The sequence below is a fragment of the Chlorocebus sabaeus genome, chromosome 11 (genome assembly GCF_047675955.1).
Source record: "Chlorocebus sabaeus isolate Y175 chromosome 11, mChlSab1.0.hap1, whole genome shotgun sequence".
NCBI classification, from domain to species: domain Eukaryota; kingdom Metazoa; phylum Chordata; class Mammalia; order Primates; family Cercopithecidae; genus Chlorocebus; species Chlorocebus sabaeus.
In genome coordinates, this window is record NC_132914.1 from 66,053,642 (window position 1) to 66,197,820 (window position 144,179).

General features: G+C 41.1%; 1 protein-coding gene, 1 non-coding gene and 1 pseudogene across 4 annotated transcripts; 2 read left to right on the plus strand and 1 right to left on the minus strand.

Annotated features, from left to right (window-relative positions):
• The first annotated feature begins 1,347 nt into the window (after window positions 1-1,347).
• Window positions 1,348-2,138, plus strand: LOC140712779 (probable ribosome biogenesis protein RLP24 pseudogene; annotated as a pseudogene).
• An 11,283-nt stretch (window positions 2,139-13,421) lies between these two features.
• Window positions 13,422-91,150, minus strand: CPM (carboxypeptidase M). Of its 3 annotated transcripts, none has more exons than XM_073020935.1 (9): window positions 91,129-91,150; window positions 90,216-90,378; window positions 46,578-46,675; window positions 32,428-32,600; window positions 30,851-31,035; window positions 29,969-30,139; window positions 26,211-26,363; window positions 17,934-18,082; window positions 13,422-15,666 (listed from the first exon to the last, which is right to left on the minus strand). In XM_073020935.1, the coding sequence occupies exons 2-9, from the start codon at window positions 90,373-90,375 to the stop codon at window positions 15,424-15,426; spliced, it is 1,332 nt and encodes a 443-aa protein (XP_072877036.1). In that variant the 5' UTR covers window positions 90,376-90,378; window positions 91,129-91,150; the 3' UTR covers window positions 13,422-15,423. The 3 variants fall into 3 exon arrangements, with proteins under 3 accessions (XP_072877036.1, XP_008002165.1, XP_072877037.1); XM_008003974.3 differs by lacking the exon at window positions 91,129-91,150 and adding an exon at window positions 90,677-90,715; XM_073020936.1 differs by lacking the exons at window positions 46,578-46,675; window positions 91,129-91,150 and adding an exon at window positions 90,677-90,706.
• LOC119624014 (U7 small nuclear RNA) lies at window positions 71,038-71,099 on the plus strand. Its single transcript, XR_005240104.1, has one exon. It is a non-coding gene; the product is annotated as a U7 small nuclear RNA (small nuclear RNA).
• Window positions 91,151-144,179: the final 53,029 nt, after the last annotated feature.

The following is a 144,179-nucleotide window of genomic DNA, read 5'->3' on the forward strand; positions in this document are numbered from 1 at the left end:
AGACAGGGTTTCGCTGTGTTAGCCAGGATGGTCTCGATCTCCTGACCTCATGATCTGCCCGCCTCAGCCTCCCGAAGTGTTGTGATTACAGGCGTGAGCCACCGCGCCCGGCCTAAATGTAACTTATTTAGTACCTTTGATGTAAAGAGAAAATATGTGAAAGATTTAGTTTTTTTTTTTTTGTTTTTTTTTTTTTTTGAGATGAGTCTGTTACCCAGGCTGGAGTGCAGTGTCATGATCTTGCAGTCTCTGCTTCCCGAGTTCAAGCCGTTCTCCTGCCTCAGCCTCTGGAGCAAATGGGATTACAGGCATGCACCACCACGGCCAGCTAATTTTTGTATTTTTAGTAGAGACAGGGTTTTGCCATGTTGGCCAGGCTGGTCACAAACTCCTGACCTCATGTGAGCCACCATGTCCAGCCAAGAATTAGTATTTAAATTTTAGACACTCTCTTTTTTTTTCAGACGGAGTCTTGCTCTGTCACCCATGCTAGAATGCAGTGGAGTGAAATCGGCTCACTGCAACCTCCGCCTTCTGGGTTCAAGCTATTCTGCCTCAGCCTCCCAAGTAACTGGATTACATGTGTCACCATAGCAGCTGATTTTTTTGTATTTTTCGTAAAGATGAGGTTTCACCATGTTGGCCAGGCTGATCTTGAACTCCTAAACTCAAGTGATCTACCCACCTCAGCCTCCCAAAATGCTGGGATTACAGGTGTGAGGCACTGCACCTGGCCCCAGATTTTTGATACTCTTAAACCTTCTGATCCTTAGTTTCTTTCTCCAAAATACTCTTTCTAGGTTTTAAAAAAAAAAAAAAAAAAGGGCTCTTATACTCTTATATTTGGTGCTATGTAAGTGAAAATGTTTTTTAGGTTTTCTTGATTTAACAATAGAGACAGGGTCTCCCTATGTTGCCTAGGCTGATCTTGAACTCCTGGGCTCAAGAGATCCTCCTGTGTCAGCCTCCCAAAGTGCTAAGTAGGATTACAGTCGTGAACCACCACACCCAGCTGTAAAAATGTACTTATTTTCCAGCCTCTTTTGTATAAACCGTAGTAAGGGATGGGAGTATTGATGTTATCTGTGAAAATAGCCACCATTTACCCATAAGATAAAACTTGTTAAAGCATCCTGAGTCTAACTTAGTACATCAGGCCCTTTTTCACACAAAAAAATCCTTTTTGGGATTTAATGGAATCTGTTGTTTCCCCCTAAGTTGAAAAACAACTCTAAGACACTTTAAAGCAACTTCTTGGCCTGGGTTACATAGTTCCCAGACTAGGTTTCAGACTTCTGCTTAAGGCCAGTTTTAGAAACCTGTGAATTCAGAAAAGTTAATTCAGAAATTTGATAAACAGAATTGTTATTTAAAAACTAACTGGAAAGATTATAAGTTCTTTCCGAATTATTCAGAAATGATGCATCATTTTCCTTCAAGAATGACAGGGTCAGAATGTGGAATCCAAGATACCTCTTGACTTCCTCTCAAGCTCTGTGTTTGCTCAGTGGAGGCCCATCCCAGCTCAGCATGTGTACTGAGAAGTGTTGGTTTCTTTGGGCCCCATCTACCCTGACCACATTATGATGTTCATCTGCAGCAGTTGCAAGGTGTTCAGAGTGTGTAAATACAAATGGCATAAACACTTTAAAAGAAGTGCAATCCTCAGGTTAGGTGGACTCAAGCATTCTGTAAAGCAACTATTAATAATGAGCTTACAGTGGATAATTCATTTGAATTCGGAAAATACAGAAACGAGCCTGTCAAATACCAGCAAGAGCTATGGAATAAAACTACTGATGCAATGAAGACAGTTGAAAAGATCAAATGCCAAGCTAAATGTATAATGAACAAATTGAAGAAAAATAAAGGACTACAGAAAGTTCAGGACATCAAAGAAATTAGACAAAACTCATCTTGACCCCTCTTGCAGGCAAAAGAAAGCAGCTGGAAGAAAAGATGATACAGCAGTTACAACAGGATGCAGACATGGCAGAGGTTTCTTAAAAATCTCATGGTCTATAACCATTTCTATATTTACATTTGTGAAAATCTGGAGACTTAGAACCTCTAAATTATTGACTTTTTATATAAGGTCACTCAAATGAAACGTGATTAAAAAATCATCTACATTGCTGTCTACAGAATGTCAGATAATATGGATGTTTGATTGCATCTCATTGTTAACTCTTTACTGATAGATATGTTTGTAAATACAGAAGTGAAACGTGGACATAAAATAGTTACACTATTTGGTTAATGGTACTAGGCAACATTTATGTAATGACATTCAAAAATTTGTGGCTAGTGATACATATAAAGTAAAATTTTCTTTGCAGTAAAATATGCCCTTTATTATAGAAGGGAGGATATAAGGAGCCAACAGTTGGTATGAAAATAGCTCAAATAATATCTTTTTTTATTTCTTATTTTGGTTTATTAGCATCTTAGAAGAAAATGGCCTTATATAATGAAGCCTAGTTATGCTGGACTGTTTTGACCTCTTTTAATTGTTCTGACAGATAGCTGGGGATGAGAGCCAAATAACATTTGCCTGAAATGACTGACACTATGTGCTTTCTGCTTGCACAAATACTCAGTTCTAACTTGTGATTCCTGGTAGAACAATCTTTATTTTTCGAGCCTAGCACTGATCTGGAAGCAGATGTTATCTCGGTGCCTTTTACAATTTGTTGTGTGTGTGTGTTTTTTTTAAAAAGGTCACACAATAATTTTGGAATACATATATGGGTAGAACATCTGTCTGTTATTTGTGCACAAAACCACTTTTAATGGGTACAAAGTTAAATGAGGAATACATTCTAGCTGAAGTATTATCAACTCCAAATAACGCTTTGAGGACCTCCAAAGGTAAAAATACTAATCCCTTTGGCCATTTATTAGAGAGAGAGAGAGAGACACAGTAGGGTGACTGTAGTTAATGTATTGAATGTTCTTGCTACAAATAAATGATAAAGGTTTGAGCTGATGGGTATGCTAATTGCACTGATTTGATACACATTGTATGTGAAAGTCATATGCCATAAATATGTACAATTATGTATCAGTTTAACATTTTAAAAAACATTTCTAATGTAAAAAGTACCTCTCAAACTGTGGATTAGCTTCTTAATTTATATTCATATTTATATGAATCTTAAGTAAAATAGTGAAAACCATCTTGATTTAGTGTTTAACTCTCATGTGAATTGTATATACTTAGGTGAGGACAATAAAATCAACTGTAAGCTTAGAATAGGACTGGGATCATTTTGCACAGCAGCTTTACTAATGGAACATTGTTGCTTCAAAAAACTCTCTCTCTCTGTCTCAATAAATGGCCAAAGGGATTAGTACTTTACCTTTGGAGGTCCTCAAAGCATTATTTGGAGTTCATAATACTGAAGCCTAGAACCAAGTAGAACCTTTCTTTTTCTGAGGAGTATTGTAGCATAAATGTGATTATAAACAAAGTACACTTGATATATGTATGCAATGCCTGCTATTTATACAAAATTTAAATCTGCAAATGGAATCAACATGTTTATGGGTTATTAAAATTATCTCATTTCTTAGGTTCTTTATAGTGCACGTGTTGAAAATAAATGATTAAGTGACTAAGAATTGTTTCAAGAATGTGATTATTTGATCTTAAATTTTTAAGAGTTAAAATAGAAATTGTTTGAATATCATATATTTGGGTAACAAAAGGCGCAAGTCTGAATGTTTCTTTTTCTGGAATGGCCATGCTTGCCCACTTTAGAAATACAAATATCACTGGGCAGCTTGAAGTAATTGGGAGCCTCTAGTGAGAGCAACTTGAGAGAATGATGTTGCAAGTTAGTAGGAGTAAGAAATGCTGTGTTCTCCCTGTCTTCACTTAGGTCTCGTGGCAGCCTGGTCTAAGTGATTGTGAATGGTCTATAAGGGAGGTAGCTGGGTCAGGGAGGGGAATTTGGGCTAGCCACTGTGCCACTTGTCAGCATGAAAAGTCAGATTGTAATTGCCTGTTTACTTTTCTGCCTCATCTTTGAAAGTTCCACCAAGCTGGGAACCTCTTGATTGTGATGCACAAATGTAAGTACATCAGAAAAACAAAACTGACTTTAAAGCAGGAGCTTGTGGGCCCCTAAGCCAGACGGGGACTAGCTTTTGGCATCATGTAATTAAGGTTTTTTAAATCCTTAGTAAGGGTTTTATTTTAATTTTATTTATTTATTTTTTGAGACGGAGTCTAGCTCTGTGGCCCAGGCTGGAGTACAGTTGTGCAATCTTGGCTCACTGCAACCTCCGCCTCCTGGCTGGATTCATGTGGTTCTGCTTCAGCCTCCCAAGTAGCTGGGGTTACAGGACCCCACTAATTTTTGTATTTCTAACAGAGATGAAGTTTCACTACGTTGGCCAGGCTGGTCTCGAACTCCTGACCTAAAGTGATCTGCCCACTTTGGCCCCCCAAAGTGCTGGGATTACAGGCGTGAACCACCGTGCCTAGCCTAATAAGGGTTTTAAAGATAATTAGTGTGTAGGTCTGCAGGCTTATGATGGTAACCACAAGTTGTGAATGGCATTGTGAAAAGTTTGTAGTTGCACTTTATGGTTGGATGCTGAATTACATTTTGATTTGATACTTACAAAAAAGTATTCCTTCAGCTTAAGTTGTTTAAAAGTTTGTGATCATATTGTCTACCATGTAGCCAGCTTTCAATTATATATAATAGGGTATTTTTGGCATTTACAAATAATACTTTGAGATAGATATCTGAAAGCACCAGCACGTGGAAGGTGTTCAGAAGTAACAGATTATAAAATGAGCTAATGAAAGGCAACATAAAATAAAACACCCACAAAGCAAGCAGATGGGAGGCGTGTTCAGTTAACTTATTCATAATGCATTTGAAATGATCGCTGTACTCAAATATTTAACGTTAGAGTAATAGTATTTTGAATAAAAACCATAATTGATTGTCTTTAGGAGAGGAGTGTCCTGAAACATACTTCAATTCGTATTGCTTTGCTTTAAAGCTCTCCTTTAAAGACTTTTAAAAATCGATAGGCATTTTCCTCTCACCTGTTTCAATCCTACAGTCCCACATCTCTACTGCCTTCAGAATGCTACAACTTAAATGTCCAGCCAACAGCTTAAAGCCAATTTGTAAAAATAGCATCTTTCCTAATTCCAAAATTTCACCTTTTGTTTGTTTTGTTTTGAGACGGGGTCTTGCTCTGTCACCCAGGCTGGAATGCAGTGCTGCAAACATGACTCACTCCAGCCTCAATCTCCTGGGCTCAGTCCTCCCACTTCAGCCTTCCAAGTAGCTGGGACCATAGCTGCAAGACACCAGGTCCAGCTAATCTCCACCTCCTGCCCGCCGCCACCCGTCCTGAGACAGAGTCTTGCTCTTTCACCCAGACTAGAGTGCAGTGGCGCAATCTCGGCTCATTGCAACCTCCACCTCCCAGGTTCAAGCAATTCTGCCTCAGCCTCCTGAGTAGCTGGAATTACAGGTGCCTGCCACCACACCCGACTAATATTTTTTTTTGTATTTTTAGTAGAGATGGGGTTTCAGCATGTTGGCCAGGCTGGTCTCAAACTCCTGACCTCATGATCTGCCCGCCTCGGCCTCCCAAAGTACTGGGATTACAGGCGTGAGCCACCGCACCCGGCCTAATTTTTGTATTTTTTGTAGAGACAGTTTCACCATGTTGCCTAGGCTGGTCTCAAACTCCTGGGGTCATGTGGTCTGCCCATCTTGGCTTCCCAAAGTCCTGAGATTACAGGCGTGAGCCACCACGCCAAGCCCAAAACATCACCTTTTAAATGTATTCCATTACCATTATGTTCTAGGTGAATTTCATTTATTTCTCAGGGTTAAATTTTAGAGCTTTTGCGTATGTCTATTTTTGGTTCACACTTCCCCAGCCCACTGTCCTGTATTAAGTAGGCCTTCTTTCAAGATCACAGTAATATCTCCCTAAATGGATTTCACTACGTTTGGTCCTATTTTTGGTTCAGTTATAGTTTACAGATATCATCATGTTGCTTTCCTGATTTAAATATTGGGGGGAAACCTTGCTTTTTGGATTTTATCTCTGATGTTCTACTGGATTATTTTAGACTTTTAGAACACTATGAAACAGGTGCTTGATTTTCACTTCTCAAACCATTTTTGCTTCAACGAAGTTCATAAGCTTATTGTAGTGGGAAGTTAAAAGTCACAGATCTGGTATTTACTTGCCGAGTGACCTTAGAGACAGTAAATACATAGAGCCTAGTACAGGGTCTGGCAGGTAGTAAGCACTTTTAATGAATGGCAGTTTAATATTCTGTTTGCATCCATTCTTGACCATAATCACCCCAAATCCAGCTTAGGTAGCCTTGAATTAACTCCTACTCCCACCTTGAACTTTTTTGTTTGTTTTTTGCTGAGACAGGGTCTCATTCTGTCGCCCAGGCCGGAGTACAGTGGCACAAACATGACTCACTGCAGCCTCCTGAGTAACTGGGGACACAGGCCTGTTGTCACCATGCCTGGCTAATGCATGCATATATATATATATATGTATTTTTTTTTAGAGACAGAGTCTCCCTATGTTGCCCAGGCTGGTCTTGAACTCCTGGGCTCAAGCAATCCTCCTATCTTGACTTGCCAAAATGTTGAGATTACAGGTGTGAGCCACTGCATCTGGTGAATTAAGCCTTTTTTATACACTCAACTCTGAGGTATTCTGTTCATACCAATATGTTCCTTTGTATCTTCTTGCCATAGCAGGTTGTAACATCCTTTCGTATCTCCTTTCAAATGTCAAATAAATACATTGTGTATACAGTAGTAAAGGATGTTGATTGGCATTGAAAGCAACTATGAAGTTCTTATTGATTTAGAAGATGAAAAGACAATTTTAAAGTAACATCCTGGGCCAGACTTGGTGACTCACACCTGTAATCTCAACACTTTGGGACGCCAAGGAGGGAGGATCACTTGAGGCCAGTAGTTTGAGGTCAGCCTGGGCAACATAATGACGCCCTGCATCCAAAAAATTGTGGTCGCATGCACCTATAGTCCTAGCTACTTGAAAGACTGAGGTGGGAGGATCACTTGAACCCAGGAGTCCCAAGTTACAATGAGCTATGATTGCACCACTATGCTGTGCTTGGGAGACAGAGGGAGACTTGTCTCTAAAAAAATAGAAAATAAAGAACACTATGTTCATTAAACATTAATTTTACTGATTGTGATTTTTTTTGTTTGTTTTTTTGAGACAGAGTCTCGCTCTGTTGCCCAGGCTGGAGTGCAATGGCATGATCTTGGCTCACTGCAACCTCCACCTCCTGGGTTCAAGCGATTCTCCTGCTTTAGCCTCCCAAGTAGCTGTGATATTTCAGCTAATTTTGTCATTTTTAGTAGAGATGGGGTTTCGCCATGTTGGCCAGGCTGATCTTGAACTCCTGACTTCATGTGGTTCACCCGCCTCGGCCTCCCAAAGTGCTGGGATTACAGGCATTGAGCCACTGTGCCTGGCCTGATTATGATTTTTTAAAGTCCCCCCCAAATTAATTGTTTGTGCAATAAATGGAAAAAAAGAAACATTCTAAGAAAACAGTGGTCTTTAAAAGTTGATATGGTGTCAGAATTGTAACAACCCTTTTTTTGAGAGGGTCTTGCTGAAAAACCTTTTTAGAAAAAATTGTTCCCTACGACAAAGGCCTTTTCTACCTTTTCTCATATTTATTTTGTTTCTTTTTATAGGAGGCGTATGAGAAGACCAAATCTTTTCAAAGTTAAGCTTGCTTTTTTTTTTCGGGGGGATGAAGTCTCATTCTGTTGCCCAGGCTGGAGTGTAGTGGCGTAATCTCAGCTCACTGCAACCTCTGCCTCCTGGGTTCAAGCAGTTCTCCTGCCTCAGCCTCCCGAGTAGCTGGAAATTCAGGCGCCTGCCATCACGCCCAGCTAATTTTTGTATTTTTAATAGAGGCAGGGTTTCACTATATTGGGCAGGCTGGTCTCGAACTCCTGACCTCATGATCCACTCTGCCTCCCAAAGTGCTGGGATTACAGGCATGAGCCACCGCACCCAGCCCAAAGTTAAGCATTTTTTAACTACAAGGGGGGATGTGGAAGTATCTCGTTGGAAGACTAAAGGTGTCTACTAATGGTAGACTTTTTTTTTTTTTTTTTTTTCCTTGAGACAGAGTTTTGCTCTATCGCCCAGGCTAGAGTGAAGTGGCGCGATCTCAGCTCATTGCAACCTCTGCCCCCTGGGTTCAAGTGATTCTCCTGCCTCAGCCTCTGGAGTAGCTAGGATTACAGGGGTCCACTACCACACCTGGCTAATGTTTGTATTTTTAGTAGAGACGGGCTTTCACCATGTTGTCCAGGCTGGTCTCGAACTCCTGACCTCAGGTGACTCACCCGCTTTGGTCTCCCAGAGTGCTGGGATTACAGAAGTAAGCCACTGTGCCCGGCCGTTTTTTTTTTTTTTTTTTTTTTTTGGAGACAGTCTCTCACTCCAGGTTGGAGTGCAGTGGCACTATCTCCACTCACTGCAAACTCTGCCTCCCAAGGTCAAATGATTATCCTGCCTCAGCCTCCTGGTAGCTGGAATTACAGGTGCATGCCACCATGCCTGGCTTATTTTTTGTATTTTTAGTAGAGACAGGGTTTCACCATGCTAGCCTTGAACTCCTGACCTCCTGATCCGCCTGCCTTGACCTCCCAAAGTGCTGGGATTACAGGCACGAGCCACCATGCCTGGCAAATTTTTGTATTTTCAGTAGAGACGGGTTTTTACCATGTTGGCCAGGCTGGTCTCAAACTGCTGACCTCAGGTGATCCACTTGCCTCAGCCTCCCAAAGTGCTGGGATTACAGGTGTGAGTCACTACATTCGGTAGACTCTTAACAGTGCTGAGACCACTCCAAGAGAGGAGAGAAATAATAGTTCTATTCTCAGTTGTCAAACACAAACAAAAAACCCTTAGCCAGGAGTGGTGTCTCACACCTGTAATCCCAGCACTTTGGGAGGCTGAGGTGGGCAGATCACTTGAGGCTAGGAGTTCAAGACCAACCCGGGCAACATGGTGCAACCCCGTCTTTACTAAAAATGCAAAAATTAGCCAGGTGTCATGGTGCGTGCCTGTTAATTCCTGCTGCTCGAGAGGCTGAGGCATGAGAATTACTTGAACCTGGGAGGTGGAGGTTGCAGTGAGCCGAAATCCCACCACTGCACTCCAGCCTGGGCAACAGAGTGAGACTCCATTGCAAAAAAAAAAAAAAAAGCTGCAAATTTAAATATTGAAGTCTAGCTAAAATATACCAGGGAACTTCTGCTTAAGGGGTTTCTATGTAATGAGTCCTCTTGAAAACAGAGAAACTATTTCCTGCTTATTTTCTAAATTGAGATATTTATCACTTTTTAAAAATTGGTACCTGTAATTTAGCCATTTCCTACTCAGCAATGTCTCATTTAAACTATTATTTGTTGAGCCTGTTTCAAAGAGCAGATGTAAACTTGAGCCCATCCTCTGTCCTATGACTAAATCGGTATTAGCAGGGGTTAGGACTTGTTAGTTTTCCAGTTCCTACTGGAGGCAAATTGTTTGTCTACCACTGTTCTCCGTATTTCAAAAGCACCTGGAAATCAATAAAATTTGTTATTCAGAACAAAAGACTTCTCTATATATCAGTATTTCCCAAAATGTGTTTGGAAATATAGGTATGTTAGTCCAAAGGGATGGTATGAGGCTGTATTATTTAAGGAAATGGTCCCATAGCTTAGCATGTTTGGGAAATCCATTTCTTTTCTGCATTTCTCAGATTCTTTATTACATTAATATAAATTGTGAATTTTCAAATATTTTTTCTGACCAGAAGGCATACTTTCCATCCATCATCTTGTCCATGGAACACACTGCCCCACAACACAAATTAATTTGGAATGTGTTATATATAATATATATAACATGTTCTGGAAGAACTATCTGGACTTTGAAGAGTTGTTGCAATATTATTGCCTCATAAAAGGTCATTAAATTTGGTCTTTTCCAAGCTTTATTTGGTGGTAATCAGTTATTTTTAGTGGACTTTGTTATACTCGTATAAGTACTTATTTTCAGGTAACATAATGGGAAAAAAGCACATATTATTTATATTAATATTAGTTCTTTATTGCAAATCAGAAATATTTTAAATTTACTAAATTCAGAGGTAGTCGTGGCCTCTCCCCAATAAACTTTACAGTCTTAGACAATTTGTGCATTTTAATAAATTCTTAGTTATAGTATTAAAGAAAGATTACAGGGGCTCACGCCTGTAATCCCAGCACTTTGGGAGGCCCAGGCAGAGGCAGGCAGATCATGAGGTCAGGAGATTGAGACCATCCTGGCTAACACGGTGAAACCCCATCTCTACTAAAAATACAGAAAATTAGCCAGGTGTGGTTGTGTGCGCCTGTAGTCCCAGCTACTTGGGAGACTGAGGCAGGAGAATTGCTTGAACCTGGGAGGCAGAGGCTGCAGTGAGCCAAGATCACGGCACTGCACTCCAGCCTGGGCGATAGCGCAAGACTCCATCTCAAAAAAAAAAAAAAAAAAAGAAATAAAAACAAAAAAGTTACCAGGAAAACTGGTAAAATCAGCTATACAACATCTATAAAAGGCTATGGAGTAGTTCATATGCAAAAGTATGATAAAATGGTGAACAATACTCTACAGTATCTGCTTATTAGTCGATATAAAGTCTATAACAAACCCAAACTTCTACTTTAGATATAGTACTGTGGACTTTCAATGCTCTTTCACTAGTCTGGTCATCATAATTTTCTCCCCCTTCCCCCTTCCAAAGTCATGAGGAAAATATAAAGGATCTATCATAAAATATACATCAACTATATTGTTACCATATAGAATAACCACCAGAGTTCTCAATAAGCAACTTATCTGTTGCAGTAAGACAATATGCTATGCTTACCTTTCTGGATTCCCCAGGAAGAGATACTTCCAATCTAACATCAGATATTTTTACTTTCTAAACATAGAGCTAACTTATACCATTTGTAGAAACAGATCACAAATGCAAATTTGCTTCTGGAACAAAACATAACACTGATTTCTTGGAAAGACTTTTGGAAATGTTGAGAAAAAGCTTTTAACATTTCTAATACATCCAACAGTTCAAGTCTGAGTGTAATTAAATTAAGCATCCAAATCAACACTGTCATTTATCTGCAGGGACTTAATGTTTTTCTAAAATACTCTTTGCCATTTAGATTCAGTCATGTCAACATTTACCAACATTTGAGTAGGTATACTCTTTAAGAAGGTATATTATTCTGCCTTCAAAATAGTTATTACCTGAGTGTTAACTATCCTTCCTAAACCTGAGCAAGCACCAAAAATGTAGCATCTCTTACCACTATTTCTAACAGTCAGAATCACTGTTCAGCGGGGGTGGGGTGGGGTCTCCATTTTACGGCTAAGGAAACTGAATGTGTAGTGGGTTTGAATCCAGGGCTTCTGCCTTTTCTCTTTATTTTATTTTATTTACTTATTTATTTTTTTTGAGACAGTCTCACTGTCACCCAGGCTGGAGTGCAGCACAGTGATGTGATCTTGGCTCACTGCAACCTCCACCTTCTGGGTTCAGGCGATTTCTCCTGCCTCAGTCTCCCTCAGCGCCGGGATCACAGGCGCCCGCCACCACGCCCGGCTAACTTTTGTATTTTTTAAGTAGAGATGGCGTTTCACCATGATGGCCAGGCTGGTCTTGAGCTCCTGACCTCAAGTGATCTGCCTGCCCCAGCCTCCCAAAGTGCTGGGATTACAGGCATGAGCCACCACGCCTGACTGCTGCTTTCTAAATATCATTTCACTCCCACATTTTTCTCCCATCATGAAAGTGTGTATCATGTTGGTTTCTCTATAAAAGGAATTATAGCTGAAGGCAGAGCTGGAGGAGCATAACCACCAGCCCAAGAGGGAAGGAAACAGCAGGAAAGGTGTTGGGCAGGGAGGTGGTTTGGGTACCTGGTTTGACCACAGAATACCATGATTGTGTTTTGTTAGTCTTTAAATGATTTGCAGTCTGATACTAAATTCTGTTTTTAAAAACGTTATTTCAGCAAGAGATTTACATTAAGGCTCATGAACGAATTCAGATTTTAGTTCGTGTCCCTTCAAAAACTGCTACCTTAGAAAAGTTAAAATTCAATGCCCAGTTGAAAAATTGTTTGGGGCGTGACAGCAAATCAAGTTTCGTCTTATGTAGTTTTGTTTGTAATATACCAAAGTCATTTTTGCAATATTATGTACTTTCAAGTATATAATAAATTACTACTTCTTTAAATAAAAATGATCAAGATATTCAGATTATCATGAGATTTTTTTTTTTTTTTGGTTATCTATTGCTACTGCACAAGTTACCAGATTTTATAAATGGTTTAAAGAAGCCTCCAAATTTTGTTTATATTAACATGTATAATTTTGTGCATGTAGAATAAGCTTGGCATAGAAATGGCCTAAATGCTTCTGTAGCTCTTCATTCCTTGTGGTTCTCACTCTCCTGTCAGTATGGTTTCATTTCTAGATCCCGTAGAACTTTCAACTGAAAGTAAGAACCAAGGCAACTCACTTTCCACGAGTAATACACCGCACTTCTAGAAATCGGCCTATATTACTATGACACTGGGGATGAAGTAAAAAAAAAAGAGAAAGAAGGATGGGAAGGGGAGGGGAGGGGAGGAAAGAAGAAAAGGAAGGGAAGGAAAGGGAAAGGGAGAGGAGGGGAAGAGAGGGAAAGGAAGGAGGGGGGAAGGTAGGAAGGAAGGAAGGAATGAAGGAAGGAAGGAAGGAAGAAATCTGCTCACCAGAGTTGCTATTGTTTTTTTTTTTTTTCTGTTTACTGCTTTCCCCCTTAATTCTTATAGGTAACGGTTTAATGTCGGATAACTGTTATTGGAGAACTTGAGAAGCTTTAGTACTTCAAATTGAGTCCTAATGGTAAGATTTTTTTTCTGATAATAAAAGGTAGTTTGTAGTGCTGTTAAGAGGAAACATAATACCTTTACTACCAACCTTAGGGTCAATTCAAGGTCCAGTAAAAGGAATGTATCTGGAATTCTTGATTACAGACATGAAAACAGTCTTCTGTCAGTGTTCACAGTGAGCCGGAGATTGCCTACGCATAAGACTTACCTTCATAAAATGACTCAAAGCCCTAGGCCGCTTCTGGGAAGGACTGGGAGTAGCAGTCTCCTGGCACTCCTTGTTCATTCATTCATTCATTCATTTAGTACCTACTATGTGCTAGGCTTTGAGGATATAATAATGAATTTTTCAAACAGACCTTGGCCTCAAAAAGCTCACATTCTACTAGAGAAGGCACACATGGAAGTAGAAGATTAAAATACAATGTTGTAAATCCAATAGTAGAGATAACCAGTTTATTTTGGGGAGCAAAGAGGAAGGGTCCCTAACCCCAGACTGCCTGCAAAGAGGTGGAATGGAATTGAATGGCATTATGGTCAGACAAGGCTTCCTAGTGGAGCTGCTACCTGAACTGAGTTTTAAGGGGAGTAGGAAAGAAAAAACGTAGTGGGTCATAATGGCATTCCAGATACAGGGGACACAAACAGCTCTGTGTTTATGAACTATAACCAGTTGCTGACTTTTGTTTCAGTGGCTCCCCTTCCCCAGTGCTGTGTGGAGGATGGACCGAGGAGGAGAAGGCTGGGAGCAAGGGACCAGCAAAGCTGTTGCAGCAGTGTGGGTGAGATACGAGATCTCAACTTTGCAGTGTTGACAACCATGGAGAGCAGAGAGCAGAATTCGTCCATATTTATAATTAACACCAATCTTTTTTTTTGTTTTTTTTTTTTTTGAGACAGAGTCTTGCTTCTTCGCCCAGGCTGGAGTACAATGGCGCAATCCCGGCTCACTGCAACCTCTGCCTCCTGGGTTCAAGCGATTCTCCTGCCTCAGCCTCCCCAGTAGCTGCGATTATAGGCATGTGCCACCACATGCGACTAATTTTTGTATTTTATTTTTTTTTCAGTAGAGATGGCCATGTTGGCCAGGCTGGTCTTGAGCTCCTGACCTCAAGTGATCCGCCCGCCTCGGCCTCCCAAAGTGCTGGGATTACAGGCGTGAGCCACCGTGCCCGGCCTGCACCAACTTTTAGTTACTTGCTGAATACACAGGATTAAGGAGGAAGAGAAAGTATCAAGGATGACTCCCAGGTGCCTAGCTTGGTGGTCCTAGTAACTGAGAGAGAGAATGCAGCAGGAAGAGCAGCTCTAGGGGGAACAGGATGAGGAACTGTACATGATGGGTTTGAGGTACCTGTGAGTCACATCCAGGTGGATGTGTCCAGTCGGCAGTGGGACGTGAGCCTGAAGCTCAGGCAAGAGGCTACAGTTACACCTTTGGAGTCATCAGCCTAACAGAGGACTGTGGCATCCAGGTGCCAAAAGCTAGGGACACTTGGCTCTGGAGGGGGAGGAGCTTACATAATTGACCTGTATGCTTTGAGGCGCTGTAGAGAGACACAATCTTATCCCTTCGGGCCTGTATTTTCTCGGGCCACTGAGACATGGTTACGTATTTTCTCCCATGTCTCCTAGAACATTTGCAAAACAATTCCCAGTCCTATGATCATCTCTCCCTTCTCTGAGAACTTATTATATATGGCACTTAGTATCTCTTCACAAACAGCACTCATGGTGAGGTGTTTTTTTGTTTTGTTTTGTTTTGTTTTGTTTCAGAGTCTCACTCTGTCGCCCAGGCTGGAGTACAGTAGCGCTATCTTGGCTCACTGCAACCTCCGCCTCCAGGGTTCCAGCGATTCTCCTGTCTCAGCCTCCCGAGAGGCTGGGATTACAGGTGCCTGCCACCACGCCCCGCTAATATTTAGTAGAGACGGGGTTTCACCATGTTGGTCAGGCTGGTTTTGAACTCCTGACTCAGGGTGAGCCGACCACCTTTGCCTCCCAAAGTGCTGGGATTAAAGGCGTGAGCCACTGCACCTGGCCTCATGGTGATGTCTTGTATGTAGAAGATTAATAAATGTTCATCTTCATTGCTTATATTCATCAGGTTCTCTGTATACGAAATTATCTTCTTTTTGCAGGCACTTTTTTGCTTCTCAAGTTTTTTTTACAAATGTCAAGACTACTTCAAGATTAATTTGAGTGTAAATGAGCAGTACTTGTTAGGTAAGTGTGTTCCATTTATCATCAAGACTGAATCATTCCTTTCATTATCACCACATATTGCTTACTATGGAATGTGGAAACATCCATTTCTCTTCTTCAGGAAGATCGTGGAGTTTCTCCAGTCAAGGTCCCAATGAAGTGAGCTGGGGTTGCAGTAACCTGGAGTGAGCCATCCCTGATTCCAGGTGGTGATGTGGGTTGAGTTGCACATTTTACTTTATTTGAAGAATATGTGCAGAAGAGTCACTAAAAATAAGAACAAACTAGGCTTTGTTGCCGGTGAGTGGCTTGGCGAATTCATGTACAGAGGAATCATTGGGCATGAAGGATTTGATACTGGGATAGAATCCAATTGCCCTTGGAATGGAAGTAGAATATCCTTTTTAAGAGCACTGAAGTTCTGTGATTTCTCTGGAATAATCACCTTTGTGAGGTGTGGATCATGTCCAGGGACTGTAACCTGAGAAGAAACAAGAGACAATTATATGAGTGACTTAAGACGTTTCATGGTGCTCACACTGAAAACACTGATATCCACCACTAAAATGCAGCCTTTGTGCAATGCATGTAACCATCTGCCAGACCTCTGGGCCAGCAACAGATTTGGTCCTGTGGGCTGAGTTATCCAATGCCTGTTGACAGAGACTGGTGTTGCGAATGCCGTTGCCAAGAATTACAAAATGCAATAAGGACAGACAGGTACCTTATCTGGCGATGTAAGTCAAGAGAAGGAAGCAGCAGATGTTTCTGCCACCATCCTTTTCATGGGGCACAAAGGTAAAGAGTTAACTGTTTTCCTTTGTCCCAAGTGTGTATTTAACATCCTCCTTGTATCAAGATTATTTACAAGTAGAATTATTTTCTCAACTTACTAATTTTTCAGCTGATCTACAAGTCTATTGCTTCCTTTAAAAACTTTTCTTTTTTTTTTTTTAAGATAGAGTCTCACTGTGTCACCCAGCCTGGAGTACGGGGGCTCAATCTTGGCTCACTGCAACCTTTGCCTCCCAGGTTCAAGCGATTCTCCTACCTCAGCCTCCCATGTAGCTGGGATTACAGGTGCACAGCACCATGCCCAGGTAATTTTTTGTATTTTTAGTAGAGACGGGGTTTCACCACATTGGCCAGGCTGGTCTTGAACTCCTGACATCAGGTGATCCACCTGCCTCAGCCTCCCAAAGTGCTGAGATTACAGGCATGAGCCACCACACCCAGCCTCCTTTAAAAGCTTTGATTTTTACCTGGTTTTGTTCATATCAGCCCGAATCTTCAGTTAGGCTGATTTTACCTGGTTTTGTTCATATCAGCCTGAATCTTCGGTTAGGCATTTTTATTTATTTATTTGTTTTTATATTTTAGTGGAGGAAATGATCAGGACAAGTAAGACAAATGCTAAACTAACTACAGGCAATGTCTACTGAGAAATGCTTTTATTATATATGATGGAGAAGGGAAAAAATGGGGAATGACATTTACATAACCACTCACTGGTATGTATTTTACACATTCATTTCAATGTCCAGAGTCTTACCTTCAAATCTTGTCCCAGAACTAATAACCTACAGTCATTGTGTACTGTGTTAGCCTAACTAATGGGAAATTTAACAATTCGTAACTTTATTCTAAAGGTGTGGCTTATTTATGAGGTTGCATGCAAGTAATTAGATTCACTACAAGGAAAACCACATTTTTAAATAGAAATATCACAGTAAATAGGAAGAAAAGAAAGGGCCTTTTTAGACAAAGATTCACAGTGAGTTGAGATTTTTCAAGCTCTGTGCATTTTCTCAGTAGGGGTAGAAATTCCTAAAAGCATTAGCAATTGATAAGCCTCACATCCAGGCACCTTGGTGAGAACTCATGGAGCAGGGAGGCTCTGAATTCTGAATTTTATAAACTAAAAACCATGTTTTTTCCATGATGTCATCAAGATGAAATAATAAAATGCCAACTCAGTTTTCACGACAGAATAGATGACTATCTTCTCCCAGGATTAGCTCTATCTAGAATGACTGCTGAGACCCACTAAGCAAAGTAGAAGAATCTTTGATTTCTCAGAGAAAGTCACATCAAAGAGAAAGAGGCAAAATCTGGCCAACTAAATCAATACTTCTTCATTTAGTTCTTTCACATAAATCCACTCAGGCTCAGATTAGTCCAGGCCTTCCTGTCTTAGGATAAAATGACTCAGAAATATGTGTTTTATGGAATTAAAAATTGAAATTTTACTTGCATCAGTTGAAAAAAGGGCTGCAAAATATGTCTATCATTTGCTGAATATAGTGATAAAATTTGTGGATCAGATTTCACTTATAAAATGCATTTTAAGGAACTTTTCCCAATTCATTTTTTATAGTAGAAAGCGTATGCCATGGAATGGGTGTTGTATTGTATTCCAGGAAACTATAAACTACCTTTGCTACATTGCTTATTCTTTTTTATTAATGAGGTTACATTTTAATCATGAAAGATATCACAAGAAATAGGATTTGGCTTCTATTTAAAAAAATAATTGCCATCAGGGAAAAAATATGAATTTTTATATTTTTTTCCCTATAATTTCCACCTCTTCCACTCACTCCAATTGCAAGTCTGACACTATCCTTTCTTTCTGTCTTGATGGATCTACTTTTGAACTTCCTAGACTTATTTTGGATTCCTTCTGGGTGAATAGGTGTTATGAGTTCTATAATATTTTAATAACAATAACTAGCATTGCATACTTACATTTATTATATAGGACCCAGGCAAGAGCAGGAGATAATACTCTCCATATTTGTTGGTTCTATAGGGGCAGATATGTTTTCTGTCTTGGACTTCCACAATTACATTGGGCAATGGATTTCCATTCTGATCAAAAACTTGACCCTTTACACCTGCAAGACAAAAATAAAATTAAATATTAATGCCGTATTTTATGGCATATAAAAATTTCTTGTAAATATTTAAGAACAATATATGCAATATTTATTAGCTAACTCAGTTTTGAGTTAATATTAAGTGTTAGAAAGGGAAAAGAAAACTTATTTTTGATGTAACTTAAAATATAGTCAAAATTACTAATTTGATTTATAGCTTAAATTTGTTTGTTGTTGAACAGTCCATTTATATCAGCATGTATTATCACAGTGAGAGAACACAGATGATAACCTAAGATCCATTCCTGTCACTTCCAAGTTATTTACTCAATCACCAAACTATTACAACCATTGGTGGATTCCATAAAATCCTAAATAAAAACGGTGTCAATGTATTAGTTACAACAAAATATTTACCTACGCAAGGGACTCAATAGTTTTGTCTAGTGGTCAAACTACATGGGAAGCAAAATTATAATCCCAAGGCTTCTTGGAAGCATAGAATCGATGGACCAGTAACAGCAGCCAGTATTTATTGAGCACTTAGTGTATTCCAGGCTCTGTACTAACTGCTAAATGTGCATTTTCTCATTAAATTATCATATCAGCTCTGTGTCATCAATTATTATCATGATTTTACAGATGAAAAAAACTAAGCCTCTGGCTTATTAAAATAACCTCCTCAAGCTCACACAGCCAACGAAGTGGCCCAGCTAGCCGTCAACCCACGATAGTCTCCAGAGCCCCTCTCAAAATTTTAGGAGTACAGTTTTTAAAAGGCCATTTATATTTTAAGACCTTTCTTACTTTAGATCCTACATTTCACATCTAGTTTGTTTACTCCAGCGTCAAATCATATTACCTTAAGGTGAAGCTGCCTAAGCCCCCAATAACATAAATGAGAACGAAGTAAGTTCTCTTACAATAGTAAGGTGACCTTGAACTCTCCCGAAACAGCTATGCTCAATAATTATTTATTAGGGCAGAAAAATATGAGGCACACATAACAGTTTCCTCCAGAAATGGTTAAAATGAAAAAAAAAAATGTTGGCATTTAGCAAAACAATGTTTATCTTGAACTTTAAACAAACTTCTATTTAACCTAGGTTGCCTTTTATTATACTTTCTTTCCTATTTAATTCCTGACTCTTCATTTTTTGCCTCCTGAGGAGGAAAATGCCACATTTCCTTCTCCCTTTCTCTATACAACTATGTAAACTTCTATTTTCACATCGTGTGTTCCTCTTTGGCCTCTCTTTTTTAAACACAGTTCCATTTACATTTATTCCTACTGCTTGATATATATCCTTTTGATCTTTAGGTAGTACCCAATCATAAATTGGTAATAATTTGGTAACCTGATTATGCATTTATTCCTTGGGTTTCAGTGGCATTATTCTGTTTTATTTAATTAATTAATGTATTTTTTGTAGAGATGGGGTTTTGTCATGTTGCCCAGGCTTGTCTTGAACTCCTGGGCTCAAGCAATCCACCTGCCTAAGCTTCCCAAAGTGCTGGGATTACAGGTGTTAGGCACCACATCCAGCCTCAGTGGCATTATTTTGAAGAGCTATTTACACTGTGCCCCCCTTAGGAGGTCTTTTGATATGTGATAAGCATAGCGTGTATCCATTATCATAGCTTGGTGTGACAGAAAGAACCAGTCAGGTTTTGATTTGAATTCTAGTTCTCAAGTCACTAAACATTCCCAAGCTTCAATTTTATCACCTATGAAATGGATAATATACCACCACCCAGGATGGTTGTGAAGATTAAATGTAAGTAACACAGAACAGGAGGATCAACAAACATTAATTCTTTCTTTCCTTTCTTCTTCTTCTTTTTTTTTTCAGACAGGGTCTTGCTCTGCCACCCAGGCTGGAGTGCAGTGGTGTGATCAGGGCTTACTGCAGCCTTGACTTCCCAGGCTCAAGCAGTCCTCCTACCTCAGCCTCCCAAGTAGCTGGGACTACAAGCACACACTACCACACCTGGCTAATTTTTGTATTTTTTTGTAGAGGTGGGGTTTCGCCATGTTGCACAGGCTAGTCTTGAACTCCTGAACTCATGTCATCTACCTTGGCCTCCCAAAGTGCTGGAGTGCTGGGATTATAGGTGTGAGCCACCAGGTCTGGCTTTCTTTCCTTTCCTCTTATTTGGATTAAGAAAAACTATGCAGGGGGGAAAAACATATATTAGATGAATTTCTGGAGTCTTACTTCAACTTTGTTCCACAAAGCAGGAATATGTGAGGGAAGAAGCTATGCATATTATTTTCTTCTTCAGGGCTCTGAGCTAGTTTACAGTCTTCCTACCACTTAGAAAATCCATGCATTTCAGCAAGGTAGCTTGTACTGGATGGTGTGTCTGTTGGCATCTTTTGTATTTTTTGCTGACTTCTCCAAAACCAACCAAATCGAAGAAAATCAAGTGCATAAAAAACGAAGCAAAGCTATCATTGAAATTGACATTACACCTTTTTTTTTTTGGAGATGGAGTTTTTGAGATGGAGTTTCGCTCTTGTTGCCCAGGCTGCAATGGCGCGATCTCAGGTCACTGCAACCTCCGCTTCCCAGGTTCAAGGAATTCTCCTGCCTCAGCCTCCTAAGTAGCTGGGATTACGGGCATGTGCCACCACGCCCAGCCTTTTTTGTATTTTTAGTAGAGACAGGGTTTCTCCATGTCGGTCAGGCTCTTGAACTCCAGACCTCAAATGATCTGCCCGCCTCAGCCTCCCAAAGTGTTGGGGTTACAGGCGTGAGCTACCGTGCCTGGCTAACATTACACCATTCTTTAACATTGGATATAATGATGAAATAGAGGCCGGGCATGGTGGCTCACACTTGTAATCCCAACACTTTGGGAGGCCAAGGCAAACAGATCACAAGGTCAGGAGATTGAGACCAGCCTGGCTAACATGGTGAAACCCCGTCTCTACTAAAAATACAAAAAATTAGCTGGGCATGGTGGCGGGTGCTTGTAATCCCAGCTACTCAGGAGGCTGAGGCAGGAGAATGGAGGGAACCCGGGAGGCAGAGCTTGCAGTGAGCTGAGATCCTGCCACTGCACTCCAGCCTGGGCAACAGAGTGAGACTCTGCCTCCAAAAAAAAAGATGAAATAGAATTCAGGGTACTAGTGATGAGTAGTTGGCAGAAAACACTAAAAAAAAAAAAAAAAAAAAAAAAAAAAAAAAAAAAAAAAAAAAAAAAAAAAAGTCATGGTACCCTTTAAAAAAAGGCAGCAAATTTCTTCTTGGCTAGAAGCAGTTGCACTTTAATAGAACAGATTGGACTTTTTTGGCAGTCACATGACAGTGATTTTGGACGGCCTCAGGTACTTGAACATCACCTATGTATCAGTGTGTGCTGCAGCTGAATCAAAGCTCCAGTTAACCTGCAGTCTGCTTACCCTCAAAGATAGAAAAAGGAAGAACAATTTGCATTTGAAGAAATGTCTGAAAGTCTTTATATTCCAGTTTGACCCTCATTCATCATCCCCTAATAACCCAAAGATTCGCTTTCTTTTTTTTTTTTAATTGAAGTCTCCCTCTGTTGCCCAGGCTGGAGTGCAGTGGCACCATTTCAGCTCACTGCAACTTTCATCTCCCGGGTTCAAGCGATTCTCCTGCCTCAGCCCCCCAAGTAGCTGGGATTACAGGCACCTGACACCACACCCAGCTAATTTCTGTGTTTTTAGTAGAGATACGGTTTCAGCATGTTGGCCAGGCTGGTCTCAAACTCCTGATCTCAAGTGATCCACCCGCCTTGGCCTCCCAAAGTGCTGGGATTACAGGCCCAAAGACTCACTTTCGTATGACTCTTACCTAAACCTAAAGACGGTTATTCTAGCTATGGAAGCCTGGTGTATGTGAATATCACTCTTACTGGGCAAACACAGACCATGCTTATGTATGGAATTTATATTCAAAAGGAAACCCCTCCCACCAGCCAAATAAAAGTGTGCTTTAGCTTGTTTATGTCTTTACAATATTTTGTCTACACACCACCAAACCTTTCACTTAAGAGGGAAGTAATTGTTTTACCAGAAAATGTTATTTATTTCTATATGCTGAAGTTGAAACATTGAAAAAAAGACTGGTAGATCCCAAGAGACGCAGAGAGAGCCAACACTATTATATTAAAAGAAAAATGAAAATTTGAAAACCGCTTAGATACTACACAAATGAGAAGACATAAAATCTGAGACACAAATTCTGTGTCCAGGTGGGGAGACACACAGGAGAAATGTAAAGCTCATTTTCCCTTGGAAATGGGCAAGAACTAGAATTCTGCATTTGTTGGGCACGATTTAGAGTCGGAGCTGGGACCGTACGTAGGAGACTGCTTGTTTGTGCCCATGTCCCCACTGCATGGTCACAGTTGCCTCCTATTTTGGATGTGATGACAGATCCACATCTGTGGCCCACAGGCTTCTGGAACTCAGCACATACCAGATTCTTTTAGGCCCAAGTTACTTAGGTTTCTGGATGCTGTGAGCTATTCCCTTGCTCTCTGGGTTCAGATCTGCTCTTGAGGAGTCCAGGGGAGAGACAGGGCCACAGCAGGTAACACCGTGTCTGGCTCATCTTTGCTTCTCCTCAGAGATGGGGACGAGAAAGACAGTCTAAGCCTCTAGAATTCAGACTTGCCCTCCTTTGCTACCTTGGTGGTAATGTCTGCCGACACCCTCAACTCAACTTGAACCTAGTAAATCATCCTCTAAGCAGGACAACACGGCACCGAGGGCCCAAGTTTCAGCTGAGGTCTGCAGTGAGTTCTAGTTAAAAGAATAACACCACTGATGCCTTAGTGGTGGGAGGCAAGGCCGATGCTATTACTCTCAACTTTCTATTGACTACACTACAGACAAGTGCTTGCTCAAGATTGCAAACATCGCCAGATGACAAAACAGCTTGGGCTCTACCTAAGCCTCCGCCCTCTTGGCAAGGCCCTTCCACTAAAGCAGAAGGCCTTTCCTTCCCAGACAAGGTGACTCAGAGACTTCCAGATGGTTCAAAACCTGAGAAACACAGAAGCATCCTAGCAATTGGTATAATGGAACCAGTAAATGCAATGCAGCTTGACAAATATCAATAATGTCCTTAAACCAGAGCCATACCAATAAAGGGGTGTTTGCTGCCATTCTTCACAAACAAAATACTCATTAGTTTCTTATTGGGTACTAGTAGGGAGGAGTAATAACCACACTGTATTGGTATTTTGAAATATGGTTTCATTATTAAACCGTGTTATGCATCTGTCTTAAACCACAAGGGGGCAGGGTTGATGTGCCAATATATGTATTTTTTGAGTGAGTTGTTTACATCTGATTATAGAGACAGGCAGATAAACATTCTTTATAAAACCTAGTGCAAATGGGCTGGGCATGGTGGCTCATGCCTGTAATCCCAGCACTTTGGGAGGCCGAGGCCGGCGGATCACCTGAGGTCAGGAGTTTAAGACCAGCCTGGCCAGTATGGTGAAACCCTGTCTCTACAAAAATACAAAACTAGCCGGGCATGATGGTGGGTGCCTGTAATCCCAGCAAACTGGGCGTCTGAGGTGGGAGAATCACATGAACCTGGGAGGCGGAGGTTGCAGTGAGCGGAGATCATTGCACCACTGCACTCCAGCCTGGGTGACAAAGCGAGACTCCGTCTCAAAAACAAACAAACAAAACCTAGTGCAAATGGACTGGTAAGCCTTCCAAATTATTAAAAATAATAGCAATAGGTATGCTGCAATTTGTACGTTATTTATCAGTTCACAAACCCCTTTCCCTGGCAATATTATATCAACATGATATTTCAAAGCCCACATTAATTCAGTGCTTGGTAAATAATCTTTATAGCTAGATTGAGGTTCTGAAAATAGTGGTGCAGTTACACAGAGCATATTTGATGTTCGCTTGCATGCCCATACCTATGTTGATACTGGTGAAGAATGAATTTCAGGAAATAGGCAGAGCCAGTCACGGTGGCTCACACCTGGGATCCCAGCACTTTGGGAGGCTTAGGCAGAAGGATCTCTTGAGCCCAGGAGTTTGGGACTCACCTGGACAACATAGCAAGATTCTGTCTCTATACAACACTTTTTAAAAAATTAGCTGGACGTGGTGGTGTGCACCTGTAGTCCTACTTACTTGGAAGGCTGAGGCAGAATGATCACTTGAGCCCAGGAGTTCAAAGTTACAGTGGGTGATGACTGCGCCACTGTACTCCAGCCTGGTGACAGAGTGAGACCCTGTCTCTAAAATAGTGATAATGATAATAATACTAGTAATAGATTAACAAACTAAAGGATCAATAGAAGTAGAAATGTAATAGCAATGTTAGATTAATGCATGACATGCCTCATGAGGAAAATCTAGTGGAGAAAGAAATACCAGAATACTAAGCAAAAGAGAACCCAAGACAACGTTTGATGACATAATGAAGAAGGTGAAAGTCCCAATAATAAGTTTATAGTCTTTGTTAAGATGCTAGTGAGAAAGAACGATACTTCATAACATCCCCTATCATAGGGAGTCAACCTAGTCCATGAACGACCCAGCCAGTTAGACATAGCGCTGTGAGTTTACCAGTAATCTTTGCGTACTTCTCTTCAGTTCAGAGGATGGAGGCTGGGGATACAGGTATGAAAGAGGGCAGGGGCATCCCTTTTAGGGATGTGTGACCCAGGAAGGGTTCTAATTATCCTTGCACTCAGCCCTCTGGCCCTGTGCTACCTTCCCTCATCCTTCTCCATCTTCTTTGTAGCAGGAGGAAAGCTTTGCTGTGAATCAGGCAGAAAATTCCAGGAATTATGCAATTATGCAGTAGGCCCATGCAGCAAACCTTTTCAACACATGCACGCACACACACCTACACACACACACACACACTCTCTCTCTCTCTCTCTCTCTCTATGTGGTATCATAGCTATTATGCCATTCCTGATATATTTCTCTCCCCAAGTCATTCTGAATGGAGAAAGATAACTTCACCTCCATAAATACAGAAGAGCCTTCCACACCTTGCCCAAAGAAACACCACCTGGTTAATAAACTTGAACTGCACAAGATTCCATCATCTCAAGTAGTGTGTTTCTCTAGTACAATGGCTTTCTCAGTATAGCCCCTGGACCAGCAGCATCAGCATCATGTGGGAAGGCGGTAATCATTAAAGGCCTACTCAAACAGAAACTCCAGGTTGGGGCCTGGCAATCTGTTTGAGCAAGCCCTCCCAGTGCGTCTGCTGCATGTTTGAGAGCTACCACTCTCTGCCACATTTAGTCTGTCTATCTGCGATAAGGGCCAGTCAGCCTTCAGGAAACAGGCTGGCAAGATTCTTAACACCAGGACATCTAGCAGAGTTCAGAGGTAACAGGGGTTGAAGGCAATGGTGCTAGCTCACTACCCCAATTCTGGAAAAAATGCAAAGTGGTATGTCCAGTGTTCTCAGGGTCCTTGGTACTGTGTGGTGAGTGACAAGCAAACATAGTATTTTTCTAAATGGGACATGATGTAACAGAGTAGAAGCCTGTTTTCCTGATATTTTGCCAGATTTCTAGATCATTCAACATGTAAAATTAGGAAGATTCTGGATGTTTGTTTGTTTGTTTGTTTGTTTTTGAGACGGAGTCTCACTCTATCGCCCAGGCTGGAGTACACTGGTACCATCTTGGCTCACTGCAACCTCCACCTCCCAGGTTCAAGTGATTCTCCTGCCTCAGCCTCCCAAGAAGCTGGGACTACAGGTGTGCGCCACTACGCCCAGCTAATTTTTGTATTTTCAGTAGAGATGAGGTTTTGCCTTGTTGGCCAGGCTGGTCTTGAACTCCTGACCTCAGGTGATCCATCTACCTCAGCCTCCCAAAGTGCTGGGATTACAGGCGTGAGCCACCACAGCTGGCTGGTTCTCTGGATTTTTATACCCTCATATGAAAGGAACATGCATCATACTTCCTTTTCTATGAACGAGCGGGCACTGCATTTCTCACACACCGCAGATACTCACACAGAGAGAATTCTTAACCATCAGATCTGGCACTGAAACGAGGCTGTAACTACACAGCATAAATAAAGGCTTACGTTTACTCAACCCAGAGGTCTTGACAGATGCTCTATTTTGTATTAATAGGGAATTAATAAGAAGATTTTACAAACCTAGGTGCACCTGCTTTATATATTCAATTAATGAGGCTTTGTTATTATTCCAGAAGGATGGAAGCTTCTCCTCACGAGGATATTTACAGCATGACAGCTCCAACGTAATTTCAAAACACTGGGCCCAGATGTAGTTGTAATCTTGCATTCCACCTAAACACAAGCATATTTAATTTTCGTTGGGGTCTAAAATTGGAGTGGAGCCAAGTTTCACGTGCCTTTTGGGGACAAGTGAATCAGACAGCTACATGTAAACAGGAAAAGATGAATTTGACACATTAGCTTGTAAAATCAGGGCTTGACATTTTATTACCCAGGCATGACCAGACAATCCTAAATATCCCCATATGGGTAACTGGATCAGAGCTGACTGAAGTTCACCTGTGCACCAAAATTAAGTGAGGGGTGAAGGAAGCGTCCTTTTGTGTTTTTATTTTTTGAAATCCTACATCACAAAAGCGATTCTTTGAATTTCATTTGTTTCTTAAATTACATTTTAAATGGATATAAGCTAGAACAAGATTCCTTTAAAAATATTTCTACAAATCCTTTATAAATACACTTACTAAGTAAAGCTAAGCACACTAATTTGGGGGAATCATGGCCAACATTCACTATTGCCAGGTACCGTATGAAGTGCTTCGTATCAGCTCATTTAATCCTCACAGCAACTGCCCCTACTTTACAGAAACATGATCACAGATGTTAAGCAAAGTGCCCAGGGGTTTCGGCAAGTAAATGGCAGACACTGGAGTGCAGGCCACCTTCCGCCAGCCCGTGTGGGCTTCCCAATATGCCAGAGTGCTCCTGGGGATCAAAGAAAGAATGCTGCACTGCCTCTCAGAGGTGAAAGGCCCGGCCCCCTGTGCAGCCCACGCTGCCACTGCTCATGCTGACTTTCCAATTCTCTCCTCTGGTCCCCTGCTTTCAAAGGGTTATAATCATTTTGTACTTTCTTTTTCTGTTTTTCCTTCTTTTTTTTTTTTTTTTTTTTTTTTTTAATAGAGACATGGTCTCACTCCATCACCCAGGCTGGAATGCAGTGGTGCAATCACAGCTCATTGTAAGTTCAAACTTCTGGGCTGAAGCGATCCTCCTGCCTCAGCCTCTCAAGTAGCTGAGGCTACAGATGTGTGCCACCACACCTGGCTATTTTATTTGTTTGTTTGTTTGTTTTGAGACAGGGTCTTGCTCTGTCGCCCAGGGATTGTAGGCATGAGCCACTGTGGTGGCCTTCATTTTATATTTTCTAAGATGCAATATGTTTTTTTTTTTTTGAGATGGAGTCTTGCTCTGTTGCACAGGCTGGAGCGCAGTGGCGCGATCTCAGCTCACTGTAACCTCTGCCTCCTGGGTTCAAGCAATTCTCATGTTTCAGCCTCCCGAGTAGCTGGGACTATAGTCGTGCACCACCATGCCAGGCTAATTTTTTTTTATTTTGGTAGAGACGGGGTTTCCCCATGTTGCCCAGACTGGTCTCGAACTCCTGAGCTTGGGCAATGTGCCCATCTTGGCCTCCCGAAGTGCTAGGATTACAGGTGTGAGCTGCTGCACCTGGCCTAAGATGCAACATTTTTTATACTTTAATATCTCTGAACTGGGATGTGTCTTAAACATTTTTATGGCTAAAAACATCATGTCTTTAGTTTAACTGAAAATATTTTATTTTCTTTCTTGGTGGTACACTGGGTTTTATAATCAACAGTATCTTGGATTTGACGAAATATAGTAACTTTTAAGGAAATAGTTTCTCACAGATTTTAATTTGTTACACTTGATACCTGCCCAAGAAAATATGTATTCTCAGTTTCATCAGGATATTTTGGAAGCACTGAAGTAGAAAAACATTTTAGGCCAGGTACTGTGGTTCATGCCTGTAATCCAAACACTTTGGGAGGCCAAGGTGGGAGGACTGCTTGAGGCTAGGAGTTCAAGGCCAGCCTGGACAACATGGTAAGACCCCATCTCTAAAAATAAAACAAAAATAAAAAAGCTTTTTTCTTTAAAAAAAAATTTAATGCTAAGAAAGTGGTCAAAATATGATATAAAAATATTACTTAAATATTAAGTAATATCTATGTAGGCCAGTCGGCCCAGATTCCAGCCAGGAAGAATTTCTCTGTCTTTTCTATTTCTTTTACTTACCTTGCCGGTTTTGTATTTCTCTCTGACCTCATTTTCACCAAAAAGTAGTAGAAGGAAAAAGAAGAGAGGAAAGAAAACAAGACAAAGCCTATGGCTGGACATGTCTCAGGTGGAAAAAATTTAAATAGCAAAACAGGCATGCATTATGGATCCCTAGCAAATAGCCAGGACTGAGACTGCCAAGCATGGAGAGTGCAGTTCTGGATAAGGCGGGTCAGGCCTGGCCAACAAAACATCCAGGCCAGGCCAGGCACATTCTTCTGGGCTCCTCAAGGCAGCTGGCTTCACCTGTTTTTCGTCTGAGAAGGATACACAGCTCACACACAGGCACACTTGGGAACAATTACCAGCAGCAATCGCTCCTAGCCAATTTCCTACACATCTGGATTTGCCTTAGAAAGTTAGACAGTGAACATGAAGGATAGCTTGGCCACTGGACAGGATGGGCCCTTTCTTAGCTATAAATTGTGGAGAGCAGGGACGATGCAGGAGCCCTAAGGTAGGAGAGGGGGCTGTATCTTGGACACGAGAGAGACGTTTAGAATGCTGCCTGAACCTGCTGCCTATCAGTTGTGGTCTATGCTTATTTATATTACCTGGAAAACTGACAGAGAGCCACCCAGGCATAAACATACCAGCTTGTGCTGCAAGATTACCTGAAAGCCTGTGTATCCAAAGTGACAATTAGGGAAGGCACTTTTGGAAGTGACCTGCATGCAGCAATGCACACTGCAGCTTGCTGTTGGTGGGGTCAGGCTAACTAGTCTAAAAGGGAATGTTTTCCCCTGAGGCATGGAAATCCAGTTCCAGTCCACCATCTTTCCTCCTGTCCTTCCATCCTAGGTCCCTCCTAGCCCGGGTTTCTGTTTATATTATTCCCTCTAATAAGAATCTCTCTCCTTCCATGTTGCCTACACAGCAATCTCATCCTGCCCTTTACCTGGTCGTCTTATTCCAAGGGTGGAGAACTGGGGGCCCTCCTCCCACTGTATCCTGTCTGAAGAGCTCTTTTGTCGAGCCTGCAAAATGGCTTTAAAATCATGATACTTCATGTACAAATCCAGCTTCTTTTTACAAACTGCAAGATCTGGCAGTATTGGCTCCCCAAGGCTGCATGGCAATAATTAGCTAGATCTAGTAGCAGCTGTCCCTGTTAGATGGGATGTAAGTATCACATTTCTCCAGGGTCTTCACTACTCCCTATTGTGTTTTGGCTCTGCGCACCCTTGGGGTACGCTGCACCTTTTCTAAATCTGTTTTTATTCTAATTACACTGCTATCACCATTACTTATCTGCATGTCTGTCTCCCCTGTTCAACTCCAGGGTGAGGTGTGTGTCTTGTTCATCTTTCTTGGTACAATTCCTGGCTCACAGTAGGCAGACACAGAATAAGTGACTGAATGAATGAAGGCGGCCCTTGGTAATGAGAAACATGTCTGAGCATCTGTCAAGCGATCAGTTACCCACTGCCCTTATGATATCAGCTGATAAGGACACAGTGAAGGGCTTATTGTGCCTTAAGTTCTTTTAACAACTGCTGGATCAAAATAAACCAGCTGGTACTTCTGGGTGAAGGCAATAAGGGGAATGGAAGAAATGAAGAGAAACTCACCTTGGAGTGGATACCAAGAGTATCCATTTGTAACACCATTAGGAAAGTTCATTTTGTTTTTACACTCATCTCCTTTCTTCATGTTGGGATTTCTTGAAGCATAGGTATGTGCAAGATATTGAAAAACATCATCATCAGGAGTTAAGCTGCGGGAGGATAATGCCCCAGTTGCTGCAAGAGGGGCAGTAAGAGTAAGAGGAAACACAAACACCATATTAGCGAAGACATAATCACATCACACACCGATGCTCTAATTTCCCTAGAGAGAAATCCTTTACCCACCTCCATGAATGCTTCCTCTATTCTTCTTTCTACTTTCTAATAAACATATGCAAGGTCATAGCCCCCAAATAAGTCAGATACAAATCCAAACTCCTAAATCAGCTTAAAAATTAAGTGTCCTCTTAGTCACTCTTGCTAATTTCTGGAGGTAAAGACAATTTCATTAGGTATTATAGGGGTGAATTAAAGCTACTGTAATATTTTGGGTCCTCATCCCACAGAGTTTTAAGAAAAGTCAACAATTATTGTCCATATGATTAGCCAAAAAAAAAAAAAAAAAAAAGAGTTGTTCCAGTCTTATGTTATTTTAGCCATGTTGTCTCTTGTCAGAGAATCAAAATCTGACTAGATCGTATTTTCTAGAATCTAAATTTCACTAATTCACTGATGCATGTCCAGCTGTGGGTTGTCAATTCAGCCACACTGCCCATCTGCTGTTGAAGAATTCCAGGAAGGATGGCTAGGGTTGGGAACACGAAGCTCTTTTCACCGTGCCGGAGAAGTTAAGTGGGGAAGGGAGAGCTGATTCCCACCCAGAGGCAGAGAGTCTCAGCCCCACTCTGGACTTAGGAAGCCAGACCCGGGCCCGTACCTGCTTACCTTGAACACCATTATCAAACGGGTAACTGGCCACAAGGGCACCACCATGGAGGTTTGCAGAGAGGACAAACGTCTCTGTTTTCAGCCACTTCATGACTGCCAAAGTTTCAGGTTGCCTTGAGACATTATTATATTCAAAAGCATCAGGGAAATTTCGATTCAAGTCATACCGGTTATAATTTTCCCTTTAAAAGAAAGAATATTTTAGGGCTTATTGATAGGGCATGAGGGAGTGGATTCTTACAGTGTCTTGCCCTTTGGTTTAGGCTCCAGGTGTCTTTCCAAATGTGAGTATGGGTGTGGTGGATAACTGCCCTGGTGGCCTGCTATGACCCACACCTGGCACTTACACCCCATGGCATCCCATCCCTTGTGATCTGCTCTCACCAGTGAGATACTAGCTATTGTGATGCAGGCAGAGGTTTGGTAAGTGTTTGTATTTTGGGACTTCTGCTCTTAGATGCTCCCTTTTAGGACCCTGAGATCCCAATAGTAGCCACGTAGAGAGCCCACGGAGAGTCCATGGCTCCAGGTAAATTGTCTCAGAAAGACCAGAGCTGAGCCCCAGACCTGTGGCACAGAGAACAGCCATCCCTGCTCTGCCCTGCCCAAATTCCTGACCTACGGAATCAACAGTAAAGAAAAAGGCTGTTGCTTTAAGTCGCTAATTTTGGGGTGGTTCATTAAGTAGCAACTGATAACAGAAACAACAGTAAACACATTACACAAAAGTATTTGTGAAACGTGGAACGGCCATGTTTAAATATGCTAGAAAAACTTAAAATTGGAGGGAATCAAGTGGTGAGAGTTTGTTCAGCTTTGGTAAAGCAAACACATATGTATAAACTGCATACATATGAATGTGTATTAGACATCTGAGAAATTCCAAACCTCCCAAGGCAGCTTGAAACAAAATAAACCGTTTAAATCAGAGCTCCTTCAAGACCCACTCTTGGTTATGGTTAGTTCTTGGACTACTGGCCTAATAAATCGACCAGTCATTACCAAGGGCCTGGGTACTCTGCCAGGCACTGGGGATCTAACGACGACAAACATAATGGACAGGATTCCTGCCTGCAGGTAGCTTGCAGTGTAGTGGGGAGAGAGACATGAAGCAAGAAATTAGAGATTAAAAGTTGTGCTCTGATAGTAAAGTGCCAGGTGATCTGAGAGTTTATCAGGGAATCTAGTGTATGACAGGTCGGGAGAAAGAGTCTTGGAGGAAATGCTGTTTAGGCAGGGGGAGGAAATGGTGTGTGTAAAACGCTGAGGTGAGAAAGCACCTGGTAGTTCCAGGAAGGAGGCCCAGAGGGGAGGAGGCAGGGGAGGGAGAGGGAGTGGCAAATGAAGATGGAGAGGCTAGGCAGTCACCCGTGCAAAGTAGCCTTATTTGCATTTCTTCCTGCAAGCCAGGGGCAACCCTGATGTGCCTTGAGCTTTGGCACATCAGCGACATGACACCGGCTGAGGGCTCTCACCATGACACAACTCCTCTTGCCAAGGCCAACAGGTGCCTGATGGGAGCCTTTTTGTTGCGTTGCTTGTTTTGAAGTACAGACAGACCAGCCCCTCTTTACCTTCCGATGCTGTAGTAACAGTCAGGCTTTTTGACGGCTTCGAATCCATCTGGGTTCATGGAAGGCATGATGTGTATCCGGGTACTATTGATCAGATTTGTGATTTCAGGGTCTTTGCCATCACTGGTTACAAGATAGTCAATCAGATGGAGCAGCAGCTCCCGCCCAACAGTCTGTATGTGTCAAAGAGAAAAGAGGACATTATTAGGTCAGAGGCAATAAGGAAAGCACTCCCTACAGCGCAAATTCCCCAACAAGGGTCTGTACACATGGTATCTCAGACCCAAACTAGTTTGTAAGACCATTCTTTCTCAAGCATGCTTATTCTCTGCCAAGTGGCAATCAGGTGGTGAGCAGTCATAGGGTGTGCTGAAAAATGTTAGTAAGAGTTAAAGTATCTATTTGTAAATAGTTTACACATTGTAAAAATGAATTAGAGTGGAAAAATGCATCTTCTTTTTTTTTTTTTTTTTGAGACAGTCTCAACTCTGTCACCCAGGCTGAAGTGCAGTGGCGTGACCTTGGCTCATTGCAACCTCCGCCTCCTGGGTTCAAGTGATTCTCTTGCCTCAGCTTTCTGAGTAGCTGGGATTACAGGCATGTGCCACCATGCCCAGCTAATTTTTGTATTTTTAGTAGAGACGGGGTTTCACTATGTTGGCCAGGCTGGTCTTGAACTCCTAACCTCAAGTGATCCCAGACTCCCAAAGTGCTGGGATTACAGGCATGAGACACTGCGCCCAGCTAGAATAATGATTCTTATTAAAACATTTTTCATTTGGTTGCCTTCCAAGGTATCTTCTGGAGTGGTAGAGCAAGAGGTCGAGTTACAGAGAAGCACAAGAATCATGTATTTCCCTGAGAATGCATGGTGCACATGAAGCTTATCATGTATGTATTGGTGGATAACTGACTTAGAATCATCGCATTGTAGTTTTTTTTTTTTTTTTGAAGACAGGGTCTTGCTATGTTGCTCAGGCTGGCTTCCAACTCCTGAGCTCAAGTGATCCTTCCACCTTAGCCTCCCAAGTAACTGGGACTACAGATGTATGCTATTGTATCAGACTACAGATTTCAATAGGGAAAAATCCAAGTTTGTAACAAGCATAATTTAAGTAGGTTTCTGACTTTTACATTTGCTTATTTCCTGGTTCTCCTATTGCACATCTGTGCAATTTTGGCCACATCTATGTATTTCTGATTTCTGAAACTTTAGTCATTTTTACATCATCCTCATAACTCTTTGCCATATCTGCATATTATCTATATACTATCTTTTATTTTATAACATGAAACTTCATATCATTATCACTTTTCTAGATACATATTTCTAATATACATTAAGTAAAAGCATGACTATTAAAATGTTAAAAACTGTCATAGCCACCTAAAATTAGCTTACATATCAATAAGGCCTGGGAAACTGAAGGCCTGTAAGAGATCTTGCTTTATAATTTCTCCCCAGGAGAGAGATTCATTATTTTTCTTATTTAAAAAAAGTAATTTAAATGTCAGCCTTATCATAGGAAGATCTGCTTAGACTACATCGAGTTCTCCCTATCATTCTAGGTTCAAGGAATCTGCTTCAGAAGAATGGATGTTGTTGAGGGGTTAGTAAATGAGAACTCAGGGGCAGCAGGTGAGAAACGCAGGAGAGTGCTACAGGCACATTCATGTAGACACTGTGCAAGAAAAGATTTCATGGAGCCTCAGAAGAATTTCTAGTCATGATTTCACTGCAGGACTTCAACATTGTGATAAAGGATAAGTGATCCTTGGATGACCACTTCTCACTTGATTCCCTCACTGGCACATAAAGAGACCACACTTTAAACATCTGTTATTCTAATGAACATAGAATAATTGAAATTGGGACTAAGAAAATTTGGGACTGGTGGCAGTGGCTCATGCCTGTAATCTCAGCACTTTGGGAGGCTAAGGCAGAGCCCAGGAGCTCGAGACCAGCCTGGGCAATGTAGCAAGATCCCATCACTACATAAAATAAGAAATTAGCCGGCATGATGACACAGACCTGTAGCCCCAACTACTCAGGAGGTTGAGGTAGGAGGATCACTTGTGCTGCCCAGGAGGTTGAGGCAGCAGTGAGCTGAGATCGCACGACTGTATTCCAGCATGGGTGACAGAGTGAGACCCTGTCTCAAAAAGAAAAAAAAAAAAAAGAGAAAGAAAGAAAGAAAGAAAGAAAGAAAGAAAGAAAGACAGAAAGAAAGAAAACTTGGGATATATGAATTATAGATTCATAGACACCAAAAAATTTAGAGTGAGGTTATTTCTAATCTTGACTTCAACTTTTTTCCTACTCATTTTTTTATCTTCCTCTTCCACTACCTTGATTTTGTTTTGTTTTTTTTTTTTTTTGAGACAGAGTCTCACTCTGTCACCGAGGCTGGAGTGCGGTGGCACCGTGTTGGCTCACTGCAACCTCCGTCTCCTAGATTCAAACAATTTTCCTGCCTCACTCTCCCAAGTAGCTGAGATTACAGGCGCCCACCACCTTGTCTGGCTAATTTTTATATTTTTAGTAGAGACAGCGTTTCCATGTTGGCCAGGCTGGTCTCGAACTCCTGACCTCAGATGATCTGCCCACCTCAGCCTCCCAAAGTGCTGGGATTACAGGTGTGAGCCACCGCACCCAGTCAGATTTTTGTTTTGGTAGTCAAAATTGTCACTGGAAAAAGTCCTTACAAGCTAATAACCAAAAAAGTCACTCGTACCCCACACTGGGTTCCAATTTTAAGATATAATAGGTTTTTGAAGGTCCAGCACCTTTGGAAGTAACCTTGATGAGCTACTTATGACCTGCCCTAAAGCCAGTGGGGAGGAGCTGGTAACATAAAACTGTGACAGTAACTTTAGATGTGAAAAGGGGCTGGGCATGGTGGCTCACGCCTGTAATCCCAGCACTTTGGGAGGCAGAGGTGGGCAGATCACCCAAAGTCAGGACTTCCAGACCAGCCTGGCCAACATGGTGAAACCCTGTCTCTACTAAAAATACAAAAATTAGCTGGGCATGGTGGCAGGTGCCTGTAGTCCCTGCTACTCAGGAGGCTGAGGTACAAGAATTGCTTGAACCTGGGAGGCAGAGGTTGCAATGAGCCGAGATCATGCCACTGCACTCCAGCTTGGGTGACAGAGATACCATCTCAAAAAAAAAAAAAAAAATGTGAAAAGGATAGTTGGTTTAAGGAGCTTTCTCAGAAGGGTTTGGGGAGGAATAGGTACAGGAAGGTGAGGAGGAAGTGGCCAGGAGTCCCATAGTTCCTTAAATGTCTAAATGCTGGTTAGAGGTGATAGTGTGGTTCAATTGGCAAAAATCCCTGACCTATGTGAGTCCCAAGTCAAGAACAGAGAGGAAATGACATCAGAATCCCCATGTGACTCTAAATGTGAATTTCTCTCTTAGCTATCTGAACCATACATTCTCCAGCATGCAAATAATCAAGACATGAGTTGGCAATGAAATTCACCCAACCAAAAGAAAGTGAAAAGGAAGAGCAAAGAAGCCATGATTAGGAGCTAGGTTGAGTTGGTATTCTGTTAGATACAGAATTGGATTAAGCAGTCTTGGGAGTATGGGTAAGAACGAAATATAAAAGTTGGGGCTGAGCACGATGGCTCACGCCTGCAATCCCAGCACTTTGGGAGGCTGAGCTGGGCAGATCAACTGAGGTCAGGGGTTCGAGACCAGCCTGGCCAACATGGTGAAACCCCATCTCCACTAAAAATACAAAAATTAGCCGGGCATGGTGGCTGGTGCCTGTAATCCCAGCTGCTTGGGAGGCTGAGGCAGGAGAATCGCTTGAACCTGGGAGTTGGAGGTTGCAATGAGCTGAGATTGTACTACTGCACTCCAGCCAGGCAACAGTGAGACTCCGTCTCAAAAAAAAAAAAAAAAAAAAAGAAAGAAAGAAAAAAAGAAAAATGTGATAATCAATTTCTTATTTTGAGAAAGTATCAATTTCACCAATTATTTTTATTTCACTTCAGTTTTATTCTGTTAATTCAAATGAAATAAAATTTCATACAATATATGACATATTTTATTTTATATTATTTTAATTCCTCTCATTCTCTTACTACAGAAATATATAGATGTCTAGAATGATGTCTGGCAAATATTAATGATGGCTATTTCTGGGTACAGTATTCTGAGTGATTTTTATTTCCTCTTATTCTTTTTAAATTAAAGAAAACCTATGTCATTTTTATAAAAATAATAAAATCGTGATTCTTTCAGGGAAACAAGTATGTAGCCAAAGTATTTTCTGTGTGTCTCAATATTCCACAACAAATCACAAGTTCTCAACTGCAGGGGTAAATAAAAATCTGGAAAATATGACAAAGAACCAACTAAGCGTCAGATAATTTTTTAAACGCTGGGGTAAACAGATGAAATTTCAGAGGCGGTTAAACAAAATCCTCCTTTCTTTTTGGGCCATCTTTTCCTGCTTCTGTAACAGCAGATTTATGCCAAATATTATTCAAATTAATTCTTCCCAACCTTAATATAAATGTCTCAAACACTCATTCATGTTTTATGTATAAACCTCCCTTCATTGAAAATTAAGTCTTTGACAGGAAACCCTGGAGAGTCCAAATTTTAAAAAAGAATGTGGTCAAAAGAGTCTCCAATTGCCCAGGCAGCCTTTCACCCAGCATGCTGGCTTCCTTCCTGTGAGAGCACAGACTTCAGGGAGAAGCCGTCATGAAGAGATGGGGGCCTGATGGACACACGGGCCTCCGGAGACTCACTCCATCTCCTTCATCCGGTGGTTAAAATGGCAATCACCCAGAAAGCAGAAAATACATTCTCTATCAGCTGCAGTTCAATTCAGCCAAGTTGGAACTTGCCACACAGATAAAAATGAGTGTTCTGGTTCTTCACAGATTGTTTATAAAAAAATAGAAAAAAATTTTTGAAGGAACAATCCACAACCCAGACAGTGTTGTCGTGTGTGTGTGTGTATGTGTGTCTGAGAGAGAGAGAGAGAGAGAGAGAGAGAGAGAGAGAGAGAGAGAGAGAGAAAGAGAGAGAGAGAGAGAGAGAGAGAGAATCTTCAGCTATCCTAACAATGGAATCTGTTTAACTGTGATGCAGCTTCTGGCGGGAAAGTCATTGGGCTATGGGGCTCCACAGTGGTGTGTGTGTTATAGATTTATTTGTCTGACCCGCCGAGCTAATTCTTCTTCTTCAAATATCAGCCTAAACATGACATTTATCTAGCATACAAGTCTGGGTTCACCATGACACTTGCGTTATCTAATGCGGGTCACACACGTTACAATCACCTGGTTGACCTTGACTGACCTCCCCTTCTCCAACTCCACCATTGAAGCCCCGAAGTCAGGGACCCTCACGGTTTTTCTCTGTATCCCTGTGTTCCTGGTATAGCTTGTCCAGCTCCTGGTCTATCATGTATTCAATAAATAATTGTGAATAAACTACTGTTGGCAATTCATTATAAGGTCAAGACTATCCTGAGGAAGAACTTTTTGAAATTCACATAAGGACTTAAGGTGCTTTGTAAGGGGAGATATACAAATGATCAAGCTATTTTATCTGAAGGATTTTTAAACACCAAACAAATTTTATAGAGGTACAGGCTAACAATTCTGCTCATGACAGGGACTCGGGATATCTGGTCACCCTGGCCCAGCCTCACCAAAAAGTTAATTAACTTAAAACATGCTTAAAATGAATTAGACATTTCACCTGGAAAACAAAGAGCTCTGCCTAAATCTAAAAAGAAAGAACTTAATTATTCAAACTACATAGCGTTACTGAGGACATTTTGCTATCACCTGGGATAGTGGTAGAAAAAGGAGCTTGGGAAGTGGCATTTAGAAAGACAAGCTTTAATGTTGTGTTTTGGTTTAATAACAAGTTGGGAACCTCTACTGCATGTTGACTATACATTCCAGATTTTCCAGAACGGTCATAATTTCAGATATTGTGTGCCACTGTCTGTGAAAACCATTAAAATACCCCCTAAGTAAAACATTTCGACATGCAAACTACATCTCATAAACTGTCTTTTATACCTGGAAGGTGTGTGAAAATTTTATCCTTTATCTCTTTATTTTTAGGTTGACAAATATGGCCACTATTATCCAGGGAATGTTTTTTCTTTTCAACCTATATTTCTGGAAAACCATAAACTATAAACCAATGCCACAAACGTAAAATTATATATGTGATGTGAATTTTTCAAAAGTGAAACTGCCTTTGCAAAAATTATCACAATGAGAAAATTATGGCAGTGAAAGAGATCTGATGAAACCAACTCCATCTTGCGTCTAACCTTCAAGGTGTCCTTGTTCATTCCTGGGCATAGGCTAAACTAACATAGTTCATAGTTTAACATTGAAACAAAGATGATAATAGCCTTTTCCTGAATATAGGACTAACAAATTAGCCACGAGATTAGAAATTATGGCTTAGCAGTTACGCAGCCAGAGGCCGCAAGATTCCAAACCTCCCCAGTTGCTCAGGGGGATAACATCGTTATTGTAAAACCTAAGATACTTTTTAGACCCTGCACTGGATGGATCTGCTGGCACCACCCACATCGATAAACTGGCTCATCTGGTCTTGTGGCCCCCACCCAGGAACTGACTCAGCACAAGAGGATAGCTTTGATGCCCTATGATTTCATCTCCGACCTGACCAATCACCACTCCCCACTGTCTCTCCCCCTACCCACCAAATTATCCTGAAAATCCCAGTCTCTGAATTTTTGGGGCAACTGATTTAAGTAATAATAAAACTCCGGTCTCCTGTTCAGTTGGCTCTGCATGAATTAAACTCTTTCTCTATCGCAGTTCCCCTGTCTTAATACATCTGCTCTATCTGGGCAACAGGCAAAATGAATCTGTTGGGCAGTTACAAAAGCCTATATCAAGTCTATCATAGTAAAAATAATTCATTGATCTTTAAGAAATGAAAGCTTAAAAAAAATTCCTATCCCCCACCTCGCCAAAAAAGCAGAATTGCAATTTAGGCTGGGCACAATGGCTCAAGCCTATAATCCCAACACTTTGGAAGGCCAAGGCCAGAGGATCACTTGAGGCCAGGAGTTTGAGAACAGCCTGGGCAACACTGTGGGACCCTATCTCTACAAAAAATAAAAAACTTAGCCTGGTGTGGTGGCACACACCTCTAGACCTAGCTACGTGGGAGGCTGAGGCAGGAGGATTGCTTGGGCCCAGGTGTTTGAGGTTACAGTGAGCCATGATCACACCAGTGCTTTCTAGCCTGGGTTACAAAGCAAGACACCAACTCCAAAAGAAAAAATAATTGCAATTTAGTTAAATTATTTAACAAACATATTCAACAGTTACTTCTACAGTGCAGTGATTAAGACCACTGGCCCTGAAGTCAAGGAAACCTGGGTTTGAACTCAGGCTCTGACCTAAAATACTTTGCTTAATGTTACTAGAGTTGGCTTAAAACTCTAGGCACTCGATTCTTTTTTTTTTAAGACAGGGTCTCGCTTTGTCACCCAGGCTGAAGTACAGTGGTGTGATCATGGCCCACTGTAGCCTCAACCTCTCAGGCTCAAGCAATCCTTCCACTTCAGCCTCCTGAGTAGCTGGGACCACGGGTATACACCACCAGGTCTGGCTAATTAAAAAAAAAATTTTTTTTTTAGAGACAAGGCCTTATTATGTTTCCCAGGCTAGTCTTGAACTCCTGGCCTCAACAACCTCCCCAGCTTGACCTCCCAAAGTGATGGGATTACAAGTATGAACCACCATGCCTGGCCTGGGCACATAATTCTTTAAGCACACAGTCATGCCTTGCTTCAATATTTCCATTAGGCAGAAATTAGAGCTGTCTTACCAACCTAGAGATTACCCAAGAGAAGTATTTTTTTCTGCAAAATTTGAAAAACATGTATAGAAGACAGGCACAAAACAAAGAGTAGGGAGGGCTGGGGAAGATTTTCCCAGGCTTCTCTTCTGCATCCACACTCAGGCTGAGGATGTTAGATGCTCCTGGTTTCAGGGCATGGTCCCAGTTTTCAGCATAGCTCTGATTTTAGAGTAATGGTTATAGTTTACTACGCAGCAAGCCAGGAGCAGAATGAGGGGATGGGGGAAGGTGAGGAGACAAGGACCCCATTCCCAGGCAATCTGAATATCTGTAGCATAAGGGAATGGTAGAGAACTCCATTCAACCTGCACTGGCATCAACCCTTCCAATTAAAAAAAAAAAAGATTCAACTATAGGTATGTCAAGTGATGTCAATTAGGAGGTTGTGTAAATTAAACCTAGAATTGAGGCTTCAATCCAACATGCCAATATGTGTGCAAATAATGTGTGTGCCTGGATGAACCAGAAAAACACCTACTAGTCTTTATTAAAATGAGAAAGAACCGCAGAAATGTTTCTGCCATGCTGCTCTGAAAAATGAATAAACATCGGTGACAAACGCTCACCATGAGCGCTTTGTCTGTTAGCTCCCCAGCAATCAAGGAGAGAGAAGTGAAGAGTAGGGGAAAGAAAGGGACAGGTAGGTGACTGGAAGATACTTTTTCCAGTGTTGCCCTCCGAGAGTTTGCTACTTTTTTACAGAACCAACAAGCCCAAATCCTCTTACCAAATGGTGCTGGAACAACTTCGTATCCATCCAAGTGAAATTAATTTGAGATAGATCATAGATCTATACTTAATAACTAAAACCATAAAACAGAACATTTTAAAAACAGAGAAGAGAGAGTAAAGGAGTGGATCCACAGCCGGGCAAGGCTCGGTGCTCAGGCTCTGGGTTCCCACAGCTGGTGACCAAGCACAAACCTGGGCCCCCTTCATGGTACATGGGACTAATAAACATGCCTTCTGCAGGGGTGATCAAAAGAAATGAGGCCTAAAAAGCACTTATTGTCATCTGTGCTGAAGAAATGTTAGCTATTGTTATTATTTTCTTATAAAGCACTGTTTGAGGAGGCAACTTGCCAGCCTGATTAAAGTGGCAGAGTGAGCCTGTGCCATAGAAAGCATGTGAGACAATGGAAGGCCACTGAAGACAAGAAAAATATCTACAGTAGGAGCCATGATCCTAGTAGAACAAGGACCTTTGCAAGAATAACAGAATACGTGAAATTCATGCAAAATGCGGAGTGGGTTTAACTTTACTTATTTTGTAACAATACTTGGCTGAAAAGGGGCCATTTTAAGTTGATTTTGCAACCCAGAGTTTGCTTTTGGCATTCCTGAGTGTAGCCAGGTGAATTAGCCTGAACCCTCAGCATTAATCAAATGAACCTATCTTCACAATTCCTAAGATGTGTATTAGCCAAAAAGATTTTGCCTAAATTCAACAAACTTTTAGATTTAATTTCCACTTTGAAGTAAAGACAGGGACTAGAGGTACAACAGCAATGATACCATAAAGAAGCAAACCAAAAATCCAGAATATGTGACATTCTACGGGGCAGACTACTGATTAGGCTCTTTATCAAGCCTGGTATCATAATAAAAATACATTAGATTAAATGAGATCCAAGAGATCCAACATATCCACTAAATGTGATGCATGGGCCAGGACTGGATCCTGATTTGGGTAATTTTAGAGACATTTGAGGACAATTGGAGAAACTAGAAAGTGGGGGATAAGATAAAGACAGAATAAAGATTTATTGGTATAAAAAGGTAGCTAGTATTTACCTAAAAATGTTGCAAATAATATAGTCTCTTTTGGTAAAAGTGTATGCACACACAAATATCTGGAAAAATAAATAAGAAATTAGGAGCACTAATTTTGGAAAGGTCAGTATATAATGTTTTGTTTATACTTTTTCTAACATGAACATATGTTGATCTTGTATTTTTTTTTTTTTTTTTTGAGACAGTCTCACTCTGTTGCCCAGGTTGGAGTACAGTGGCACGATCTCGGCTCACTGCAACCTCTGCCTCCTGGGTTCAAGCGATTATCCTGCCTCAGCCTCCCGAGTAGCTGGGATTACAGGTGCACGCCACCGTGCCCAGCTAATTTTTGTATTTTTAGTAGAGATAGGGTTTCATCATGTTGGTCAGGCTGATCTTGAACTCCTAAACTCAGGTGATCCACCCACCTCAGCCTCCCCAAATGCTGGGATTATAGGCGTGAGCCCCCATGCTCAGCCTGCTTTTTTTTTTTTTAACATTTATTTTAGTTTCAGGAGTACATGTGCAGATTGGTTCTACAGGTAAATTGTGTGCTGTGGGGATTTGGTGTATGGATTATTTCATCACCCAGGTAATCAGCTTAGTATCTAATAGGTAGGTTTTTGATCCTCACCCTCTTCCCACCCTCCATCCTCAAGTAGGCGCTGGTATCTATTGTTCCTTTCTTTGTGTCCATGTGTATTCAATGTTTAGTTCTCACTCATAAATGAGAACATGCAGTGTTTGATTTTCTGTTCCCACGTTAGTTTGCTTAGGATAGGGTCAAAGGTGCATGATCTTGTTCTTTTTTTATGGCTGCATAGTATGACATGATGTATATATACCACATTTCCTTTATCCAGTCTACCACTGATGGGCATTTAGACTAACCCGATGTCTTTGTTATTGTGAATAGCGCTTCAGTGAACATATGTGTGCATGTGTCTTTATGGTAGAACAGTTTATATTCCTTTGGGTAGATATTGGGATTGCTGGGTTGAATTGCAGTTCTGTTTCAAGTTCTTTGAGAAATCACCACACTGCTTTCCACAGCGGTTGAACTAATTTACATTCCTACCAGCAGTGTATAAGTGATCCCTTTTCTCTGTAGCCTCATCAGCATCTGTTATATTTCGACTTTTTTTTTTTTGAGGCAGAGTCTCTGTCGCCCAGGCTGGAGTGCAGTGGCCGGATCTCAGCTCACTGCAAGCTCCGCCTCCCGGGTTTACACTGTTCTCCTGCCTCGGCCTCCCGAGTAGCTGGGACTACAGGCGCCCACCACCTCCCTGGCTAGTTTTTTGTATTTTTTAGTAGAGACGGGGTTTCACCGTGTTAGCCAGGATGGTCTCGATCTCCTAACCTCGTGATCCGCCCGTCTCGGCCTCCCAAAGTGCTGGGATTACAGGCTTGAGCAACCCCGCCCGGCCTATTTTTCGACTTTTTATTAATAGCCATTCTGACTGGTATGAGATGATATCTCATTGTGGTTTTTGATTTGCATTTCTTTGATGATTAGTGTTGTTAGACACTTTTTTATATGCTTTTTGGCCACCAATTTCTAATTTAAAAAAAGACCCAATTCTAAAACAAGGCATAAATAAGTAAAATAAAAATACGCGGGGAAAAATGGCAGGTGTAATCAGCAGAGCTGAGTCTCCCCGATGCAGCTGATGCTCCCTGTCATCCAGCCATGGTATTAAGTGTGGAAACACACACACATACACACACACAGTGGGGGTGGGGGTCTCATTTAAAAAATAGTGTGGCCAATTCTGTCCACCCTGACACTCAGTGTGTATGTGTTCCCTGCAGGGATTCTCCACCTAAGGTCCATAAACTCCGAGATAATCCACAGGCCCTAAAGTAAGAGGTCACATTTATAACAGAATAGCAAGGAGTACATCCAAAAAAGGTTAAGAACCACTGCCCTAAAACGTTAGCTCTGTTGCTTCTTAAAAATGCTTTCAATTTCAAAAGATCTATGGAGGAAAAAGGGGATCGTTAGATCCTGTATTCAGAAGGACTTCTCTGCTCCAATGTTAAGCCATCACTTTCTTCAACTCCTAGCAGCATGGGGAGGGCAGAATAGACAAGGTCTCAAATTCAGAATAATAAATTTCTTACTAGCCCCATAGAGCCCTCAGACATTGCCACGAGCTGGGACACATAAGCGGGTAACAGTGCTTCAGATTCCCACCCCAAAATACACTGGGACTTCTCCTCGCTGCCTAGTCTCAGCCTTCAGCATTTCTCAAGGAATCAGAGTGCACTAGGGAGCCCTGATTTGAACAATACACCAACTACCCAGACAGCAAGATGCCAGAAATTTAGGAAAGTGCATGGAAAGAATAAGCAAATTTGGAGGTAGGTGAGGGAAAGGACTCTTGCTTATCGTTGGGAGTTTCAGTTCTGACGACTGATTTCTGAGTAGATGGCTGGAACCTCTGAAATGCCAGCAATAAGTAAACTACTAAAGACAATGAATGCCATATGTCTCTTGTTACAAATGCATTCTGAGCTGGGTGTGGTGGCTTACACCTGTAATCCCAGAACTTTGGGAGGCTGAGGTGGGCAGACCACCTGAGGTCAGGGGTTGGAGACTAGCTTGACCAAAATGGTGAAACTCCATCTCTGCTAAAAAAAAAAATACAAAAAAAAAATTATCTCGGCATAGTGGTGCATGCCTGTAGTCCCAAATACTCAGGAGGCGGCGGCAAGAGAACTGCTTGAACTTTGTAGGCAGAGGTTGCAGTGAGCCGAGATCATGCCAATGCACTCCAGCCTGGGAGACAAGAGCAAAACTCCGTCTCAGAGAAAAAAAAAAAAAAGCATTCTGAGGGACCTTGATCAATAGACTAGATAGCAAAAGGGAAAGGCAGTCTGAGTTGCTGTCTGTAATGAACAGTTGTTTTATTAAAACCAACTTTGGTCAGACTCCTTGCAACATAATCTTTTTTAAAGAAACCGCCCGTTATGCTCAAAAAGTCACAGACGGACTAAACTTGCACCTATCCCAAAAGCGAGTTCAAAGATTTACTCCTTTGTTAGGGGCAGGTGCTTGCATCTTAGCTGCAGCCGCAAGAAGTATCCTCTCTCAGCAGGACAGGTTGGGCAGCATGCCTGGCAAGGGCAGGCAGAGTGTACCATGAAGGGTGGATCCAGTTCCTATAGAGTGTGGGGAGGCCTAAGTCAGAACAGGAAGCTCAGCACTGATTACAGCATGCCACCCGCACTATTGCAAATCCAGAAGTGTTTTAACAAGTCAGCAGATAGTACTTATTGGGATATGCATGTAAATGAGAAAGTCCCTAAAGTTATAAGTTGTGTTTTACAGTGTAATACCCATATTCCTGTGCAAAGTTTCCTTATTGTGATGGCTGGGAACTCTTTGATTGCTCAGTTTTATAGAGTCCTGGTAAACAGAAAATATTTCGGTTGTCATGGTCTCAAAATATGCTGAGGAAGCAAGGTGAGAAATAGATGTGAACATCTTCAACTGCCTGGCAAGAATGGCTGGGTAGGTAACAGTGGTAAATGGTATTTTGTAGAACCTAAAAATTAATTAAAAGTAGAATTTATCCCTGCTAAGTTGGAAAAGAGGCAAGATATTATTAAGGAATTTAAAAGTGTGGTTTTGTGTGTGTGTGTGTGTTTTGTTTGTTTGTTTGTTTGTTTGTTTGTTTGAGATGGAGTCTCACTCTGTCGCCTAGGCTGGAGAGCAGAGACACGATCTTGGCTCACTGCAGCCTCCACCTTCCTGGGTTCAAGCAATTCTCCTGCCTCAGCCTCCCGACTAGCTGAGATTACAGGTACGTGCCACTACACCTGGCTAATTTTTCGTATTTTTAGTAGAGACAAGGTTTCACCATGTTGGCCAGGCTGTCTTTAACTACTGACCTCAAGTGATCTACCTGCCATGGCCTCCCAAAGTGCTGGGATTATAGGCATGAGCCACTGCACCCAGCCAAGTGTTTGTTGAATGGTGAGTAGGGGAGAATCTCAAGTGTGATTGTCTAAACTGGAGCACTGAACACCCTGAGTATTAGATTTGAGAGAGAGTAACAAAAGCATTTGAAAAGCCAGATCTGGTTGTGGGTTCAGATATAATACAGTTCCTTTGCTGGGTCACCTTCACACTGACCAGGAGGTTGGAAAACTCAACCCAGAAAGGAGATTGCAGGGATTGGCTGGCAGAAGTTCAGGGCTGGGGAACTGTTGTTCTTTCGGCCCCAAACACAAAACAAGCTCTAGCTACTCTGACAGGGCGCTGGGTACACAACCATTTGGCTGTGGTGGTTGTTGGACCCTGATTCCTTAACTTCCCACAGGCCTCACAGGAAGACCTCTCCAGGCCTTGCTTCTTTGCTACAATGCATGCTGGAGACTTCCCAAGCTCCCTCTGTAGCATTTACACAGAGCTCAAGGGACCCTAGGGGAAGCTTCTCTGGTGACATTTCAGAAATTCGAGCCACATACGTACCTCATCTCCATGCATATTTGCCACGTATTTGAACTCCGGAATCCCAATTCTGTGTTCCTTTGGAAACCGCCCCACAACAAGAACCCACAGGTTTCTACCTTTACAGGAAAAGAAGAAAAGATGGAAAAGTAAGTTGTCTCTTAAAATGACAAATGAACTCTGGGAGAATGAGACGAGGAAACAGGATGCTGCTTCCCCCACATGATCGCTTGAATGTTTCATGGTGACTTAAGTTTGTATGACTAATACCTCCGTGCTTAAAACACTTTTCGTTTACTGCCAGAATTTATGGAAACCCTTTCAATTCAGCACAAATATTTCACTTATTATTTTAGAACGTGATTTTTAAAAGCTGAAGACTTATTAGGGGATGTAAATGTGTACATACTTTGCTCTGAGATCCTTCTAAAATGTGTACATACTTTGCTCTGAGATCCTGGAGTCTCTGAGATCCTGGAGCCTCCTAGGATCTTGTTAATTTACACAATTATACAAAGTTAAATCCTAGTTGATGGTTGACTGGGAGGGTGTCATAACTCACAGTACAAGGAAAGAGAAAAAACAACAATAAAAGTAACTCAAGGCTGGGCGCGGTGGCTCACACCTGTAATCCCAGCACTTTGGGAGGCCGAGGCGGGCGGATCGTGAGGTCAGGAGATCAAGACCATTCTGGCTAACACAGTGAAACCCCGTCTCTACTAAATAGACAAAAAACTAGCCGGGCGTGGTGGCAGGCACCTGTAGTCCCAGTTACTCGGGAGGCTAAGCCAGGAGAATGGCGTGAACCCAGGAGGTGGAGCTTGCAGTGAGCCAATATTGCGCCACTGCACCTCAGCCTGGGCGACAGAGCAAGACTCAGTCTCAAAAAAAAAAAAAAAAAAAAAAAAAAGTGACTCAGAAGGGAGATTGTTTTTAAAGTAGGAGATCCTGAATTCTGTATTTGAATGCTGATGTGACACAGCCCCATGGGAGCATCCTTGATATGTGTGAGTACTGTTAGGTGAACTGGGAACCACAACCCAAAGAAAGCATCTAAGTCTCAGTTCTGTTTGATTTGGGCAAGAAAGGGTAGAGACGAAAGCTCACTGAGGATTTGCTTTGTGCAGATACTATGTGTGCTGCTCTAGGCTCAGGTAATCTCAAGTAATCCCTTGTCATGACCCACTGAGACAGATTATTAACCAAACTTTACAAATGAAAAAACTGATCTTCAAAAATATTAAGTAAAGGGCTTATGATCACACTGCCAATCAGAGGCTGTGATTTGAGTCCCTGAGCCAAGAACTGAACTCTGGTCTATTTGACTTCAATTCTAGTGCTCCTCCCACTAACAAAAATTGCTTGTCTCTTAATAAGCCACATGCTCTATGCCCAACGAATTTCTGATCTATCGGAGAATAGCAACACACAAGCATATACCAGAGTGTGACATATCATAGATGTGTGTATAGTGTACTGTTGTGGGCATAGAATAAAAAAAAGAAATGGGTAATTTTTTCCAAGGAGGAGGCTGATGAAAAGCTTTATGGATGTAGGGTTTTACAGATGATGCCTCTACACAAGGTCCTGAAGAGTGATTCTGAGTTTGCCACACGGACAAGTACACTACTACGTCTGGTGGTTCCCCATCAGTAGCATTTGATCAACCAATTTCATTAACCTTCCATTCCCCAACCCTGTCAATTCTTTGTTGTCTGCAGCTTTACTTCTACAAAGTTACCTTTTTCATATGAAACAAGAAACTTTTCATGAGTGAGCTGTTACACCTGGCTTTTAAAGTTTGTTTCTGAGGAATTCTTTTGTGTTAACTAATTGTACAGAATATGATCTGGTTCACTTACAAGCAAGGACAAAATTAAGTATCATCTCAAATATCAATAGTTATTGATAACTATGCATCTGCAAGCTGGCCTATTACATAAAAGATAATGGAAGATGGCATAAACCTGACTTGATATGGATCTCCAATATTATTTTGTTTAAGGAAGGAGGGAAATCACACTGATAAAAATCTAAATGAAGAAGTGCTTTGATGAGTAATTCAATCTCAATTTTAGCACGAGTGGCCCCTAAGTGAACTGCAAGATGAGAATCTTACCTTGAACAACCTCAATGACACAGTCTGAGAATGAAAACCAACCAACTGACCTGAAGAACACTATCCTTTGGAATGACAGGCCTCTTGAAGGGTTTTAATTGCCCTCTCCAACTTACTGGCTATCTCTGGTCTAGACCAGAGCAAATGCACAAAGGACAAACTACTTTTCACAACATGACTGTCAGGGTAAGAAGTAATCTAAACAAAGTTTGTTTTTGTTTTAAATCAAGGTTAGAAAGACTACCTTTATTCCCAAAAGTTCCTGCTAAAACAGGTGTTCTAAAGAGTTCTGAAGTACTCAGCCTCTCTCCACCACTAAGTAAATGAAGTTTATCTATATTCAGGAACTCACGCAGGGTTTAACACAAATCCTGGGGCTGTGACATAAGTGCACAATTAAGTTTGCCTGGAGGATCAGGAAAAGTTTTATAATTTAGAAGTGTTCGTTAAGATCTCTAAGACAAGAAAGCAGACAAGTGCTACAAAATACTATAGGAGTTCAGGAGAAAGTAGAAGGAGAAGCTTGGAAAAATAAGTATAGCTTCAACAGGCAGAAATAGGTGAGGTGCCTTTCCCACATCAGAGGCACTGGGGATCTTTGTAAAAATGCCAATTCCTGAGCCCCAGCCTCAATCAAACTCTTGGGGTAAAGTGTGAAACTGGCATTTAGCAAGCTCCTTTGGTGATTGGGAGGCTCATTAAAGTTTGAAAGTTGCTGAGACTGAGGTAGGAAAACGTCCAGACAGATTTGAGAGGTAGTTGATATTTAGGTACGATCATTTCATTTTACATATAATCGTTAACATGTTTATATGTTAAGAAATATACTTCTAATCCACCTTTTTAAATGGCTGACTAATATTTTATTATATGAATGCACTACCATTTAGTCAATTCTCTATTGTTAGGTGTCCAATGATAAGTAATTTTATGTAAATTATAGCACGTTCACTAAAATTACATACAGAATTTATAACATTAAAATATTTTATAATGTGGAAAAAGAATGCAAAATTATATAATCACAACCATGTTAAACAGACTTTCTATTAAAAACCTATAGCTTCGTAGCATATAAAGCCTTAAATAATGGATGAGGCCAGGTGTGGTGACTCATACCTGTAATCCCAGTGCTTTGGGAGGCTGAGGTGGGAGGATCACTTGAGGCCAGGAGTTTGAGACCAGCCTGGGCAACAGAGTGTGATGCCATCTCTACAAAAACTTTAAAAATTAGCTGGGTGTGGTGGCATATGTCTGTAATCCTAGCTACACACTGTAACATTCTCCCCGGGGCCTGAAAGCTTAAGAAGATGAATAACTCCTCCCTTCTCAAGCCCAGTTCCAAGGCGCAAGGTCACTTGGATCAGCATCGTGCCTCAGCAAGACAGCAGAAGCAGGAAGACAGCCAGCAGGAGGACACCTACCCTGGCCGGAAGACACCTACCCTGGCCGGAAGACATGCACCCCTGAAGATCGAGAAACAGGCCATCCGGGTACAACATGGCAGTTACGTCAGACTAGGACACTTCCTGTTTACAGGACACTATAAAACCTTTGCCCTGTCCTCACTTGGGGCTGACGCCATTTTAGGCCTCAGCCGCGTGCACCTAGGCGCTCATTAAAACAGCATGTTGCTCCACACTGCCTCCTGTTGTCTGTTGGCGCGCCCTCGGGGTTCCAACCAATACAACAACCTTAGGCTCAGGAAGCTGAGGTGCAAGGATCCCTTGATCCCAGGAGTTGGAGGTTACAGGGAATCATGATTGTACCACTGCGCTGCAGCCTGGGACACAGTGAGACCTGTCTCTTAAAAAATTAATAATAATAACGAATGCATTCCAACAGGATTAAAAATGGCACACTGTCAGGGATAAGAGACTAAATGATAGGATGATAAAGCCAATTAATTATTTTTACCTTTCTATCTTTCCAGTTTTTTAAATTAAAAAAAAAAAAAACTAAACCCTGTCATTCAAAAGTGCAGATACTATGTGCCAGGCACTCTGCTAAGCACTTTATGTTATTTGATCTTCACAATACCTGTGAGGTGTGTGATAGCCACAATGTATAGTTGAGGAAACTTAAGTGGCAGAACCAGGGTTCAAATCCAAGTCTGTCTGATTCCAAAATCTGTGCTCTTCTGAGGATCTAAGCCTGCCTCAATGTCCCTGAAAGTACTAAACAGGCCAAAGTCAACCCCACTCTGGGGAAAAAGTTCCCAGCAGTTCTTTCAGCATGGTGTTGCTGTGGTTTGCACCTGGGGCAAGACTGGGCTTTCTTCCTGGCTATGACTGATTACAGAACAAGACACCTGAATCCAAGGCTACCCTACTGGGACATTCCACCTTGGGTGTTAATGTCACAACTCCATCAGACTATCTCTATGTGGAGAGTCTCAATGGGACATGCCTAGGGAGAAGCAGAGACCTTGGGTGGCCCAGTCACTGGGACAAAGCCGCAGTGATGTGAAGCACATTCCAGTTTTTCGTGAGGCTTGTTGTGTGTTTGGTCTGATACATAAAGTTCTGGTACACAGAATAATAGATCAGCTGGTTTCCCAGGCTTGCATGTTTCTCTGTGTATCCTTACAAGTCACCTTTGACCTAAGTCCAAGCTTGAGAGAGTTTCCTCAGTGAACTGAGTTTCAGTTTCTTCCTTGTAAGTGGGAATAACAGCCCTATTGGCAAGGCTGCTGTAAGGCTGCACTGTAGTGTGAGTTCCTTTTATCTTCCCTAATAATGATCCAAAGATCTGACATCAATTTCACGTATGCACATTCCCACTATACCCCACACACAATAAGTTTATCACATAGAGCACGCAAAACCCACATTAAATAATGAGTGAATCCCCAGAAGAGTTGAAAATCACATATTATTTAGTCAGTTTAAACACTCAGTCCCCAAAGTTCACACGCCCTCTGTATTTGAAGGAGAGGAAGAGGTACCTGGCTAAGTGGTTTATTACAAACAAAACAAATGGAGGTTAACAAACAAAACAGAGACAAAAGGCATGGGTGAGGTTTCCAGACTAGCTATGCTTGCATTTTATTATTCACAGCTCAAAGCATTTTATGTATATTCACTCATTTAACCCTAACAGCCACAAATGGTAGATATAGGGTTATCCTTTCATACACAATTCAACAGTCCTTGGGAACTTCATAAGGCAGAGGTTCTCAAAGTGTGGTCGCGGGACCAAGAGTATGAGTATGGGAACTGGTTAGAACTGCACATCCTTGCTTTCCACCCTAGACGTGCTGAAAGAGAAACTCTGGGGTTGGGGAGCAGTAATCTGTGTGTGTGCGTGTGTGTGTGTGTGTGTGTGTGTTTTGAGGCAGAGTCGCTTTGTTGCTTTGTCCCCCCAGGCTGGAGTGCAGTAGAGCAATCACGGCCCACTGTAGTCGCCACTTCCTGGGTTCAAACAACTCTCATGCCTCAGTCTCCAGAGTAGCTGGGACTACAGATGTGCGCCACCACGGCCAACTAATTTTTGTATTTTTAATAGAGATGGGGTTTCACCATGTTGGCCAGGCTGGTCTCGAACTGCTGACCTCAAGTGTTCTGCCCACCTCGGCCTCCCAAAGTGTTGGCATTACAGGCGTGAGCCACTTCATGCGGCTGGAAATCTGTGTTTTAATAAGCTCTCCAGGTGATTCCCAGTCGCCTGAAAGCTTAAGAACCACTGTAACAAAGGACAAGACGGGGTAGTCTATCCATGGAATCCCTGCTGTGTTCTTAACCACTATGCTATACTGCTAATCACCTCAGAGATGGAAAATGGAAAACATCGAAGAAAAAAAATCAAAGAAAAACAAAAGAAATGTGAGTGTGTGAAGCAAGCTTGCTGTGTACTGGCTTCTGTTGTTGAGGTTATTGTCTGTCTCCCCTCTGGGGAGAACTGGAAATGGAAGGAGGGAGTCAAGGGGCACGATGAGGATGGTTTGAGAAGTGATGGCTATTGTTTGCTGCCTCGGTTTTGTTTGATTAGCTGGTACATCCCAAATTGCTCTCCACTTAAGGACTACAGGTGAGCCTTAGTCACTTTGCTCCAGAGCTGTGGAATCTGGAGTAGCTGCACTTCTGGGATCAGGCTGTTAGGTGTTCTCCCTCCACTCAGTTTGAATGCTAGTCAGCAAATAGGCTAAGAAAGTAGGGTAGGTAGGCCAGGCGTGGTGGCTCATACCTGTAATCCCAGCACCTTGGGAGGCCGAGGCGGGCAGATCACTTGAGGTTGAGAGTTTGAGACAAGTCTGACTAACATGGCGAAACCCCGTCTCCACTAAAAATACACAATTAGCTGGGCGTGGTGGTACATGCCTGTAATCCCAGCTACTCGGGAGGCTGAGGCTGGAGAATCCCTTGAACCCAGGAGGCAGAGGTTGCACTGTTGCACTTCAGCTTGGGCAACAAGAGCAAAACTCTGTCTCAAAACAAACAAAAAAACCAAAAAGAAAGTAGGGTAGGCATGTTCTCATGCATAAGTGGGAGTTGAACAATGAGAACACATGGACACAGGGAGGGGAACATCACACACCGGGGCCTGTTGGAGGGTTTGGGGGCAAGGGGAGAGAGAGCATTAGGACAAATACCTAATGCATGCAGGGCTTAAAACCTAGATGACGGGTTGATAAGGTGCAGCAAACCCCCATGGCACATGTATACCTATGTCACAAACCTGCATGTTCTGCACATGTATCCCAGAACTTAAAGTAAAATTAAAAAAAAAAAAAAATTGACCAAAAAAAAAAAAAAGAAAGAAAGAAAGAAAAAAGGAAGTAGGGTGGCTAGAGTGGCAAGGGAAGGAAAGACATGGACAAAATCCACCCGCACCATACCCACCCCGTCTCTGGGACATGCACCTTTTCTCATGGCCAACCACCCGGCATGCACTGGGGTTTCTGCAGAGTTTCCAGTGTAGGCCAGTCCACATGAACACCCAGTCTGTTTCTGAACTTGCAAAGCTGAGAGCCTGTCAGATGTGATGCCCTCTAGCCCGCCCCAGGTCAGCCACAGGATCCCAGTAAAGCTTAACTGTCATATTCTGCATAGCGGGCTGGGAATTCCTGACTTTGTTTATGGACAGGGGAATCTGTCAAGGAAGGGTCTCAGGGAGTCAGGTGTCCCAGGGGTCTTGTGCTGCTGTGATAAGAGTAAGTGCTCTATTCTGCTCGGAAGTAATGAAGGGGCTGGGCTGTTTCTTCTGCCTAGGTCAATTCTAAAATCTACTTAGAACCATGAGTTTTGCAGTTCAGTTTAATATGGGAGTGAGAGGAACACAGGAGGCTTCCCTGTTCAGCCATCCCAAAATGGAACGAGAAATAGGCAGGCATTTGACTCCGACTTCTGCTGCACTGGAATTTCCCGTTGCACAGATTCTGGTGTGGGGTCTAAAATGAGGCCACCTGCTGTGTGAGTATAACCCTGGGCCTTGTGGAGGTTGTGGGACTCAGCAGTCCCCAGGGATTCTGCATGGATCTGGGAACTATGTCCCCTGCACTTTTCTCTCTGGCCCACCTCTTTGGGCCCAGCATTCCTGGCTCTTCTAACTGATCGCCTGGACAAGGAAGCTTTACTCAGTGGAGTATGCTAACCCCGTGATGGCACTCTGAGGGTAGGGTGTGGAGCGCTGGTTGTTACCAGGGACTACCTCATGCTTACCAGTGTTCACAGCTGTCTTTTGATCCACCCCACCCCTTGGCTGCACCACCACCACCACTGCCACCATATACACCCTAGTCACTCTCTAATCCTGTGTCATCTTTCTTCACAACTTTTTCATTCCTTGAGATTGTATATTTGTTTATCTATATAGTGTCTGTCTCAACCGAAATGTAACCCACAAGGGCATTGCCTGTTGTGTTCACCATTTTGTTTAGGTTGCCGGTTTTGTTCACTGCTAACCTAACCGTGCCTGACACATAGTAGGTTTCAATTAGCATCTATTGTAACATTTCAAAAATTATTGGTGTATCTCCAGGACTGCTTTTTATTGATAAATATTGGCACATAACATCCAGATCCAGATTCTTCCCCTGGGTATTCAGGGTCCTCGATCACCTGCCCTCCACCTGAATTTCCCACTACCTGCCACCACAAATGTGCCTGCAGGAGGCGGGTTCCTTTCTGCACCCTAGTACCCAAGGCACAGCCCCACCTTCTTTATGTTGTTTTAGCCTAAAATGACTTCATTGGATTTTCTGCCTTTTAAAATCCTCTGAGTCCCACAGAATCCTGGTTCTAAGAAGTTTCCCCAGACTGCTCTGACTCACCTGGGTTTTTCTCTCTTCAGAATATTTCTATAAAGTGGCATCCCAAGAATTGTCACTGTGAAGCATTCTGCCTTGAAGTTAGTTTTCTAAGGGTGTCACAGCCAGGCATGGCGGCTCATGCCTATAATCCCAGCACTTTGGAAGGCCAAGGAGGACCGATCACTTGAGGTCAGGAGTTTGAGACCAGCCTGGCTAACACGGCGAAACTCTGTCTCTACTAAAAATACAAAAATTAGCTGGGCATGGTGGTGTGCGTAACCCAGCTACTTGGGAGGCTGAGGCATGAGAATCACTTGAACCTGGGATGTGGAGGTTGCAGTGAGCCAAGATCACGCCGCTACACTCCAGCCTGGGTGACAGAGTGAGACTCAGTCTCAAAAAAAAAAAAAAAAAAAAAGGTTTCATGTGGCTAAGTCTTGATTTCATAACAATATTATCATATTTTCCTTTTGCTCCCCTACTGTGTCTACCAGGTAAATCATGGCCATTCCCCAAGGCCCAGGTCACCTTCTTAGTAAAGACCTTGGTGGTGGGCTGTACTATTGGTGGCCCAACATCTGGTGCCCTGATGAACTCAGGCATATCATGTGACCTGCTCTGTCCAGTGAAATGTGGACAAAAATGATATGTACCACTTCTGGGCAGAGGTGTAAGGGCTGATGCCTGATTTGCCATCTCCTTTCCCTCTGACACAAGACAGGCAATGATTGGATAGAGGGTGCTCTGTCAGCTTTGGTCCTGCAGGGAAGGTGATAGGGAGCAGAGTCACAACTGTTCAATAACAGACATATGAGTGAGATCTACATCTTTATTTTTCTGTTATAAGCCATAGCAATTTGTGGGCCTTCTATTTCTGCAGTATAGTCCAGCCCTTTTCATATGACACTGCTTCCATAACCAACCCAAACTAAAATGACTTTCCCTCTAGTGAATGTTCATTATACTCACTGCTGATACCTGTGCTTTTTCAGACAGGGGTTCCAGAACCATAAAATTTTGTGGAAGTGACCCAGAAGTAAAGAAAGCTTAGAAAATATGTTTTAGGCCAGACAAGGTGGCTCACACCTGTAATCCCAGCACTTTGGGAGGCCGAGGCAGGTGGATCATTCGAGGTCAGGAGTTCTCTGCAAAAAGTACAAAAATTAGCTGGATGTGGTGGTACGCAGTCAAGACACTCATTTATATTTCTGACATCACTTTCACACTTTGACAAAATGCAGTCCAAATGAAAGCATGTTGTTGAATAAACTTTCCTTTGTTTGGGTGATTGATCAAATATGAACTGGATCCCATGGCTCTAACTGCTTTTCCCTCAATGACTCCCCATGGCATTGGGATGGCACCCGATCCCCTCAGCATGCACACCAGACCTCTTGGGATCTGTCTTCTTCCTGCCTTGGATTTCCCACCCCAATCCCATATACCAGGCCCTAGCCATTCTTCATTATGTGTAGTTCCCAAAGGAGGTAACTCCCTGCCTTGACACCTTTAATACCTGCTCTTTCTTCTGCACAGATTGTCCTTAGCCCACCCCATCAAAGCGGCCAACCTCCCCTTGCATTTTCAAGGCTCAGCTAAAAGCCTCCTGATCCTTCTGCTCAGCCCCATCCCCTACCACCCTAAGTTAGATGCTTCCTTTGAACTTTCATAGATAGTACCCCTGCAACCCCTCTCCTATCACTTATTAAAACCAAAGGTTTTCCTGCAAGCAAAGGATTGTGTATCTCTGTGTTTGCAAAATCCTAATGTAGTGTCTGGCGTATACTTAGCAAATGATTGATAAATGTTTGCTGAGTGAATGGATGATTGGATAAATTAACAAACAAACCTGAGGAAGTTCACTTGGAGTCCAAGTCACCCCTGGTCCAGAGATTGGAGGAAACTGTTTTCCAGTATTGATGGAAAAGTCTGTGGCTAGTCTATGAGGTGCCATCTTGGGTGGGCTCTGGAAAGAACCCAATTTTCTAGATCAAATCAAGAGTCGATGGACCTTCCTGGAATACTTCCATACAAGAAAGTGCCAAGATCCAAACCAAAGGTCTGGCTTCAAGTTAGATTCTTCCAACATTTTGGGAAGATACAGTTTCATTTGCTTACACATTCATCTCCATGGCTTTAAAGTTTTGATATTATACCCAAGAAATGTAGATGTTAAGTTCCATTTCATATCTTCCCGAATAGGTGAATGGGGAGGTTTGGGAATTTCAGTTCCTAAATTAGGGATAGTTGCTTTTTTAATTGGAAAAAAAAAAAAAAGGAAAAATCTGAAGCTGCATTGAGTTGCAATACATTTTCTCTCTTTTTCTTCAAGACAGTCAAGACTCCCAGAGAAACAGAACAGCTAGTCTCATTAATCACTAACCATCAACAAAAACAGGAAGACTGTAGGAAATTCCTCTGCCGTTCTCCTCTTGCAACTCCACCTTCTCTATTCCTCCCACTCCATTCCCAGGTCAGAGGCTCATAAACCTGTCCCGCTTCCTCTAAACATTTTAATTTTTAACCTATAAATTATAAGACATTTTTAAGAATGGAGTTTTAAAAACTGGACATAATTATCATGCCCCAATCATTATAATTTTTCTATGTTCCCCTCTAGGGTTTTTTCCCCCCCCTTCATATAGATACAGGAAACTTGTTTTTAAATCCCCAAAGTGAAAACCTCTAGGGGCCTCATACTATAAAAAGCTGAGAACTTCCCTTTTTGGTCCCTTGGGGAAGAGGTCAAACATAATCAGATCATCTTTTTGGAGGGCAATTCAGCTATAATAAGAGTGAGATCAAGCATTATGTTAAAGTACAAACGAATACTTAAAGAGATTTCTTGGCCAAGGTGGGCGGATCACAAGGTCAGAAGTTCGAGACCAGCCTGGCCAATATGGTGAAACACCATCTCTACTAAAGATACAAAAAATTAGCCAGGCATGGTGATATGTGCCTGTAATCCCAGCTACTCAGGAGGCTGGGGCAGGAGAATCGCTTGAATCTGGGAGGCGGACGTTGCAGTGAGTGGAGACTGCGCCATTGTACTCCAGCCTGGGCGACAGGGCAAGATTCCATTTCAAAAAAAAAAAAAAAGAAAAGGCACAATAATTACAACTAGCACTATACATTTATTGTCCATTTGAGGTTTCTCTTTTTACAGTATGTCAGGGACATTCTGGTTCAGTGTTGAGGTTTTGTTTCTTCTTGCGCTATTGGTCTCATTCTGTCAGCCAGGCAGGAATGCAGTGGTGCAATCATGGCTCACTATAGCCTCGACCTCCCAGGGCTCAAGTCAATCTCCCACCTTAGCCTCCTGAGTAGCTGGGACTACAAGCATGAGCCACTACGCCTGGCTAATTTTTGTATTTTTTTTTGTAGAGATGGGGTTTTGCCATGTTGTCTAGGCTGGTCTCGAAATCCTGAGCTCAAGCGATCCACCCACCGCAGCCTCCCAATGTGTTAGGATTACGGGCAAGAGCCACTGTGCCTGGCCTGGTGTTCTTATTTGTTATGAGTGCCTGCAGGTGTCACAGAGCTGTAATTTAAGAAGAGGTTAATTCAGATCCCTTTTGACCCCAGAAAAGACAGTTTGTTGGAGGTCTGCACAGCCCTATTGTCTATTTATTGCTACCATAATAACTCATCCTTTAGTGGCAAGGAATAATGGCAATTAATTTACTAGTTTCCCCATAAGCTATTCTGGAGAAGAAAGGCTTTTCTTGCATTCATCCTACTTCCTGAGTTTTACCCAAAAAACTCTCATTCTAAAGTGAAGCAAGTGAAAGTCCACAGTGAAGGATGCTCAGCTCCCAATAGCAGGAGAGGCCTTGAAGTTACCAAAATTAGTTTCCCTAACCGGGACATTTGGTGAATTAACAAATGTGGACTACTTCTCACTAGTACCACTGTTTTGAGATTTAAATCTCAAAAATAGATCAGGAGTTTACTAAAGACATCAAAACTAGTATTTGAGCAGCACATCATCTGCCTGAACATGGCATGTGAGATGAGATGATATGCAGTATCCTCTTCAGGGCATCTGACATAGTGATGAAACGTGCAGGTTCCACAGTCAAAGTGTCAGGGCTAAAACCCAGCTCTGTCACTTACTAGCCATGTGGTATTGGGCAAATTGCTTAATCCCTCTAAATGAGTCAGTTTCCTCATCCATATTGTGGGATTAACAGTACTTACCCTCGTGGGGTTGTTGTGCTGTCTCATTTAATTCTTACAAGCTTTAAAAATAGTGCCAGAAACACTGTAAGTATGTGTTTGTTCGAGGGCCTCAGGTGTATGTACAGATTGGCTGATGACAAACTACTGGCCCCAGCAGATGATGTAGTATCAGACCAATTAAAGACAAATTTTGAATATAAACAGTGTATATAACATAGGGATAGACTGCCAACTTGTTATGCCAAGAGACAGCAGAAATGTATGCGCCAGAAGATCTGCACATCAGGTCAAACAGACCCACACTCACTGAAGTTAAAAAGAAAACTGAAGTGTGGATTCAGAAAGTGGAAGGGGCTATTTTGAGAGAACATGTCCTTCAGAATGTATTAGCACGACAACTGTCACAAACATTCACACCACCAAGCATCAGGTAAATTACCTTCTCCACTCCAAGGACTGAATCTCATTCAGAATTCCCAGGCCCTAATAGCAGAGAACAGTGCTGAACTGGGAAGCCGCATGTTGCCATGAGGGCAGGGCAGGAAGCCAAGTCACCTCTGTTAACTGTGTTGAATCATTAACCATAAACACATCTTCCACAACATTTTCTTACATGGCCTGTTTCCAAAATTATTGAGGACATCACATAGATTTTGACTATCTCAGTGTTAATGAGACTGGAAAGCATGATAAGAATTTCCAGTCTGGTTCTGTCGTGGAGAGACTCCAACTCATCACTGTAAGAGGGCAAGCCAAGAGCTTGTTGTAGACAAGGAAATGGTTCATTAGGAATCAACCAATGACATAAAATTGGTTCAATATGAATCGGTCAATGCCAACAAAAGGCAGGGGAACTGTCCTAGATACATGTCATCACGCATTTGTCCAAACCCCTAGAATGTATAACACCAAGAGTGGATCATAGTCCTAATGTAAACTATGTATGTACTTTGGGTGGTAACAATGCTTCAGTGTAGGTTTATTGGTTGTAACAAATGTACCACTCTGGTGGGGGATATTGATCATAGAGAAGCTATGCACCTGTGGGGATAGGGACAAGGGGTATGTGGGAAATCTCTGTACCTTCCTCTCAATTTTTGCTTTAGATAACTTTTTATTTTGGGTACTGGTTCTTGGGTTTTTCAAAGTAAATATTTATATTTGTATTGACTTTGCCACAGTAAGTACAGCAAATTTGCTCTAAAACTGCTCTAGGAAAATAAAGTCTTTAAAAAAAAGCTGGTGAGGAGGGGGAAACGTTTGAAAAAGGTAAAGGTAAGAAACTATGCTCCCACGCACTGGCTCCTGCAGCTTGTAAGGGTGGGATTTAGGAGCCAGAGAGGTCAGGGTTGTTCACCTGAAAGGTGAAGCCACCTGGAGGGAGAATGGAAGCCCCAAGGTGAGGAATCCACAGGCTGCTTCTCCCTGATGAAAACACAGAGCTACACTAACCATATTAGAAAGGGGTTAAGAAATTAGTATGTAAACTCTCCAAAACCTGGTCAAACACACTAACTTTATTAAATCTCTCTATTTGGAAAAAAATTATTTGAAAATTTTTATTACAACTAGCAAAGCTATAAAAACAGTTCAAAATCATACGATTTTTATGGGATCATTGAGACTTCTGGTGACTCAGTCATTCATCTAGCAAAGGCCAAGTGATTAACATAAGAATAAGGAGTCAGTACAGTGTGGGTGTTGGGCAAGTTTAATCATAACCTCCATGTCTTCCTCAGGATGGACTTTGGATGGAATAAAGGGGAAGGGATATAAATGTTTGGACTTATCCAGTCTCAGTTAGATCACCACTCCCCTTCAGTCTCTGGGTAGAACAGAGCAAGTAGCAGGAATATTACAGGAGAAGAAGAGGAGAGAGGAGAGGGAAGGGGAGAGGGGAGGGGATGGCACAGGGGCCAAGAAGGAGAGTATCAGAAAGAGGCACCTGCGTGTCACCCAGCCTGGGAATGCTAACTGAGGAGCTCTACTTTACTTAATATGCATCAATGCAGGACCAAACATTTGTTGCTTTAAGAATCCTTTCAATTTATCCTTTAACAAAATCATAACACATACTTGATAACAAGCTTGAGAAGCTACAAGACAATCACTCAACTTCTTTCCAAGGACTGGTAAATATGAGATTTGTTTACCTTTTTGTTTCTATTGATTTTTAAGATAGCCAAGAAGAATATGAGCATACTATGATTCTACATAATTTAAACTATGAGTGGGTACTAATTTCTATAGCAAGGTACCATGTGAAATTTGCTGTACCTGCTGTTGCAAAGTCAATACAAATATAAGCATGTTACTTTAAAAAAAAACCCCAAGAACTAGTACCCAAGTATTCCACACATTGAAATACCCTGCCTCAAGAAATTATCAACAGATTTCTTTAGCTTATCAAAGCACCTGGCAATGATGCTCTCAGCAGACCCATTAACAATGATCACTAATTAAGGGGCATAACAAAGGGATCTGCTCTAGTAGAAATCTCTATTGGTTTTGGACTTTTCCAGTGTTTCACTGAGATTTGGGGTATTAGGATAGCAGAGGGGTGGCATATTTAAATGATGTCGTAATCATGGAATCAGAGGAAAAACGCAAAGATTTTGGGAAATCATACCTGCTTAAAATACTGATATTTTACATAATATCCAAAGTGTTTTATCATTTAATCCTCAGCAGAAACACCATGAGATAAGTAAGGCAGGTATTATTATTTTACAAATGAGGAGATGGGCTCAGACAGCCTGGGCTTTGAACTGGGTTTTTGTTTGTTTTACTCTAAGGTTAATGTCTCTCCAATGTAAAACAGACCTTCTTCTATTACTACCTCAGAGGCGACTGATGTTTACTTTTCTTAGAATAAGGAACTTGAGACATCTCACTCCCAAAATAAAGTAACAGCTTCATCTCCCGTGTCCCTCTCCCCACCCTACAAAAGTGACAAAAAGTCACTATTAACAAGTTGCTTCTCCAACAGATGAGCATTATTTAGACTCATCGATGAAAAGATGCTGTCTGGAAGTTGTAAGTTTATTTTCTTTTGTATCTATAAGAGCTTTGAGACATTAACTGCCTACAATGTTATTGTTAACAAACATTGTTAACAAAGTCAATGTTACTTTGTTAACAGCAAGTAGGCCTGCATGCTCACAAAGAAACTTGAACCTATTATGAGAGTTGGTAAATTTCTCAAGCTGTGCATTTACAGTTGGCCGATCACATGTTTTTTCCTGAGCTGAAGACAGTAGCTTTAATAAAGCCATCTTTCTCTTTTTTTTCTCCCTTTGGAACTATTGAAGTCTCAGTCAATAATGCCCTCTCATACCCGTAAACTGTAGCTTATGTTCAATATATTCAAAGGACCAACGTTGAATGCTAAGGCTCTGAACTGTTTGTAAGAGTAGGCCCAAGATTACACGGGCACCACCACTGAACATTTTTAGGTCAGAAAATCTCCCAAGTCCAACTCTTTGGCTTCGACAAACTGTATAATTCACTTGCATCTCAGATTAGCGCCTACCTTAAAATGTAAGTTGAGAAATGCCCATTTCAGAAGGCGCATGAAGAAATGAAGCTGTTAATAAGCCATTTGAGTTTACCCAACCATTAAATCACATCTTATCTTGATCTTAGTTTGTATATTTTAAATTAATAATTTATGCTCTGCCAGTTTCACAAAGGACATGAGACAGCTTGGTCACACGGCACATTGCTAACTGGCAAACTATTCTCAAGAAAGAATGGGCCAAGTGCCATATTCAGAGGCCTAGAACCGATTTCATGCACATAAATATACAAGTCAGGCCTCCCTCCCTCTGTCTCTCCTTCCCTCCATCCGTCCCGCCCTCCCTCCCTCCTTTTCTCTCATTCTTTCTTTCTTTTGACTGGGTCTTGCTCTTTTGCCCAGGCTGGAATGCAGTGGTGTGAACATGGCTTACTGTAGCCTGGAGTTCCTGGGCTCAGGTGATCCTCCTGCCTTGCCCTCCCATGTAGCTGGGACCACAGGCATGCGTCACTATACCTGGCTAATGTTTTGTAGAGATGGGGTCTCACTTTGTTGCCCAAGCTGGTCCCAAACTCCTGGTTTCAAGCAATCCCCCACCTTGGCCCCCCAAAGCACTGGGATTACGGGTGTGAACCACCAAGCTTGGCAAGTCAGGTCTCTTGAAAGGAATCTACTTTTCCACAGGCTGTGACACAGAAACCTTGGTAGAAAGTCCAAATAATTATAAGAAGCCATTCCAGAGACACCCTTGACTATAACAGATACCTTCTCATAATGGATCGATGTATCCCTAGCTCATCTCAAGTCTGCTGGGACAATCACAACTCTGTGCCCATCGTTTGCAGTACATGGTGGCCAGCTTTGTCCTTTCTGACAATGTGCATCTATTTACTTCAATTGAGATTGATAAATCTGTAGACACGGATCTTACTCAAGTTACTTCATTTTTACCACAGAGTCAAATAGTTGGGCTTCAGGATGAGGCAGATTCTTAGGGGAAGATGTCAACAAGATTCGCCAAGGTTTTCACATTGCTCAATACATCAGCAATGCTGAGCAACAGAATTGCTAATACCTTCAGATATGCCCAACCACCATTCAGAATTAGATGAGCTCTTGAAGACCAACCACAAGGGTACTGTTCAAGCCACTCTCTCCATTTAACACACAGGGAGGTGGGCACAAGATCACACGACAGAGGCCCAGTGAGAAAGCAGAGGCAGTTGGAACCACAGCCTGGCACGTGGGTAGAAGGGGAAGAAGAGAGAGGCAAGGATGCTCACAGTGATTCAGTCATACTTGAATGACTCCTATCTAATGAACACAAACCTAAGTAGAATAGAGCCAGGCCTGGCATTTTTAAACTGTGCATTAACATATAGAAACGTGGGTTTTTTGGGGGGATGGAGTTTCATTCTTGTCACCCACGCTGGAGTGCAATGGTGTGATCTCAGCTCACTGCAACCTCCACCTCCTGGATTCAAGCGATTCTCCTGCCTCAGTCTCCCGACTAGCTGGAATTACAGGCATGCACCACCACGCCTGCCTAATTTTTGTATTTTTAGTAGAGACAGGGGTTTCACCATGCTGGCCAGGCTGGTCTCGAACTCCTGACCTCAGGTGATCCACCCGCCTCAGCCTCCCAAAGTGTTAGGATTACAGGCGTGAACCACCACACCCGGCCAAAATACAGAAACATTTTAAAATATTTCTCATGATATGCATGAGAAGGATTCAGATAAATCTTTTTTCTCTCTCTCTCTCTCTCTCTCTCTCTGTTTTTTTAAAAACAGGGTCTCACTCTGTCACCCAGACTACAGTGCAGTGGTGTGACCTCAGCTCACCACTGCCTCCACCTCCTGGACTCAAAGAATCCTACCACATCAGCCTCCTGAGTAGTTGGGACTACAGGCACACACCACCATACCCAGCTAATTTTTGTATTTTTTGTAGAGACAGGGTCTCACTATGCTGCCCAGGCTGGTCTTGAACTCCTGGGCTCAAGTGATCCACTCGCCTTACCCTCCCAAAGTGCTAGGATTCCAAGCGTGAGCCACTGTACCTGGCTCACAGAAATCTTGTTGTAGTTATTTTATATAGTGTTTTTGCATTTTTGTGCATTAAAAAAATCATGGATACATGTAAGATATAGCCTTGTTTCTTGGTGAGTAGGTCTATGTGAACCTACCCACAAAGGCAGAGGGAGCTAAGAGGTTTAAGAAAGAGGCTGATAAATCCAGTTCCTCAGAAAAAAACATTTAATAGGGACTTACAAATAGAAGCAATGCATTGGGCTGCTCCAGAAAGTGAGTCCCTGTGTCCACCCACCAGAAATGATTCTTTATATAGCAAGTGTTTAGAATAAAGACAGTTGGTCATGTCTCAGATCCTCCTGGGAAACACTGGTGACCACTGGGGAAGTCAGATAAGCATGTTTATGAGGGGTTATCTGTGTCACAGGCATTGTTTCTTGGCCTTGTTGCAGGAACACCTTGACATGCAGGACTCAAGCATTGGTCATCATGGCGGTTTTGCTTCAAGATGGTGTTACCCTTGCAGTGCACCAGGCTGTTTTCCTACCATCCCAATGTGTGAGCATAGTCATTCTCAAGTCATTCTTTTGCTCTGCTTAGACAGTCCTATTGATGCCCAGAATTAAGCACATCAACAGCAGACCAGGTCTGTAGCTTTGCTATGTTCTTACAGGTATATCTTCAGATGACCTGCAGCAGAATTACCTGAGGTATCTGGAAAAAACTGCAAACTCGTGGGATCCATCCAGAACAGGAATCTTGAGGCGTGAGTTCAGGAGTCTGCATTTTTTCACAAATACCTCAGCTGACTCTAATTCACACCATTAAGAACACACTCTTTAGTGAAATAACAATATACATAGGATACTGTACATTGAACCAGTACAATGAATACATGGAATACAATATGCAGAGAAAGCTATAGGCTGAAGAGCTCACTCTGGATTTTTTTTTTTTTTTCTTTTTTTGAGACGAAGTCTCACTCTGTCACCCAGGCTGGAGTGCAGTGGCACGATCTTGGTTCACTGCAGCCTCTGTCTCCTGGGTTCAAGTGATTCTCATGCCTCAGCCTCCCGAGTAGCTGGGATTACAGGTACCTGCCATCACACCTGGCTAATTGTTTTGTATTTTTATTAGAGACGGGGTTTCACCAAGCTGGTCTTGAACTCCTGACTTCAAGTGATCTGCCCGCCTCAGCTTCCCAAAGTGCTGGGATTACAGGCGCCACTGTGGATTTTCATAAACTAAACGCACACTTGTGTAGACAGCAACCTCGAAGCACCCTTGTGCCTATTTCCAGGCATTGTCCCCCATGGTGGGTCCATGCACACTGTTGTGTAAATGTAAATCATTCATTCTCAGGACTGCATAGTATTCCGTCAGGGAATGCGAACCAAATTAAGAACCCTGTCTTCCAGAATTAAGCCTAAATTTACAGAGCAAATCCCTGCATGAACACACCACATGTTATACCTGAAGGACGCTTCTCCATTTTTGATCCCATGGCTAACGTTTGCCAGGAACTACAGAGCTCACACTGTGACTGAGGTCAGAGGGCTGGGCGAGAGTGCTGCTTGCACCAGAGCAGTGGCTCTGTTGTTCGACTTTAAAGAGGCTCCTTCTAGCATGGTCTGATAACCAGTGAGGTGTATCTTTTCCTAACACGGGTTTTTCAACCCTGCCTCATGAAGGCTCATCAGAGTATAATTCTTTCCTGAACGCTGCAGTTGCTGAAATAGCCAATTTGGAGGCAACGTTATTAGGGTGATTCTGCGAACCTGGAGCTAGACAACTTGAGTCCAAATCCCAATGCTGCCACTGCTTGTGGAATTATGTTTAACTCTCTGGAGCCTCAGTTTCCTCATGTGTAAAAGGAGGCTTATAATTGTACCTCATAGGGTTGTCACAAGCAGTGAAGAGTCACTTAGAACAGCATGCACAGTAAGCAAACATATGTGTTTGACAGATGCACTGGAACTTCGGAACTCAAGAGTGCAAACAGACACTAAGGGGTCATATGGTTTTCATGCCAGGGGAAGAAAGGTAGTGCAGTGATTTGGGGTAGGTTAGCCCAGCAGCTCCCACTCCACCTGCCTTTAAAGAATCATCTATAGAAGGCTTGCACATTTGTATCCATATTTCTGCCACACGACATTTTCTTTCTGGAATCGAAAAAGTGTTAATTGACATGCCTACACATAGTCATCCATCTTTGCTAACCTTCGCTAGCCAGAATGAAAATTCATCATTAATCCAGGGCTGAGTTGGTTATTTATTTATTTATGAGATGGAGTCTCACTCTATTGCCCAAGCTGGAGTGCAGTGGCACAATCTGGGCTCACTGCAACCTCTGCCTCCTCGATTTAAGTGATTTTCCTGCCTCAGCTTCCCAAGTAGCTGGGATTACAGGCTCCTGCCACCACGCCCGACTAATTTTTGTATTTTTAGTAGAGACGAGGTTTCACCATGTTGGCCAGGCTAGTCATGAACTCCTGATAGGTGATTGGCCCACCTCGGCCTCCCAAAGTTGTGGGAGTACAGGCGTAAGCCACTGCACTGACCCGGGTTATTTTTAAATGGGTTATTATCTCAAACTCATTTTTGTACCAGATGAGGGATTAAAAATTCTATTACAAGTAGAAACACTGAAGAATCCCTTCTCTGATTCATTCTGGCTTGTCTTCCACTTCTTGCAAAGCTGTGACATTTCATGTATTTTATGTATTTCCTAAGGTGCTGTAGCTACCAGGATACAAGGCCAGTCCAGGGCTACTCTTTCTGCTCTGTCTCTACCTACAGCCATTATGACCTGAATCTACTCCACAGGACACAGCTTTTTTTTTTTTTTTTCCATCACTTTCTCTTTTCTCTGGAGGTATCTGCTAAAATTGCAAGCTCCTGGGCCCACCCAGAATGGATATCCACTTTTTGAGTGTCTCTTCAAATTCCTCATGGCTCTTTCTGTTTACCAAAGTCATACATACTTTTTAAAAATTTGAGCACTCAAAAATATATACTATTAGACATGAAATCTATCTACATACCACTCTATTCCCCAAAATAGATTCCAGATGGAGTTAGGTGCTAAATGTAAAAACTAAAACCATAAAAATATTGAAAAAGGTATAGAATATATTTATGACCTTGGGGGAAAGAGGGCCTTTTTAAGTGAGGCATGAAACATACAAGCATAAAGAAAAGGACTGACGAACATGACCTCATAAAAATTAAAAACTTCTGTAAGGCCAAAGATACTGAAAACGAAGCTTAAAAGATAAGCCACAGAAGAGGTGAAAATATTTGCCACACATATAACAAAGCATGAATAAATAGAAAAACAGGCAAATGGCATGAGGAGATAGAAATGACCAAGAGAGTCGAACAGAAGTCCCACAGAGGCAGGGGTTTGTGTTTGTTCATCTGGGGCAGTACCTCAATGTTGATTTCATGATGAATTAATGTGAAAACATGTTCATTCTGATTTTCATCATGTAAATGCAACTAATTATTAATTAGCGATAGGTTCCCATTCTGTCACCCAGGCTAGAGTACAGTGGTGGGACCATGGCCCTGGGTTCAAGCAATCATCCAGCCTTGGTGTCCTGAGTAGCTGGAACGACAGGAATGCACCATCATGCCTGGCTAGTTTTTAAAAAATTTTCTGTAGAGATGGGGTCTTGCTATGTTGCTGAAGCTAGTCTTGAACTCCCGGTCCTGGCCTCAAATAATCCTCCCATCTCGGCCTCCTAAGTCACTGGAACTGTAGGTGCGTACCACTACGCTCAGTGAAAATGCAACTTAAAATGGAGATTTTTTTTTTTTTCACCCATTAGAATGGAAAAAAATTAGTGTTGTTTAGGATGTGGGCAAATGTACATACTCATGTGGGGCTGGGAGTGTAAATAATACATCCTCTTGTAGGGTAATCTGTCAGTATCCATCAAGCACAAAAACGCATGTACTTTTTATGCACACATATGTTTACTGTGGCACTATTCACAATAGCAAAGACTTGGAACCAACCCAAATGTCCATCAATGGTAGACTGGATTAAGAAAATGTGGCACATATATACCATGGAACACTATGCAGCCATAAAAAAGGATGAGTTTATTTCCTTTGCAGGGACATGGATGAAGCTGGAAACTGTCATTTTCAGCAAACTATCATACGATCAGAAAACCAAACACTGCATGTTCTCACTCATAAGTGGGAGTTGAACAGTGAGAACACATGGACACAGGGAGGGAATATCACACACTCGGGTCTGTCGGGAGGTGGGGGGCTAGGGGAGGGATAACATTAGGAGAAATACTTAATGTAGGTGATGGGTTGACGAGTGTAGCAAACCACCATGGCATGTGTATACCTATGTAACAAACATGCACGTTCTGCACATGTAACCTAGAACTTAAAGTATATATCTATCTATAAGTATATATCTATCTATAAAAGAAAAAGAAGAGGAAGAGGAAGAAGAAGAAGAGGAAGAGCATCAATGAAAGAAAGAAACTTGGGAGAAAAATGCGTGTACTTTTTGAATTAGGAGTGCCTACCTTGGGAAATTAAGGAGCTAATGTGCTTGTTTAACGGTATCTATTGCAGCATTCTTTGAAATATCTAAAAGTTATAAGTGATCTAAAGAATTATCAATATGAAAATGATTAAATAAAGTAAGATGAAATTATACCACATAATAGTTTGAAACAGTTTAAACAATGAGGTATCTCTGTATGTACTAACCTCTAACATAACACATGTAAGGGAAAAAGCCAAGTTGCATAATGACATCTACAAGAGTGTTACTTATAAGACAAAACTGTAGACGTGTGTATACAGTGTATGGAAATGCACATCAACTTTTTTTTACTTCACAATATATTCTGGACATCTTCCCATGTCAAAACATAAAAATCTATCTAATTCTTTAAAAAAGGTTGCAAAATACTCCATTGACTGGGTTTGGCATAATCTGACCAATTATCTATGGATGAATGTATGGGTTTAAAAAAAATCTTTATTGAGACATAATTTGCATACTATACAATGTACTCATTTAAAGTATACAATTCACTAGTTTCTTAAACTATTATTTTTTTAAAAAAATATGGCAAAACACATACAATAAAATCTGTTATTTAACTATTCTAAGTGTACAACTCAGTGGCATTAACTGGATGACTGTATCATTTCATTTTTTTACTATTATAAGAAATGCTGCAAATACAATGCTGTATATCCTCATATATACTTTGTGCAAATGATTCCATAAGATAGAAAGCTCTCATCTATGATGGCCCAGTGATAAAGAGTGATAAAAATGGGTTGGTCTTTTCCCTAAGATAACTACATTATCGTTAAACATGATTTTTAAACCTGTAAAATATATGAAGGATTTTCCCAACCAAATTTAGAAGTTGGAAAAAAAAAAAAACCTTATTTTTCTCTGTTCATTCACCTTCTCGAATATATAACTATAAGCTAATTAAAGTAAAGGATAATTTGCTATATAGCATCTGGGCATAAATATGATAGATGTCAATGAAATATGTTATTTGGTATCTGACTTTAACCTGAGTCTTTTTTTGCCAGACATACCACAAGCAGTTGGATCTTATGCAGAAAGACACGGCTTCAACATTACTTCAGGTTTCCTAATCTGGACCTCAGAGTCTCCTTGGAGAGTGACCTCTGGCAATTCATTTAATCCTAGGGCCTCAGGTTCCTTTTCTATAAAATAGAGGGTCTGTCCAGGATGCTATAACTTGTATGGCCCAGGTCCCAAAGTGTGCTGGCAGGAACAAGGTCAGCCCAAACTGCAGCTGTGGTTGGAGCCAAGCTCTCTAGACTTGAAGCTCCAGTCCTGAGTCTACCAGGTACTTGCTTTGTGGCCTTGGGCAAGTTCCTTAACCACTGGCAAGTCAGTCTCTAAAGCTGTAAATTGGTATTTACCTCATAGGGTGTTGTATAGATTCACTGAGATACAAGCAGGAACATTGCCTAGCCCTGTGCCTGGCATCAAAGATGCCCTCCATAAACAGTAGTTTGAGGGTTTTACACACAAAGCATATGGCAGGGCCACACTTCAAGGCTGCCAAATATCACAATTTATGTAATAGCAGTAAGAATAGCATATACTTCTATAGCACTTATGTGCCAATCATACTCTGAGTACTGTATATTTATTAACTTATTTAGCCCTGTCAACAACCTATGAAGTAGAACTATTATTTCTATTTTACAAAATAGGAAATAGGCACAGATAGGGTAAGAAAGTGGTTCAAGATCACAGCTACTGAATAGCAGAACCAGGATTTGAACCCAGGCAATCTGTGTTCTTTGGGCTCTGTGTTCTCAACCATTATTAAACAGTCTTATTATAGTGTTACAGGTCTTTTAAAGTTTGTCTAATAGGCTTTCTGGTTTTTGCTAGAAAGCCCCACAAAGGGGAAAAAATAAACTGTCTTATTATTATTATTATTTTGAGACGGAGTTTCACACTTGTTGCCTAAGTTGGAGTGCAATAGCACGATCTCAGCTCACTGTAACCTCCACCTCCCAGGTTCAAGCAATTCTGCTGCCTCAGCCTCCCAAGTAGCTGGGATTACAGGCATGCACCATCACACTCAGCTAATTTTGTATTTTTAGTAGAGATGGGGCTTCACCAAGTTGGCCAGGCTGCTTGAACTCTTGACCTCAGGTGATCTGCCTGCCTCGGCCTCCCAAAGTGCTAGGATGACAGGTGTGAGCCACCATGCCTGCCTGTCTCATTATTGCTTATAAATATTTGTATATTTGTGTGATAGCTCCTCAATTTCAATACCTGATACCAATATCTTTTTCATACTGAGTTTTAAAAAATTAAGTGACTTTGCCAAACACTTCATTTGGACCCTACCGTCTAACTTAGAAACCTATATTTAAAATGACTGCCAGATGATAACTTGGTATAAGGGCTGTGCAAAAAGAGGGAGTATAAGAAAAGGCATTATTAAACTTCTCGTTGGTCACTTATGACCTCTAAGGTCACACCATGACCTATGAGCCCACTGAGTTTTGGAACTCAAACTCCAGGAGAGTTGCCTTCTCATACAGGCACACTCTACTCCTTTAACTCATTCTATTTCCCTAGAGTTTCCCCCTCAAAATTGAATGGTTTCTCACTAGACTGCGTGTAGCTTTATAGCAGCTCATAATTTGTCCCTTAGAGGAAATACAGTTTGGACTGCTGACTGAGCAAGCCTCAGAGTTTTGGCAGCCTGGGATTCTGTTAATTTAGCAGATGTAAAAGCTTATTTTGTTTTCCTCCATTAATACACTTCTATCTCCATCTCCAGCACACAGGGAAAAGCCTTCCCCTCTGCAGCAATCAGGGTCCCAGTGGTGAGGACTGATGTAGTTGCTTGCATGACCCGATCACTTCACTCCCAGGATGCACAGGAGCTCAGGCTGCTATGGACAGGGTCAAGTGTCCCTACATGGCACCAAGATCTCCTCCCAGATGTTAAGGATGCTGGGTTAGATGCTGTCCCGCCAATCAGCCTTGTTGTTGTCTAGTATACCGTCTTCCTCCAGGGGTGCTGCAGTCCTAGCACCTGAGGTATCTCAGTCTGTGCTCACTGGAAAGTCCAAGGTTCCTGATGACCAGATTCTGCCCCCTACTGTCCCCTACCCTCTCATTCACCTTGTCCCTCAATGAAGTCTGAATCTCAGCTGTGAAGAAGGAGGTTCCCGAGTACAGGCAAATCAGTAGAGGTAGTTAAGGGTTTCTGGGCATTTTGAGATAGAGTAACTCTGCCCAGAGCATAGTAAGGATGTGGGTGTGGGGAGGGCCAACAGGGGGATCTTTTGCCTAACCCAACACCCACGTGATCTACCAAGATACTCTGTTGCTTACACAAGCTCCCAGTATTTGGCTTGATATATAGAATATATTTAATATTTTCTAACGGATACAATTTTGATCAGTTTCAGAGGGTTCTGAACCTTTGCAAAGGATCACGTGTACATCAACTAGAATACTACACTCCCAAGGATGGGGACTCAAACTCCTTGGCACCCTGAGAGAGCCTAGCACAGTCACCTGCTGAGGGCACATCCTCAGTTTATTCTTGCAAAGGTTCCTGGTCAATGCGGCAGACTTCAGGCTACTCACTGCTGGTAGTGGAACCTTTATTCCTATAAAATCCCACGTGGAAACCCGATATAAAAAGTTAATCCATCTCAGCATTTGTTTTCCAGAGTATGATGGTAACAACTCCTATGAGGATGCGAGGAATTATATCAAGAGCCAGTTCCTTGACCTCAGTATGCAAAAAGATATCAAAAGAATCTACAGTCACATGACCTGTGTTACAGATACATAGAATGTCAAATTTGTGTTTGATGCAGCTACAGATATTATTATCAAAGAAAACCTCAAGGACTGCAGCCTCTTCAAATCCTCACCATTCTATTCCTCAGGTATAAATTCTATAAACAGGCTTGGAATCTGAGTAATTACAAACAGAAAATTATAGTTAACATACCATGGCATGAAGAATGAATCCATTCTTTGGAGATGGAGTATGCATGATTGCACCTGTGTTTCATATGTTCTTTTCAAAGTGGGATAGCTAGCGGAGCTTAAAGAGCACAAGGCCAGTCATTAGAAGACCCCTGCCCTACCTCCACCCCCAGGTTCCAGTACTGGTTTTCCAACTTAATACAAAAGTCTGAATACTTAAAAAAACTTATCACAGAGTTTTTACATAATTTAAAGGAGAAAAATGTGTAAAGGGCCTAGCACAGTGCATGGCACATAAAGATGCTCAATGATCAGCAGTGGCATTGCTTTCATTTTCCCATTCTCTTTGCTCCTCTTGAACGGCTTGCCTAGAAAATGAGACCAGGATACGTTCCCTCTCCAGTTCCTGCTCATGCACACAGCAGTTACACACTACCTCAAATATAAGTGGTTGTAATTAATAATAATTATAATATTCCAAAATTAGGTTTAAATCTAGGCGTCTGTTCCTTGATACTCTGGCATTTTTCTTTACATTCCGAAAAATTAATGTTTGTCAGTTTCTGTATAAGGTTGGCATTCATAGAATCAGCTGCTCTGGTTTAAGGAATGTGTCCCCAAACGGTCCTCTGTCTCCTCACCTGCTGAAGTGCCCTAGGTCACCTCCACAGAAGCCTCCAGGCTCTAGACACCAGGCTCTAGAGACTGCAAGAACTGGGGTTTTGAATCCTGACAGACCTGGGTTTGAATTCCCAGCTCTGCTCCTTACTGGCTAAGCAGTCTCAGGCAAGTCACTTTTTTCTGAGCCTCACTTTCCTATCTGTAAAACAAGGATAATACTACCTAATTCACAGGGTTGGTGTCAGGATTGAAAATAATATGGATAAGTAGCTAGTACACAGTAAAACATTCAATAAAGTATACAACTTTTATTACTGATCCCCAAATACCTCTTTTTATTGTGTTTTTTTCTTTTTTTAGATAGCTTCCCAAGGACAGCGAACAGAATGTCCTATGGAAACATAGCTCCCATGGGGCTACAAATATTGCCAATTTTAGTGAGAAATTACGTGAGTCAAAATACTTTCCTTATGTATCACTGTTCTTTGAACAATCTGTTTTTTTTTTTTCTTTTAAACCACAATGACAAAAGCCTTCTAAAACTTTGTGTTTTCCAATGAGCACAAATTAAGGGAACATAGATGCTAAGATACATTAGAAATCACCATCAAATTCTTATCCTTGGCCATAGGTACAAGGGAAGTCTCATCTCCTTGGCAAACAAGGCTTCTTGGAGCACAATCCTACCATGTCCTCCCTGGACTGCTCCTGCTGCCCAAGCACAGCATGTGTTTTCCCAGTCACTTTACCTGGAATTCCTACCACCTCCATCTCTCTGCCTGGTAGCATCCAAACCTTTGTTCAAATGTCAGCTTCCCTGATAATCCTTTCTCAATTTTACCAAGCACCCTGTAGGCCAGGCTACAAAGCATCCCTACCTGCACTCTTCACTGTAACCAACAAAGCCCCATTACAATGCTTTTCCCACTATGGCAATTGGGCGCAAGGCCCACCGTCCTAGTTCCTAAAGGGGAACACCCACGTCTGTTCTTCTTTGCATCCCTTTACAAAAGTTCTGGTAGACAGTAGGAACTCAATGAATATTTGCTGAATGAATACATAAATTGCTAAAAGACAGATCTGGGTTACTGAACCAAATCTGTCAACTACCAAGATATCATTCTGGGCCATCAATTTCTTCATCGGTAAAATCTATTTGCTCTTGCCTATAAAATGGGAATGTAAGTAACTTATCACAGAGTTTTTAAATAGCTTAAAGGAGGAAAATGTGTAAAGGGCCTAGCACAGTGCATGGCACATAAAGATGTTCAATGATCAGCAGTGGCATTGCTTTCATTTTCCCATTCTCTTTGCTCCTCTTGAACGGCTTGCCTAGAAAATGAGACCAGGATACGTTCCCTCTCAACTTTCTGCTCATGCACACAGCGGTTACACACTACCTCAAATATAAGTGGTTGTAATTTATAATAATTATAATATTCCAAAATTAGGTTTAAATCTAGGTGTCTGTTCCTTAACACTCTGGCATTTCACTTTACATTCTGAATAATTAATGCTTATCAGTTTCTATATAAGGTTAACATTCATAGAATTTTTCTCCAAAATTGCTGATTAAAAAAAAAACCATTCCTTTCTGTATGATATGTGCTCTGTTGAAGGCAAAAGAGAAAAGAAAACTACATATAATCACCATTGAAACATTTCTAATAAGTTTTAGACATAAAAATAAATTCACTTGAAGGTTTAAATGAACAATTCCATTTAATTATGGCATTCAAATGAAAACTTTTCACATTGATAGCTCTCAGGAATTGTTATTATTTTTACACACTTAATATTACATTTTGTGGTGCTCTGGTTTATGTTCCCTCGTGTTTGTATTTTCTCACTACTTTTTGTTCCAGAAATGACTGCTGCACCATATTCCTTAAAGAGAATCTCGGGCTGGGCATGGTGGCACATGCCTGTAATCCCAGCACTTTGAGAGGTCAAGCGGGGTAGATCATGAGGTCAGGAGTTCAAGACCAGCCTGGACAACATGGTGAAACCCCGTCTCTACTACAAATACAAAAATTAGCCGGGCGTGATGGCACATGCCTGTAATCCCAGCTACTCGGAGGCCGAGGCAGGAGAATTACTTGAACTCGGGAAGTAGAGGTTGCAGTGAGCCCAGATCGCACATGCACTCCAGCCTGGGTAACAGAGTGAGACTCTGTCTCAAAAAAGAAAAAAAAAAGAGCGACAGAGAGAGAGAAACTCTGTTGCAATGCAAAACTAATTGTAAAATTATCAGAAATTTTTCAATCAAGAAAACAAATCTGTCATTTTTCTATCAAGGAAAAACCCTTAGGATGATTATATCTCCCCGTGGATGAAGCAAAACATGTTTAACAGCCTGTATAAGGTCTTCCATAATCTACCCCGTACTCACCTTCTTCTCTCTCCAGCCACACTGAACTTCTTTTGCTCCTCAAAGTCAATAGGATTCCTCACCTCCAGGACTTTAAACATGCTATTTATTGCCTTGCCTTTCCCTTTTCACCTGGCTGATCTCTCTTTAACCTTCAGGTCTCAGCCATGAGACTTCTGTCATATTCTCACACACAGCTAATGACACCTGCATTTATTGGATTGTCAACTCCTTCAGGGCAGGGGCCATGTCTAACTTCTTTACCTCTATAGTCTCATGCTAGCACATGCCACAAACTATATTAGGCATTCAATACATGATTACTAAATAAGTGGAATGAATCTATCTGGAGAGAAATATAACTTCATTAACTATACTTTGGGATATAGAAATTAACTTTATGGCTCTCAGGTTTTGACTTTCACCCGCATTCAACATTCACCACGACCTCGAGAGGAAAGAGTTAACTTAACCAGTATGTTTTACTCAGCTCTTGCTTATCTTTGGGAACACCTGCAGTCACAGCAATGACCCTGACCCAAATCCTGAGCACTAAACTCCCTGAAATGCTTACTAATTAGTTATGTTATTTTTGTGCCCTCAAGGCAGTGGTCAAAATATATCAAGAGAGTATCATTGTTTAAAGTTAACGTGAAGATTCCTGATGCGTGCTACTACCTAGTTTGGGGTCTGCATCCTGGCTGGTTACATAGCTACGTGACCAGTTCCCTTGACCAGCTCTGAACTCCTAAGGCTTGAGAGGGCTTTCCTGGGTGGAGGCGTTTTGCATATGTCTCTACAGTTTATAGCTGGAGAGAAACATGCATTCCTGAGAAACGTGTGATCCCTGCAGAGAGAGGACAAGAAAGCCTACTCTGACCTCTCTCGTTTTGCCACCATATATCCATATCCTGCTGTTCCTGCACCATACCCTTTGCTGTAACAAATCTTAGCCTTGAATATGATTTCATATTGAGTTGTGAATGAGTCCTTCCAGCAAATCACTAGTAGGTGGTCATGGTACTCCCCCAAACATCCACCTTCTTGAGCCACTCCCCTTTTTGACATCTGAGCCACCACTCTTAGTTTTCCTTCTACCTCATTACTGATTTTTTCCCATCTCCATTGTTGGCTCCTCTACTCTACCAGACTAACTGTGTGAGGGTGCTACAGCTCGATTCTGGCCTTCTTTTCTTTATCTCTACTCTCTTGCTAGATTGTTTTATTAGTCACGCAGGTTTCAATACCATCTCTATGTTGATGACTCCCAACTTTCTTTCTGCAGCCAAATTTCTCTCCTGAGCTCCACTTACATACCCAGCTGTCTCCACTGGATACCTCCTGAGGAGTTCACAATTTCTAAAGAAAATGTCTGGATCAGAGCTCTTGATTTCATCCCAAACCTGTCCTCTTCCAGTTTTTTCCATCTAACGTAAGAACACTTCATACACTCAGTCAAGCACAAAACCTAAGCGTCATCCTTGATTTTCCTCTTCTGCTCACATACCTTCCTCCTCCAATCCAATCCAATCCAATCCAATCCAATCCAACTCAACCCATTAGCAAGTACTCTTGGTTTTATTTCCAAAACAGATTTCCAATCCTTTCACTTCTCTCCATTCCTAACAGAGCATCTTAATCCAAATCACCATCATCAACATTTGCCAGGATTACCGTAACTGGATTATTCCCCCTGCTTCTATTCTGGCCATTTTCTGTATTCAGTAGCTAAAGTTATCTTTCTGAAACCCACACCAGATTGCATCACTGTCTTCTTAAAACCCTTCAACGGTTTCCCATTATTCTCAGAACAGAAGTCAAACTCTGCATTTTAGAATTGGCTTAGAAGGTACTCTATGTTCTGTCCCCTGCATACCCTCCAACTTCCTCAAAGACCACTTTCCCCTTGCTCACTGGGCTCCAGCCACCCTGGTCTCACTTCTGTTCTACTCTTTCCACCTCGAGGCCTTTGCACATCACTTGCATGTTGTGCACTTTGTAACCAGGCTGTAAGATCTAGCTGATTGTCACCTTTAAGATCTCCACTTCAACCTGCCACCTTTTCAGGCAGGCCTCCTGTCATTCTTTCCATACAACACTCTCTCAAACAGTAACTGCTATGTTTTAGGCACTGAAAATACAGTGACAAACAGGATAGGTTCCCTGTCTTCATGGAACCTATGTTCCACAGTAACTGTCACTCTCCATTACGTTAAACTATGTATTTGCTTCATAGCAATGATCAGAATCTGAACTTGCCTTGTTTTTCGTTTGCCTCCCTCACTACCACGTGTAAGAAACATCAGAGCAGAGAGGCTGTTTGCTCACGACTCTGTCTCTAGCCTAATACAGTGCCTGGCACACACAGACTGGGATTTACTTCCAAGCAAGAATTATTTGACCAAAGAGCTCTCAGTGTAAAAAATGTTTGGACGTTTCTGCAATGGACTGACATGGTGTTATGCTAGAACTGTATGCCACGGAGTTTGGAAACACATTTTGTACCCTTAGAAGTACATGTTCTTAAAACTCAAAAGATGGCCAAGTCCAACTAAAAAGTTTGTTAAGGCTAGAATGTGGGTGACATTTCCCAATTTATGTTTCTGTTTCTTCATTAATTGAAAGGAACTTACAGTAACAAATGATAAACCAGCTAGGCTTATCTCTACCACACGAAGATTATTTATCTGAGTCCCAAAGAGCAATGGAAAAAATTAAATGTCTGCCCCAATTGAACAACCTTTATCTGAAATTCAACTGTGCACATTTAGCATTATTAGTAAGGTGTGAATAGTTTGGATATTTGTTCCCCCAAATTTCACACTGAAACGTCATCCCCCACGTTAGAGGTGGAGCCTGGTGGGAGACGTCTGGGTCATGCGAGTGGCTCTCCCATGGCTTGGTGCTGTCCTCACAATAATGAGTGAGTTCTCATGAGATCTGGTTGTTTAAAAGTGTGTGGCACCTCCCACCCCCTCTTTCTCTTGTTTCTGCTTTCACCATGTGACGTGCCTGGTCCTGCGTCACCTTCTGCCATGAGTAAAAGCCTCCTGATGCCTCCCTAGAAACTGAGCAGATGCTGGGGCCACGCTTGTGCAGCCTGCAGAACCCTTAGCCAATTAAACCTCTTTTCTTTATAAATTACCCACTATTTCTTTCTAGCAACCCAAGAACAGCCTAACACAAGCTGTAAATAAATCTCTCTAATTAAACAATGAGAAAACTGCTGTAGAATCGCCACATGTTAAATGACCCTATGCTTCCCACATGTCTCCAGGTGTCTACGTTTTCGTAAGAGTGAGTATCCCCTGTGAAAAGCATTTTAAAGAGTGGGCTCAACTGAGTCACCAACAATGGACAAGGGAATCAATATTTAACAAGGACTAAAACTTAAGGTGAAACTACCTTCAACAGTTCATCTGTGTATTTCCAAAGCTGTGCCCTTCTGAACCACTCACAGCAAGAATAGTTAGACATACCATCTGCCTTCACTGAAAATGTGTACATTTCTGAGTATGGAGGGGGGAAAACACACTTAAAATGGAAGGGTTTCATATCTCTGCTTAAGTTTGTTTTGGTTTTTGTTTTAGACAGAGACTCACTGTTGCCCAGGTTGGAGTACAGTGGCACAGTCTTGGCTCACTGTAACCTCCACCTCCTGGGTTCAAGCGATTCTCCTGCCTCAGCCTCCAGAGTAGCTGGGATTACAGGTGCACACCACCATACCTGGGTAATTTTTTTTTTGCATTTTTTTTAGTACACACAGGGTTTTGCCATGTTGGCCAGACTGGTCTCAAACTCCTGGCTTCAAGCGATTGGCCTGCCTCAGCCTCCCAAAATGCTGGGATTACAGGCCTGAGCCACTGCGTCTGGCCCCTGCTTAACTCTTGGGGGAACAAAGGCCTTCTTCACATGATCCCTCCCACCTTCTTTTCTTTGTCAAAATTCTGTGACAGACCCTTGAATTATTCCTGGACTGTTTAAATAAAGCCAGAGGCATTTATTTAAACATTTTTTTTTTTTTTTTTTTTTGAGACAGAGTCTTGCTCTGTCACCCAGGCTGGAGTGCAGTGGTACGATCTCGGCTCTCAGCTCACTGCAACCTCCACCTCCTGGGTTCAAGTGATTCTCATGCCTCAGCCTCCCAGGTAGCTGGAATTACAGGCACCTGCCACTATGCCCGGCTAATTTTTGTATTTCTAGTAGAGACGGGGTTTCACCATGTTGGCCAGGCTGGTCTCACACTCCTGGCCTCAAGTGATTCACCCGCCTCAGCTTCCCAAAGTGCTGGAGTTGCAGGTGTGAGCCACCGCACCCGGCCTAAACACTTCTTAATGAAGGCAGGGGTGAGGGTAATGGTGGCAAACCTCCTATAATTACTCTTTTCTTATTACATGCTTGGTTAGTGGTTTGGGGGGCTAAGGGCAAGGGAAGGGGGGTAGACCCATTTTAGGCTAGTCAGTGAATAATTCAGTTGTGTCCTTTACTGCCTGAAAGTCCCTACCTTCTCTGAGGCTTTTCCCTACATGCCAGAGACTTATCTTGAACTGGGGCATAATTGGGGTTCCCCAATTCTACCTCTCTAAGCTATCATATTATTTACTACTAATATAAAACTAATTTTAACAAAAAGTTTATAAGAAAACAATGTCATTTTCTTGAGGGACTGTAGTACTTACATACAATATAGGTAACTATATAAAAGTATATAGATAAACTTACATACAATATATGTAACAATATAAAAGTATAACTAAAAATGTACATCCTATATACTTATGTATTATTTAATATACTACATACCATATATTTGCATTCATATGTTTCATTTAATAAGCATATAATAACTCTTCATCTTTGTCCCTGAGAGTATCTGTTACATGTAATAATCACATCTTAGTGCCTAGGATACAAAGCTGAACAAAGCCTGGTCTTTGGCCTGGATATGCACATAGAGTTACTGGAAGATGCGCAAGAGGAGAAGAGGTGTGCAAGGAGATTCCGACTCTGCCCAGGGGAATAGAAAAAGGCTTCTGGAGGAAGCAACATTTTGAACTGTTTCAATTAACCTAATAAATGATGAAATGGTCTCTAACATTTATTCCTGCTCTAAAAACGTGATGTTATGCTACATTTCACCTGTCTGTATTTGTATATGTGCATGTGCATTATGTGGGAAAGGAGGCTCAGTTATGTGTTTGAATAACTGTCAACACTTGTTACTTTAGTTGTGATTTTTAAGTGGGGCTCTAGTTTTCACACGTTCACATCAGTATAATTTAAAAATGGGAGAAACAACTAATGGAAAGTTCTTTAAACAAACAGAAGGATTACTTAATTGGCTTCTCCTGAATTCCATGATAGGCTAAAGACTGGGGTAGTAAGCACTATCATTACTGCCTTTGTATCCCCACTGTCAAGGTAGTTATCTTCAACTCCGGGTAAGTGCATGATAACTCTGTGAAGCCGCCTCCAAGGCAATTTGTTTGAAGTTGGCAGCTTTTTTGTTTTGTTTTGATGCAGTGGAGATTAAGCCCTCCAGTTGAGCTTGACAAAGGTATGTATGTGAAAGGTCACAGATAGAAACTGTGTGTTTTTAAAACCTGTGACATGCAGCAGTCCTCAGAAAACAGAGATGAGAAACATTTTTAATGTGCATTTTGTGTCTGTTTTATTTTAACACAAATTCAAATTAGGACTTACTAACCTTTTCACAAACTACTATACAGTATTACATTTAATTTCTAGGAAGAATGTCAACTGCTTGACATCACTAGATAGAAGTGTTTTTTGTTTGCTTGTTTGTTTGCTTCTTTTAAAGAGATAGACTCTCGCTGTGTTGCCCAGGCTGGAGCGCAGTGGCTGTTCACAGGTGCGATCACAGTGCAGTACAGCCTCAAACTCCTGGGTTCAGCTGATCCTCCTGTGTAAGCCTCCCAGGTAGCTGGGACTACAGGACCAAGCCTAGCTCCAAGTAGAAAGATTTGACTAAATTTGACTTAGTCTCCTTCCCTTAACCCAAATGCATGTTGGTATTTGATATAATGTGTGTGTGTGTGTGTGTGTGCGTGTGTGTGTGTGTGTGTGTGTGTGGTTTTCTGTTTTTTGTTTTTTGGGGGGTAATTTCACGTTAAGGTTTTTTTTTTTTTTTTTTTTTTTTTTTTTACATCTTACTTTCTTTGCACTCTTAAAAGAAAGGGGTGCTCTAAACACACAAACTGAAAGGAGGAATCAGGGCTAATGGCAGTTACCACATCTCAACTCTAGATACTGCTGTCACCACAGTGTTACTATCAGACACACGTTCAGGGATTAAGAACAGAAACTAAGCATCTTTTGGATGCTGGCTACATGAACTTGAAGTGGGTCCTTATCAGCTCTCTTTGTGCTTTTACACCAATAATTCTTAACCCTATCAGATGATGCCTCTTGTTTTCATATCCAATATTTTGCAACTTCTATTTTATTATGCTGGCATCCAATTCTAACACATTTACATACATAATTTCAAAAGATCAATATAGTGTTCAAACTATATAAAGCAGAAATAAAAAAAGAAAGCAATTTACATAAAATATGGTATCCACATGCAAACACTTGGGGCCTCCACTGGAAGACAAATGAAGAAGTCACATGCTTGTATCTATACTTGAGAGGCACCGTGAACACATAGATTACAAATGCAGACTGATTTGGCTCTTTTGTCACTGTTGTCAGAATCTTCTGAATATGAAATATCTCTCAGTCATGTTGAGAGCAAAATAAAATATAATTTCCCCTCAATTTACATATAGTGGCATCCCTGAAAAGTTCAGTATATATTAAAACTATGGGGGGAAATATTTTGTATTTGTATATAAAAAAGAGCTTGGTAAGGCCGGGCACGGTGGCTCAAGCCTGTAATTCCAGCACTTTGGGAGGCCGAGACGGGCGGATCACAAGGTCAGGAGATCGAGACCACCCTGGCTAACATGGTGAAACCCCGTCTCTACTAAAAAATACAAAAAAATAAAACTAGCCGGGCAAGGTGGTGGGCGTCTGTAGTCCCAGCTATTTGGGAGGCTGAGGCAGGAGAATGGTGTGAACCCGGGAGGTGGAGCTTGCAGTGAGCTGAGATTCGGCCACTGCACTCCAGCCTGGGCAACAGAGCGAGACTCCGTCTCAAAAAAAAAAAAAAAAAAAAAAAAAAAAGCTTGGTTTTAGCCTCAGATAATTGTAAGCTCATCTTACACCTGTGGAGGACATTAGAAAACTGTGGGCAGAGGGCACAGTGGCTCATTCCTGCAATCCCAGCACTATGGGACGCTGAGGCAGGAGGATCGCTTGAGCTCAGGAGTTCGAGGCCAGCCTGGGCAACATAGTGAGATCCCTGCCTCTACTGAAAAAAAAAACACAACTAAAATTTTCATGCTTACATGAAGAATGTAAGCATGAAAAGATAAGTGATAGGAGGGGTGCAGTGGCTCACACCTATAATCCCAGCACTTTGGGAGGCTGAGACGGGCAGATTACAAGGTCAGGAGTTCGAGACTAGCCTGGCCAACATGGTAAAACCCTGTCTCTACTAAAAATACGAAAATTAGCCAGGCGCAGTGGTGGGCGCCTGCCTGTAATCCTAGCTACCCAGGAGGTAGAGGCAGGAGCATTGCTTGAACCTGGGAGGCAGAGTGAGCTGACATTGTGATACTGCACTCCAGCCTGGGTGACAGAGCGAGACTCCGTACCAAAAAAAAAAAAAAAAAAAAAAAAGGCAGTGTCTTTAAGAAACCCTGAATGTTTCAAGAATAAGAATAAGGCTGATAGCTGATAAATGTCTCGGAAAGGGACTCTGCATATTATGTTAAAGGGGAAAGGCTTACTAAACCCATATAACTTTAAATCACAAACATGTATATTATAGCTGAAGTTCCTAGATTTTAGTGGTTTTCTTGATATTCATCCTCAATATGTCAGCATTTGCATCACAATAGGCATTTTATGCAGGATCTCAAGCAAACTGGTTTTACGAGCATATTTGGGAAATGAGCAGAGTGTGACGGATGACCAAGTGTTGTGCCAAAATTTTACATACAATGCTCTTTTCTGAGGGTAAATCACCAGCTAAAATCTATGCAGTCAGGGCAAGTGATGATGAGAGATCTGTGTATGTGAACACAGTACTTTCCTTTTAAGAGCAAGAATCTTAACTAATGTTAGGAAGATTTCTGAACATCTGAAATGGTATAGGAATCCTAGTAGAGGAATTCAGTAAATGTCTGTTAATTATGGGAAGGTGAGAGTTCTTAGGGAAAGATGCAAGAGAAATAAATTCTCCCTCATACTTAAAATATATCAATGAGAAATACATACTACAGTCATCTTTCAAAGCTCTAATGATAGTATTGATTTATGACTGGTGTAAGTTTTAGAAGAGTTGTTTTATTTTTCTTAATATGCATTTCCCAAGAGATTATAAATCAACACAATCTTTTTGGAAGGCAATTTGGTATGTATATCAAATACTTAAAACTGCTTTAGACTTAGTAATTTCGTTTTTGGGTATGTATCCATAATAGTAATAGCAGCTTTTACATAGCACTTACTATGTGCCAGGAATTGTTCTAAAGATCCATGATCACGTAGCTACAAAACTGAGAATCCAGAATTTGAACTTGGGCAGGGTGGGTTCCAAAAACTGTGCTCAGATTTTTGCTGTCTTAGCCACAAGGATGTTCACTACAGCAGTGATTATAACAGGGAAAGTTTAGAAACGAACTAAATATTCACCAGTGGGCATAAGTTAAATAAACAATAATATATCTATTGATAGGACACAAAACAGAAATTTAAAATCAAGTTTTAGACATAACATGTTTGCATGGATGAACAAAATAAGATATTTGACTCAGGGGGGTAAAAAGGCTCAAAACTGTGTAGCATGATTCCAGTCTACTAAATGTTTCCTTTGGACGGTGAGATTTTCATTTTCTTTTTGGTGCTTTGTTGTATGGTCCAAATTTTCTAAATGAACTAGAAATCCTTTTGTACTCAGGAAAAAATTAAAAATAACAAATTGTACTCTATAGCAGCACAGTCCAATCAAAATATAATGCAAGTTATATATATAATTTTAATCTTCTACTAGTGACATTAATAATGTAAAAAGAAAAAGGTGAAATTAAATTTTATTTATATATTTATTTATTTTTGAGATGGGGGTCTCATTCTGTCACCCAGGTTAGAGTGCAGTGGCACAATCACAATCTTGGCTCACTGCAACCTCCACCTCCCAAGCTCAAGCAGTCCTCCCATCTCAGCCTCCCAAGTAGCTAGGATGACAGGCATATGCCAACATGCCCAGCTAATTTTTTTGTATTTTTGGTAGAGATGGGGTTTTGCCATGTTGCCCCAGCTGGTCTCAAACTCCTGAGCTCGGACGATCCACCTGCCTCAGCCTCCCAAAGTGCTGGGATTACAGGTGTGAGCCACTGCTCTTGGCCTTGAAATTAATTTTAAAAAATATTTCTTATATAACATATCTAAAATAGTATTATTTCAACATGTAATCAATATAAAATATTATTAGTGAAATATTTTCCTTTTTTGTATTAAGTCTTCAAAGCCACTTTCTAGCACATCTCAGTTTGGTCTAGTCATATTTCAACTCCTCAATTGCTTAGTGGCTAATGGCTACAGAATTGAACAGCTCTAGATCCTTGGTAGAAGCTATACCTTCAGGTCAAATGTGCCCAAATCATGATCCTAAAACCCTGTACTAATGACCTCAACTTCCATGGAATCATCCCCATCTGTGTCAAGCTGCTTTTTAAAAGAGAACAGAGAGGTGCTTGGGAAACAGGCAGATCTGAGTTTGAATCTTCTAACACTTAGCTGTGTGATCTTCAGCAAGTTAATTAACCTCTCTGTGCCTCATTTTACCTGTTTTATAAATGAGGATAACGCCTACTTTGAGTTGCTGAGATTGAAATAATGTATTAAACTATCTACGACATGGAAAGTACTTGATAACAGAGACTACTAAATTTGACTGGCTTTAAAAAATCTCTAATAATATTATTACTAGTAAGGAAGGTGTTATTATCCCACCTACCATATTCAGATACAATGATGATTAGACTTAGCAAGAGGCAAGACAAGATTCTTTTTTTTTTTGAGACAGGGTCTTGCTCTGTAGCCCAGGCTGGAGTACAGTGGCACGATCATGACCCACTGCAGCCTTGAACTCCCAGGCTCAAGTGATTCTCCTGCATCAGTTTCCCAAGTAGCTGGGACCACAGGCATGCACCATTATACCTGGTTAATTAAATTTTTTTTTTTTTAATGGAGTCTCTCATGTTGCCCAGGCTGGTCTCCTGAAGTGCTGGGATTATAGACGTGAACCACCACACCCAGCCAAGACAAGATTCTTAAAATAGATAGTAGGAAATCTCATTTAAAATGGCCCTTTGGGGTTTTGTATGTAGCAGAGCAGCTCTTTTGTTGCTATCTGTTGAAAGTCAACTCTCAACACAAGGGTTCATTTTTAAAAAAAATAATAAAATGTTCCTAAACTAATTTTGGGGTGTATGTGGAGAGACTACTCTGAGAAATGCACAGTAAATATGTTTGTATTTGAAAATGGGCTACCTAATGGCAGGGAATGAATGACGCACATCTTTGTTTGCCTCCCATGGCTTTTGCTCAGCAAATATTCGATCCATTAAATAAATAGACATAGATTATTGATTATGTGCCAGACATCCTTCTAGACAAAGGGGTTAGGGGCAAAAAATGGGAGGTGCTTCCTTAATTGAATGGAGGATTGAATGAACAAACTGATGAACACTGTACCTTTTCTGATTTTTCTGAACTAAGTCATCAGTACTTTTTTGCATCTCTTGTTTCACCTAAGACTTTCTTTACTATGTCGCGAGGCAGTGGGACTTCCTTCAAAAGACTCAATTGAAATATGGTCTACTATGGCTGAAGCTGGGTATCTGTGTGCTTAACTTTTGTGTGGGTTTTAAGTTTCAAAATAAAAAAGTTTTTAAAAATCACCAATAATAATAGAAGGTAATTATCATGATAGGTATCAATGGTTTTATAGCATCCCTGTTTATAACAGAGTTAACCAAAAACTCTACAGATGCTCAGAGGTGAATGACTAAGAAAATTCACATAATCAAGAGGATAGAATACTATACAGCAACGAATTCACATCTGCAGACTTTGTCAATTCATGGAAATATACAAGGAAATAACATGAAATGAAAAAACAAGCAGAATATAATCCACAATTACAACAAAGAAAATATGTGATACGCATATATTTACATAGGCATATCACATATATTTAAGTTTTTACGAAAACTAAACATGTATTTGGTTATGTAGGAATATTACTTTCCTTTCTGGGTAAGACTGCCCGTGTTAATACATGTGATATAAATAAATAAATAACACATGTATAATAAATTCTGTGTTATTTTCTTTTATTTTGAGATGGAGTTTCACTCTTGTCGCCCAGGCTGGAGTGCAGTGGCATGATCTTGGCTCACTGCAACCTCTGCCTCCTGGGTTCATGCTATTCTCCTGCCTCAGACTCCCTAGTAGCAGGAACCACAGGTGCACACCACCATGCCTAGCTAATTTTTTGTATTTTTAGTAGAGACAATGTTTCACCATGTTGGCCAGGCTGGCCTCAAATTCCTGACCTCAGGTGATCCTCCCACGTAGGCCTCCCAAAGTGCTGGAATTGCAGGTGTGAGTCACTGGGCCTGGTCATAAATTTTGTTTTCTAAGCAAACTTATCTTACGCCAGAAGGCAGAATGGTTAGGGAAAATATCTAGTGAAAAAGAGCACCAACAAAGGAGCACCATCTCTCAATTGTCACACTAATGTGCAGTGACACTTTGGCAACTGACTCCCAGTTACTGGCATACAGTTTAATCTACCACTTGGAGCCAAATGGCAGATATGGGATTTTTCTTAATCTGAGTTATTATTCAGAACAACATATTCAACACAAATATTTAAACACTAGTGCCAGATTTCATTTTTACATGATAACTCCTCAAGCCTTTAACCGCAAGCGTGCATACAAGGTAAAAATTAAAAAAAAAAAAAAAAATTAAGCCTGCTGACTTTCACTGTGATTGTGGTTTGACATCATGCAGGATAGATCACAATTGCTGATTCATATTAGGAAAGAGAGCCCCCAGCTGTCACAAGCACATTGTGTTTGAAAATACAAAACCTTACCAAATCACTTAGTACTTAAAATTAACACCATCCTCATCGTCTTGTGGTTGAAATGATGACTGAACAATAACTCAAGCTGGTTGTGTTCTATATATTTTTTAATTAATAAAATTAGTATTCCTAGATCTTTTTAAATTGCTCTACTCTAGCCCTAGGGGAAAATGATTTCAGAAGGCTGAATATGTATGCTGATTCAAGATATGATTTCTCACACACCCAACCTCTATAATTTTGGATTATAGAGTAATACAGAGTAATCTGGCACCAACTCTTTGGCAATGCTGTTTAAAAACAAAGTTACTATTACACACAGTCCAGGATGTTGACTTTGCATTGTACATAAATACATTTATATAATACTTTTTATTTAATATAGAAGCCATAGCCTGGATTTTTTTTTTAAAAGTGATTAAGAATATGGTAATTATGAGACTCTCAATTGACTCAAAAGCTCAGAGCTAAAATCCAGGTAGAGTTTGAACACACCTTACAAAAAATTGAGATCCAAATTACATAAACTTTTTGAAACTTTTGATTTAAGGACTAAGCTTTCTGGTAACCTCTTTGGGAACATCAGGATAATAAAAGATGATTAAGTAATAACAATATCTCGGCTGGGCACTGTGGCTCACGCCTGTAATTCCAGCACTTTGGGAGGCCGAGGCAGGAGGATCACAAGGTCAGGAGTTCGAGACCAGCCTGGCCAATATGGTAAAACTCCGTCTCTACTAAAAATACAAAAAAATTAGCCAGGTGTGGTGGCGCATTCCTGTAATCCCAGCTACTCAGGAGACTGAGGCAGGAGAATTGCTTGAACCCGGGAGGTGGAGGTTGCAGTGAGCTGAGATCATACCACTGCACTCCAGCCTGGGCAACAGAGTGAGATTCCGTCTCAAAAAAAAAAAAAAAAAAAAAGAAAGAAAAGAAAAGAAATAAAAAAGAAATAACGATATCTGATCAAATTATTTGCCTTGTCCGAATGGATGCCAGTGCTGACTATAAAATTCACCATCTGGGAGACCTTGAACAAATTATTTAATTTCTTTGATTCAAACTTGCTGTCTATAAAAATGAAAATAACTTTATGTAGTTTCTAACTTAGAACAATAAATTATTAATGATAAATATGAAAATGCTGGGAAGAGTTTCAATCACTACTAATGTATATTCATTATCTAGCATTGTCTTCTTCAAATGGATACATTTTGAAAACAGCCTTTAATCATAGAACCACTTTTTTGCATAACTTTAAGCCATAGGGTTAATTATACATGACACAAATCTAACCAACAGAATTGTACTACTTAGATTAAAAGAACCTTGCAGAAATGATAGTTTTGCATAACTTTAAATAAAAGACTAATTACATATGACATAGAAATCTTACCAACAAAACTGCATTATTTCAGTTTAAAAGAGACTTGAAGAAATGATATTAACAGTCCAAGTCATATTTAAAGAAGCCCACACAAAGGGGAATTGAAACGGATAAATGGACTTACTTGGGAGTTTATCTTGAAAAGGAACTAAACACACATCCCAAATAACCAATGTCTGCAAGATCCAAAAAGACAGAACTCCAATAAGGCAAAGGACTCAGTGACACTGAATTACAACGGACAAGTCCAGTAAAATTCAGTTCTTCCTACTATTCCTCCCAACAAAAGCAGAAATCAACCAACACGCGTGGTACCGGTTGACCCGTTCTGTGCCACTCAGAGTAGGTGCATGGAAGAGCAGACAGGAAGCTGCGGCATACTTAATGAATACTGAAAGGGAGTACTAAGGGTCTGGGAAAGTGTGCAGAGACGGACCCTACCTTTCACAGATTTCCCAATACTGTGTAAGTGAGTGATAGAACTGTAGTTTTGGGCAACAGTCTTCAAAAACGCTTCCATCCCTTCCTGGTGGTGGTAGTTGAAATCCAGCGCAGCTACCAAAGGCAGCAACAGCTCTAGCCAGAGGTACGGGAAGTTCATGTTCTAGAGATGAATAAAAATAAGAACCTGAAAACACATGAGGGCAGGCGGGGGCATCACCGGCTACGGCTCGGTACTCAGGTCTCAGGGTCTCCCGACACTGACGCTTCCTGCCTTTCAAGGAGGCAAAAGCTGGAAGCAACACCTTCGGGAGTGAGCCGTGCAACCGGAGACCGGGAGCACGGGCAGCCTCGGTGCCCTCAACCCAGCCGCCGGCGTCCCCTGCTCCTCCTCATCCCGGCGCCTCCGCCGCCCAGCAGCTGCCGCAGCTGCGCCCGGCCCCGCGAGCCCCAAGCCTCACCAAGTCCCAGGCGCGCACCTCTACCCGCCCGCGGCTGCCCGGCGGGGCCGGGTGTTATAGCCAGGTCAGGGGGCGGGCGCGCCTGGGCCCCGCCCCCGTTCGTCCCTCCGGCCCACTCCGGAGCCGCGCGGGTGCCTCCCGGGCGGGGCCTCAGCCGCCTTCGCACCTAGCAGAGCCGGCGCCCGCGCGGAGTGCCCTTTGGTGGCGCTGCTGCCGGTACCGGGGGGGCGGGCGGCGGAACGGGGCGGAGGGCTGCGGGACATGGAGTCGCCGCTCGCGGACAGCCTTTGCTGGCGCCCCAGGTTAGAAGTGTGTCCTCGCCTCGGCCGTGGCTGTGGCCTGGGCAGCCACAGGGCGCTCCACTGAGGGACACTGTCTGTCGCTGGCTACAGCCACTTGGAAGAAGTTTAGGACTCGGCCGGTTTCCTGCGGTTGGCGGTGCCGGGGCCCACCTGGAGCCGGGACGCGTCCGGAGTCCCGGATGCCCCGATCCCCGCGCGGGCTCCTGCGGGATGGGCTGCGTCGGCCCTGGCAGGGCGAGCCAAGCTCCCAGCGGTGCCAAGCTGCCCAGCGAGGCTCAGCAATCGGGGGGTTTCAAGAAAGAACGCGCGCCTGTGTGGAAGTTTTAAATCCCACGAAGTGCAGAGTGCAGGATATTTTCCTACAAATTTACATAGTGGGTGGGATTTGAGTAAATTAGAATTGAATTTAAAACTGGAAGTCACATGGAAGAAGTCAGGACCACTGTTGTAAATCCGATGCTTCCCCCACCTGCACCTGAGTCTTAGGCCAATTCCAGGTCTCTCGTCCTAAAATGCTCATTTCTGGAAGGATGGCACAGTCTCTGCGGGAGAGAAAGAAGGATTCATTTAAACCTGAGAGGTGGTTTGTGGCGAAGGCTAACCCTTTTTACCTCTCTAAAAAAATCATTCTCATTCTCTCTCTCTCCCCCCTCCGCCCGACTCCGTCTCTGTCCTCTTGTCTCCCCCTCCCTCTCTCCCCCTATCTCTCTCCCCCTCTCCTCACTTCTCTCTCCCTCTCTCCTGGATTCTCAGTAACCGTGTCAGGGTATTGGGGCCCGTGTCAAGGTCCGGGGGATACAAAAAGTTTGAAAACCACTGATTTCAGATAACATTCCTCTTTTACAGACTAAAAATACGGATGCAAGCCCCCGACTAATTGAATAGAGTTTTTCTCATGGAAGCCCAAGAAAGTGTATTTTTAAAGAGGACCTTGAATGAATCTAACGTGACTTCAAGAGCTGAGAACTGTTAGATTCCCTGCTCCTTCTTTCTTACAGATACAGATACTTTTCCTAGAATTGAGTTCTCAGGCCTCCCTGAGACTTCCTGTGATTCTGCGGCTGCAGAGAAGAGTGGTTCAAGAGCTGAGGCGCTCATGGGATGGGCGCCAATTCTTGCACGGACACTCAGTGACTGTGTTGACTCTGTGCCTTATTTTCTGGTCTATAATATGGAAGTCTTAATTGTACCTGCCTAAATAAAGTTGGCAGGCACATTGTAGGAACAGTGTGAAGTGTTTATTAAATAACCAGCTTAATTCATAACTCTTTAAGGGGAATTTTCCAAGAGTTGAAAAAATATATATTTTATATATATATTATATATAATATATAAAATATATAATATATATATTTTTATATAAAATATATAATATATATATAAGTATATATTTTATATATATATATATATATTTTTGAGACGGAGTCTCGATCTGTTGCCCAGTCTGGAGTGCATCGGCCTGATCTCAGCTCAACGCAACCTGCGCCTCTCAGGTTCAAGCAGTTCTCCTGCCTCAGCCTACGGAGTAGCTGGGATTACAGGCGCCTGCCACCACTCTTGGCTAATTTTTGTATTTTTACTAGAGACGGGGTTTCATCATGCTAGCCAGGCTGGTCTGGGACTCCCGACCTCAGGCGATCTGCCCGCCTCAGCCTCCCAAAGTGCTGGGATGACAGACCCGAGCCATGGTGCCCAGCCATCTTTTTTTTTTTTTTTTTTAAGAGAAGTTGCTTTATTATGTGTTTATTTATTTATTTTGAGATACAGTCTCACTCTGTTGCCCAGACTTGAGTGCAGTGGTGCAATCTCAGCTCACTGCAGCCTCCACCTTCCAGGTTCAAGCGATTCTTGTGTTTCAGCCTCTAAAGTACCTGGGATTATAGGCGCGCATCGCCACACCTGCCTAACTTTTGTATTTTTACACCACACCTGCCAAACTTTTTCATTTTTAGTAGAGACCGGGTTTCACCATGTTGGCCAGGCTAGTCTTGAACTACTGGCCTCAAGTGATCCTTCTGCCTCAGCCTCCCAAAGTGCTGGGATTACATGAGTGAGCCACCTCGCCTGGCCCAAGAGTTGGAAAATCTTAATATGATATTGTTGAGTCTTTGAGTAGGTTTTTTTTTTTTTTTTTTTTTTTTTTTTGTTTTTTAATTGTGCAGTAGTCACTATGCTAAATGTTATTTCCACTGGATGGGTCAAAGTTCTCCTTTCATTGTTGTTCATTGACTAAGAGGTCTGAGAGGAGGGGGACTAGAGCTTGAGGAGATTAACTTTAGGCAAAGTTACTCTAGGAATGGGAAAGGGAACTGAGTGGGAGCAAAGTGAAGGCTTGCTGATGTACCTTAGAAATCATATCTTTTTAATAGAAGAACATGGAGACTATCTGTTTTCCTGCAAGGTGCTGCGGCTGGAGACTGGAAGAAATGGTGGCTTCATCAATACTGGAATGGAGATTGCCAGGATTGTTGTTCTGGAAAAACAGAGATGAGCTATAGCTGAAATTGCTGCCACTGGGGTTCACACTAGGTAGGAAGGGAAGCAACTTCAGGAAGGAGTCAGAGAATGGAGGAAGGGGGTACAGAAGACTGAGTGCTGAAGGTTTAGGAGCTAGTAACACTCAAGAGTGCGAGCCAGGGACAGCACTGGCATCACCTGGGAGCTTGTTGGAAATGCAGAATCTCTCACCCCGCTCCAAACCTACTGAATCAGAACACACATTTTAATAGGATTTTCAGATGATGTATATGTACATTCAAGTTTAAGGTGCACTGGTCTTAGTGTTAGAGTATGAAAGATAACAGCAAAATAAAAGGTTCGCCTAATAGAGTAAAATACTGAAGTTTAGAGATTTTAGAGGTGATTTTTTTTTTTTTTTTGAGACGGAGTCTTGCTCTGTCACCCAGGCTGGAGTGTAGTGGCACAATTTCAGCTCACTGCAGCCTCCACCTCCCGGGTTCAAGCAATTCTCCTTCCTCAGTCTCCTCAGTAGCTGGGATTACAGGTGCCCACCACCACACCTAGCTAATTTTTATATGTTTAGTAGAGATGAGGTTTCGCCATTTTGGCCAGGATGGTCTCGAACTCCTGGCCTCAAGTTATCTGCCTGCCTCGGCCTCCCAAAGTGCTGGGATTCCAGGCGTGAGCCACCAGGCCTGGCCCTAGAGATGATCTTTCTAAGCATGGCGCCATTAAAGGTAAAACCATAATAAAAATATTTAAAAATATAAAAATGTATGACTTCTGTACAGGAAGCCTTATAAAGGTTATAAGAAGAAAGGTTTAAATCAGGTTATGAGAAAAATTATAAACTGGAATAAGAAATTAATAATTCTGACAAAATCAAGAATGAGCAAAGGAGATTAATAAGCAGTTCATAAAAGCAGTAACGCAAATAGCTAATAAACATAGTAAAGGTTGCCAACCTGGTAAGCAATCAAAGAATTATAAGTTAAAAAGGTAAAGTAATATTTTGTTTTGCTTATCACAAAGCAAAATTAAAAAGATTGACAATACCTGGAAGTAGACAGGATCTCAGGAAATGACATTTATGCTGTTTCAATGGTATTCTAAATTAATACAATTTTTCTGGAGGGAAGTCTGGGAATAGACATCAAAATTTCAAATGTGCCATTCCTTGCTAGAAATGTATGCTATAAAAGTAATTTGAAGATGTGTTGAGTTTGTATATGTTAGGAGCTTCATCAGTGCTGCTGCTTCAAATTGTGACAAAGTAGATAAAATCTAAATGTCAAACAATAGCAGATTGGTTAGATCAGTGGTTCTCAACTTGAGTTAGTATTGCCCACAGCAGACATTTGGAAATATCTGGAGACATTTTTGATTGTCATAACTAGGGATGGGAGCTACTGGCAACTAGTACTGTACTGATACAGAGGGCAGGGAGGCATTAAATATCCTTCAATGCACAACACAGCCTCCCACAACAAAGAGTTATTCAGCCCAAAATGTCGATAGTGCTGAAGTTGAGACACCCTGGGTTAAAGAATATTATAACTGTACAATTAATTATTTTTCATAATCTCAACGTAGATCTGTATTTATTCACTTGGAAAGATAAACTGTTCAGGCAAGAAGCAGATAATAAAAGTAAAATGAATAGTAAGATCTCATTTAGATAAAGCAAACAAGAAAACCTATTCCCAGCAATATGTTTCTAAGGTTACCAACATGCTGAGTGCTAATCCACTAGTTGCAATGTTTTAATTTTTTAAAAAATCTTTCTGTATTTTCTGAAAAGTTTTTCCAGCAAACATGCATTGCTTTCTTAAATCAGAAAAACAATGAAGGCATTTCCTCTGCAAAGCGGAGGAAAAAACAAAAAAGTGTTAGAGAGGACCAATGACTAATTCTGAATGAAAACAGGACCAAAATGTCTTAGAGTGAATTACAAAAGTGAAGAGGAGGTAAAGATCACTGGAAATGGGAAATTGACTCTGAATTTCCCTAAGATAGTCGGGGGCTAAGTACCTCAATAGATGTCAACAAGAATGAAAACAGTGTAACTAGACTTTGTGACTTTCAAACTTTTTTCTTTTGAAAGTGTCACAAGAAAATCTGAACAAGATAAAGGAAAAAATTTAAAGTTACAAATTTTACATACCTGGAAACAACCATTCTTAAAACACATTTAGGGGCGGGGTATGGTGGCACACGCTGTAGTCCCAGCTACTCAGGAGGCTGGGGCAGGAGGACTGCTTGAGCCCAGGAGTTTGAGGTTGCAGTGAGCCATGATCGCACTGCTGCACTCCATCCTGGGTAACAGAATGAGACTCTGTCTTAAAAAAAAAAACAAAAACCCAAACCCCAAAGCAAACAAACACACACACACACATTTAGGTATTAATCAGTGCCCTAATGTGGAATATTTGTTTCTGATATTTCATTTTTATACACAGCACATCTATAAACATTCTCAGAGCTAAATCTTTGAGCACACGTTACCTCCTTAGGATCAATTCTTAGACATGTAATTGCTAAGTTAAAAAGCATGTACATTTTTAAGACTTAAAATATTTGGCCAAATTATACTCATATAAAATGTCAAATGTATAATTTTTTAAATGTTAAAAAGCATTCTCATACAAATATAGAATAAGCACAAGTCAAGTTTTAACTTATTAATGAGGAAACCAGTAGGATAACAAAGCCAGTTCAAAGAAAGACATGAGAAAATATGCGTGTATATATACACACACACACATATCTATATGTGTACATATATTATGTATTTCTATTTATATGTGTATATACATATATTATGTATATATATAACTATATATACATAGATATGTACATATATCTGTAAGTATATACATAGATATTATGTACATATATCTATAAGTATATACATAGATATGTACATAATATCTATATATGTATACATATGTATCTGTGTATATACATTTACCATGTACATATATCTATGTATATATATCATGTACATATATCTATAATATATACATATGTATATGTTATGTATATATGTATATATACATCCCATAATGTATATGATGCATATACATGTATACATAATAGATACATATGTATATACTTATAGTATTATATTATATACATATAGTATATATATTGTGTACACATACCTATATACATATATTATGTATATTATGTATATATGTACTATATATGATATACATATATAAATATACATCCTATATACATATGTGCATAAATATATAAAAAAGAGAATACTAAAATCATTCTACATCATTGCTAAATTAGATATAAATCTGATTAATGTCTTACAGGGTGATAAACCATAACGTTTGGTGCTATCTTTACAGAGCAGAAATTATTTCCATCTGTGCAGGACAGAAATTATATCTCCACTGGACAAAAATATAGCATCTCACCATTTTTCTACAAGCTAACATTTGAATTTACAGTTGTAAAATGTGCAAATCCATAATAACGAGTCAGGATTCAATTCACCTTAGATGGACTGGTTAGGCAATGCCTAACATGAAAACAAATTATGCAATCATACTTTGCTTTCCAAGTTTTGGAAAATTTTTTCTGGCCAAAGGTCATTCCAATTTACAGTCCTTACTGGTGATGTGTGAACATGCCTGTTTGGCCTCTCGTGATTACTATTATCTCTTTTAAAAAATTTGCCAGTTTCATAGATAAAAATGAAATCTCATAATTTTAAGTTTTAGTATTAATGTGACTGAACATTTCTCTCATAGTCTTTTTTTTTTTTTTTTTTGGAGACTGAGTCTCGCTCTGTCTCCCAGGCTGGAGTGCAGTGGCGCGATCTCCTCTCAGGGCAAGCTCCGCCTCCTGGGTTCATGCCATTCTCCTGCCTCAGCCTCCTGAGAAGCTGGGACTACAGGCGCCCACTACCACGCCCAGCTAATTTTTTTTGTATTTTTTTTTTTAGTGGAGTCAGGGTTTCACCATGTTAGCCAGGATGCTCTCGATCTGCTGACCTCGTGATCCGCCTGCCTCGGCTTCCCAAAGTGCTGGGATTACAGGAGTGAGCCACTGAGCCCAGTCTCTCATAGTCTTATTGAACATTTATTGTTCTTCTTTAAAAAAAATAGTCTATTAATAGCTTTTGCTCATTTTTCTGGTTGTGTATTAGTCTTTTCCTTCTGGATTCATAGTTTTTTGACATATTCTTACAAAGTTTATTCTTAAATTATAAAATAATTTATATTTTCTTCTATTTTTATTTCTTTGGTAGTTTTATTTTTTCATTTACTTTTTCTTCTTTCATCTCATTTTTTAAAATTAAATTTTTTTAGAGCAGTTTGAGATTTGCGGAAAAATTGAACAGAAAGTGTAAGGTTCCCATATGCCCTTTTCCTGCCTTACCCACATACACAGTTTCCCCTATTATAAATATCTTGCGTTAGTGTGTCACATCTGTTAAAATTGATGAGCCAATATTGATACATTATTATTAACTAAATCTATAGTTTACGTTGCATATGCTATGAGTTTTGACTAATGTAAAATGGCATGTAGCCAACATTGCAGTATCATACAGAATAATTTCATGGCCCTAATGATCCTCTGTGCTCTTCCTATTCATCCCTCTCTCCCTCCCTCAGATTTATATTTTTAATCCACTTGGAATTTATTTTCATCTAGTGTGTGAACTATGTGTTAATTGTGTGAAGACATTGTTCTGTTAGGACCTATGATTCCAATCCTTAACCCCTACCTACCAAAGGTTCTCCTGAAATATATATGCCCAGAACACCAGGCCAAGCAACACATCCTTCTTATTACCAACTCGGGCTTTGGTCTCCAAATGTTTGAGTAGAACCATCATCCAAATGAGAAGGGCTGGGGGATTTGGCACTGTGAGTTTCCTCTTGCTTAGATGAGACACTGAGACTTTTAGCAGCTCTCATTGAAACAAGAAGAGAACACCTTAACATGTTGGAATTGGGTTGCAATTTGTTCTTTATTATAAAAGTTCTGAGATCATGTCCTTTCTATATTTTTAAAATTATTGTGGCATAAAACATATAAAATTACCATCTTAACTGTTTCTAAGTGTGCAGTGCGGTGTGTTAACTCTATGCACACTGTTGTGCAATAGAGCTCTAGAACTTTTTCAAACCTTGCAAAACTGAAACTCTATACCCATTGAACAACAACTCACCTTTTCCCTGTCTCTCCTGCTCCTGGCTACCACCATTCTTTCTAAGAGTCTGACTAGTTTAGATTCCTAATGTAAGTGGAATCATGCAATATTTGTCTTTTTGTGATTGGCTTATTTCTGTTCCATTGGTCAATTTGTCTATTTTTGTGCTACAGAAGTAATTTGAAGATGTGCTGAGTGTGTGTGTGTGTGTGTGTGTGTGTGTGTATATATATATATATATGTATATGTTGGGAGCTTCATAGGTGCTGCTGCTTTAAATTGTGACAAAGTAGATACAACCTAAGTGTCAAACAATAGCAGATTGGTTAGATCAGTGGCTCCTAACGGGGGGCAGTATTGCCCTCAGAAGACATTTGGCACTATCTTGAGACATTTTTGATTGCCATGACTAGGGGTATGTGCTACTGGCATCTAGGACTGATACAGGGGACAGGGAGGCTGGTTTTATTTTTTACTTTTTGTATTATTTGTTTATTTATTTATTTTATTTATTTTTTGAGATGTAGCCTTGCTCTGTTGCCCAGGCTGGAGTGCAGTGGCGTGATCTCGGCTCACTGCAACCTCTGCCTCCCCGGTTTAAGTCAGTTTCCTGTTACAGCCTTCCAAGTAGCTGGGAGGGTTTAAGCAAGTCTCCTGTCACAGCCTCCCAAGTAGGTGGGACTATAGGTGCATGCCACCATGCCTAGCTAATTTTTGTATTTTTAGTACAGATGGGGTTTCACCATATAGGTCAGGCTGATCGCGAAATCCTGACCTCAGGTGATCCACCCACCTCGGCCTCCCAAAGTGCTGGGATTACAGGTGTGAGCCACTGCACCCAGCCAAGGCTGTTTTGATTTTTGTAGCTTTGTAATATGTTTTGAAGTCAGAAAGTCTGATGCCTCCAGCTTTGTTTTTCTTTCTCAAGATTACTTTGGTTACTTTGGGTCCTTTGAGATTCCATTTGAAGTTTCGAGTTTCTTTTTCTGTTTCTGCAAAGGAATACCATTGGGATTTTGAGAGGGATTGCATTAAGTATGTTTATTTTGGCTAGTATGGCACTTTTAACAATATTAAATCTTTTAATCCATGAACACGGCATGTCTTTCTGTTTATTTGTGCTTTCCTACAGCTTTTTGTTGCTGTTTTGTTGTTGTTGCTAACATATGTTTGCATGAGTGTGTGTATATGTATGAGAGAGTTTTAATAGTTATTAAGGTAGTTTAATTACTGTTTTTAGTAGTTGGTAGTTGTTTTCTTAAGTCCACACATTTCTTAAGTCCACATTTAGAAAAATGTTGCTGAATGCTGTGTTTCCTGTTTCAGGGACTTTGTGGGTGAAGTGATAACTTTACTTGACTGTTGCATTTCAGTGTCAAAAACACATTGGCTTAGATTTTAGAAGAAAGGAAAGCTTATTGAAAGCGGTCAGGTGATCTTCTAACTCTTCTTAGCCAAGTGTAAACCTTAATAGATGTTACCACTCTAATGTCAAGAAAATCTGAACCTCAAGGAGGTGCATTAAGAAAAAGTAAGGGGAAAGGCATTTGCTAAAAAAAAAAAAAAAAAAAAAAAAAAATTTCCTACTAAGGATCCATCTCCTAGCAAATGTCAATATAATGAGTACTTACTATGTGGATACAGGTAAACAAAGTTCAAATCCCAATTCCATGACTATCTAAACTTGAGCAAATCACTTAACTCCCCTCAGCCTCTGTTTTCTCATCTATAAAATCTTGTCTATAAAATTGGGAAAATCATAGTATGTACCTCATAGGGTTATTAAATTAAATAATATATGCAACAGTGCTTAAAACAGTACTTCATAAGGTAAACTATAAATGTCACCTATTATTATTTTAACTCCACACCAACTCATCAATTCATCAAACATTTAAACAGCACCTATTCCTCTGTTTATTCTGCTGTTACAACTGTCAATAACAATAGCTTACACTTACTACATTTTGTACCAGGTATTGCTGATTTTTTTTTTTTTTTTTTTTTTTTTTTGAGACAGGGTTTGGCTCTGTTGCCCAGGCTGGAGTGCAGTGGTGTGATCACAGCTCACTGTAGCCTTAACCTCCCAGGCTTAAGTAATCCTCCCACCTGAGCCTCCCGGGTAGCTGGGACGGCAGGTGTGTACCACCACACATGGCTATTTTTTGTAGATACGGGGTCTCACCATGTTGCCCAGGCTGGTCTCAAACTCCTGGCCTCAAGTGATCTGCCTGCCTTGGCCTTAAAGACACATTTTCTTGAAATTTCACATGTAGAATATAATGCCTTATACTAATGCTGCTCAATGATTCTTTCTATTGTCTGCTGCTTCTCATGTATCTGAGGGAGTTTAGGTATTTATCTTAAGCTGGGATCTCCTGGTACCTCCCCCAGTACTAAACCTACCTCCTTCAAACTAGCTCCCCCAACTCAGATCAGTACCCCCAGCAAAACTGGATTTGCTTGTTTTTGATAAAAATAAAAAAAGAAAGTGACCTTTGCAATTCTTCAGAATGAAAGATTGCTATTTATAGCTAGAGATAAGAAAATTGTTAGTGAAAAGCTAGATGGTTTTTGTTAAGGTCCAAGACAATCCTTTCCCTAAACTACCATAGGGTGATGTCTAAACAGTGGGACTCAGAGATTTAAAGAATATATCTCAACTCAAACACTCTCTGTTTAAAACAAGGACTCTGTAGTCTGGGCTGTGCATCTTTTAAAAACTGTTCCTTTATTTTTTTATTAGTAGACTTTGTTTTTTAGAACTGTATGTCTTTTTAATAAGCATTTCTCTAGAAATTGTGACTGTGTTTTCTGTTTGTTATGCAAGTTGTCTATCAAAAACCAAACAGAGCAGTTCTTTTATTTTGGATGTGCAACTGTAAATACATTAGCTTTCCTTTGAGAGATTTAGAAAGGATTTGTATACACACTTGTGTTCATGATAAATTTCTGAATCCTAGAATTTTTCATGGCACAAAGAAAGAAAAGGATTGAAAAAATGCTATCTAAATAATCAAAAAGCACACTTTAGGCAGAATATAAAAATACACAGCAGCGACTACAAAATCATGCACCATTATTACACTATTGTCCCTCGTTGGCACTATGTCACTGTAAGAGTAAACCTATTTCTCCTTTGCCCCACTCTCTGATTTTTAATTATTCATTCATTTCCTTATCAATTACTTATTGTTTACTCTGTGTCAGGCACTGCAGTAGCTCCTAGGGAATACAACTGTAAACAAGACAGAACAAATCTCTGCCCTTGGGTAGCTTACATTCTACAAGAGCCAAAAATCTCCACTAAAGAATTTCATATGTTCAAAGAAACCTATGATCTTTCTTGAGGTGCTGGCATAATATTACTTCCTGCCTCTTGTGTCTTATCCCTTAGTGGTTTGTACCACATTCTGTACTGCATAAAATGACCTTCTTAGCTTCACATTCCATCTACTGTTGGTGAAGCAAAATTAAAGTGTAATCAGATCAAAGTTTGACACTCCAGTATGTTCTAACACATCAGCTGAGAAACAATGTCAGGAAAAATCTGAACATTTGAAATTAATTTCAGTTCAGGAAGATACCCCAAACAGAGTGAGTGAAGCATCAAATGGTACAATTTTTTGTTTCCCCCATGGCATCTAGGTCAGTGCTCAGTGCATGCTTGCTGATTTATAAGTGTTATTCTAGGAAGAATAGAGCGTCAATAGATTATATGTAATAACTGAAATAGTAAATTATTAAAAGCAAGGTCTGTAGAACCACACCATCTTACTTTAAACCCCAGCTCTGTCACTTACTGTGTGCCCTGAGCAAGCCACTGCACCTCTTGGTGCATTCGTGTCCTTCTCTGTAAAATGGGCTAACTCATGGTATTGATCTTAGAGGATTACAGTGACCTTACAGTGCGTATATTAAATGAGTTAACATAGACAATGAGTTTAGAACAAACAGTGCCTGGCATGTTATAAATGCTTTATAAGTCCCAAGCAGAATTCATTTTTATTACTATTACCATCTAGTGAAGATGAACAAGACAGAAAGGGATACAACAGATAGTATATGTTTACATTTATTTCCACATCACAGCTCCTTCCAACATATTTCCAATAGTAGAATAGATCTTTATCAATGATAAATTTGTGATAATTTACAATTACAAAGCAATTGTTACAATAGTGACTTTTTCTCTTAAACTCATGATCTTTGAGTGCAAAAGTAATGCTAACTTCTCCTACTATACTTTGTTTATATTATAGATTTGCAAGAAAACTTCTTGGCTCTAATAAGGCCGATTTCCAAAGCAAAGGCAGTCCTATTTAGCTGCATTTAATCTGGATTTTGTGATATCAAACAATCTGACATAACAACAGATGAAAGTCATACTCTTTCTTGTCTTTAGGAAACAATATACTTACTGAAATTTATTTCTTTTATAGCTTTGTTTCAAATGTCGAGAAAACTATTTTTAGATTAAAAAAACTGTATATTTGAGAAAGAATTTGTCATCTTTGTTAATACTCTGCACCTGTAGCAGAAAGAAAGGGCGGGGAGTGTGGGAAGAAGGGAAAAATTTATATATAGCAGAGTGACAAAGAGACTGTTTGAAGATAGTTAATAATTTGTAAGTTCATCTAATCATTTACTTTTCAATGACCCTTTTGAAAACAGCATGTATCATATCTATTCAACAATGACCTCTGGAAAGTTAAATTATAAATATACTCAGACAATAGCCAAATGAATTCTTTTGTCTCCTCATGACTCATGATTAACTGGTTCATTCATTCCTTCTGTTAACAATTATTTAATGAACATCTAATAATATGCTAAGCACTGTGAATACCATGGTGTGAAAGAGAAACATAGTCCTCACTTTGATAGAGTTCATATTGTATTGGGAAAGATGATACAGAGATAAGCAGTCACTCAGTTACCATTTTGATGCATATTACAAAAAGAAAATTACAGGATATTATGAGACATACTATCAGAACGTGCTTACTTTTTTTTCTTTTTAGAGACAGGTTCTTGCTCTGTTGCCCAGGCTGGAGTGCAGTGGTATAATCATAGCTCACTGAAGCATTGAACTTCTGGGCTCAAGCAGTCCTCCCATCTCAGCCTTCCAAGCAGTTGGGACTACAGACACATGCCACAACACCCAGCTAATTTATTTTTTGTAGGTATGAGGCCTCACTTTGTTGTGCAGGATGGTCTCAAACTCTTGGCTTCAAGTCATCCTCCCAGCTCAGCCTCCCAAAATACAGGGATGATAGGCATGAGACACCACCATGCCTGACTCCTTCATCTTGTTTTTTCTTTTTTTCTTTTTTTTAATTGCAGTAAAGAAACGACAAGGCAGCAGAGCAGAAAGACTGGAGTTACCACTCAAATCAGTCTTTCTGAGAACTCAGAGGTTAGGATTTTTAAAGACAGTTTGGTGGGCAAGGGGCTAGGTAATGGGTACTGCTGATTAGTTGGGAAAGAAATCACAGGGGTGTGGAAAACTGTCCTCAAGAGCTGAGTCTGCCTCTGGGTGGCGGCCACAGGACCAGTTAAGTCATGAGTCATGAGTCCAGGTAGGATCAGTTGATGGCCAGAATACAGAAACCTGAAAAACATCTCAAAAGACCAATCTTAAGCTCTACAATAGTGATGCTATCTATAGGAGCAATTGGGGAAGTCACAAATCTTGTGACCTTTGGCCGCATGACCCCTGAGCAGTAAGGGATTATGAAACTATACCTATATTTTAGCAGATTTCAGGCCCCTCCAATAACCCTAATCTTGTGGCCTTTCATTAGTTTTCACTCTCTGGGCAAGGAGGAGATTAGTTTTAGGGAGGGACTATTATCATCCTTGCTTCCAGGTGAAACTATAAACTAAATCCCTCTGATGGTTAGCTCTGTCTGCCCCCAGGAGTGAGCAAGGACAGCAGCCTGTGGGACTAGAAGCAAGATGGAGTCAGTCATGTTAGACTTTTCTTGCTGTCATAATCTTTGCAAAGACGGTTTCAGTTCCCTCCCTTGTGCTTCAGCACACCTCAGTCCTGAGGTGTGAGCTGGGGAGGTGGGAAAAGGCTGACAACTGCTCTAACTTCTTCCTGTTGACAGGGGTATAGTTGGGTCAAGGGTTGCCCCCATGGGAAGAGAAGTGAAACCATTTTGCAGTTTTCTGTATATATTCCCAGGTGCCTTGTTGGGTCCCCAGTGTTGGTATAATAAAAACATTAGTATTCTTTTTTAAATTAATACTCATTTAAACTGATAACACTTTATTTTTTAATTTTATTTTTTATTATTATACTTTAAGTTCTAGGGTACATGTGCACAACATGCAGGTTTGTTACATATGTATACATGTGCCATGTTGGTGTGCAGCACCTGTTAACTCGTCATTTACATTAGGTATATCTCCTAACGCTATCCCTCCCCACCCCACCCCTGCCCCATGACAGGCCCCGTTGTGTGATGTTCACCTTCCTGTGTCCAAGTGTTTTCATTGTTCAATTCCCACCTATGAGTGAGAACATATGGTGTTTGGTTTTCTGTCCTCACGATAGTTTGCTGAGAATGATGGTTTCCAGCTTCATCCATGTCCCTACAAAGGACATGAACTCATCCTTTTTTATGGCTGCATAGTATTCCGTGGTGTAACATTAGTATTCTTATCCACATCGTTAGTATAGCACTTAAGAGAACAGTAAACTACAAGAGACCTAGTATAAGGTGTGAAAGTCTTAGCTTCAGGAGTCCTTGCAGAACTGATCTGAAGCCTTGAGGGATTCAGGTGAATATCCCTAAGAGCCAATCAGATATGAGTCATTAGTATAGGCTCAAAAACAATGGACAAGGCTAGAATTTTTCTTTTCTTTTCTTTTAGGCAGGATCTCACTCTGTTGCCCAAGCTGGAGTGCAGTGGCATGATCAGAGCTCACTGAAGCCTTGACCTCTGGGGCTCAAGTGAACCTGCCACCTCAGCCTGCTAAGTAGCTGGGACTACAGGTGTGTACCACCACACCCAGCTAATTTTAAAATAAATTTTTGTAGAGATGGGGTCTCCCTATGTTGCCCAGGCTGGTCTCAAACTTCTGGGCTCAAGTGATTCATCCTCCTGCCTTGGCCTCTCAAAATGTTGGGATTACAGGTGTGAGCCACTGTGCCCAGCCAAGGCTAGAATCTAATAACAGGCATGCTATAGGTTTTTTTTTTTTGAGACATAATTTTTCTCTCTCCAGTTTTCTATTTTTACCAAAGACAAATCATAGCGGGAACAATTTATTTGCAAAATAAGCTTTAGTCTTATTTATACTAGGCCTAATTGTTTGCATAAAACATAGCATGAATAACTATTTGTTACATAGATCTTTTAAAAAAATTGGCTTTGTTGGATAATTTTTTTTTTTATAAGGAATCTCAGATTAGACCTTTTAAAATCATCTCGAGCCCAGCCAAAGATTTGTTTGTGCCTGCAGATACCTGTATGAATTGAATGAATTCCTCTTTTCTAGAGGTACCAAAATAACTTGGGATTCCTAGGCCTATCAGAAAGGGACATTTTTACTTACCACAGGTTAGGAACCTTGTAAAAACAAGGTGGCCAGTTTTTCCAAGGGGTTTTTATCGGCTCTATAGCTCAACCTCAATTCCTCAAAGCAGTCTGAAAAGTCTGAAAACATGTCATTCCAGTCAAAGCCTTGGAAAAATAACTAGTGTCTCTAATAGTGTCCTGTTACAAAAGAAAACAGATGCTTACTGAACGTATGCAAATAGCTATGTTACCATAAATTAAGTATACTTACAGTTTCCAAATTATAGAGAAATAAGGTAGAGAGAAAGAAATGTGCTCCAAATTGTGCTCAGTGGAGTATATTTTACTCAGTTGTTAAAAACTATAAATAGCTCCAAATAAAAAAGTTTTCTTGACTCTGAAAAACACAAAGAATAAGCAACGTTTTAAGCAAAAAATCATAAAAATATTATTTTGGTCTTCTATTTGCTCAGTCCATGAAAGTAACTCCTGTTCTGCTCAATATTCTTGAACGCATAAGCTCTCCATGAAAGTCCTAGCAGTTTTTCCCTCTATTCCGGTGGCACAACCTCCAAAGTCATCAGAAACCTGCATCCAAGAGCACAGAAGGTGCTCATTGAGTTGAAATGAGGTTAAGTGGAGGTCAAAAAAGCTTCCAGAAGATGGATTTGTTTAAGCTGAAACTTGAAGGATGAAGAAATAGAAAATCCAGGCAGAGGAAATAGTATGTTTTATTTTACATATTCATGTAGTTTTTATCATGTATCTTTGCACACATTAGAAATAATTTTGAGGCTGGGTGCAATGGCTCATGCTTGTAATCCCACCACTTTGGGAGGCCAAGATGCATACATCACCTGAGGTCAGGAGTTCAAGACCAGTCTAGCCAACATGGCAAAACTGCATCTCTACTAAAAATATGAAAAATAGCCAGGCGTGGTGGCATGCATCTGTAATCCCAGGTACTCAGGAGGCAGAGGCAGGAGAATCACTTGAACCTGGGAGGCAGAGTTTGCAGTGAGCCAAGATTGTGCCGTTGCACTCCAGCCTGGGCAACAGAGTGAGACTCTGTCTCAAAATAAATAAATAAATAAATAAATAAATAAATTTTATATAATGACTATTTTATCTATATTATTATTATTATTTTTGACAGGGTCTTGTTCTGTTGCCCAGGCTGGAGTGCAGTTGCACAATCAGGGCTGACTGCAGCCTTGTCTTCCCAGGCTTAAGGGCTCCTACTGCCTCAGCCCCCAAAGTAGCTGGGACTACAGGTGTGTGCCACCATGGCAAGCTTTTTTTGTTTGTTTGTTTGTTTGTTTTTAGTAGAGACAAGGTCTTGCTATGTTGCCCAGTCTGGAAATTTGATTTTTATAAAAATTTGTACTAATGTCATAATTTCAACCCATTTCTAGCATCCCCACTCACCAAACAGCTCTAATAGCTGTTCCCCATCCCAAAGCAAACTCTCAAGATCCAAACTAGTCTAACAAACAAGACCCAAACCTTAAAGACCTCCAGCTTTGCCAAGATAGGCTTTTATCTGACTCCTATTGGGAATGATATTCAGGCTATAGATGAGTTATTTTAGTTTTGCCTTTCCAGAGTCAACAGCAACATTGAAACTTAAGTTTTCTAATTGTCCCCTTAATCTGTTCCCTTGAGCACCCTGGATTTTATTATCTGACTGTAATAGCTAGAATATGGGGATCAGATAAATACTGCTAACAATTTATTTTTTGGAGTTTATATTGAAGGTTCATATTGAAACTATCTGTTTTATAACCTTAAATTATCATTCATGAGGAAGATGGAAGAGAGATGAGGGCCTGAGGGGGTAGGCATTAGGAAAATGAGAATTTCTGACTTAAGAGGCTGGCATGAAAAAGTAACCCCAAGATATTCAGGTAATAAAACTAATGCATTATTGATCAGCCCATCAGATTATGTGTTTTTCAGTTTCTAGGGTCTGTCTTTTAGAGTATATAGGGAGTTGGGAAGGCTTTGGGGTTTTGTGGGGAGGGTAGGGAGGAGGTCCCGGTACTCCATTTATCATCTCTCTTAAACTGCAGAACTGGGTTTTAAAATCCAATTTAGTGTAACCCCCAGTCAGAATGAAGCTTGGTTGCCTGCATATAGCTACAAAGTTAGGAATAAATAGTCTCAATGATTAGACTCTCATCATCTCCGTAATAAGATAAATTGCAATGAAGGGTAATTCAGTAAGGACCTGGAAGCCTGGAATTGCTCCAGAAGTAAAAAGTCTTGCTAGAATCCTGCATCTTTTGGTTCAGGGGCCATTTATTGCTGCCACACAACCCAGTAAACATGCCAATGTATACTATGGCTAAATATGATGCTCTAACCTTGGACCGTTGCTCAGTAGCCAGTGGCAGATTGGAGTGGAGGTAAAAGTACTCATAGCTTGGTGCCCCACAGTTATCTGTGGGAATACATATTTCCTCCACTAAATGGTAAGCTCCCTGAAGACACAAAATAGACTTTATTCCTTTATCCTCCATCAGGCCTATCAAGTATTTTGCATGTATTAGAAACTATTTTTTTTGTTGTTGTTAGAAGTACAGATTCTGGACTCACACCTGTAATCCCAGCACTTTGGGAGGTTGAGGTGGGTGGATCACTTGAGTCTAGAAGTTCAAGACCAGCCTAGCTAACATGGTGAAATCTCATCTCTACAAACAATACAAAAATTAGTTGGGCAGGTGGTGCACACCTGTGGTCCCAGCTCCTCAGGGGGCTGAGGCAAGAGGATCGCTTGAGCCCAGGAGGTCAAGGTTGCAGTAAGCCATGATTGTGCCACAGCACTTTAGTCTAAGCAGCAGAGCAAAACCCTGTCTCAGAAATAAGTAAATAAATTAAAAAGTACAGATTCTGGAGCCCAGTAGATAAGGATTCAAATTCTGAGTGCCAACATGACTGTGGTTTGGTGTTTAAAGTTGTAATCAGGAATTCACCACTTACCACCTTCATCCTCTTCCTGGCATTTACTCCTGTAAGCTTCAGTTTCTTCTTTAGAAATGTGGATAATTGGTAGCACCCACCTCATAAGGATGTTGGGAGGGTTAAATGAGATTGTCCACATAAAGCACTCAACAATGTGTCTGACATTCAGTAAATGTTGCTATTATCAATGGAGGTTTTGCAGTAGGTGTTCAAGGAAGGTATATTAGGTTGCTGAATTATGGATCATGCTGGTGGTGCACAAGTAAGAGAACACAGTTGAGGCACAGCAATGGAAAACTGCAGGTGAGACTGGCTTCAGAACGGCATGTTCAGGAACTCAAATGATAGCACCCAGACCTGGTTTCTCTCATTTCAGATCCTGGCGTTGCATTCACTGTGTTTGCTCCATTCTCAGACAGCCTCTCCTCTCCAGGTCAAGACCTGGAAGAAAGAGTCTGCTTCCCTCAAAGTCAAATCAAAGCGTCAGCTAGGTCTTGTTGGTTTGCATTGGGTGAATGGAGATTATGCACCTGTGCCTGAGCCACCCTCTGAGGCCAGAGGATGTAGTGTGCTTGGGCCTTGTTCATGGGCTCATGCCTGGAGTGAGGGGGCAGACAGCCACTCCTAAACCATATTGACTAAGAGTGGAGGCAGGGCTGGCTCCTCAGAGGGAAATTAAGGTGCATGTTCTAAAAGAAGGTGAATAACTGCTGTGTAGAAAAAGATAGCTTTTGAAGGGTGGTAAATAATTAATATAAAGTAGCATTGACGCTTCAAGAAGATATACCATTAAGGTATATCTTCATTCGCCCAATGCATGCCAACAGGGTATTGAAAAAGGTAGGAAATAATTAATATACTACATTATGTTATATGTTAGTGTTATAAATCTTGGATTTCAGGGAATGGAAATCTTATTTTGTAGTTTGTAACAGTAAAGCAAGTAGGAGGGAAAGGGAAATAGATTTATATGGTGTTGATTTAGCTAAGCTGGAACTGGGTTTCCCTGAATTTTTTTCCCTGCATGGTTGTGGATTGATTGGGTCACAGCAGTTTTGTCCAAGATTTGGAAGGTAGGAGTTAAGTGCCTATTCTTTTCATGCTCAGAAGGTCAGTCCAGGGCACTAGAGCCACTGTAGCTCACACACATTGTTGCTTCTCTGCTGGCTCACCTGAGAGGCATGGGGCAGCAGCTGGGTCCACCAGCTCTTATAGATCCTGCCAGATTGCCTCCTTCAGCTGCCGCGACCCCCAGGCCAGGTATGTATTTACTCCTGACTAAGGTGCCACTGTTCTTCAAAGTGATCCTCATGTGGAAGTGGTAGGCCTGGAGGTGGGGAGATACCATCATGGGTTCCAGTCTGTCTGGAGGCCCAGTTCATCCCCACAGGCTCTAGTTTGTCTTTACCTTCTCCAACTTCATGTCCATCTTTCCTTGCCAACTATCTTCCCTGCAGACTGCAGACCCAAGCACCAGGTGCAGAAGCCGTATCATAGAACTTTTAATGCGCTCCCACAATTGCATAAGGTCTAATCCTTAAAACAAATCCCTTAGTCTATATCACTCCCAGTGGTTCTGCTTCTCTGATTGAATTCTGGAACATGGAATGAAACACATGGACTTTAAAGTCTGACAGCTTGGCAATTGTGTGATCTTGGGAAACTCACTCAACCTCTCTGAGCCTTACTTTCCTCAAGTGTTAAACGAGAACACTAATCCTTTCCTTTTAGGATTGTTGTGATATAATAAATAAAAATCACTTAACAATTCTCAAGCTTTAGCGGCATTCAACAACGTTTCCGGGGCTCTCAGGTTTTGGGAATATGATGGAGAACAAGGCAAGCATGTCCCTGATCCGATCATGCTTAGGGTTTAGCTGGGGATACAGGTAAATTAACCAGAGTGTAGTAAGTACAGTGTGGTAAGTATTCCTACAAGGAAAAGAAGGAGTAGCATGGGAAGACTAGCTTCATCTTGGTGGTGAGTAGGGGAGAGGAGTATGTCAAGGAAGGATTCCCAGAGGAAGTGGCGTCTACACTGGGCCCCGGGGACAGATGGAAATCTTCTGTCATTTTAGGAAGACGTTATTGTGTGTGCAAAGCTGAGAGGCAAGGGAGAGCCTGGAGGTTCTCATCATCGTTAGGGTTCACATTGCAGATGCCAAGTGCTGGCCATGCCAAGTGCTGGCCGTGCCAGCCCCCACCACCAGCGAGCGGGTCGTGTGTCCAGAGCAGGGAGGAGGCATGGAAACTGGGAGGTGGCAGAGCCCAGGGAGCAGAGCAACCAGGAGCCCAGAGGCCTCTTGGAACCACCTAGACTGGCTGTGAGCACACCCTGGACTGGGAATGGAAATGTAAGCCTATTTTAGGGCAGTATTCTAGCAAGTAAACATGACTACCTAAGAAGAGGAAAAGGAAGAAGGGCAGAAAGAAAGGAGCCAGATGCCATGAGTTACACAATGTACCAGCAAAGGCTATGGGGAACCATGTGAGGGGAGGGAGGAAGCTGCAATCCGTGGGTGGGTTTTTGCTGAATTGGAGTTTCCTCTCTCCTCTCCAGGACATGCTGTGCTATGCCATGTTGTGCTATGGCATTTGAGATTATCTGGGGGCCAGAAGGACTTCACATCCAAGTGATAATAAGGGTATATCTTTTTGAAGCATCAATGCTACTTAAGGATTGCTTTTTGGGGGGAAAGTCTATCTTATTTTAAAAATGTACCTAATAGATATTTCATAGAACAGAATGCAAGTATGTTTTGGGTTTTTTCTTAGGATAAATTTGAACCTTCAAGGAAATGCCTCCGCTGGGGAGAGCTGTTCCCTGCTCTTCCCTTAGACTCAGGTTAGCCAGTACGAGGCTACTTTGTTCTGGCATTGGGAGTACTTGGGCAGAGAAAGAGAAGTTTAAAGCCCAGGTGAGAGTCTGGTCCGAACTTTCTTTTCTCTGAAGGCTAGGTCTTGCCAGCCCCACATCTCCAAGACTGGCTACATGATCTGTGGGACCCAGTGCAAAATGAAATTATTAAGAATTTCAAGGTGGTGACAGCATTGCACTGAAAGCATGGGGCCCTTCTAAGCAGAGGGCTCTGAGTGATCGGGCAGGCCCCACACCTATGAAGCTGGCTCTGCCCACCCCCCTCCCCTCATCCCAGCACCTATTTGGGACATTTCTGAGATACAGCACCAGCTGAAGAGAGAAGAGATAGAGACTTTCCGCTAGTATGTCCTATTTATAATCTTTTCATGCCTCCCACAGGGTCTCTGCCTTCTCCAGATTGTTGGGAAGATGGAGGACAGGGCATGATTCCATGGAGGTTTCATTTTGTTGCTTAGTTCTGCAGATGTCTTTGATGCCTGCCTGAGTTTCTTCCCAGAAGTAAGTAGAAAGAGAAACCCTTTGTGGCCAACCATGCATCCCTGCCCTGTGCCTACAGGTGGATCTGGAGAACACGAGGCTTGAGCTCTGTTGCCTGTGTTACATACACCCTGGCCTATCTGTGTGATTCTGGCTAAGGTTGAATGGTAGAATATTTTCATCCAAAATTTACAGGTGACCTAACCAAAATGGCTATTTCCCAAGAAGTTAATGTCAGGCCAGGGAGGCAGGTACTGGCTCATAGAGAATAGCCTTCCCTGTAAGTTATAACTGTGGGGGCCAGCATGGGACATTCATACCCATTGCTCCTACAGAATACTTGGCTCAATATTAGAAAGGAGCTCAAAGTAGTACACTTCACATGCCTCGGTAATGGCGAGCCTCCTTCAGCAGGTATGTTTTTTTTTCATTTTCTTTTTTTTTTTTTTTTCTTTTCTTTTCTTTTCTTTTCTTTTTAAGCAGGAGTGGTAGAACCCAAGGATCTCCTTTTGTAGTTAAAAATCTGACAGAAACAGTTCTTTCTTATTTCCGTGCATTGAATATATTTCCTCCTGACTCTTCTGTTGCAATTCTATCTAGCTTTCAGGGCCTATCTCAGAAGCCACAATCTCTTCAGTAATCTTTTCTGACAGTCCTATATCCCTGTATTTATTTTTTCCTTATTTTGTAACATGTCGTAAGATGTTTGTTCCATAATTTATTAAATACCTACTATGTACTCGATATACTTATCATTCTCTGTTTTGAATTCATTTATTCATTCACAAACATTGCCGTGAGTGCCTTCTCTGCCCAGGTGCTGTGTAACAGTGGCAATCCAGACAGGCTCCGTCCCTGCCCTGGTGGTGGTGCAGCCTGGAGGCAGAGACAGTTCTCATTGGCTTTTTGAAGTCAAGGGCTACTTGTGACTCATCTGTGTGTCTCCTTCAGCGGCAGGCACAGCCTCTTCCGTTTACTATCTGCTCAACAAAAATATTCGTTGAATTAAATGGAACATGATACGATTCTAGTTGCACTTTGTGACAAGTGAAATAAAAGTCTGTCACAATTCTAAAGAAATGTTTTGTTAGTTGTGGGATGGGTTGTAATATAAATGCCTTCACCACAGAAGTCATTGCTGTGTGTTTATGGTGGCTTTGTCAGCATTACAACATAGAAATGCATCAGGCGTGAGTTATTCCCAGCCAGATTTTCTATTTTTGTTAGGCTTTTTTACAATTGCTTTTATTAGTTATTCCTTCATGATGTCTTGGAGAGCCACCCCATAAAGTTATTCATGCTGGTTAATTTAGGAGCTCTTTCATGACATTTCAAGATTCATGAGCTATGTAGGTGGTGATAAAAATGTCATGGCATGTTTTCGTTGTGTATTTTCTCTGTGTCACATCATTTAGAAAAAAAATTAAAACTTTAAAGAACATTGTATGCTGCTAGTCTAGCACAACTTGGGGGGTATTGCCCAACCTGGAAGCGTATGACATACATTCCTTCAGTCCCCTCATTCTGTTCCTATCTCTCTGAAACCGCCCTCTCAAGGTTGCCAAAGACCTCCAAGGAGCACATATTTTGTCTGCCTCTGCGGCAACCTCTCACCAGTACTGGACATAGTTTACACTCCCTCTCCTTGAAGCACTACCTTCTCTTGGCTTCTGAGACACACACAGTCTGGATTTTTATCTCTTTCAGGCTCCTTTGCTGACTTTTCTCCTTCCCCAGGTGAGGGCCTTCTTGGCTCCTTGCCTTCTCTGTGTTCCCCTCTCCTTAGATAATCTCATCCAGTCCCTTGGCTTTAACTCCTATCTATGTGCCAGTGACCCCTGATTTAAATTTTCATCCCTGACCTCTCCTCTGTGCCCCAGATTGACATATCTCAATGCTCACTTGACATTTCTACTTGAATGTTTAATAGGCCTCTCAAACTCAATATCTAAAAAAAACCAATTTTTTTTTTTTAGCTTTCTTAGGTAGTGTGTGTTTATATTTTGGCTTCTGATCATGAGAAATGCAAACTACTGCCTCTAATTTTCAAACAGTAATACCATGTTACATTACAGTTGAAAAGTACATTTTCGAAATGTTTCACATAATAATAATGGCTTCCACTGACTGGACTTCTATGCACCAGGCAGCATGCTAAGTACTTTGTTTTACAATTTTTTCAAAATGAGCTTCACAGAGATTTAAAATTATATCCACAATCACTAAGCGAGTAAGTGTCAGTGTCCCAGGATCCTTAGGGGTGTCACTTTTCCTGCTGGAAGCCTCTGTGGCCGGCGGCACCTTTGCCTGAGTTTTACTTGGGCCTGTTGGGCTCCTTCTGCTCACTCAGCCCAGCAGGCTCAGCTTGTGCTACTGGCCCGGATTCCACACCTGCCAAACATGAGCCGGGTGTGGAGCAGCAAGGGGTGTGTGGGCAAGCAAGCGCAGGGTCCAGCCACTGCACACAGCCAGGCACGCTGGCTGCTACTGCAGGGCAGGCGGCTCCAGGCACTGGCACAGATGCTAGCTCCATGTGAGGCTGTGGCTGGACCAGATATACTGCACATGGCTTCTGCTGCAGGCACCTCTGTCTGGATGAGGGGAACATAGTGGTGCCTGGAAGCTTAGAGATGCCAGGAACCACAGAACCCTGGGTGTCACAGCCCTGGGTTCAGCAACCCCTAGGTCTGTGCTTCCCAAAGGGCAGCAACTCTTCTCTTCTTCTTGTTGCTTACAACATGGTGAGTGTGTGGGGGGGCGTGTTTCAGCCCTGTTTGTGTTGTACCTCTTTTAGTCCTGCCACTTGGTGGGTCCTGATTTCTAGTGCTGCATCCAGGAAGAATGAGGTACTCAAACAATTGGAGGATAAGCAAGGGAGAGAGGAGCTTCACTGAGTGGTAGAACAGTTCTTGGGGAGACCCGAAGAGGGTAGCTCCCATTTGCAGATAGGTTGTCCTGAGGTCTGTGCAACCCTCAGCTGAGAAGAGACCTGGAACAGGTATCTCCTATCCTCAGGCAGGTCGTCCCATGTCTGCCTGAGTCTGGCTGAGTCTGGGGTTTTTACAGGCTTTAGAGGGGAGGAAGTGTGTATGGATTGGTCCATGGGTGGCCATGGGTGTCCCAGAAAAAGCACCATAAGTTCTCACTCCAGTGTGTGGAACTGACAGCCCAGCCCCCAGGCTTCAGGCCATCCCTAGTTTGGAGGTGGGGCTTCACTGGGTACCTGCCGCTTTCCACCCAGGAGCCTGTCTGCCTCCTGCCACCATCAACCTGCCCTCCACAGCACCCACAGTGCCCAGGCTGTTCCTGCTAAGGGGCTCCTGCAGACCCACACCCAGTCCCCTCTTAGCCTGCTTCCAATGCTCGTCAGTGCCCAAAGTCTGGAGGGTCCCAGGTGGCAGGGTGCTGGCATGTCAGTGCTTCAGAGCACGCACACTTGGCCAAATCATGACAGCACCCAGGTTTGGCCACAGTTTGCTCTAAAATTGGAACAGGTGCCAGGAGCGGGGAGAGGCCAGGCAGTGGGACCAGTCACCTCTGAGCCTGCAGGGTCAGGGGGAATTCCTGGGCCCCAAGAATGCAGGGATGCCAGGGTCTGTAGCCGGGGTTGGGCGGCTGTAGCTGCACCCAGGAGGGCGGGGCTTCCATCCCTCCCACTTGGAAGGGCCTGACCCCGGCTCCCACTGGCTTCATGGAGGCTGCTGCCCCAGCCACGCCTCCCCCACTACAGCTGGCATCATGGCAGCAGCCACTCCAGACAGGCCACCGCTGCCATCACCAGCACTTGGATTCAAACCTAGGTCTGTCTGACTCCCAAACCTGGACTTCTTGCACAAAATTACCTTGTTTAATCATCACAACCCATTGGCCGAAGGACCTGTGCTTGATTATCCCCATTTGCCCAGTAAAAAACAGACAGGTTAATGATTTGCTCCACATCACAGAACAAGTTGTCAGGAGCCAAAGGTTAGAACCTTCCTTCCCACTCTTCATTCCGTGTTTTTTCAGAGCACCAAATCACCGTTCACACGTTACGTTGTAAAAGCTCTATTAATGGCAGTTCCATTTTACTTATGGATAGACATAAAATTTGATTTCTGAGAATCTTCAACATTGCAATAAATATGGCTTAGCTTCAACACAGGTCTGGCACATTCCTGTTTGTTCCAGTTCACCTATGAATCAGGTACGTGTTTCTTCTACCCCTTTTGGTTCCAGAATCCTCTCACAAGTCCTGTGAACAATGGTGCTAAAAGCATAAGGGCACAAACACCCTCCTCAGCCTTTATCCTGTCTTTGGTTGCCCTGACACCATCGCCAGACAATCGGCTGAGCACCCCGAGGAAGGGTAGACATCATCTTATCTGGATTTTATTCCTTTATTTGTAAAATCATGAAGAGATTGTGTCATAAAAATCCAGCAAGAAGGTCTCATGTCCTTGAACCCCACTATTCAAAGCAGGTTCCCAGAGGAGAGTATCATTTTATGTCCTGGCAAGAAGGTGTCTTCTTCTTGAAGCTGCTGACACGGTATCCTCAAACCTGTATTCCAGATACGGTGTCTATGATGTGTTGTGACCAAGAAGTGATTCTCAGATTATATAAAAAATAAAAACAAAAGTGGTCATGGACACAGCTCTCTGGTGATTCTGTATTCAGCTAAGGGGGCACCATACTGCTCCTTTAGCAGCATCTCCACGATTCAAATTCCCTTCCAAGCTCCCTGTCTTAAGAATGTGCTGGCAAAAGTTTCCAAAGTGCAGTTGAGAAATACAGCTCTGGTGACTGAAATCTTGCGTTTTTCAATGAGCTCTGTCCAATTTGGATTTTCCACACTTTCCCAGAAGACAGACTCTTCCTTCCTAAATGCATACTGTGCCCACATAAGGCAATGACTCCATATAACCATGTTTCTTGAGGATTGAGTCATGACTTCTCTTTTAACTGGATGTTAGGTACTAAAAAGGAGATTATTATTATTATTATACTTTAAGTTCTAGGGTACATGTGCACAACATGCAGGTTTGTTACATAGGTATATATGTGCTATGATGGTTTGCTGCCACCCATCAACTCGTCATTTACATTAGGTATTTCTCCTAATGTTATCCCTCTCCCAGCGCCCCACCCCATGACAGGTCCCGGTGTGTGATGTTCCCCTTCCTGTGTCCAAGTGTTCTTGTTGTTCAGTTCCCACCTATGAGTGAGAACATACTGTGTTGGGTTTTCTGTCCTTGTGATAGTTTGCTGAGAATGACGGTTTCCAGCTTCATCCATGTCCCTGCAAAGGGCATGAACTCATCCTTTTTTCTGGCTGCATAGTATTCCATGGTGTATATGTGCTACATTTTCTTAATCCAGTCTATCATTGATGAACATTTGGGTTGGTTCCAAGTCTTTGCTGTTGTGAATAGCGCCACAATAAATATACGTGTGCATTTTTCTTTATAGTAGCATGATTTATAATCCTTTGGGTCTATACCCAGTAATGGGATTGCTGGGTCAAATGGTATTTCTAGTTCTAGATCCCTGAGGAATCACCACACTGTCCTTCACAATGGTTGAACTAATTTATACTCCCACCAACAGTGTAAAAGCTTTCCTATTTCTTCACATCCTCTCCTTCATCTGTTGTTTCCTGACTTAAAAAGGGGATTTTTAAATGACTTTTTTGGTTTTCCCCTCAAACCCCTTCCACCCAGTCCCCTCCACCCTCGGCTTTTCTGTCGCAGGAAATGAAACCACCTTACACTGTTACTCAAAGCAAAACCCCAGGAGTCTTTGACTCTCCACCCACCCCAGCCAACGCAATACATCAGGAAGTCCTGTTAACTCCATCACCAAGATATCTCCTAATGCTGTTTGTGACTCCTCCAGTGCTGCCATCTTGGTCTGAGATGCCATCGTCTCTCTCCCAATCCCCTCCCTGCTTCCTCTCTGCTACCTGTAGTCTAGTTATAACTCAAATGCCAGAGGGGTGTGTTAAAACATAATCAGAACATGTCCTTTTCACTCCAGGGGCTTCTAGTCACACTCAGAATCAAACCCAAAGCCTCTTCCTTCCTGGACCCTGAGACCCTACATGAACTAGCCCCGCCTGCCTCTCCTCCCTTGGTAACATTACATTATAGCCACACGTGCCCCGAACACACAGATCTGCCTCTCACCCAAGGGCCTTTGCACAAGCTCTGCCGTGTGCCAGACACATTCTTCTCCAAGTTGTCCCATGTCTGGTTCCTTCTTATTCAGGTTTCAACTTCAATGCCATCCTCTTTGAGAGACCTTTGACCACTTAGATGTAGCCCCCAGTTTCTGCAGCCCAGCTGTCATTTCCTTGCACATCTCTGTCTTATCTTCATTATACCATTTACTATCATTAAATATTTTCTCCTTATTCATATATTCCTGCCACCACCATCCTCCAAATGTAAGTGCCATGAGAAAAGGGTCCTGGTCATCCTGTTCAGTGTTCCATCCCAGCACCCACAGCAGTCCTTGGCACAGAGTGAGTCTTCAGGATATGTTTGATGATTAAATGAATGAATGAATATGTTTTAGAAAGAGCCAGTCCTCTCCAGAGACTGCAATCTAAATGATGAGACTCAGAAGTGTTTCAAAATCCCCATTGCCTAATAAGACATTCCAACTTTTACATTCATTCCATTGGTCACTGTCTTAAAATATCATTGTTATTGTAAAAAAAAAAATTACCTAAAGGAGAATAGAGGTCTTGTGCTATGCTGTTAATACACTAATTCTTCAAAACATAAGACTGAGTTAGTTTTCAAATCATTTTTATCTTAGAAATCAAAGGCAGCGGGACCAAGGACAAATACATTATAATGAAAGTGTGAAAGAGAGAATATGAAAAGTTGGCTGCATGGGGGCATTGCCAAGTCGAGACAGATGTGGGTGAAACATCATGGGCAAGGAGGGGGTTTTCCCACGAGAGGCCAAAATTGGGGGGAGGGTGAAGAGAGGGTTTGCTGGGTACTTCTCACATGCTAGCGTCGCGTTAGGTGCCTTAGGAGTAAGGAAGAAGTGAAGCACAAACTCTGGCCCTCAGAACCTTCTGGGAAACCTGATGCTATGGTAATTTCTGGTGAGGATGATCATGTTTAATAAACAAGGCACAAACATTTCAGCTCTGCTGTATCCCCAGGCATCTCTCCCAAAATCGGTTTACTTCTCTACTTTACAAGAAAAGTCGGTTAGCTTCAGGGTTTATAAAACTCACTAAAACATACAAATGTAAAAGCAAATGTTACCCTGCTGATTTCAGAGGGATTCTGGCATGACTTCTCAGATAAAGATACAAACCCATTCTTTGTTCATTTCCATGAACGGCCTTTTTATGGCTTTTGAGACCTAGTCTAAGTCAGTAAAAGTCAGAATTTGTGTTTCTGATAGGTGTTGGCCTTGTAAAACTGGAAAAAAGGAATCACATTTTCTATAACATATGAATGCACAAGGGATTCATTCTTTGGCTCAGGATGGAAACATTTATTTTTGGCACTCTTGATTCCTCTTTCTGCATTAGCTTCATAGATTTTTCTCGATACGATGTAGACATTGGATGGGCTTCATTCACAAGGAAACACCAAGATAAATGGGGTGACTAACATCCAACTATTTAAAACTTGTAAATATTTATGAGAAAATTATATCCGTCTTTGTGGGGATTTCTCTCTGAAACTTGGATGTAACTATTGAGGGCTCTAACTTCCCTTTAAATGGTGGATTCTAGTGTTAGTATTGCAGTGCTCTACAGCAAAATCAGTATGTCCATTGTGTATAAAATAGCTACGCTGAATCTTGGATAAAAGGGATAATGCTTCTTTACTTGTATGACCCTTCCCACTGCTGAGCCTAGAACATCATATTTTGAGATCAGTGACCTAAGTCCCGGACCAGCTAGATAATTCACAGGGCCCAGTGCAAAATGAAAATATAGAGTGTTTTGTTAAAATATATATATATATGTGTGTGTGTGTGTGTGTGTGTGTGTGTGTGTAGAATGTCAAGATGATAACAGCAGAACATTAAACAAGCATGGGGCTCCTCTAAGTGTGGCAACCTTTGTGACTGTACAGGTCTCAAGCCCAGAAAGCTGACCCTGTATAAGCCCTCATTTGAGACCTTCGGTATGACTTGTTCAGGTGAATTAACCATTCTGCACCTGCTTTGTCCTATCTGCTGAACAGATGAAAAGAGTAACGTATTTTCTATTAATCTTGATGATTGCCTGTAACAACTGAGAGTTGATTTTTTAGTATACCAGTCAGGCAGGTGAAAGGTTATGCAACTTAGCATTGGGAACTGTCATCCCCAGTAAAAAACTAGGAAATTTGTTAATGTCCACTTACTGGTTGTTACCCAGATAGAATAGACAGGGACAGTGGTCTGAGGATTGAGGTACAAATATCAGAAGGATGAGAAGAGTCATGAGAAAAATAATGAAATTACCTGTAGTCTTAAAAAACATTTTTTTTGGAGACAGAGTCTTGCCCTGTCACCCAGGCTGGAGTGCAATGGTGTGATCTCAGCTCATGGCAACCTCCAGTGAGCTCAAGCGATCCTCCAGCCTTAGCCTCCCAAGTAACTGGGACTGCAGGCACGTGCCACCCATGCCTGGCTAATTTTGTGTTTTTTGTAAAGATGGAGTTTTGCCATGTTGCCCAGACTGGTCTCAAACTCCTGAGCTCAAGTGGTCCACCCTCCTTGGGCCTCCCAAAGTGCTGGGATTACAGATGCAAGACACAGTGCCCAGCCTAAATTTTTAATTTTATATATTTTATTTTAGAGAAGAGGTTTCACCATGTTGCCAATGTTGACCTTGAACTTCTGGGCTCAAGCAATCTTCCCACCTCAACCTCTGAGTTGTCAGTACTACAGGTGTGCAACACTGTGCCTGGCTTATATATTTTTTATTTAAAAAAAAAACTTTGGGAGGCCGAGACAGGCAGATCACGAGGTCAGGAGATCGAGACCACCCTGGCTAACATGGTGAAACTCCCTCTCTACTAAAAATACAAAAAAAAAAAAAAAAAATTAGCCAGACATAGTGGCGGGCGCCTGTAGTCCCAGCTACTTGGGAGGCTGAGGCAGGAGAATGGTGTGAATCCGGAAGGCGGAGCTTGCAGTGAGCTGAGATGGCAGAGCAAGACTCTGTCTCAAAAAAAAAAAAAAAAAAAAACACTGTATAAGTTGAATGGGTCAGGCATGGTGGCTCACACCTATATTCCCAGCACTTTGGGAGGCCAAGGCGGGTGGATCCCGTGACATCAGGAATTTGAGACCAGCCTGGCCAACAGGGTGAAATCCCATCTCTGCTAAACAAACAAACAAACAACAACAAAAAACTCAATAAAACTGTGTAGGCTGAAAAGCCATCATAAGTATATTTAAATCAGTAATTTAAAAAATATTTGATTATTTTTAATGTTTAAAGTGTTTCGTGGTCTTTTTAAAATAGGTTTTAAAAAACTGTGGTAATATACACATAACACAAAATTTACCATCATAACCATTTTTAAATCTACAGTTCAGTAGTCTTGAGTACAGTCACACTGTTGTGTCACTGTTGGGACGTGGAAAACAATACCCTAAAATCAAGGCCTCAGAAGCAGCCTGAGAAGTGAAAGGTTTTCTCTGATCTTCTCCTGCTTGCCTCCTGTCTCTCAGTCCCACTCTCCCCCGAGGGCAGCCATAGAAACTAGAATCCCTCTTCCCCAGGTGGGTCCTAGAAGCCAGAACCCCTTTTCCTCAAAGCCAGTTATAAAACCTAAAAATATTATCAAACTTTTCATCCACCTTTCTTGTAAACCAAAAATAAAATTCTAAGTACCCTAACCATCTGAAAGGACTCCTCCTCTTGGCAAAAGCATCCCAAAGTTAACCTGAAAAACAAGTTCAGGCCATGATGGGAAGGGGGAGCCAGACATGCCCCCTTATGCCCTCCTCCCTTTTAGAATTATTGATAGAACAGACTTCTTAAGTCTGATAAGAAATATTTACAATCTGTTCTCTCTGAAGGCTTAATCTGCATGATAAAACCTTCATCTCCACAATCCCTTATCATAACCCAGACATTCCCTTCTATTGATAATAACTCTTTCAACCAATTGCCAATCAGAAAATCTTTAAATCTCCCTATGACCTGGAAGTCCCCGCTTTCAGTTGTCCCACCTTTCTGGACCAAACCAATGTACATCTTACATGTATTGATTGATGTCTCATGTTTCCCTAAAATGTGTAAAACAAAGTCATGGCCTGATCACCTTAGGCACAGAGGCAGGACCTCTTGAGGCTGTGTCATGGGTGTGCCCTTAATCTTGGCAAAATAAACTTTCTACATTGCTTGGGACCTGTCTCAGATACTTTTGGTTTACATTGTGTATAAAAACTAGCCATAAGGAAATGATTAGACCTACCTTGTTTGACTGTAAGTCATAAGACCTCCATTCCAGAAAGGGTCCTGTCCCATACCCAAAAGGAAGAAATGCTGCTCAGGGATGTCAAGAAGAATCTAGACAGACAGGCCTTGCTGAGTTTCCTTACTCCATCTGTTAAAGTTAGATCATAATCTTTTGTCCAGTCATATTTCTACACAGCTCTACATACTTTGTTGAACCTAAACATAACAATGTGCACTTTCCCCTGTCTTGATTCTGAAGGTTCCCATGTACACATTAAATGCATTTGTATGTTATTTCTCCTATTAGTCTGCCTTTTGTGAGTTGATTTTTCAGTGAAACTTCACAGGGCAAAGGGGAACTTTTCCCTTGGCCCCTAGATAACTAATCTCCAGAACATTCTGAACTTGCAAAACTGAACCTCTATGGCTATTAAACAACAACTTCTCATTTTCCCCTCCCCCTAGCACCTGACAACCACCATTCTACTTTCCATCCCTAAAAATTTGACTATTTTAGACACCCCACCAGTGGAATTATATAGTATTCATCTTTTTGTGACTGGCTTATTTCACTTAGCATAATGTCCACAAGGTTCATGCGTACTATAGCATATGTCAGAATTTCCATCCTTTTAAATTCTAAATAATAATAGTTCATGGTATGCATATACCACTGTGGGGGAAGAAAAAAAATGTTTTCCTTTACCTTCTTAGGTTCAGTATCTGGGGCCCTGCAAATCAGACTGATGAAAGACAGATTAGCAGGAGGAAAGGTTTATCATGTATATACACAGGGGCCTTCCTAGAAAAGTGAAGGGGCAGAGAAGCAGTTAAACCTAAGAGGTGACACAGCATTTTGACAAAGAGTGATACATTTGATACATTGCAGAGACTGACAAGACAAAGGAAAAGGGGGATTCCTAAGGGTGGTAACTTGTGGGAAGGAAATATATGGGGAAATAAATAGAAAAAAAGAGTGGTTTAGTAAGGCTTGTTATATACATTCCTTTCCAAGTCTTTGGGCTGAAAAGAATCTAGAGTCATCTCCAGTGATGAAGAGTCCCGATGATTAATGAAACCACCTTTGCAAAGATTATGACAGTGAGAGGAGTCTAACATGACTGACTCCGTTTTGCTTCTAGCCTCACAGACTGGCTATCTTCACTCATTCCTGGGCATAGGAAGCTAACCATGGAAGGGATTTAGTTTCTAGTTTAATGTGGAAGCAAGGATGATAGTCCCTCCCTAAAACTGATCCCCTCCTTGTTCAGGAGCTGAAACCACCTTTGTAAAACTAATGAAAGACTGCAAGATTAGAATTATGGGAGAGGGGCCTAAATTCTGCTAAAATATAGTTTCTATAATCCCTTACTACTCAGGAGTCATGTGGCCAGAGGTCACAAGATTTGTGACTTCCTCTATTGCTCCTATAGATAACATCATGATTGTAGAACTTAAGATTGGTCTTTTGAGATGTTTTTTAGACTTTTGCATTTTGGCCACTGACTGACCCTACTGACTCATGACTCAGCCGGTCCTGTGGCCCCTACCCAGCGGCAGACTCAGTGCATGAGGACCATTTTCCACAACCCTATGATTGTGTCCTCAGTCAGTCAGCAACACGCATTCCCTAGTCCCCTAACCACCAAGCTATCCCTAAAAAACCCTAACCTCCAAGCCTTCAGGAAGACTGATTTGAGTAATAACTCCATCTTCCATGTGGCCAGCCTAGCGTTAATTAAACTCTTTCTTTACTGCAATAACACAATCTCAGTAGATTGGATTTGTCTGTGCAGAGGGCTGACCAAACCCATCAGGCAATTGTGTTAAGAGTTGTTCTCTTCCTTGGCAAGGGAGAGGACACCTTTGTAAATGCATAACATAAAAATAAAATCCTAAGCCCACATGACACAAGATCCTTCTTGGCCATGGAGACCCAAAAAACCTTAAAAACTGAATTTCCAACTATGACAGGAAGTGAGGTTGAACACACTTTGTTATACTCCCTCCCTTCTGGAGTTTAGGCACAACTGACTAGTATTAATGTTAAAATAGAGATCGTAAGACTGACAAAACAGACTCTTTGAAACAGTAAGATAACAAATTATAAACGGGACCTATGACCATGCCAGACAAAGGTTAAGTCACATCCCTACAGATCACTCTGACCCAGTGTATTGGTTAACGAACCTCCTTAACTTAAACATTCCTTTCTACTGACTTCAAGTTTTTAGACAAAGCTTAATTCTTTCAACCAATTGCCAACTAAAGAATCCCAAAAACCCACCTATGACTTGTAAGCACTCTTCTCCCCACCTCAAGATGTCCTGCCTTTTTGGGCTGAACTGATATTACCTTCCATGAAGTCATTTATGTCTTTAGCTGTAATTCTTGTCTCCTTGAAATGTATAAAACCAAACTATAACTCGACTGCCTTGGGTACACTTTCTCCGGTTTTTTTTTTTTTTTTTTTTTTGGACATGGTCTCACTCTGTTGCCCACGCTGGAGTGCAGTGGAATGATCTCAGCTCACTGCAGCCTCCACCTCCAAGGTTCAAGTGATTCTTGTGCCTCAGCCTCCCGAGTAGCTGGGACTACAGGTGCCCACCACCATGCCCAACTAATTTTTGCATTTTTAGTATAGACAGTGTTTCACCATGTTTGCCAGGCTGGTCTTGAACTCTTTGCCTCAAGTGATCTACCTGCTTTGGCCTCCCAAAGTGCTGAGATTATAGGTGTGAGCCACTGTGCCTGGCCATGAGCGCACTTTCTCAAGACCACTTGAGGCTGTGTTTCTCCAGGTCATGGCCACTCATGTTGGCTCAGAAAAAATCTCTTTAAACTATTTTGTAGAGTTTGGTTTTTCCATTAAAAATGGAAAGTCATGTCCTGCTTTTAGCCAGATAGGGGGAGGGCAGAGGGTTTTTGTTTTTCTGTCTGCTGTTTCTTGATTGTCTTTAGCTCAAAATAATTCTTATGCTAAAGTGGCATATTTTGGGGTGGAATAGTCTGGTTCCCTTCACCACATTTTGTTTTTCCATTCATCCATTGATGGACACTTGGGTTGGTAGTCTTTTTTAAAATACTCCCGAAATGTCTTATCAAGACATTCATTTGAAACAAGTGCAGTGCTCTCCCTAAAAGGAATTCTACGGAATAGAATTTCTTCATTGTTACCAACAGCAGACTGTGTTTTGGCTGCCAGGTTAAAAAAGCAAGTTAAACCAGCATTAGGTAAATAATCAACCATTATTTCAGAAGGGTGTCTTCATCTATCTGAGAGTTCCAGAATCCCCATCTGCAAATGCTGGCTAAATAGTGATCTTGACTTGTCATTGCAACTCATTTGCAACTTGGTAACTTGGAACCAGAAGAATTAGTGGAAGGTCCAGCAAAGAAGGATTTGATCTTGAAGGCTATTTTTTCTTTCTAATATGACTTCATGGATCAATGAAGTTCATCAAATGAAATATTTGTATACATATGCTAGAGTTAAGGCAGTCCATAAACTTTTCGTAAACATACTGAATATGCTGTTATGGAGCTCCAATGTTCCTGTGAGTTCCTTTGCTTCCTTTTCCCTTTACCTCATTTTCTTTCATCAGAAATACATGTGACTTCAGTCACTATGTGAGGCTTCTGCTTGCCTTGTGTAAAGAAAATAAATAAGACCTATCCTACATAAGACAGCTCCTGTCCTAAATATTAATAAGAAGAGAAGGTATGGTTCGTTTGCAGTAGAAGGATGAAGAAGAAAGAGAGGGGATGTATGAAGCCAGAGATCCATATGGAGCATATTATAGACTTAGGTAAGTGAACAGCCATAGCTTAATATTTGAGTTGATGAATGGGACCTAACCATTACCAGCCAGACTGTTGAAGGGAACTAGCAGAAGTTGGAAGCATAGATAGAAAGAGAAGACAGGACAAATAATCAGCTTTTTGCTTCTATGTCTTGAGCTGAGCTAACTTGGACATAAATTTGCTCCTGAGTCTGAAAGGCAATGTAGAAAAGTTAATAATAAATCTGCTGAATGCTAATAACTAATATTCTGACCTCTGCTGCTTCCCTGGGTGACTACGGGGTGGTGCAACAAGGAGCAGCGTCGTATAGACTGTCACTGTGACAGGAAACAGAGCAACATTAGTATCTACTGGTATTTAAGAGCTTCTCCAAAAGACTTAGAACCTTTTTTTCAGTTGAAGCTATGAATACTTTCACCTCATCAAACAGCTGTCCTTAGCTGAGGTCCTGGACCTTAAGTAGTGAAAGACTTGAGTAGACTTTTAGTTCAAACGGGTCCTCTTCAAAAGAGGTCTCAGGACCAGGGCTGAGCAAAGGTTGAGGCTGTGCAGAAATATCCCCAGGGAAATTGTTAAGTAAATGGGTTTCTTTTTTATTTTTATTTTTTTGAGACAAGGTTTCTGTCACCCAAGCTGGAAAGCAGTGGCATGATCATGACTCAATGTAGCTTTGACCTCCCCAGGATCGGGTGATCCTTCTGCCTCAACCTTCCCAAATAGCTGGGTCTACAGGCACTCACCACCGTGCCCCGCTAATTTTTGTATTTTTTGTAAAGATGGAGTTTTGCCATATTGCTGAGGCTGGTCTTGAACTTCTGGGCTCAAGCAGTCTACCCACCTTAGTTTCCCAAAATGCTGGGATTACAGGTGTGAGCTCTGTGCCCGGCCCTGGGTTTCTTTTCTAATTCCTCTGACCTCCTCAGAGAAGGTTTGGAAACCTGGGTTATGGGGGTGGGGAGAATGAGCTACCCTCCTCAAATTCACAAATATTTCCTTAAACACAGATAATACAAATATTTCTTTTTTTATTATACTTTAAGTTCTAGGGTACATGTGCACAACATGCAGGTTTGCTACATATATATACATGTGCCATGTTGGTGTGCTGCACCCATTAACTCATCATTTACATTAGGTATATCTCCTAATGTTATCCCTCTCCCCTCCCCCTACCCCAAGACAGGCCCTGGTGTGTGATGTTCCCCACACTGTGTCCAAGTGTTCTCATTGTTCAATTCCCACCTATGAGTGAGAACATGCGGTGTTTGGTTTTCTGTCCTCGTGATAGTTTGCTGAGAATGATGGTTTCCAGCTTCATCCATGTTCCTACAAAGGACATGAACTCATCCTTTTTTCTGGCTGCATAGTATTCCATGGTGTATATGTGCCACATTTTCTTAATCCAGTCTATCATTGATGGACATTTGGGTTGGTTCCAAGTCTTTGCCATTGTGGATAGTGCCGCAATAAACATATGTGTATATGTGTCTTTATAGCAGCATGATTTATAATCCTTTGGGTGTATACCCAGTAATGGAATGACATAATACAAATTTTTCATAATGCCATCAGAAATATAATTAGTATACTTGTCAGAGTGCTACAAGAATGTTGTACAAGTGTAAGATGTCAAACATTTAAACCCAAACCCTTCTCCTCCCATTGGGAACACAGATTCAGACTTTAGTTCAATGCTTAGCTTAACATTTAATATCTTACCATGGGCCTCTTATTTAGTATGCCCTAAAAAGCACATCAAAAAGAGAACAAATGTTTATGAAGGCAGGTGGAGCTCTTCTCTTTTAATGGATCGTAAAGCAATGAGCTTCCCTGGATTTCATTCGCGTTAGCTAATGTGGCAGGGTATAGAGTAATAATTTAAAATAGAAATATACTTGGAACTGGTTTACTGTTGGATCAGATTCGTCAATGAAATAAGTAAAAGTGATTTTCTCCTTCACCCTCCCAGGAAGGCAGGCAGGCTTTTGTGTTCTGGAGTTCTGGGCTCTCTCACCTCTTGCCCCACTCCAGATCACTGGGTGGCTGAGGCTACAGCCCCTTGAAGACTGGACGTTTATCTTCTAGAGAGGGCAAAAATAGTGTCTCTGGAGTGAGCGATACCAGACATAGATGAAGGAATGGTACCCTCTGTGGAAAGCAGAGGTGTAGTGTCTGCTAGCATTTTAATGCCCATGGTGCAGGTACTCCAGACCTCTCTCCCACTCAGCTCCCAGAATCTGACAGTTTCCCAGACCTTACCCTCCAGGCAGGAGACTGGAAGACTCTTCTCTGGGATATTTCCAACCAGTCCAAAGGGAAATACTTTTAAATACTAACATGGACATTAAGGGTGGGGATGAGGGAAGTCAAAAAATAGTCTACCCAAAGCACCTTGGACCTGGAGTAAAGGTCAAAATTAATAAGCCTCAGCCTTGAACTTTCAATCAGTCTTTACTCCCCCATCCTCAATCTGGAGCATTAGTAAGGAAAACAGACAAAATTACTGTACTCCATGAGCTTATATTCTAATGGCCATGGGAATGGGTTGGGGGCAGAAAATAATGAAATAAAATATATAGTATATTAGAGAGTGATAAATGCTTTGGATAAAAATTGGGTGGTGGTGGTTATGAAATGCCATTGTTGGAGGGCATTGTGTCAGTGGATTAAGTTTGGGTGAGGGAGAGAGATAACACGCATCTACTCAACCTGCCCTCTTCACCTGGAAGCTTCGCATCTGAACTACTTTCAAGTTCCTGAAACAAACCTGCCGGGTTTGGCCTTGAGGACTTTGCTGCATTCCGTTCCCTTGATTTGGAAAACTAGACACTTCTGCTCCACCTTGCATGCTAACTCCTGTGGAAGAATGAGATTTGGGGTTGTGCTTGAAATTAATTGGCTTAGCCTTACCTATTTATTTTTATTTGCATAAACTATGCAAGGAAAAAGCTTCAAATACTTTCCTTATGCCAAGAAAACCCACAGGTCTTTATAGTGGTTGAGTTCATTAAAACAACACCAGTGAGGCCTTACTGGTTAATTATCATGGGGTTGGTGAGCAAGTTTAACCTCACATGACAAACACAGTTTGCAACCTCCAGTGAACAAACACAATTCTCTACAACAACATTCGATAGTGTAGACTGCAGTTCTGCAGTACCAACATTTGCAGTCTCCAGATTATAAATCAACCGTCCTTCAAACTGCAAAAACGTACCTCTGAATGTTACAGGGACACTCTTTGCCCTTTTCAGTAAATAGAGGGAAATCTAAGTTTATGATTACAAGGTACAGAATGATTATAGATTTAATGTAAATTTAATGGTAACAAGTGTGTAAACATTCTCTAAACTTCTGTATTTTTAAAATCAGGGAGCAATGACTAATCCAGTGAAGTTAAAAGTACTTTTGTCACAACTCAAAAGTTTCTTATTAAGCACCACCAAAAGCCTGTGGCCTCGACTAAAATTTAAAATGAGGATGTGTGCAAAAATTTGAAATTTAATTTAATTTTACCGTCTATAACTCAATTTAATCATTATTCCTCCAGGAAGTCTTCTCTGATATTCCAAGAAGGGAACTGCAATCTATACTACCCAATGATCCACTTACCATTTTGGAATTGGGAATTTCTTTTCTTTTCTTTTCTTTCTTTATTTTTTGTACACACCAGTGTACAAAAACCCTCCACCTCCAGGGTTCATGCAATTCTCCTGCCTCAGTGTACACCTCAGGAGGCCAGACACTTCTAAGAGCAAGAAATAAGTTTGTCTTTTCCTCAGCTCAATCCCCAAGGCTCCGTACAGTGACCAGCCCTTGGTTAAGCACAAAATAAATATTTGTTGAGTAAATGACTAAGTATACAAAGGAACAAAAAGTTAAGCATCATAATAGGGAATGAAATAGTTTATAAAATTTTAAATCTCAGCAGTTGTTAGCTATTATTTATCAAAATATTCACTTAAATTTAAAGTAATATTTAAAATTTAAAATAACATTAAAATGCTAGATTAAAAACTTAAATGTTGGACTCTGTTCAAACGTCACTTTCTCGATGATGCCTTCTTTGACCATCCTACATAAAATTGCACCTGAGTCATTGCCTTGCCATTACACTTCATCTTTTTCTGTTGCTTGTAGAACAACTTGACTCTGTATTTCATATATTTCATCTGTCTTCCCCACTTTATGGAAGCTGTATGAGAGCGAGGATCCCAATTTATTACCATTGCATCCTCAGGGCCTAGAACAGTCCCTAGCACATGGTAGCAGCACATTTAACTTTAAATTTACCTTATTAAAGGCTAATGTTAATGGAGAGTATTCGCTGGGGTGAGGATAGAATAATTTAAGACTTTTTAAAAATAAGAACTGTACCAGCTATTATGTAAAGTCTAGTGCTTTAAAATGTTAAAAAAAAAAACAATTATTAGTGTTATTTTTTAGAGACAGGGTCCTGCTGTGTCACCCAGGCTGGAGTGCAGTGGTGCAATCACATCTCACTGCAGCCTCGACCTCCTGGACTCAGGCAATTCATTCACCTCAGCCTCCTGAGTAGCTAGGACTACAGGTGTGTGCCACCATGCTAGACTAAATTTTATTTATTATATATTTTTATTTTTATTCTTTTGTAGAGACAGAGTCTCACTATGCTGCCCAGAGTGATCTTGAGCTTCTCAAGTAGTCCTTTCTCCTGCCTTGGCCTCCCAAAGTGGCGGGATTACAGGCATAAGCCACCATGCCTGAATTCCAGTGCTTTTTAAACCAGTTTGACCATAGCCTTAGAGTAGGGATGCATTTTACATAGTAACGTGGCACATCCACTTGAAGCAATACTTACCTTTATTATATGCAATGCTCTTTTCTTTTCCCTTCCATTCTATTTCAATTAAAAAAAAAAAAAAAAAAAAAAAAAAAAAAAAAAAAAGACTGGGAGCAGTGACTCACACCTGTAATCCCAACGCTTTGGGAGGCTGAGGTGGGCCGATCACATGAAGCCAGGAGTTTGAAGAACAGCCAGGCCAACATGGTGAAACCACATCTGTACTAAAAATACAAAAATTAGCTGGGTGTGGTGGAGTGCGCCTGTAATACCAGCTGCTCAGGAGGTTGAGGCAGGAGAATCACTTGAACCCTTGAGGTGGAGCTTGCAGTGAGTTGAGAGTGTGCCATTGTACACCAGCCTGGGTAACAAGAGTGAAATTCCGTCTCAAAAAAAAAAAAAAAGAAAGAAAAAAAAAGCCAGTCTGATCCACTGACTTCATGACTCACTAATGGTCATGATCATGATTCACAGTTTCAAAAGCATGGATTTAAAGTGCTTTTACTTAATAAAATACCCAACTTATGAAAACAAAGTAATGACTGCCTTCCCTATGACACTGTAAGTGTGTGATAGTTCTACTGATGGCTGAAAATAGATCAAGAATTAGTTTCAGCTCAGTCAGCTTCTTTTATTTTTTAAGGTCTTTTGGATCACAATACAATCCAATTAAAAAATATTTTGTTCATTCATAAAGGAATTTTATGCTATGTGAATAAAATTTCTTAAAGTAATGGCCCAATATGTTAGTTACAATTACTTTTATGGCATTTAGGAAAAAGAGGAAATTTAAAAGTCCTTATATTTGAAGTATCAGCATAAATGAAAATGTCTTTGACAAGAAATGATTATAATAAATTTGTAGGGCATTACATTTCTTAGCTCTCTTAAAACCATTCATTGTTTTATGATAAGGTAGCACTTTAGATGGGAGAAGGTTTTAGACCCTGAGGTTTGATATGAGATTATATTATACTACATTGTCTACGGAGTTACACCTGATGTAAATGACGAGTTGATGGGTGCTGACGAGTTAATGGGTGCAACACACCAACATGGCACATGTATACATATATAACAAACCTGCATGTTGTGCACATGTACTCTAGAACTTAAAGTATAATTTTAAAAAATCATATCATAGTACTCATCATCTATGGTATCATAGTAGTATGATAGTAGTTTGAGGTCTGTCTCATCAAAGCATGGATGAAAATGTTCTTCATTTGACCAGAATGCCCACGTCCCTTAAAGCCAGCATTCTTATTCTCTGGACAGCCCTGGACTCACAGGTCAGACCTGCCTCAAAACAAATGATTCTGTCCCTCTGCCAGGAAAGCTACTGCCCAATCTCTCTACCTCCCACCATCATCATTTGAATATCCACTCAAAAGTCACTTTCCAGCAGATAGACCTCTGTTGCTTCCTCCCCCAAGCCCAAGCTGAATCAGGTCTCCTGTCATAGTAGCCATCATGGTAGTTAATGTTGATTATTACTGAAAAGGAAATGGTCCTTTTCAGGCAAAAGGCATGTGCAACAATACACAAAGGAGGAAATACAAATGACTAAGTAACATACGGAAAAGTGTTTAATCTCACTGTAAATAAAAATAAAAAATAAAAATAAAAACAAATTAAAACAACAGTGAACAAAATTCTTAACCTATCAATGTATCAAATACTTAAAAAATTTTTTCTGCATGTATTCATTTTTGAAAATGAGATGCCTAATATGAATGAGGGAACAAGGAAGTGGCTATTGATACGTTGCAGGTAGGGATGAAAATTGCTACAAGCCTTTTAGAAAATAATTTTGCAATGTAACCTTAAAATGTTTATTATGGTAATTCTACTTTGTGAATCTATCCTAAAGGCACGACCTGAAATTTGGAAAATTTTTTTCATAAAGTTAGAAATCATAATATTGCTCAAAATAACAAAAAAATTGGAAATGAGGTTTACAAAATGGTTTCCTAATCACATCTTAGAATATTATTCTGCCATTAAGATGAAGTTTATAAGAGTTTTTAATATTATGAGACAATGTGTACTGTTGCAGTGTTAACAGCATACATTGGTGTCTTTACATTGTATACTGTTAACATTGTATTACAACATCTCATATTGCCAGATAATGTGCTAGAGAATGTTCTTACTCAGTACTTCTATTTAAAACCATCTCATCTAGTTCTTTCAACTTATAGATGTACAAAATTTCAGAATGAATGAATTCCGAAAACAGCGAAATTGTAACATTTCTTTTTCTTTTTTTGAGAGGGAATCTCACTCTGTCGTCAGGCTGGAGTGCAGTGGCATGATCTGGGCCCACTGCAACCTCCGCCTCCCGAGTTCAAGCTTTCTTTTCTCTCTTTTTTTTTTTTCTTTCTTTTCTTTTTCACTGAATCTATATGCCTTGAAAATTGTAACATTTCCTGATGTAGAAGTCTAGAACAAGAGACATGAACTATGAAACTTACTCAGTTTCTACTCTTGGAAGTGTCATTATTTTAAGAGAGCATGAAATTGGCCTTGTATTCACCAACAACTCTTCTAGGCTATTTTTGACTTGAGGCAAATATGTTGAGGAGTGGTTGACAGACTGTTACTCTGGTCACTCAATTATGAAAGCAGACAAAAGTGAAATTCAGGACAGCATCTAGAGGGGAGAAAATCAATGACTTAGGTAACTTTACCAGCCACAGCTAAAGAGGGAGGTGCACATTGGAAATCTGCAAGCATCATCTTCCCTCACCCGTGTCTTTTCTCCCAAGACACATGTCCAACTCCAGACTTCATATGTTTGTTTGTGACTTCTCCCCTTAAAGGTTGCTTGGGTTTACTCGTACCAGTTTAAAAATGTCCTCATGAGTAACTGCCTTATTCAGCAGCCCCGGCATAAATAAATCTTGACTTCTACCAGTGTTGGTTAGAGCCAGCTCCAAGCCTGGATGGCCCACTCAAGCCCAGGAGGCTGGTAGTGTGACAGGAGGCACAGTGTTACACGATAGCCACTAGAGCACCTTGACTCAAATACCCAAAGCAGCAGTTTAATGATGGCATTTTTTCCTTTAAAGGCAATGATATAGCTAAGCAGCTGTTTTATTCTTAGAGAAGTTCTATGACAGGAATTGGAAGAAGTGTTTCCTATTTTGCAGCTAAAAATATGATTATATGATTATTTTGATTGAGGACTGCCTACTGCTGCAAACTTAATGTTAAAGAAATTAAGAATGTTTCATTTTATCGTATTTTTCTGTCAAAGAAAATGACGGAAAATATAATAAAACTGCAGTTCATGACCCTCAGTAAGCTAAGAAATAATTTAGAAGGTCATGACTAGCAAACTTATTTATTATACTTTAAGTACTATAACTTTATAGTATCTTTGCTAAAGAATCGTGTAATGGATATTAATTATGTTTTAAGGACCAAATCTGCATTTTTCCTGAACATTAGACTGAAAATAATGAACAAAATCTATGTATTATGTAACAGTCTAAAATGTTTAAAATTCATCTTTTAATTACTAATGCATATTCATTATAGGCAGTAAAAAGAAGATTACACTTGCCCATAAACCCAGCAGCTAGAGACAAATGGGCTGTTGTTAATATATTGGTACTTTTCTGTTCATATGCTTTTTCTCTGCATATATAAAAATATGTGATATTTTTTCCTTTCAAAATAGGGTGGTTCCTAGGCCTGCCTTACAAGAGACCCTGAAGGAAGCACTAAACATGGAAAGGAACAACCGGTACCAGCCATTGCAAAAACATGCCAAAATGTAAAGACCATCAAGGCTAGGAAGAAACTGCATCAACTAACGAGCAAAATAACCAGTTAATATCATAATGGCAGGATCAAGTTCACACATAACAATCTTAACCTTAAATGTAAATGGACTAAATGCTCCAATTAAAAGACACAGACTGGCAAACTGGATAAAGAGTCAAGATCCATCAGTCTGCTGTATTCAGGAGACCCATCTCACACGCAGAGACATACATAGGCTCAAAATAAAGGGATGGAGGAAGATTTACCAAGCAAATGGAGAACACAAAAAAGCGGGGGTTGCAATACTAGTCTCTGATAAAACAGACTTTAAACCATCAAAGATCAAAAGAGACAAAGAAGGCCATTACATAATGGTAAAGGGATCAATTCAAAAGGAAGAGCTAACTATCCTAAATATATATGCACCCAATACAGGAGCACCCAGATTCATAAAGCAAGTCCTTAGAGACTTACAAAGAGACTTAGACTCCCATACAATAATAATGGGAGACTTCAACACTCCACTGTCAACATTAGACAGATCAACGAGACAGAAAGTTAACAAGGATATCCAGGAATTGAACTCATCTCTGCAGCAAGCAGACCTAATAGACATCTATAGAACTCTCCACCCCAAATCAACAGAATATACATTCTTCTCAGCACCACATCGTACTTACTCCAAAATTGACCACATAATTGGAAGTAAAGCACTCCTCAGCAAATGTACAAGAACAGAAATTATAACAAACTGTCTCTCAGACCACAGTGCAATCAAATTAGAACTCAGGACTAAGAAACTCAATCAAAACCGCTCAACTACATGGAAACTGAACAACCTGCTCCTGAATGACTACTGGGTACATAACGAAATGAAGGCAGAAATAAAGATGTTCTTTGAAACCAATGAGAACAAAGATACAACATACCAGAATCTCTGGGACACATTTAAAGCAGTGTGTAGAGGGAAATTTATAGCACTAAATGCCCACAAGAGAAAGCAGGAAAGATCTAAAATTGACACTCTAACATCGCAATTAAAAGAACTAGAGAAGCAAGAGCAAACACATTCGAAAGCTAGCAGAAGGCAAGAAATAACTAAGATTAGAGCAGAACTGAAGGAGATAGAGACACAAAAAACCCTCCAAAAAATCAATGAATCCAGGAGTTGGTTTTTTGAAAAGATCAACAAAATTGACAGACCACTAGCAAGACTAATAAAGAAGAAAAGAGAGAAGAATCAAATCAACGCAATTAAAAATGATAAAGGGGATATCACCACCGACCCCACAGAAATACAAACTACCATCAGAGAATACTATAAACACCTCTACGCAAATAAACTGGAAAATCTAGAAGAAATGGATAATTTCCTGGACACTTACACTCTTCCAAGACTAAACCAGGAAGAAGTTGAATCCCTGAATAGACCAATAGTAGGCTCTGAAATTGAGGCAATAATTAATAGCCTACCAACCAAAAAAAGTCCAGGACCAGATGGATTCACAGCTGAATTCTACCAGAGGTACAAGGAGGAGCTGGTACCATTCCTTCTGAAACTATTCCAATCAATAGAAAAAGAGGGAATCCTCCCTAACTCATTTTATGAGGCCAACATCATCCTGATACCAAAGCCTGGCAGAGACACAACAAAAAAAGAGAATTTTAGACCAATATCCCTGATGAACATCGATGCAAAAATCCTCAATAAAATACTGGCAAACCGGATTCAGCAGCACATCAAAAAGCTTATCCACCATGATCAAGTGGGCTTCATCTCTGGGATGCAAGGCTGGTTCAACATTCGCAAATCAATAAACATAATCCAGCATATAAACAGAACCAAAGACAAGAACCACATCATTATCTCAATAGATGCAGAAAAGGCTTTTGACAAAATTCAACAGCCCTTCATGCTAAAAACGCTCAATAAATTCGGTATTGATGGAACGTACCTCAAAATAATAAGAGCTATTTATGACAAACCCACAGCCAATATCATACTGAATGGGCAAAAACTGGAAAAATTCCCTTTGAAAACTGGCACAAGACAGGGATGCCCTCTCTCACCACTCCTATTCAACATAGTGTTGGAAGTTCTGGCTAGGGCAATCAGGCAAGAGAAAGAAATCAAGGGGATTCAGTTAGGAAAAGAAGAAGTCAAATTGTCCCTGTTTGCAGATGACATGATTGTATATTTAGAAAACCCCATTGTCTCAGCCCAAAATCTCCTTAAGCTGATAAGCAACTTCAGCAAAGTCTCAGGATACAAAATTAATGTGCAAAAATCACAAGCATTCTTATACACCAGTAACAGTCAAACAGAGAGCCAAATCAGGAATGAACTTCCATTCACAATTGCTTCAAAGAGAATAAAATACCTAGGAATCCAACTTACAAGGGATGTAAAGGACCTCTTCAAGGAGAACTACAAACCACTGCTCAGTGAAATAAAAGAGGACACAAACAAATGGAAGAACATACCATGCTCATGGATAGGAAGAATCAATATCGTGAAAATGGCCATACTGCCCAAGGTAATTTATAGATTCAATGCCATCCCCATCAAGCTACCAATGAGCTTCTTCACAGAATTGGAAAAAACTGCTTTAAAGTTCATATGGAACCAAAAAAGAGCCCGCATCTCCAAGACAATCCTAAGTCAAAAGAACAAAGCTGGAGGCATCACGCTACCTGACTTCAAACTATACTACAAGGCTACAGTAACCAAAACAGTATGGTACTGGTACCAAAACAGAGATATAGACCAATGGAACAGAACAGAGTCCTCAAAAATAATACCACACATCTACAGCCATCTGATCTTTGACAAACCTGAGAGAAACAAGAAATGGGGAAAGGATTCCCTATTTAATAAATGGTGCTGGGAAAATTGGCTAGCCATAAGTAGAAAGCTGAAACTGGATCCTTTCCTTACTCCTTATATGAAAATTAATTCAAGATGGATTAGAGACTTAAATGTTAGACCTAATACCATAAAAATCCTAGAGGAAAACCTAGGTAGTACCATTCAGGACATAGGCATGGGCAAAGACTTCATGTCTAAAACACCAAAAGCAACGGCAGCAAAAGCCAAAATTGACAAATGGGATCTCATTAAACTAAAGAGCTTCTGCACAGCAAAAGAAACTACCATCAGAGTGAACAGGCAACCTACAGAATGGGAGAAAATTTTTGCAATCTACTCATCTGACAAAGGGCTAATATCCAGAACCTACAAAGAACTCAAACAAATTTACAAGAAAAAAACAAACAACCCCATCAAAAAGTGGGCAAAGGATATGAACAGACATTTCTCAAAAGAAGACATTCATACAGCCAACAGACACATGAAAAAATGCTCATCATCACTGGCCATCAGAGAAATGCAAATCAAAACCACAATGAGATACCATCTCACACCAGTTAGAATGGCGATCATTCAAAAGTCAGGAAACAACAGGTGCTGGAGAGGATGTGGAGAAATAGGAACACTTTTACACTGTTGGTGGGATTGTAAACTAGTTCAACCATTATGGAAAACAGTATGGCGATTCCTCAAGGATCTAGAACTAGATGTACCATATGACCCAGCCATCCCATTACTAGGTATATACCCAAAGGATTATAAATTATGCTGCTATAAAGACACATGCACACGTATGTTTATTGCAGCACTATTCACAATAGCAAAGACTTGGAATCAACCCAAATGTCCATCAGTGACAGATTGGATTAAGAAAATGTGGCACATATACACCATGGAATACTATGCAGCCATAAAAAAGGATGAGTTTGTGTCCTTTGTAGGGACATGGATGCAGCTGGAAACCATCATTCTCAGCAAACTATCACAAGAACAGAAAACCAAACACCGCATGTTCTCACTCATAGGCGGGAACTGAACAATGAGATCACTTGGACTCGGGAAGGGGAACATCACACACCAGGGCCTATCATGGGGAGGGGGGAGGGTGGAGGGATTGCATTGGGAGTTATACCTTATGTAAATGACGAGTTGATGGGTGCAGCACACCAACATGGCACAAGTATACATATGTAGCAAACCTGCACGTTGTGCACATGTACCCTACAACTTGAAGTTTAATAATAATAAATAAATTTAAAAAAAAAATTAAAAAAAAAAAAAACAAAATAGGGTGGTTCTAGTAAAGTTTTTCACCCACGTATTGTCAACATCTTTCCATACCAATATAGTTCTACCATATTATTTTTAATAATTGCATATATTCTGCATTATGACTGTATTATAATATATGTAATGAAACTGCTCAGTTTTGGATATTTATAAACCAATGTTTTTTAGTTTGTCGTTCATGACCCTTAGTAGACTATGAAATAATTTAGGAGGTCGTGACTTTTATATAATAAATAAGCAATCTTATTTATTATACATTAAATACTAAAGCTTTATGGTATGTTTTATTAAGTAATTAACAGGACAAGTTCTTCCTTAACCATATTCTTCTGATTTTTCTAAATGATATGGGTTATTTTTATAAGTTTAGTCTTTCAGATAATGTTTAAAATTAATTTGAATAGATCCAAGAAACATGCTGTGGAAATTTTCACATTAAATTTTTAAATTGACTTGGAAATTGATGCCTTTATAAGAGTGAATCTTTTCATCCAGAAATAAACTATGTCACTTCATTTAATTGTTTCCTTTTTTGTCTCTGAGTAAAATTGTAAAGGATTCTTTACATAGGCCTTCATATTTGTTGTCGAGTTTATTCATGGGTATTTAATATTTAGTTTTGCTATTGCAAAACTATATTCATTATTTTTTTCCAACCGAACAGAGCCATATGTAGGAAAGATACCAATGTTTATATACTTATTTTGCAACTGAGCATACTGAATTCTAAAAATATTTTCCCACCCAAGTCGTGTAGGTGAAATAAGAATGAGAGCCATGAGATATAACTGGAAAGTCTTACTCTTATCCTTCTTCCTTCTTCAATTACATATTATTTGAGTTTCTTTTATTTCATTAAATATAAATGGCTGTCCTATGAAGACAAAAATAACAGCATGACCTAAGGTCGTCTGTATGACCAAATCTCCTTCTTGAAAAAGCAGAGTGAGTTTCCAAGTGAACATGATTAAACAACACATAACAGGACCCACCTGCAGTGGCTTTAGCTGTCACCCTTTTGCCAGCAGCTGCACATCCTGAAACCACATTCTCCCTAAACAGGAAGAACATAAAGGACCCCTTGGCTAGGTAAACCCTGTTGCTGCATTCTGACACCAGTTGCTACCTGTGTAGATGTCATACTGAGTGCTGTTATTACCCTCGTCTTACAGATGAACAAACTAGGCCCAGAGAGGTTACACACTTCATCTACTCACTCACTTATCATTCATTTATTCTTTTGAGCACCCACCATGCACTGAGCCCTCTTCTATGGCTGTGAATGAAAGCTTCTGCCCTCATGAAAGTTACATTTTAATGGGGCAGACATGTATAAACAAAAAAGTACCCCCTCCCAGGTGGCACAGCTGAAATTGTAATTGAGCAATGGACCTCAGTCTGGTTGCAGAGCCCATGGGTTTGACCATGACTGCAAGGCCACATTGAGAGAGAAGAGAACACAGGCCCTGGAGAAGGTGATCCGGCATCTCCTGAAAAGCCTTCAAGATGGCATGACTTGGGTGAGATGACCACAGTCCAGGGGGTCTTTCCAGAACCACCTCATTCTACAAGTTCCACCCAGGGAGAGGATATCTCTCCCAGGGACAGCTGCCTTTACCACTCTTAGGATACCATTTTATGTGTTCAACCTTCCTGACCCCTGTAGCCCACATACCTACTCTATGTTCTTTCTTTCATGTTCTTGCTAGTGCAAATGTCAGTTCAATCAGGTACTAATGATTAATAAGAACTAACTTATCTTAGCAGAGCTAAATGAGCCTGATGCCAGGGTTTTCACATACATTGTACAACAGTGGACAGCAATAACTAAGTGGAGTTAGACAAAAACTTTTAATATCATTAAAGATTATCTGTAGAAGTAGGGCAGTTGGTGACAGGACTATCACCTGATGCTACATGGATTGACCTTTACTTAATAAAATTCCATTCGCCAGCCCCTGCTATTCCTTCCTTAATGAAACCAAGGCTCTTCTTGCCTTATAAATGTACATATTTATAGATAAAGATCTTTTCTAAATATCCAGAGTTAATCTTCATTTACTAGTTTTGAGATTCATCTCGATTTTAACTTTTAAGAAAATATTTATATTGTTTAACTCCTTTGAAACGTTTGGAGTTAACTAGACCTTTATCTTAGTCCAGTGTTTATTTAAGAACTCTAGAAACTTTATAAAGGATTTAAATCACTTTTGCTAAACACTGTTAGTAGTTTCAATACAGGAAAAAAATATTTTCTCTGCTATTAATTCAGCTTGGTGTCAGATGTTGTCAGTCCCTTGGAAATCAGCTTCAACTGTTCAGCTTTAATTAACTTTTTTTTTTTTTTTTAATTTGTGAAAGATAGCAAGGAAAGAGGAGACCCCAAGGAAAAGACACCCAGACACCCTGAAGCCTTTCTAACAGCACCGCACAGAACTGTGGGTTTTCCCTCTGAATCCTCTGTAATATCCTCTGTAATTAAGCGGTACAGGCAAATTTTGTGAGCACACTTGCTATGGAAAACTTTACATGCCTTTTCCTTCTTTCTTTCTTTTTGTTTTTTTGTAACATCATGTGAAATCCTTGCAAATACAAAGACCTTTTATTCATTGACAAAGGGAACAGTGATTCTAGACAAGCAGCTCTCTTGTCCTTCTCAAAAATAAGAAAGAGAATCTGTTGCATATTTCAGTGCAGAGCACCCAGAATGAAAACTGCATATTGTATGTTATTTCTCCTTGATTTTATGAATGCTTTCTATCAAACAGTGAAAATTATTTATGTAAACTTGCTCATACCTTCTGCAAATGATTTGAAAAATAGAAATATTTTTAAGTGATTCGGGGTCAAGCATTGCATTACTGACAAAATTGAACAAAGTATTAACTTACCTATTTTGGAGAATTTGAGGTGAAATAAAGAAATGGGTGGAATGATTTTTTTTTTTCTTTCATACATTCCTGGATAGGCAATTATGTATTCATCTGGAAACATGAATGGAGTGCCCTCTGTGTGCTGGGCTGTGTGCTAGGCCCTGGGGATGCAAGCATAAATAAGATAGGGCCCTTGCTTGGCACAGCTCACTTTTGCAAAGGAGATAGGCAGGTAAACAAATAATTACAATGATGGGAGCCCCAAACTCTAATCAAGAGCACCTGGCAGGCACAAGGGACTCCCTCCCCCAGAGACCCAGAGCCAGCAAAGAAAAAGAGGATGCAAATTGCAGCCAAACAATGCATTGATTTCAGATCTTTATAGATTCCAGCCAATGCTGCAGAGACACTCAGATCGTTACCAGGCATTCCCTGTATGCATGGACGGCCAAAGTGCGGTAATTTTGGGATAGTCTCTGACACAGGCGACTTCTATTTTTAAAGAGGCCTTCCTGGGGAAGTGCTGTATTCCTGTCCTTGTATAAGTTAGTCTGAGACTCAGGATGGAGCAAGAGAGCTCTGCTTTCAAAGACTGCCGTAGATTTCCCATGAGTCTCCAATTAATGTCATCTAAGTGCTTTCAGCTACATGTCGCCTCCTCAAAGAGTCCCTCACTGACAGAGGTGGATTTATGGTGAAACCAATGAGGCTTACATTTCAGAGCCCCTCACTTGCAGGGGTCCTTTGTAAGTTCTGGGAGGGACCCTAGTGATCTATTCATATGTATGTGTGTTTTTGTAAATGTTGCGAAAGTAAAATATTTTAACCACAATCAGTTAAAACTTAAGGCTACTTTTTCTTTTTATTCCAATTTTCTCTACCTCATGCCTCTCTTCCATTGGCATTGGAGGACCTGGCAAAGGGGAAGTTGATTTAGGGGTTCATTGAATTGAGGGGAAGTATGTAAGTGTTTTGCAGTCACGTCCTTGTGTGGTACCCTGGTACAGCAATGATTTCCTGAAATACTCGTCACTCACTGCCGACTACCTGTTAACGTCACACGAAGGTATCTCAATATGAAAATGTCCTACAACATTCATCACCAGAAGACAAGGATAGTATGGGAGGAGAGTGAGTTTGTTTTATTTTCTTTTTCTTTTATTTTTATTTGTTTATTTATTTTTGAGACAGTTTTGCTCTTGTCGCCCAGGCTGGAGTGCAATGGCACACTCTCAGCTCACTGCAACGTCTGCCTCCAGGGTTCAAGCGATTCTCCTACCTCAGCCTCCCAAGTAGCTGGGGTTACAGGTGCCCACCACCACACCTAGCTAATTTTTTTGTATTTTTAGTACAGTTGGGTTTTCACCATGTCGGCCAGGCTGATCTCAAACTCCTGCACTCAGATGATCCACCAGCCTCGGCCTCCCAAAGTGTTGGGATTACAGGCATGAGCCACCACCCCTGGCCAATTTTTTTTTTTTAAGTGACAGGATCTCACTATGTTGTCCAGAATGGCCTCAAACTCCTGGGCTCAAGGGATCCTCCCACCTCAGCCTCCTTAATAACTGGGATTACAGGTGTGAGCCACTGTGCCTGGCAAAAGTGAGTTTGAAATGTGTGGAGTCAGAAGCTATCTGTGGGGCATCTTTTCAAAGCTTATAGCTCATATATGAAAGAAGCTTAATTGAGGCTTTCCCAATCTTGATAATAATCCTCAAAATTCACATAATTTTACCAAATAACAAGTCGTGAAGCTCAAAAACTTTTTAAAAGTATTAACAATAAATGGTTTACGACTTTAAGGAAAAGATTAAAATGTCTTTCTAGTCTCTTACTAAAAAGCAAATACTAAGTC

Bases quoted from the DNA above. Each gene is read 5' to 3' on its own strand.
- CPM (XM_073020935.1), bottom strand. From the start codon at position 90,375: ATGAACTTCCCGTACCTCTGGCTAGAGCTGTTGCTGCCTTTGGTAGCT. The intron at 46,676-90,215 runs GTAGGGTCCGTC...TTTCCTGTAAAG, and splicing joins TATTGGGAAATCTGTGAAAG to GTAGAAACCTGTGGGTTCTT. The intron at 26,364-29,968 runs GTGAGTTTCTCT...GCTTGTGTTTAG, and splicing joins CTCTTGGTATCCACTCCAAG to GTGGAATGCAAGATTACAAC.